Consider the following 144,179-nt stretch of genomic DNA (forward strand, 5'->3'; position numbering starts at 1 on the left):
ACTTTCAAATATGTGATGAGTGAGACAGTATGTACTGAGTGAGTGAGTGAGACAGGCACACAGTTAAGTGGAGTGAATGAGTGGGACAGGCAGACAGACGGTCATTTGTACTGAGTGAGTGAGACAGCCAGACAGTTATATGTACTGAGTGAGTGAAATATAACAGTCAAATATGTGATGAGTGAGACAAGCAGACAGACAGTCATTTGTACTGAGCGAGTGAGTGAGACAGGCATACAGACAGTGTTATGTACTGAGTGAATGAGACAGAGAGATAGACACAGAGACAGGCATACAGTTAGATGGAGTGAGTGAGTGAGACAGGCAGACAGACGGTCATTTGTACTGAATGAGTGAGACAGCCAGACAGTTTTATGGAGTGAGTGAGTGAGTGAGACAAGGCAGACAGTTAGATGGAGTCAGTGAGTGAGACAGGCAGAACGAAGGTTATATGTACTGAGTGAGTGAGTGAGACAGGCATACAGTTAGGAGGAGTGAGTGAGTGAGTGAGACAGCCAGACAGTTATATGTACTGAGTGAGTGAGACAGCCAGACAGTTATATGTACTGAGTGAGTGAGTGAGACAGGCAGACAGACGGTCATTTGTACTGAGTGAGTGAGACAGCCAGACAGTTATATGTACTGAGTGAGTGAAATATAACTGTCCAATATGTGATGAGTGAGACAGGCAGACAGACAGTCATTTGTACTGAGCGAGTGAGTGAGACAGGCATACAGACATTGTTATGTACTGAGTGAATGAGACAGAGAGATAGACACAGAGACAGGCATACAGTTAGATGGAGTGAGTGAGTGAGACAGGCAGACAGACGGTCATTTGTACTGAGTGAGTGAGACAGTCAGACATTTATATGTACTGAGTGAGTGAGGCAGGCATACAGTTAGGTGGAGTGAGTGAGTGAGACAGGCAGACAGACGGTCATTTGTACTGAGTGAGTGAGACAGCCAGACAGTTATATGTACTGAGTGAGTGAAATATAAATGTCAAATATGTGATGAGAGAGACAGGATGTACTGAGTGAGTGAGACAGCCAGACAGTTATATGTACTGAGTGAGTGAAATATAACTTTCAAATATGTGATGAGTGAGACAGGCAGACAGACAGTCGTTTGTACTGAGTGAGTTAAATATAACTTTCAAATATGTGATGAGTGAGACAGTATGTACTGAGTGAGTGAGTGAGACAGGCACACAGTTAAGTGGAGTGAATGAGTGGGACAGGCAGACAGACGGTCATTTGTACTGAGTGAGTGAGACAGCCAGACAGTTATATGTACTGAGTGAGTGAAATATAACAGTCAAATATGTGATGAGTGAGACAAGCAGACAGACAGTCATTTGTACTGAGCGAGTGAGTGAGACAGGCATACAGACAGTGTTATGTACTGAGTGAATGAGACAGAGAGATAGACACAGAGACAGGCATACAGTTAGATGGAGTGAGTGAGTGAGACAGGCAGACAGACGGTCATTTGTACTGAGTGAGTGAGACAGCCAGACATTTATATGTACTGAGTGAGTGAGTGAAATATAACTGTCACATATGTGATGAGTGAGAAAGGCAGACAGTTAGATAGAGTGAGTGAGTGAGACAGGTAGACGGAAGGTTATATATACTGAGTGAGTGAGTGAGACAGGCATACAGTTATATGTACTGAGTGAGTGAGTGAAATATAACTGTCACATATGTGATGAGTGAGAAAGGCAGACAGTTAGATAGAGTGAGTGAGTGAGACAGGTAGACGGAAGGTTATATGTACTGAGTGAGTGAGTGAGACAGGCATACAGTTAGGAGGAGTGAGTGAGTGAGTGAGACAGCCAGACAGTTATATGTACTGAGTGAGTGAGACAGCCAGACAGTTATATGTACTGAGTGAGTGAGTGAGACAGGCATACAGTTGGAGGAGTGAGTGAGTGAGTGAGACAGCCAGACAGTTATATGTACTGAGTGAGTGAGACAGACAGACAGTTATATGTACTGAGTGAGTGAGTGACACAGGCATACAGTTAGGTGGAGTGAGTGAGTGAGACAGGCATACAGACGGTCATTTGTACTGAGTGAGTGAGACAGCCAGACAGTTATATGTACTGAGTGAGTGAAATATAACTGTCAAATATGTGATGAGTGAGACAGTATGTACTGAGTGAGTGAGACAGCCAGACAGTTGTATGTACTGAGTGAGTGAAATATAACTTTCAAATATGTGATGAGTGAGACAGGCAGACAGACAGTCATTTGTACTGAGTGAGTTAAATATAACTGTCAAATATGTGATGAGTGAGACAGTATGTACTGAGTGAGTGAGTGAGATAGGCACACAGTTAAGTGGAGTGAATGAGTGGGACAGGCAGACAGACGGTCATTTGTACTGAGTGAGTGAAATATAACAGTCAAATATGTGATGAGTGAGACAAGCAGACAGACAGTCATTTGTACTGAGTGAGTGAGTGAGACAGGCATACAAACAGTGTTATGTACTGAGTGAATGAGACAGAGAGATAGACACAGAGACAGGCATACAGTTAGATGGAGTGAGTGAGTGAGACAGGCAGACAGACGGTCATTTGTACTGAGTGAGTGAGACAGCCAGACATTTATATGTACTGAGTGAGTGAGTGAAATATAACTGTCACATATGTGATGAGTGAGAAAGGCAGACAGTTTGATAGAGTGAGTGAGTGAGACAGGTAGACGGAAGGTTATATATACTGAGTGAGTGAGTGAGACAGGCATACAGTTATATGTACTGAGTGAGTGAAATATAACTGATCAATATGTGATGAGTAAGACAGGCAGACAGACAGTCATTTGTACTGAGCGAGTGAGTGAGACAGGCATACAGACAGTGTTATGTACTGAGTGAATGAGACAGAGAGATAGACACAGAGACAGTCATAAAGTTAGATGGAGTGAGTGAGTGAGACAGGCAGACAGACGGTCATTTGTACTGAATGAGTGAGACAGCCAGACAGTTATATGGAGTGAGTGAGTGAGTGAGACAAGGCAGACAGTTAGATGGAGTCAGTGAGTGAGACAGGCAGAACGAAGGTTATATGTACTGAGTGAGTGAGTGAGACAGGCATACAGTTAGGAGGAGTGAGTGAGTGAGTGAGTGAGACAGCCAGACAGTTATATGTACTGAGTGAGTGAGACAGCCAGACAGTTATATGTACTGAGTGAGTGAGTGAGACAGGCAGACAGACGGTCATTTGTACTGAGTGAGTGAGACAGCCAGACAGTTATATGTACTGAGTGAGTGAAATATAACTGTCCAATATGTGATGAGTGAGACAGGCAGACAGACAGTCATTTGTACTGAGCGAGTGAGTGAGACAGGCATACAGACATTGTTATGTACTGAGTGAATGAGACAGAGAGATAGACACAGAGACAGGCATACAGTTAGATGGAGTGAGTGAGTGAGACAGGCAGACAGACGGTCATTTGTACTGAGTGAGTGAGACAGTCAGACATTTATATGTACTGTGTGAGTGAGTGAGACAGGCATACAGTTAGGTGGAGTAAGTGAGTGAGACAGGCAGACAGACGGTCATTTGTACTGAGTGAGTGAGACAGCCAGACAGTTATATGTACTGAGTGAGTGAAATATAACTGTCAAATATGTGATGAGTGAGACAGTATGTACTGAGTGAGTGAGACAGCCAGACAGTTATATGTACTGAGTGAATAACTGTCACATATGTGATGAGTAAGACAGGCAGTCATTTGAACTGAGTGAGTGAGTGAGGCAGGCATACAGACAGTGTTATGTACTGAGTGAATGAGACAGAGAGATAGACACAGAGACAGTCATACAGTTAGATGGAGTGAGTGAGTGAGACAGGCAGACAGACGGTCATTTGTACTGAATGAGTGAGACAGCCAGACAGTTATATGGAGTGAGTGAGTGAGTGAGACAAGGCAGACAGTTAGATGGAGTCAGTGAGTGAGACAGGCAGAACGAAGGTTATATGTACTGAGTGAGTGAGTGAGACAGGCATACAGTTAGGAGGAGTGAGTGAGTGAGTGAGACAGCCAGACAGTTATATGTACTGAGTGAGTGAGACAGCCAGACAGTTATATGTACTGAGTGAGTGAAATATAACTGTCCAATATGTGATGAGTGAGACAGGCAGACAGACAGTCATTTGTACTGAGCGAGTGAGTGAGACAGGCATACAGACATTGTTATGTACTGAGTGAATGAGACAGAGAGATAGACACAGAGACAGGCATACAGTTAGATGGAGTGAGTGAGTGAGACAGGCAGACAGACGGTCATTTGTACTGAGTGAGTGAGACAGTCAGACATTTATATGTACTGAGTGAGTGAGACAGGCATACAGTTAGGTGGAGTGAGTGAGTGAGACAGGCAGACAGACGGTCATTTGTACTGAGTGAGTGAGACAGCCAGACAGTTATATGTACTGAGTGAGTGAAATATAAATGTCAAATATGTGATGAGAGAGACAGGATGTACTGAGTGAGTGAGACAGCCAGACAGTTATATGTACTGAGTGAGTGAAATATAACTTTCAAATATGTGATGAGTGAGACAGGCAGACAGACAGTCGTTTGTACTGAGTGAGTTAAATATAACTTTCAAATATGTGATGAGTGAGACAGTATGTACTGAGTGAGTGAGTGAGACAGGCACACAGTTAAGTGGAGTGAATGAGTGGGACAGGCAGACAGACGGTCATTTGTACTGAGTGAGTGAGACAGCCAGACAGTTATATGTACTGAGTGAGTGAAATATAACAGTCAAATATGTGATGAGTGAGACAAGCAGACAGACAGTCATTTGTACTGAGCGAGTGAGTGAGACAGGCATACAGACAGTGTTATGTACTGAGTGAATGAGACAGAGAGATAGACACAGAGACAGGCATACAGTTAGATGGAGTGAGTGAGTGAGACAGGCAGACAGACGGTCATTTGTACTGAGTGAGTGAGACAGCCAGACATTTATATGTACTGAGTGAGTGAGTGAAATATAACTGTCACATATGTGATGAGTGAGAAAGGCAGACAGTTAGATAGAGTGAGTGAGTGAGACAGGTAGACGGAAGGTTATATATACTGAGTGAGTGAGTGAGACAGGCATACAGTTATATGTACTGAGTGAGTGAGTGAAATATAACTGTCACATATGTGATGAGTGAGAAAGGCAGACAGTTTGATAGAGTGAGTGAGTGAGACAGGTAGACGGAAGGTTATATGTACTGAGTGAGTGAGTGAGACAGGCATACAGTTAGGAGGAGTGAGTGAGTGAGTGAGACAGCCAGACAGTTATATGTACTGAGTGAGTGAGACAGCCAGACAGTTATATGTACTGAGTGAGTGAGTGAGACAGGCATACAGTTGGAGGAGTGAGTGAGTGAGTGAGACAGCCAGACAGTTATATGTACTGAGTGAGTGAGACAGACAGACAGTTATATGTACTGAGTGAGTGAGTGACACAGGCATACAGTTAGGTGGAGTGAGTGAGTGAGACAGGCATACAGACGGTCATTTGTACTGAGTGAGTGAGACAGCCAGACAGTTATATGTACTGAGTGAGTGAAATATAACTGTCAAATATGTGATGAGTGAGACAGTATGTACTGAGTGAGTGAGACAGCCAGACAGTTGTATGTACTGAGTGAGTGAAATATAACTTTCAAATATGTGATGAGTGAGACAGGCAGACAGACAGTCATTTGTACTGAGTGAGTTAAATATAACTGTCAAATATGTGATGAGTGAGACAGTATGTACTGAGTGAGTGAGTGAGATAGGCACACAGTTAAGTGGAGTGAATGAGTGGGACAGGCAGACAGACGGTCATTTGTACTGAGTGAGTGAGACAGCCAGACAGTTATATGTACTGAGTGAGTGAAATATAACAGTCAAATATGTGATGAGTGAGACAAGCAGACAGACAGTCATTTGTACTGAGCGAGTGAGTGAGACAGGCATACAGACAGTGTTTTGTACTGAGTGAATGAGACAGAGAGATAGACACAGAGACAGGCATACAGTTAGATGGAGTGAGTGAGTGAGACAGGCAGACAGACGGTCATTTGTACTGAGTGAGTGAGACAGCCAGACAGTTATATGGACTGAGTGAGTGAAATATAACTGTCAAATATCTGATGAGTGAGACAGTATGTACTGAGTGAGTGAGACAGCCAGACAGTTATATGTACTGAGTGAGTGAAATATAACTTTCAAATATGTGATGAGTGAGACAGGCAGACAGACAGTCATTTGTACTGAGTGAGTTAAATATAACTGTCAAATATGTGATGAGTGAGACAGTATGTACTGAGTGAGTGAGTGAGACAGGCAGACAGACGGTCATTTTTACTGAGTGAGTGAGACAGCCAGACAGTTATATGTACTGAGTGAGTGAAATATAACAGTCAAATATGTGATGAGTGAGACAAGCAGACAGACAGTCATTTGTACTGAGTGAGTGAGTGAGACAGGCATACAAACAGTGTTATGTACTGAGTGAATGAGACAGAGAGATAGACACAGAGACAGGCATACAGTTAGATGGAGTGAGTGAGTGAGACAGGCAGACAGACGGTCATTTGTACTGAGTGAGTGAGACAGCCAGACATTTATATGTACTGAGTGAGTGAGTGAAATATAACTGTCACATATGTGATGAGTGAGAAAGGCAGACAGTTAGATAGAGTGAGTGAGTGAGACAGGTAGACGGAAGGTTATATATACTGAGTGAGTGAGTGAGACAGGCATACAGTTATATGTACTGAGTGAGTGAGTGAAATATAACTGTCACATATGTGATGAGTGAGAAAGGCAGACAGTTAGATAGAGTGAGTGAGTGAGACAGGTAGACGGAAGGTTATATGTACTGAGTGAGTGAGTGAGACAGGCATACAGTTAGGAGGAGTGAGTGAGTGAGTGAGACAGCCAGACAGTTATATGTACTGAGTGAGTGAGACAGCCAGACAGTTATATGTACTGAGTGAGTGAGTGAGACAGGCATACAGTTGGAGGAGTGAGTGAGTGAGTGAGACAGCCAGACAGTTATATGTACTGAGTGAGTGAGACAGACAGACAGTTATATGTACTGAGTGAGTGAGTGACACAGGCATACAGTTAGGTGGAGTGAGTGAGTGAGACAGGCATACAGACGGTCATTTGTACTGAGTGAGTGAGACAGCCAGACAGTTATATGTACTGAGTGAGTGAAATATAACTGTCAAATATGTGATGAGTGAGACAGTATGTACTGAGTGAGTGAGACAGCCAGACAGTTATATGTACTGAGTGAAATATAACTTTCAAATATGTGATGAGTGAGACAGGCAGACAGACAGTCATTTGTACTGAGTGAGTTAAATATAACTGTCAAATATGTGATGAGTGAGACAGTATGTACTGAGTGAGTGAGTGAGATAGGCACACAGTTAAGTGGAGTGAATGAGTGGGACAGGCAGACAGACGGTCATTTGTACTGAGTGAGTGAGACAGCCAGACAGTTATATGTACTGAGTGAGTGAAATATAACAGTCAAATATGTGATGAGTGAGACAAGCAGACAGACAGTCATTTGTACTGAGCGAGTGAGTGAGACAGGCATACAGACAGTGTTTTGTACTGAGTGAATGAGACAGAGAGATAGACACAGAGACAGGCATACAGTTAGATGGAGTGAGTGAGTGAGACAGGCAGACAGACGGTCATTTGTACTGAGTGAGTGAGACAGCCAGACATTTATATGTACTGAGTGAGTGAGTGAAATATAACTGTCACATATGTGATGAGTGAGAAAGGCAGACAGTTAGATAGAGTGAGTGAGTGAGACAGGTAGACGGAAGGTTATATATACTGAGTGAGTGAGTGAGACAGGCATACAGTTATATGTACTGAGTGAGTGAGTGAAATATAACTGTCACATATGTGATGAGTGAGAAAGGCAGACAGTTAGATAGAGTGAGTGAGTGAGACAGGTAGACGGAAGGTTATATGTACTGAGTGAGTGAGTGAGACAGGCATACAGTTAGGAGGAGTGAGTGAGTGAGTGAGACAGCCAGACAGTTATATGTACTGAGTGAGTGAGACAGCCAGACAGTTATATGTACTGAGTGAGTGAGTGAGACAGGCATACAGTTGGAGGAGTGAGTGAGTGAGTGAGACAGCCAGACAGTTATATGTACTGAGTGAGTGAGACAGACAGACAGTTATATGTACTGAGTGAGTGAGTGACACAGGCATACAGTTAGGTGGAGTGAGTGAGTGAGACAGGCATACAGACGGTCATTTGTACTGAGTGAGTGAGACAGCCAGACAGTTATATGTACTGAGTGAGTGAAATATAACTGTCAAATATGTGATGAGTGAGACAGTATGTACTGAGTGAGTGAGACAGCCAGACAGTTATATGTACTGAGTGAGTGAAATATAACTTTCAAATATGTGATGAGTGAGACAGGCAGACAGACAGTCATTTGTACTGAGTGAGTTAAATATAACTGTCAAATATGTGATGAGTGAGACAGTATGTACTGAGTGAGTGAGTGAGATAGGCACACAGTTAAGTGGAGTGAATGAGTGGGACAGGCAGACAGACGGTCATTTGTACTGAGTGAGTGAGACAGCCAGACAGTTATATGTACTGAGTGAGTGAAATATAACAGTCAAATATGTGATGAGTGAGACAAGCAGACAGACAGTCATTTGTACTGAGCGAGTGAGTGAGACAGGCATACAGACAGTGTTTTGTACTGAGTGAATGAGACAGAGAGATAGACACAGAGACAGGCATACAGTTAGATGGAGTGAGTGAGTGAGACAGGCAGACAGACGGTCATTTGTACTGAGTGAGTGAGACAGCCAGACAGTTATATGGACTGAGTGAGTGAAATATAACTGTCAAATATCTGATGAGTGAGACAGTATGTACTGAGTGAGTGAGACAGCCAGACAGTTATATGTACTGAGTGAGTGAAATATAACTTTCAAATATGTGATGAGTGAGACAGGCAGACAGACAGTCATTTGTACTGAGTGAGTTAAATATAACTGTCAAATATGTGATGAGTGAGACAGTATGTACTGACTGAGTGAGTGAGACAGGCAGACAGACGGTCATTTTTACTGAGTGAGTGAGACAGCCAGACAGTTATATGTACTGAGTGAGTGAAATATAACAGTCAAATATGTGATGAGTGAGACAAGCAGACAGACAGTCATTTGTACTGAGTGAGTGAGTGAGACAGGCATACAGACAGTGTTATGTACTGAGTGAATGAGACAGAGAGATAGACACAGAGACAGGCATACAGTTAGATGGAGTGAGTGAGACAGGCAGACAGACGGTCATTTGTACTGAGTGAGTGAGACAGTCAGACATGTATATGTACTGAGTGAGTGAGACAGGCATACAGTTAGGTGGAGTGAGTGAGTGAGACAGGCAGAACGAAGGTTATATATACTGAGTGAGTGAGTGAGACAGGCATACAGTTATATGGACTGAGTGAGTGAGTGAAATATAACTGTCACATATGTGATGAGTGAGAAAGGCAGACAGTTAGATAGAGTGACTGAGTGGGACAGGTAGACGGAAGGTTATATGTACTGAGTGAGTGAGTGAGACAGGCATACAGTTAGGAGGAGTGAGTGAGTGAGTGAGTGAGACAGCCAGACAGTTATATGTACTGAGTGAGTGAAATATAACTGTCAAATATGTGATGAGTGAGACAGTATGTACTGAGTGAGTGAGACAGCCAGACAGTTATATGTACTGAGTGAATAACTGTCACATATGTGATGAATTAGACAGGCAGTCATTTGTACTGAGCGAGTGAGTGAGACAGGCATACAGACAGTGTTATGTACTGAGTGAATGAGACAGAGAGATAGACACAGAGACAGTCATACAGTTAGATGGAGTGAGTGAGTGAGACAGGCAGACAGACGGTCATTTGTACTGAATGAGTGAGACAGCCAGACAGTTATATGGAGTGATTGAGTGAGTGAGACAAGGCAGACAGTTAGATGGAGTCAGTGAGTGAGACAGCCAGACAGTTATATGTACCGAGTGAGTGAGACAGCCAGACAGTTATATGTACTGAGTGAGTGAGTGAGACAGGCAGACAGACGGTCATTTGTACTGAGTGAGTGAGACAGCCAGACAGTTATATGTACTGAGTGAGTGAAATATAACTGTCCAATATGTGATGAGTGAGACAGGCAGACAGACAGTCATTTGTACTGAGCGAGTGAGTGAGACAGGCATACAGACATTGTTATGTACTGAGTGAATGAGACAGAGAGATAGACACAGAGACAGGCATACAGTTAGATGGAGTGAGTGAGTGAGACAGGCAGACAGACGGTCATTTGTACTGAGTGAGTGAGACAGTCAGACATTTATATGTACTGTGTGAGTGAGTGAGACAGGCATACAGTTAGGTGGAGTAAGTGAGTGAGACAGGCAGACAGACGGTCATTTGTACTGAGTGAGTGAGTGAGACAGGCCTACAGTTAGGTGGATTGAGTGAGTGAGACAGGCAGACAGTTATATGTACTGAGTGAGTGAAATATAACTGTCAAATATGTGATGAGTGAGACAGTATGTACTGAGTGAGTGAGACAACCAGACAGTTATATGTACTGAGTGAGTGAAATATAACTTTCAAATATGTGATGAGTGAGACAGGCAGACAGACAGTCATTTGTACTGAGTGAGTTAAATATAACTGTCAAATATGTGATGAGTGAGACAGTATGTACTGAGTGAGTGAGTGAGACAGGCACACAGTTAAGTGGAGTGAATGAGTGAGACAGGCAGACAGACGGTCATTGTTACTGAGTGAGTGAGACAGCCAGACAGTTATATGTACTGAGTGAGTGAAATATAACAGTCAAATATGTGATGAGTGAGACAAGCAGACAGACAGTCATTTGTACTGAGCGAGTGAGTGAGACAGGCATACAGACAGTGTTATGTACTGAGTGAATGAGACAGAGAGATAGACACAGAGACAGGCACACAGTTAGATGGAGTGAGTGAGTGAGACAGGCAGACAGACGGTCATTTGTACTGAGTGAGTGAGACAGTCAGACATTTATATGTACTGAGTGAGTGAGACAGGCATACAGTTAGGTGGAGTGAGTGAGTGAGACAGGCAGAACGAAGGTTATATATACTGAGTGAGTGAGTGAGACAGGCATACAGTTATATGTACTGAGTGAGTGAGTGAAATATAACTGTCACATATGTGATGAGTGAGAAAGGCAGACAGTTAGATAGAGTGAGTGAGTGAGACAGGTAGACGGAAGGTTATATGTACTGAGTGAGTGAGTGAGACAGGCATACAGTTAGGAGGAGTGAGTGAGTGAGTGAGACAGCCAGACAGTTATATGTACTGAGTGAGTGAGACAGCCAGACAGTTATATGTACTGAGTGAGTGAATGAGACAGGCAAACAGACGGTCATTTGTACTGAGTGAGTGAGACAGCCAGACAGTTATATGTACTGAGTGAGTGAAATATAACTGTCAAATATGTGATGAGTGAGACAAGCAGACAGACAGTCATTTGTACTGAGCGAGTGAGTGAGACAGGCATACAGACAGTGTTATGTACTGAGTGAATGAGACAGAGGGATAGACACAGAGACAGGCATACAGTTAGATGGAGTGAGTGAGTGAGACAGGCAGACAGACGGTCATTTGTACTGAGTGAGTGAGTGAGACAGGCATACAGTTATATGTACTGAGTGAGTGAAATATAACTGTCAAATATGTGATGAGTGAGACAGTATGTACTGAGTGAGTGAGACAGCCAGACAGTTATATGTACTGAGTGAATAACTGTCACATATGTGATGAGTAAGACAGGCAGTCATTTGTACTGAGCGAGTGAGTGAGACAGGCATACAGACATTGTTATGTACTGAGTGAATGAGACAGAGAGATAGACACAGAGACAGTCATACAGTTAGATGGAGTGAGTGAGTGAGACAGGCAGACAGACGGTCATTTGTACTGAGTGAGTGAGTGAGACAGGCATACAGTTATATGTACTGAGTGAGTGAAATATAACTGTCAAATATGTGATGAGTGAGACAGTATGTACTGAGTGAGTGAGACAGTATGTACTGAGTGAATAACTGTCACATATGTGATGAGTAAGACAGGCAGTCATTTGTACTGAGCGAGTGAGTGAGACAGGCATACAGACAGTGTTATGTACTGAGTGAATGAGACAGAGAGATAGACACAGAGACAGTCATACAGTTAGATGGAGTGAGTGAGTGAGACAGGCAGACAGACGGTCATTTGTACTGAGTGAGTGAGTGAGACAGGCATACAGTTAGGTGGATTGAGTGAGTGAGACAGGCAGACAGTTATATGTACTGAGTGAGTGAAATATAACTTTCAAATATGTGATGAGTGAGACAGGCAGACAGACAGTCATTTGTACTGAGTGAGTTAAATATAACTGTCAAATATGTGATGAGTGAGACAGTATGTACTGAGTGAGTGAGACAGCCAGACAGTTATATGTACTGAGTGAGTGAAATATAACTGTCAAATATGTGATGAGTGAGACAGTATGTACTGAGTGAGTGAGACAGCCAGACAGTTATATGTACTGAGTGAGTGAGTGAGACAGGCATACAGTTAAGTGGAGTGAATGAGTGAGACAGGCAGACAGACGGTCATTTGTACTGAGTGAGACAGCCAGACAGTTATATGTACTGAGTGAGTGAAATATAACTGTCAAATATGTGATGAGTGAGACAGTATGTACTGAGTGAGTGAGACAGCCAGACAGTTATATGTACTGAGTGAGTGAGTGAGACAGGCATACAGTTAAGTGGAGTGAATGAGTGAGACAGGCAGACAGACGGTCATTTGTACTGAATGATTGAGACAGCCAGACAGTTATATGGAGTGAGTGAGTGAGACAAGGCAGACAGTTAGATGGAGTCAGTGAGTGAGACAGGCAGAACGAAGGTTATATGTACTGAGTGAGTGAGTGAGACAGGCATACAGTTAGGAGGAGTGAGTGAGTGAGTGAGTGAGACAGCCAGACAGTTATATGTACTGAGTGAGTGAGACAGCCAGACAGTTATATGTACTGAGTGAGTGAATGAGACAGGCAAACAGACGGTCATTTGTACTGAGTGAGTGAGACAGCCAGACAGTTATATGTACTGAGTGAGTGAAATATAACTGTCAAATATGTGATGAGTGAGACAAGCAGACAGACAGTCATTTGTACTGAGCGAGTGAGTGAGACAGGCATACAGACAGTGTTATGTACTGAGTGAATGAGACAGAGGGATAGACACAGAGACAGGCATACAGTTAGATGGAGTGAGTGAGTGAGACAGGCAGACAGACGGTCATTTGTACTGAGTGAGTGAGACAGTCAGACATTTATATGTACTGAGTGAGTGAGTGAGGCAGGCAAACAGTTAGGTGGAGTGAGTGAGTGAGACAGTCAGACAGACGGTCATTTGTACTGAGTGAGTGAGACAGCCAGACAGTTATATGTACTGAGTGAGTGAAATATAAATGTCAAATATGTGATGAGAGAGACAGTATGTACTGAGTGAGTGAGACAGCCAGACAGTTATATGTACTGAGTGAATAACTGTCACATATGTGATGAGTAAGACAGGCAGTCATTTGTACTGAGCGAGTGAGTGAGACAGGCATACAGACAGTGTTATGTACTGAGTGAATGAGACAGAGAGATAGACACAGAGACAGTCATACAGTTAGATGGAGTGAGTGAGTGAGACAGGCAGACAGACGGTCATTTGTACTGAGTGAGTGAGTGAGACAGGCATACAGTTAGGTGGATTGAGTGAGTGAGACAGGCAGACAGTTATATGTACTGAGTGAGTGAAATATAACTGTCAAATATGTGATGAGTGAGACAGTATGTACTGAGTGAGTGAGACAGTATGTACTGAGTGAATAACTGTCACATATGTGATGAGTAAGACAGGCAGTCATTTGTACTGAGCGAGTGAGTGAGACAGGCATACAGACAGTGTTATGTACTGAGTGAATGAGACAGAGAGATAGACACAGAGACAGTCATACAGTTAGATGGAGTGAGTGAGTGAGACAGGCAGACAGACGGTCATTTGTACTGAGTGAGTGAGTGAGACAGGCATACAGTTATATGTACTGAGTGAGTGAAATATAACTGTCAAATATGTGATGAGTGAGACAGTATGTACTGAGTGAGTGAGACAGTATGTACTGAGTGAATAACTGTCACATATGTGATGAGTAAGACAGGCAGTCATTTGTACTGAGCGAGTGAGTGAGACAGGCATACAGACAGTGTTATGTACTGAGTGAATGAGACAGAGAGATAGACACAGAGACAGTCATACAGTTAGATGGAGTGAGTGAGTGAGACAGGCAGACAGACGGTCATTTGTACTGAGTGAGTGAGTGAGACAGGCATACAGTTAGGTGGATTGAGTGAGTGAGACAGGCAGACAGTTATATGTACTGAGTGAGTGAAATATAACTTTCAAATATGTGATGAGTGAGACAGGCAGACAGACAGTCATTTGTACTGAGTGAGTTAAATATAACTGTCAAATATGTGATGAGTGAGACAGTATGTACTGAGTGAGTGAGACAGCCAGACAGTTATATGTACTGAGTGAGTGAAATATAACTGTCAAATATGTGATGAGTGAGACAGTATGTACTGAGTGAGTGAGACAGCCAGACAGTTATATGTACTGAGTGAGTGAGTGAGACAGGCATACAGTTAAGTGGAGTGAATGAGTGAGACAGGCAGACAGACGGTCATTTGTACTGAGTGAGACAGCCAGACAGTTATATGTACTGAGTGAGTGAAATATAACTGTCAAATATGTGATGAGTGAGACAGTATGTACTGAGTGAGTGAGACAGCCAGACAGTTATATGTACTGAGTGAGTGAGTGAGACAGGCATACAGTTAAGTGGAGTGAATGAGTGAGACAGGCAGACAGACGGTCATTTGTACTGAATGATTGAGACAGCCAGACAGTTATATGGAGTGAGTGAGTGAGACAAGGCAGACAGTTAGATGGAGTCAGTGAGTGAGACAGGCAGAACGAAGGTTATATGTACTGAGTGAGTGAGTGAGACAGGCATACAGTTAGGAGGAGTGAGTGAGTGAGTGAGTGAGACAGCCAGACAGTTATATGTACTGAGTGAGTGAGACAGCCAGACAGTTATATGTACTGAGTGAGTGAATGAGACAGGCAAACAGACGGTCATTTGTACTGAGTGAGTGAGACAGCCAGACAGTTATATGTACTGAGTGAGTGAAATATAACTGTCAAATATGTGATGAGTGAGACAAGCAGACAGACAGTCATTTGTACTGAGCGAGTGAGTGAGACAGGCATACAGACAGTGTTATGTACTGAGTGAATGAGACAGAGGGATAGACACAGAGACAGGCATACAGTTAGATGGAGTGAGTGAGTGAGACAGGCAGACAGACGGTCATTTGTACTGAGTGAGTGAGACAGTCAGACATTTATATGTACTGAGTGAGTGAGTGAGGCAGGCATACAGTTAGGTGGAGTGAGTGAGTGAGACAGTCAGACAGACGGTCATTTGTACTGAGTGAGTGAGACAGCCAGACAGTTATATGTACTGAGTGAGTGAAATATAAATGTCAAATATGTGATGAGAGAGACAGTATGTACTGAGTGAGTGAGACAGCCAGACAGTTATATGTACTGAGTGAATAACTGTCACATATGTGATGAGTAAGACAGGCAGTCATTTGTACTGAGCGAGTGAGTGAGACAGGCATACAGACAGTGTTATGTACTGAGTGAATGAGACAGAGAGATAGACACAGAGACAGTCATACAGTTAGATGGAGTGAGTGAGTGAGACAGGCAGACAGACGGTCATTTGTACTGAGTGAGTGAGTGAGACAGGCATACAGTTAGGTGGATTGAGTGAGTGAGACAGGCAGACAGTTATATGTACTGAGTGAGTGAAATATAACTGTCAAATATGTGATGAGTGAGACAGTATGTACTGAGTGAGTGAGACAGTATGTACTGAGTGAATAACTGTCACATATGTGATGAGTAAGACAGGCAGTCATTTGTACTGAGCGAGTGAGTGAGACAGGCATACAGACAGTTTTATGTACTGAGTGAATGAGACAGAGAGATAGACACAGAGACAGTCATACAGTTAGATGGAGTGAGTGAGTGAGACAGGCAGACAGTTAGGTGGATTGAGTGAGTGAGACAGGCAGACAGTTATATGTACTGAGTGAGTGAAATATAACTTTCAAATATGTGATGAGTGAGACAGGCAGACAGACAGTCATTTGTACTGAGTGAGTTAAATATAACTGTCAAATATGTGATGAGTGAGACAGTATGTACTGAGTGAGTGAGACAGCCAGACAGTTATATGTACTGAGTGAGTGAGTGAGACAGGCATACAGTTAAGTGGAGTGAATGAGTGAGACAGGCAGACAGACGGTCATTTGTACTGAGTGAGTGAGACAGCCAGACAGTTATATGTACTGAGTGAGTGAAATATAACTGTCAAATATGTGATGAGCGAGACAGTATGTACTGAGTGAGTGAGACAGACAGACAGTTATATGTACTGAGTGAGTGAAATATAACTTTCAAATATGTGATGAGTGAGACAGGCAGACAGACAGTCATTTGTACTGAGTAAGTTAAATATAACTGTCAAATATGTGATGAGTGAGACAGTATGTACTGAGTGAGTGAGACAGCCAGACAGTTATATGTACTGAGTGAGTGAGTGAGACAGGCATACAGTTAAATGGAGTGAATGAGTGAGACAGGCAGACAGACGGTCATTTGTACTGAGTGAGTGAGTGAGACAGGCATACAGTTAGGTGGATTGAGTGAGTGAGACAGGCAGACAGTTATATGTACTGAGTGAGTGAAATATAACTTTCAAATATGTGATGAGTGAGACAGGCAGACAGACAGTCATTTGTACTGAGTGAGTTAAATATAACTGTCAAATATGTGATGAGTGAGACAGTATGTACTGAGTGAGTGAGACAGCCAGACAGTTATATGTACTGAGTGAGTGAGTGAGACAGGCATACAGTTAAGTGGAGTGAATGAGTGAGACAGGCAGACAGACGGTCATTTGTACTGAGTGAGTGAGACAGCCAGACAGTTATATGTACTGAGTGAGTGAAATATAACTGTCAAATATGTGATGAGCGAGACAGTATGTACTGAGTGAGTGAGACAGACAGACAGTTATATGTACTGAGTGAGTGAAATATAACTTTCAAATATGTGATGAGTGAGACAGGCAGACAGACAGTCATTTGTACTGAGTAAGTTAAATATAACTGTCAAATATGTGATGAGTGAGACAGTATGTACTGAGTGAGTGAGACAGCCAGACAGTTATATGTACTGAGTGAGTGAGTGAGACAGGCATACAGTTAAATGGAGTGAATGAGTGAGACAGGCAGACAGACGGTCATTTGTACTGAGTGAGTGAGACAGCCAGACAGTTATATGTACTGAGTGAGTGAAACATAACTGTCAAATATGTGATGAGTGACACAGGCATACAGTTAGGAGGAGTGAATGAGTGAGACAGGCAGACAGACGGTCATTTATACTGAATGAGTGAGACAGCCAGACAGTTATATGGAGTGAGTGAGTGAGTGAGACAAGGCAGACAGTTAGATGGAGTCAGTGAGTGAGACAGCCAGAACGAAGGTTATATGTACTGAGTGAGTGAGTGAGACAGGCATACAGACAGTGTTATGTACTGAGTGAATGAGACAGAGAGATAGACACAGAGACAGTCATACAGTTAGATGGAGTGAGTGAGTGAGACAGGCAGACAGACGGTCATTTGTACTGAATGAGTGAGACAGGCATACAGTTATATGGAGTGAGTGAGTGAGTGAGTGAGACAGCCAGACAGTTATATGTACTGAGTGAGTGAGACAGCCAGACAGTTATATGTACTGAGTGAGTGAGTGAGACAGGCAGACATACGGTCATTTGTACTGAGTGAGTGAGACAGCCAGACAGTTATATGTACTTAGTGAGTGAAATATAACTGTCCAATATGTGATGAGTGAGACAGGCAGACAGACAGTCATTTGTACTGAGCGAGTGAGTGAGACAGGCATACAGACAGTGTTATGTACTGAGTGAATGAGACAGAGAGATAGACACAGAGACAGTCATACAGTTAGATGGAGTAAGTGAGTGAGACAGGCAGACAGACGGTCATTTGTACTGAATGAGTGAGACAGCCAGACAGTTATATGGAGTGAGTGAAATATAACTGTCAAATATGTGATGAGTGACACAGGCATACAGTTAGGAGGAGTGAATGAGTGAGACAGGCAGACAGACGGTCATTTGTACTGAATGAGTGAGACAGCCAGACAGTTATATGGAGTGAGTGAGTGAGACAAGGCAGACAGTTAGATGGAGTCAGTGAGTGAGACAGGCAGAACGAAGGTTATATTTACTGAGTCAGTGAGTGAGACAGGCATACAGTTAGGAGGAGTGAGTGAGTGAGTGACTGAGACAGCCAGACAGTTATATGTACTGAGTGAGTGAGGCAGCCAGACAGTTATATGTACTGAGTGAGTGAGTGAGTGAGACAGGCAGACAGACGGTCATTTGTACTGAGTGAGTGAGACAGCCAGACAGTTATATGTACTGAGTGAGTGATATATAACTGTCCAATATGTGATGAGTGAGACAGGCAGACAGACAGTCATTTGTACTGAGCGAGTGAGTGAGACAGGCATACAGACAGTGTTATGTACTGAGTGAATGAGACAGAGAGATAGACACAGAGACAGTCATACAGTTAGATGGAGTGAGTGAGTGAGACAGGCAGACAGACGGTCATTTGTACTGAATGAGTGAGACAGGCATACAGTTATATGGAGTGAGTGAGTGAGTGAGTGAGACAGCCAGACAGTTATATGTACTGAGTGAGTGAGACAGCCAGACAGTTATATGTACTGAGTGAGTGAGTGAGACAGGCAGACAGACGGTCATTTGTACTGAGTGAGTGAGACAGCCAGACAGTTATATGTACTGAGTGAGTGATATATAACTGTCCAATATGTGATGAGTGAGACAGGCAGACAGACAGTCATTTGTACTGAGCGAGTGAGTGAGACAGGCATACAGACAGTGTTATGTACTGAGTGAATGAGAAAGAGAGATAGACACAGAGACAGTCATACATTTAGATGGAGTAAGTGAGTGAGACAGGCAGACAGACAGTCATTTGTACTGAATGAGTGAGACAGCCAGACAGTTATATGGAGTGAGTGAGTGAAATATAACTGTCAAATATGTGATGAGTGACACAGGCATACAGTTAGGAGGAGTGAATGAGTGAGACAGGCAGACAGACGGACATTTGTACTGAATGAGTGAGACAGCCAGACAGTTATATGGAGTGAGTGAGTGAGTGAGACAAGGCAGACAGTTAGATGGAGTCAGTGAGTGAGACAGGCAGAACGAAGGTTATATGTACTGAGTGAGTGAGACAGGCATACAGTTAGGAGGAGTGAGTGAGTGAGTGAGTGAGACAGCCAGACAGTTATATGTACTGAGTGAGTGAGACAGCCAGACAGTTATATGGAGTGAGTGAGTGAGTGAGACAAGGCAGACAGTTAGATGGAGTCAGTGAGTGAGACAGGCAGAACGAAGGTTATATGTACTGAGTGAGTGAGTGAGACAGGCATACAGTTAGGAGGAGTGAGTGAGTGAGTGAGTGAGACAGCCAGACAGTTATATGTACTGAGTGAGTGAGACAGCCAGACAGTTATATGTACTGAGTGAGTGAGTGAGACAGGCAGACAGATGGTCATTTGTACTGAGTGAGTGAGACAGCCAGACAGTTATATGTACTGAGTGAGTAAAATATAACTGTCCAATATGTGATGAGTGAGACAGGCAGACAGACAGTCATTTGTACTGAGCGAGTGAGTGAGACAGGCATACAGACAGTGTTATGTACTGGGTGAATGAGACAGAGAGATAGACACAGAGACAGTCATACAGTTAGATGGAGTAAGTGAGTGAGACAGGCAGACAGACGGCCATTTGTACTGAATGAGTGAGACAGCCAGACAGTTATATGGAGTGAGTGAGTGAAATATAACTGTCAAATATGTGATGAGTGACACAGGCATACAGTTAGGAGGAGTGAATGAGTGAGACAGGCAGACAGACGGTCATTTGTACGGAATGAGTGAGACAGCCAGACAGTTATATGGACTGAGTGAGTGAGTGAGACAAGGCAGACAGTTAGATGGAGTCAGTGAGTGAGACAGGCAGAACGAAGGTTATATTTACTGAGTGAGTGAGTGAGACAGGCATACAGTTAGGAGGAGTGAGTGAGTGAGTGAGTGAGACAGCCAGACAGTTATATGTACTGAGTGAGTGAGACAGCCAGACAGTTATATGTACTGAGTGAGTGAGTGAGACAGGCAGACAGACGGTCATTTGTACTGAGTGAGTGAGACAGCCAGACTGTTATATGTACTGAGTGAGTGAGTGACACAGGCAGACAGACGGTCATTTGTACTGAATGAGTGAGACAGGCATACAGTTATATGGAGTGAGTGAGTGAGTGAGTGAGTGAGTGAGACAGCCAGACAGTTATATGTACTGAGTGAGTGAGACAGCCAGACAGTTATATGTACTGAGTGAGTGAGTGAGACAGGCAGACAGACGGTCATTTGTACTGAGTGAGTGAGACAGCCAGACAGTTATATGTACTGAGTGAGTGAAATATAACTCCAATATGTGATGAGTGAGACAGACAGACAGACAGTCATTTGTACTGAGCGAGTGAGTGAGACAGGCATACAGACAGTGTTATGTACTGAGTGAATGAGACAGAGAGATAGACACAGAGACAGTCATACAGGTAGATGGAGTGAGTGAGTGAGACAGGCACAGACGGTCATTTGTACTGAATGAGTGAGACAGGCATACAGTTATATGGAGTGAGTGAGTGAGTGAGACAGGCAGACAGACGGTCATTTGTACTGAGTGAGTGAGACAGCCAGACAGTTATATGTACTGAGTGAGTGAAATATAACTGTCCAATATGTGATGAGTGAGACAGGCAGACAGACAGTCATTTGTACTGAGCGAGTGAGTGAGACAGGCATACAGACAGTGTTATGTACTGAGTGAATGAGACAGAGAGATAGACACAGAGACAGTCATACAGTTAGATGGAGTAAGTGAGTGAGACAGGCAGACAGACGGTCATTTGTACTGAATGAGTGAGACAGCCAGACAGTTATATGGAGTGAGTGAGTGAAATATAACTGTCAAATATGTGATGAGTGACACAGGCATACAGTTAGGAGGAGTGAATGAGTGAGACAGGCAGACAGACGGTCATTTGTACTGAATGAGTGAGACAGCCAGACAGTTATATGGAGTGAGTGAGTGAGTGAGACAAGGCAGACAGTTAGATGGAGTCAGTGAGTGAGACAGGCAGAACGAAGGTTATATGTACTGAGTGAGTCAAATACAACTGTCACTTATGTGATGAGTGAGACAGGCAGACAACCTGTCATTTGTACTGAGTGAGTGCGTGAGACAGGCAGACAGTTAGGTGGAGTGAGTGAGTGAGACAGGCAGACAGACGGTCATTTGTACTGAGTGAGTGAAATATAACTGTCACATATGTGATGAGTGAGTGCGTGAGACAGGCAGACAGACAGTTATTTGTACTGAGTGATTTCTTAAGACAGGCAGACAGACAGTTATCTGTACTGAGTGAGTGAGTCAAATACAACTGTCACATATGTGATGAGTGAGACAGGCAGACAACCTGTCATTTATACTGAGTGAGTGAGTGAGACAGGCAGACAACCTGTCATTTGTACTGAGTGAGTGCGTGAGACAGGGAGACAGTTAGGTGGAGTGAGTGAGTGAGACAGGCAGACAGACGGTCATTTGTACTGAGTGAGTGAAATATAACTGTCACATATGTGATGAGTGAGTGCGTGAGACAGGCAGACAGACAGTTATTTGTACTGAGTGATTTCTTAAGACAGGCAGACAGACAGTTATCTGTACTGAGTGAGTGAGTCAAATACAACTGTCACATATGTGATGAGTGAGACAGGCAGACAACCTGTCATTTGTACTGAGTGAGTGAGTGAGACAGGCAGACGGACAGTCATTTGTACTGAGTGAGTGAAATATAACTGTCACAAATGTGATGAGTGAGTGCATGTGACAGGCAGACAGACAGTCATTTGTAATGAGTGAGTGAGACAGACAGACAGACAGTCATTTGGACTGAGTGAGTGAAATATAACTGTCACATATGTGATGAGTGAGACAGGCAGACAGACAGTCATTTGTAATGAGTGAGTGAGACAGGCAGACGGACAGTCATTTGTACTGAGTGAGTGAAATATAACTGTCACATATGTGATGAGTGAGTGCATGTGACAGGCAGACAGACAGTTATTTGTACTGAGTGAGTGCTTGAGACAGGCAGACAGACAGTTATATGTACTGAGTGAGTGAGTCAAATACAACTGTCACATATGTGATGAGTGAGACAGGCAGACAACCTGTCATTTGTAATGAGTGAGTGCGTGAGAAAGGCAGACAGTTAGGTGGAGTGAGTGAGTGAGACAGGCAGACAGATGGTCATTTGTACTGAGTGAGTGAGTGAAATATAACTGTCACATATGTGATGAGTGAGACAGGCAGACAGACTGTCATTTGTACTGAGTGAGTGAGACAGGCAGACAGTTAGGTGGAGTGAGTGAGTGAGACAGGCAGACAGACGGTCATTTGTACTGAGTGAGTGAGTGAGACAGGCAGACAGACGGTCATTTGTACTGAGTGAGTGAGTGAAATATAACTGTCACATATGTGATGAGTGAGACAGGCAGACAGACTGTCATTTGTACTGAGTGAGTGAGACAGGCAGACAGTTAGGTGGAGTGAGTGAGTGAGACAGGCAGACAGACGGTCATTTGTACTGAGTGAGTGAGTGAAATATAACTGTCACATATGTGATGAGTGAGAAAGGCAGACAGACTGTCATTTGTACTGAGTGAGTGAGACAGGCAGACAGTTAGGTGGAGTGAGTGAGTGAGACAGACAGACAGACGGTCATTTGTACTGAGTGAGTGAGTGAGACAGGCAGACAGACGGTCATTTGTACTGAGTGAGTGAGTGAAATATAACTGTCATATATGTGATGAGTGAGACAGGCAGACAGACAGTCATTTGTAATGAATGAGTGAGACAGGCAGACGGACAGTCATTTGTACTGAGTGAGTGAAATATAACTGTCACATATGTGATGAGTGAGTGCATGTGACAGGCAGACAGACAGTTATTTGTACTGAGTGAGTGCTTGAGACAGGCAGACAGACAGTCATTTGTACTGAGTGAGTGAGTGAAAAAAAACTGTCAAATATGTGATGAGTGGATATGTGATGAGTGAGACAGGCAGACAACCTGTAATTTGTACTGAGTGAGTGTGTGAGACAGGCAGACAGTTAGGTGGAGTGAGTGAGTGAGACAGGCAGACAGACGGTCATTTGTACTGAGTGAGTGAGACAGCCAGACAGTTATATGTACTGAGTGAGTGAAATATAACTCCAATATGTGATGAGTGAGACAGATAGACAGACAGTCATTTGTACTGAGCGAGTGAGTGAGACAGGCATACAGACGGTCATTTGTACTGAGTGAGTGAGACAGGCAGACAGTTATATGTACTGAGTGAGTGAGGGAAATATAACTGTCACATATGTGATGAGTGAGTGCGTGAGACAGGCAGAAAGACAGTTATTTGTACTGAGTGAGTGCTTGAGACAGGCAGACAGACAGTTATCTGTACTGAGTGAGTGAGTCAAATACAACTGTCACATATGTGATGAGTGAGACAGGCAGACAACCTGTCATTTGTACTGAGTGAGTGCGTGAGACAGGCAGACACGTAGGTGGAGTGAGTGAGTGAGACAGGCAGACAGACGGTCATTTGTACTGAGTGAGTGAGTGAGACAGGCAGACAGACGGTCATTTGTACTAAGTGAGTGAGACAGGCAGACAGTTAGGTGGAGTGAGTGAGTGAGACAGGCAGACAGACGGTCATTTGTACTGAGTCAGTGAGTGAAATATAACTGTCACATATGTGATGAGTGAGACAGGCAGACAGACAGTCATTTGTAATGAGTGAGTGAGACAGGCAGACGAACAGTCATTTGTACTGAGTGAGTGAAATATAACTGTCACATATGTGATGAGTGAGTGCATGTGACAGGCAGACAGACAGTTATTTGTACTGAGTGAGTGCTTGAGACAGGCAGACAGACAGTTATATGTACTGAGTGAGTGAGTCAAATACAACTGTCACATATGTGATGAGTGAGACAGGCAGACAGACAGTCATTTGTACTGAGTGAGTGAGTGAAATAAAACTGTCAAATATGTGATGAGTGGATATGTGATAAGTGAGACAGGCAGACAACCTGTAATTTGTACTGAGTGAGTGCGTGAGACAGGCAGACAGTTAGGTGGAGTGAGTGAGTGAGACAGGCAGACAGACGGTCATTTGTACTGAGTGAGTGAGTGAAATATAACTGTCACATATGTGATGAGTGAGACAGGCAGACAGACAGTCATTTGTAATGAGTGAGTGAGACAGGCAGACAGACAGTCATTTGTACTGAGTGAGTGAAATACAACTGTCACATATGTGATGAGTGCATATGTGATGAGTGAGACAGGCAGACAACCTGTTATTTGTACTGAGTGAGTGAGTGAAAAACAACTGTCACATATGTGATGAGTGAGACAGACAGATAGTTAGATGAGTGAGTGAGTGAGTGAGACAGGCACAAAGACAGTTTTATGTACTCAGTGAGTGAGTGAGACAGAGAGATAGAAACAGAGACAGGCAGACAGTTAGGTGGAGTGAGTGAGTGAGGGAAATATAACTGTCACATATGTGATGAGTGAGACAGGCAGACAGACTGTCATTTGTACTGAGTGAGTGAGTGAGACAGGCAGACAGACGGTCATTTGTACTGAGTGAGTGAGTGAAATATAACTGTCAGATATGTGATGAGTGAGTGCGTGAGACAGGCAGACAGACAGTTATTTGTACTGAGTGAGTGCTTGAGACAGGCAGACAGACAGTTATATGTACTGAGTGAGTCAAATACAACTGTCACTTATGTGATGAGTGAGACAGGCAGACAACCTGTCATTTGTACTGAGTGAGTGCGTGAGACAGGCAGACAGTTAGGTGGAGTGAGTGAGTGAGACAGGCAGACAGACGGTCATTTGTACTGAGTGAGTGAAATATAACTGTCACATATGTGATGAGTGAGTGCGTGAGACAGGCAGACAGACAGTTATTTGTACTGAGTGATTTCTTAAGACAGGCAGACAGACAGTTATCTGTACTGAGTGAGTGAGTCAAATACAACTGTCACATATGTGATGAGTGAGACAGGCAGACAACCTGTCATTTGTACTGAGTGAGTGAGTGAGACAGGCAGACGGACAGTCATTTGTACTGAGTGAGTGAAATATAACTGTCACAAATGTGATGAGTGAGTGCATGTGACAGGCAGACAGACAGTCATTTGTAATGAGTGAGTGAGACAGACAGACAGACAGTCATTTGTACTGAGTGAGTGAAATATAACTGTCACACATGTGAGGAGTGAGTGCGTAAGACAGGCAGACAGACAGTTATCTGTACTGAGTGAGTGAGTCAAATACAACTGTCACATATGTGATGAGTGAGACAGGCAGACAACCTGTCATTTGTACTGAGTGAGTGAGTGAAATATAACTGTCACATATGTGATGAGTGAGACAGGCAGACACACTGTCATTTGTACTGAGTGAGTGAGTTTGAGACAGGCAGACAGACAGTTATATGTACTGAGTGAGTGAGTGAAATATAACTGTCACATATGTGATGAGTGAAACAGGCAGACAGACAGTCATTTGTACTGAGTGAGTGAGTGAAATATAACTGTCACATATGTGATGAGTGAGACAGGCAGACAGACAGTTATTTGTACTGAGTGAGTGCTTGAGACAGGCAGACAGACAGTTATATGTACTGAGTGAGTGAGTCAAATACAACTGTCACATATGTGATGAGTGAGACAGGCAGACAGACAGTCATTTGTACTGAGTGAGTGAGTGAAATAAAACTGTCAAATATGTGATGAGTGGATATGTGATGAGTGAGACAGGCAGACAACCTGTAATTTGTACTGAGTGAGTGCGTGAGACAGGCAGACAGTTAGGTGGAGTGAGTGAGTGAGACAGGCAGACAGACGGTCATTTGTACTGAGTGAGTGAGTGAAATATAACTGTCACATATGTGATGAGTGAGACAGGCAGACAGACAGTCATTTGTAATGAGTGAGTGAGACAGGCAGACAGACAGTCATTTGTACTGAGTGAGTGAAATACAACTGTCACATATGTGATGAGTGCATATGTGATGAGTGAGACAGGCAGACAACCTGTTATTTGTACTGAGTGAGTGAGTGAAAAACAACTGTCACATATGTGATGAGTGAGACAGACAGATAGTTAGATGAGTGAGTGAGTGAGTGAGACAGGCATAAAGACAGTTTTATGTACTCAGTGAGTGAGTGAGACAGAGAGATAGAAACAGAGACAGGCAGACAGTTAGGTGGAGTGAGTGAGTGAGGGAAATATAACTGTCACATATGTGATGAGTGAGACAGGCAGACAGACTGTCATTTGTACTGAGTGAGTGAGTGAGACAGGCAGACAGACGGTCATTTGTACTGAGTGAGTGAGTGAAATATAACTGTCAGATATGTGATGAGTGAGTGCGTGAGACAGGCAGACAGACAGTTATTTGTACTGAGTGAGTGCTTGAGACAGGCAGACAGACAGTTATATGTACTGAGTGAGTCAAATACAACTGTCACTTATGTGATGAGTGAGACAGGCAGACAACCTGTCATTTGTACTGAGTGAGTGCGTGAGACAGGCAGACAGTTAGGTGGAGTGAGTGAGTGAGACAGGCAGACAGACGGTCATTTGTACTGAGTGAGTGAAATATAACTGTCACATATGTGATGAGTGAGTGCGTGAGACACGCAGACAGACAGTTATTTGTACTGAGTGATTTCTTAAGACAGGCAGACAGACAGTTATCTGTACTGAGTGAGTGAGTCAAATACAACTGTCACATATGTGATGAGTGAGACAGGCAGACAACCTGTCATTTGTACTGAGTGAGTGAGTGAGACAGGCAGACGGACAGTCATTTGTACTGAGTGAGTGAAATATAACTGTCACAAATGTGATGAGTGAGTGCATGTGACAGGCAGACAGACAGTCATTTGTAATGAGTGAGTGAGACAGACAGACAGACAGTCATTTGTACTGAGTGAGTGAAATATAACTGTCACACATGTGAGGAGTGAGTGCGTAAGACAGGCAGACAGACAGTTTTCTGTACTGAGTGAGTGAGTCAAATACAACTGTCACATATGTGATGAGTGAGACAGGCAGACAACCTGTCATTTGTACTGAGTGAGTGAGTGAAATATAACTGTCACATATGTGATGAGTGAGACAGGCAGACACACTGTCATTTGTACTGAGTGAGTGAGTTTGAGACAGGCAGACAGACAGTTATATGTACTGAGTGAGTGAGTGAAATATAACTGTCACATATGTGATGAGTGAGACAGGCAGACAGACTGTCATTTGTACTGAGTGAGTGAGACAGGCAGACAGTTAGGTGGAGTGAGTGAGTGAGACAGGCAGACAGACGGTCATTTGTACTGAGTGAGTGAGTGAGACAGGCAGACAGACGGTCATTTGTACTGAGTGAGTGAGTGAAATATAACTGTCACATATGTGATGAGTGAGACAGGCAGACAGACTGTCATTTGTACTGAGTGAGTGAGACAGGCAGACAGTTAGGTGGAGTGAGTGAGTGAGACAGGCAGACAGACGGTCATTTGTACTGAGTGAGTGAGTGAGACAGGCAGACAGACGGTCATTTGTACTGAGTGAGTGAGTGAAATATAACTGTCACATATGTGATGAGTGAGACAGGCAGACAGACAGTCATTTGTAATGAGTGAGTGAGACAGGCAGACAGACAGTCATTTGTACTGAGTGAGTGAAATATAACTGTCACATATGTGATGAGTGAGTGCGTGAGACAGGCAGACAGTTATTTGTACTGAGTGAGTGCTTGAGACAGGCAGACAGTTAGGTGGAGTGAGTGAGTGAGACAGGCTGACAGACGGTCATTTGTACTGAGTCAGTGAGTGAAATATAACTGTCACATATGTGATGAGTGAGACAGGCAGACAGACAGTCATTTGTAATGAGTGAGTGAGACAGGCAGACGGACAGTCATTTGTACTGAGTGAGTGAAATATAACTGTCACATATGTGATGAGTGAGTGCATGTGACAGGCAGACAGACAGTTATTTGTACTGAGTGAGTGCTTGAGACAGGCAGACAGACAGTTATATGTACTGAGTGAGTGAGTGAAATATAACTGTCACAAATGTGATGAGTGAGACAGGCAGACAGACTGTCATTTGTACTGAGTGAGTGAGACAGGCAGACAGTTAGGTGGAGTGAGTGAGTGAGACAGGCAGACAGACGGTCATTTGTACTGAGTGAGTGAGTGAGACAGGCAGACAGACGGTCATTTGTACTGAGTGAGTGAGTGAAATATAACTGTCACATATGTGATGAATGAGACAGGCAGACAGACAGTCATTTGTAATGAGTGAGTGAGACAGGCAGACGGACAGTCATTTGTACTGAGTGAGTGAAATATAACTGTCACATATGTGATGAGTGAGTGCATGTGACAGGCAGACAGACAGTTATTTGTACTGAGTGAGTGCTTGAGACAGGCAGACAGACAGTCATTTGTACTGAGTGAGTGAAATACAACTGTCACATATGTGATGAGTGCATATGTGATGAGTGAGACAGGCAGACAACCTGTTATTTGTACTGAGTGAGTGAGTGAAAAACAACTGTCACATATGTGATGAGTGAGACAGACAGATAGTTAGATGAGTGAGTGAGTGAGTGAGACAGGCATAAAGACAGTTTTATGTACTCAGTGAGTGAGTGAGACAGAGAGATAGAAACAGAGACAGGCAGACAGTTAGGTGGAGTGAGTGAGTGAGGGAAATATAACTGTCACATATGTGATGAGTGAGACAGGCAGACAGACAGTCATTTGTAATGATTGAGTGAGACAGGCAGACAGACAGTCATTTGTACTGAGTGAGTGAAATATAACTGTCACATATGTGATGAGTGAGTGCGTGAGACAGGCAGACAGTTATTTGTACTGAGTGAGTGCTTGAGACAGGCAGACAGTTAGGTGGAGTGAGTGAGTGAGACAGGCTGACAGACGGTCATTTGTACTGAGTCAGTGAGTGAAATATAACTGTCACATATGTGATGAGTGAGACAGGCAGACAGACAGTCATTTGTAATGAGTGAGTGAGACAGGCAGACGGAGAGTCATTTGTACTGAGTGAGTGAAATATAACTGTCACATATGTGATGAGTGAGTGAATGTGACAGGCAGACAGACAGTTATTTGTACTGAGTGAGTGCTTGAGACAGGCAGACAGACAGTTATATGTACTGAGTGAGTGAGTGAAATATAACTGTCACAAATGTGATGAGTGAGACAGGCAGACAGACTGTCATTTGTACTGAGTGAGTGAGACAGGCAGACAGTTAGGTGGAGTGAGTGAGTGAGACAGGCAGACAGACGGTCATTTGTACTGAGTGAGTGAGTGAGACAGGCAGACAGACGGTCATTTGTACTGAGTGAGTGAGTGAAATATAACTGTCACATATGTGATGAGTGAGACAGGCAGACAGACAGTCATTTGTAATGAGTGAGTGAGACAGGCAGACGGACAGTCATTTGTACTGAGTGAGTGAAATATAACTGTCACATATGTGATGAGTGAGTGCATGTGACAGGCAGACAGACAGTCATTTGTACTGAGTGAGTGAGTGAGACAGGCAGACAGTTAGGTGGAGTGAGTGAGTTAGACAGGCAGACAGACGGTCATTTGTACTGAGTGAGTGAGTGAAATATAACTGTCACATATGTGATGAGTGAGACAGGCAGACAGACAGTCATTTGTAATGAGTGAGTGAGACAGGCAGACAGACAGTCATTTGTACTGAGTGAGTGAAATATAACTGTCACATATGTGATGAGTGAGTGCGTGAGACAGGCAGACAGACAGTTATTTGTACTGAGTGAGTGCTTGAGACAGGCAGACAGACAGTTATATGTACCGAGTGAGTGAGTCAAATACAACTGTCACATATGTGATGAGTGAGACAGGCAGACAACCTGTCATTTGTACTGAGTGAGTGCGTGAGACAGGCAGACAGTTAGGTGGAGTGAGTGAGTGAGACAGGCAGACAGACGGTTATTTGTACTGAGTGAGTGAGTGAGACAGGCAGACAGACGGTCATTTGTACTGAGTGAGTGAGTGAAATATAACTGTCACATATGTGATGAGTGAGACAGGCAGATAGACTGTCATTTGTACTGAGTGAGTGAGACAGGCAGACAGTTAGGTGGAGTGAGTGAGTGAGACAGGCAGACAGACGGTCATTTGTACTGAGTGAGTGAGTGAAATATAACTGTCACATATGTGATGAGTGAGACAGGCAGACAGACAGTCATTTGTAATGAGTGAGTGAGACAGGCAGACGGACAGTCATTTGTACTGAGTGAGTGAAATATAACTGTCACATATGTGATGAGTGAGTGCATGTCACAGGCAGACAGACAGTCATTTGTACTGAGTGAGTGAAATATAACTGTCACATATGTGATGAGTGAGACAGGCAGACAGACAGTCATATGTAATGACTGAGTGAGACAGGCAGACAGACAGTCATTTGTACTGAGTGAGTGAAATATAACTGTCACATATGTGATGAGTGAGTGCGTGAGACAGGCAGACAGACAGTTATTTGTACTGAGTGAGTGCTTGAGACAGGCAGACAGACAGTTATCTGTACTGAGTGAGTGATTCAAATACAACTGTCACATATGTGATGAGTGAGACAGGCAGACAACCTGTCATTTGTACTGAGTGAGTGCGTGAGAAAGGCAGACAGTTAGGTGGAGTGAGTGAGTGAGACAGGCAGACAGACGGTCATTTGTACTTAGTCAGTGAGTGAAATATAACTGTCACATATGTGATGAGTGAGACAGGCAGACAGACTGTCATTTGTACTGAGTGAGTGAGACAGGCAGACAGTTAGGTGGAGTGAGTGAGTGAGACAGGCAGACAGACGGTCATTTGTACTGAGTGAGTGAGTGAGACAGGCAGACAGACGGTCATTTGAACTGAGTGAGTGAGTGAAATATAACTGTCACATATGTGATGAGTGAGACAGGCAGACAGACTGTCATTTGTACTGAGTGAGTGAGACAGGCAGACAGTTAGGTGGAGTGACTGAGTGAGACAGGCAGACAGATGGTCATTTGTACTGAGTGAGTGAGTGAAATATAACTGTCACATATGTGATGAGTGAGACAGGCAGACAGACTGTCATTTGTCCTGAGTGAGTGAGACAGGCAGACAGTTAGGTGGAGTGAGTGAGTGATACAGGCAGACAGACGGTCATTTGTACTGAGTGAGTGAGTGAAATATAACTGTCACATATGTGATGAGTGAGACAGGCAGACAGACAGTCATTTGTAATGAGTGAGTGAGACAGGCAGACAGACAGTCATTTGTACTGAGTGAGTGAAATATAACTGTCACATATGTGATGAGTGAGTGCGTGAGACAGGCAGACAGACAGTTATTTGTACTGAGTGAGTGCTTGAGACAGGCAGACAGACAGTTATCTGTACTGAGTGAGTGAGTCAAATACAACTGTCACATATGTGATGAGTGAGACAGGCAGACAACCTGTCATTTGTACTGAGTGAGTGCGTGAGACAGGCAGACAGTTAGGTGGAGTGAGTGAGTGAGACAGGCAGACAGACGGTCATTTGTACTGAGTGAGTGAGTGAGACAGGCAGACAGAAGGTCATTTGTACTGAGTGAGTGAGTGAGACAGGCAGACAGACAGTTATCTGTACTGAGTGAGTGAGTCAAATACAACTGTCACATATGTGATGAGTGAGACAGGCAGACAACCTGTCATTTGTAATGAGTGAGTGAGACAGGCAGACGGACAGTCATTTGTACTGAGTGAGTGAAATATAACTGTCATATATGTGATGAGTGAGTGCATGTGACAGGCAGACAGACAGTTATTTGTACTGAGTGAGTGCTTGAGACAGGCAGACGGACAGTTATATGTACTGAGTCAGTGAGTCAAATACAACTGTCACATATGTGATGAGTGAGACAGGCAGACAACCTGTCATTTGTACTGAGTGAGTGCGTGAGAAAGGCAGACAGTTAGGTGGAGTGAGTGAGTGAGACAGGCAGACAGACGGTCATTTGTACTGATTGAGTGAAATATAACTGTCACATATGTGATGAGTGAGACAGGCAGACAGACTGTCATTTGTACTGAGTGAGTGAGACAGGCAGACAGTTAGGTGGAGTGAGTGAGTGAGACAGGCAGACAGACGGTCATTTGTACTGAGTGAGTGAGTGAGTGAGACAGGCAGACAGACGGTCATTTGTACTGAGTGAGTGAGTGAAATATAACTGTCACATATGTGATGAGTGAGACAGGCAGACAGACTGTCATTTGTACTGAGTGAGTGAGACAGGCAGACAGTTAGGTGGAGTGAGTGAGTGAGACAGGCAGACAGACGGTCATTTGTACTGAGTGAGTGAGTGAAATATAACTGTCACATATGTGATGAGTGAGACAGGCAGACAGACAGTCATTTGTAATGAGTGAGTGAGACAGGCAGACAGACAGTCATTTGTACTGAGTGAGTGAAATATAACTGTCACATATGTGATGAGTGAGTGCGTGAGACAGGCAGACAGACAGTTATTTGTACTGAGTGAGTGCTTGAGACAGGCAGACAGACAGTTATATGTACTGAGTGAGTGAGTCAAATACAACTGTCACATATGTGATGAGTGAGACAGGCAGACAACCTGTCATTTGTACTGAGTGAGTGCGTGAGACAGGCAGACAGTTAGGTGGAGTGAGTGAGTGAGACAGGCAGACAGACGGTCATTTGTACTGAGTGAGTGAGTGAAATATAACTGTCACATATGTGATGAGTGAGACAGGCAGACAGACTGTCATTTGTACTGAGTGAGTGAAATATAACTGTCACATATGTGATGAGTGAGTGCATGTGACAGGCAGACAGACAGTTATTTGTACTGAGTGAGTGCTTGAGACAGGCAGACGGACAGTTATATGTACTGAGTCAGTGAGTCAAATACAACTGTCACATATGTGATGAGTGAGACAGGCAGACAGACTGTCATTTGTTCTGAGTGAGTGAGACAGGCAGACAGTTAGGTGGAGTGAGTGAGTGAGACAGGCAGACAGACGGTCATTTGTACTGAGTGAGTGAGTGAGTGAGACAGGCAGACAGACGGTCATTTGTACTGAGTGAGTGAGTGAAATATAACTGTCACATATGTGATGAGTGAGACAGGCAGACAGACTGTCATTTGTACTGAGTGAGTGAGACAGGCAGACAGTTAGGTGGAGTGAGTGAGTGAGACAGGCAGACAGACGGTCATTTGTACTGAGTGAGTGAGTGAAATATAACTGTCACATATGTGATGAGTGAGACAGGCAGACAGACAGTCATTTGTAATGAGTGAGTGAGACAGGCAGACAGACAGTCATTTGTACTGAGTGAGTGAAATATAACTGTCACATATGTGATGAGTGAGTGCGTGAGACAGGCAGACAGACAGTTATTTGTACTGAGTGAGTGCTTGAGACAGGCAGACAGACAGTTATATGTACTGAGTGAGTGAGTCAAATACAACTGTCACATATGTGATGAGTGAGACAGGCAGACAACCTGTCATTTGTACTGAGTGAGTGCGTGAGACAGGCAGACAGTTAGGTGGAGTGAGTGAGTGAGACAGGCAGACAGACGGTCATTTGTACTGAGTGAGTGAGTGAAATATAACTGTCACATATGTGATGAGTGAGACAGGCAGACAGACTGTCATTTGTACTGAGTGAGTGAGACAGGCAGACAGTTAGGTGGAGTGAGTGAGTGAGACAGGCAGACAGACGGTCATTTGTACTGAGTGAGTGAGTGAAATATAACTGTCACATATGTGATGAGTGAGACAGGCAGACAGACAGTCATTTGTAATGAGTGAGTGAGACAGGCAGACAGACAGTCAATTGTACAGAGTGAGTGAAATATAACTGTCACATATGTGATGAGTGAGTGCGTGAGACAGGCAGACAGACAGTTATTTGTACTGAGTGAGTGCTTGAGACAGGCAGACAGACAGTTATATGTACTGAGTGAGTGAGTCAAATACAACTGTCACATATGTGATGAGTGAGACAGGCAGACAACCTGTCATTTGTACTGAGTGAGTGCGTGAGACAGGCAGACAGTTAGGTGGAGTGAGTGAGTGAGACAGGCAGACAGACGGTCATTTGTACTGAGTGAGTGAGTGAAATATAACTGTCACATATGTGATGAGTGAGACAGGCAGACAGACAGTCATTTGTAATGAGTGAGTGAGACAGGCAGACAGACAGTCATTTGTACTGAGTGAGTGAAATATAACTGTCACATATGTGATGAGTGAGTGCATGAGACAGGCAGACAGACAGTTATTTGTACTGAGTGAGTGCTTGAGACAGGCAGACAGACAGTTATATGTACTGAGTGAGTGAGTCAAATACAACTGTCACATATGTGATGAGTGAGATGGGCAGACAACCTGTCATTTGTACTGAGTGAGTGCGTGAGACAGGCAGACAGTTAGGTGTAGTGAGTGAGTGAGACAGGCAGACAGACGGTCATTTGTACTGAGTGAGTGAGTGAAATATTACTGTCACATATGTGATGAGTGAGACAGGCAGACAGTCTGTCATTTGTACTGAGTGAGTGAGACAGGCAGACAGTTAGGTGGAGTGAGTGAGTGAGACAGGCAGACAGACGGTCATTTGTACTGAGTGAGTGAGTGAGACAGGCAGACAGACGGTCATTTGTACTGAGTGAGTGAGTGAAATATAACTGTCACATATGTGATGAGTGAGACAGGCAGACAGACTGTCATTTGTACTGAGTGAGTGAGACAGGCAGACAGTTAGGTGGAGTGAGTGAGTGAGACAGGCAGACAGATGGTCATTTGTACTGAGTGAGTGAGTGAAATATAACTGTCACTTATGTGATGAGTGAGACAGGCAGACAGACAGTCATTTGTAATGAGTGAGTGAGACAGGCAGACAGACAGTCATTTGTACAGAGTGAGTGAAATATAACTGTCACATATGTGATGAGTGAGTGCGTGAGACAGGCAGACAGACAGTTATTTGTACTGAGTGAGTGCTTGAGAAAGGCAGACAGACAGTTATATGTACTGAGTGAGTGAGTCAAATACAACTGTCACATATGTGATGAGTGAGACAGGCAGACAACCTGTCAATTGTACTGAGTGAGTGCGTGAGACAGGCAGACAGTTAGGTGGAGTGAGTGAGTGAGACAGGCAGACAGACGGTCAATTGTACTGAGTGAGTGAGTGAAATATAACTGTCACATATGTGATGAGTGAGACAGGCAGACAGACAGTCATTTGTAATGAGTGAGTGAGACAGGCAGACAGACAGTCATTTGTACTGAGTGAGTGAAATATAACTGTCACATATGTGATGAGTGAGTGCGTGAGACAGGCAGACAGACAGTTATTTGTACTGAGTGAGTGCTTGAGACAGGCAGACAGACGGTTATCTGTACTGAGTGAGTGAGTCAAATACAACTGTCACATATGTGATGAGTGAGACAGGCAGACAACCTGTCATTTGTACTGAGTGAGTGCGTGAGACAGGCAGACAGTTAGGTGGAGTGAGTGAGTGAGACAGGCAGACAGACGGTCATTTGTACTGAGTGAGTGAGTGAGACAGGCAGACAGACGGTCATTTGTACTGAGTGAGTGAGTGAAATATTACTGTCACATATGTGATGAGTGAGACAGGCAGACAGACTGTCATTTGTACTGAGTGAGTGAGACAGGCAGACAGTTAGGTGGAGTGAGTGAGTGAGACAGGCAGACAGACGGTCATTTGTACTGAGTGAGTGAGTGAGTGAGACAGGCAGACAGACGGTCATTTGTACTGAGTGAGTGAGTGAAATATAACTGTCACATATGTGATGAGTGAGACAGGCAGACAGACTGTCATTTGTACTGAGTGAGTGAGACAGGCAGACAGTTAGGTGGAGTGAGTGAGTGAGACAGGCAGACAGACGGTCATTTGTACTGAGTGAGTGAGTGAAATATAACTGTCACATATGTGATGAGTGAGACAGGCAGACAGACAGTCATTTGTAATGAGTGAGTGAGACAGGCAGACAGACAGTCATTTGTACTGAGTGAGTGAAATATAACTGTCACATATGTGATGAGTGAGTGCGTGAGACAGGCAGACAGACAGTTATTTGTACTGAGTGAGTGCTTGAGACAGGCAGACAGACAGTTATATGTACTGAGTGAGTGAGTCAAATACAACTGTCACATATGTGATGAGTGAGACAGGCAGACAACCTGTCATTTGTACTGAGTGAGTGCGTGAGACAGGCAGACAGTTAGGTGGAGTGAGTGAGTGAGACAGGCAGACAGACGGTCATTTGTACTGAGTGAGTGAGTGAAATATAACTGTCACATATGTGATGAGTGAGACAGGCAGACAGACTGTCATTTGTACTGAGTGAGTGAGACAGGCAGACAGTTAGGTGGAGTGAGTGAGTGAGACAGGCAGACAGACGGTCATTTGTACTGAGTGAGTGAGTGAAATATAACTGTCACATATGTGATGAGTGAGACAGGCAGACAGACAGTCATTTGTAATGAGTGAGTGAGACAGGCAGACAGACAGTCAATTGTACAGAGTGAGTGAAATATAACTGTCACATATGTGATGAGTGAGTGCGTGAGACAGGCAGACAGACAGTTATTTGTACTGAGTGAGTGCTTGAGACAGGCAGACAGACAGTTATATGTACTGAGTGAGTGAGTCAAATACAACTGTCACATATGTGATGAGTGAGACAGGCAGACAACCTGTCATTTGTACTGAGTGAGTGCGTGAGACAGGCAGACAGTTAGGTGGAGTGAGTGAGTGAGACAGGCAGACAGACGGTCATTTGTACTGAGTGAGTGAGTGAAATATAACTGTCACATATGTGATGAGTGAGACAGGCAGACAGACAGTCATTTGTAATGAGTGAGTGAGACAGGCAGACAGACAGTCATTTGTACTGAGTGAGTGAAATATAACTGTCACATATGTGATGAGTGAGTGCATGAGACAGGCAGACAGACAGTTATTTGTACTGAGTGAGTGCTTGAGACAGGCAGACAGACAGTTATATGTACTGAGTGAGTGAGTCAAATACAACTGTCACATATGTGATGAGTGAGATGGGCAGACAACCTGTCATTTGTACTGAGTGAGTGCGTGAGACAGGCAGACAGTTAGGTGTAGTGAGTGAGTGAGACAGGCAGACAGACGGTCATTTGTACTGAGTGAGTGAGTGAAATATTACTGTCACATATGTGATGAGTGAGACAGGCAGACAGTCTGTCATTTGTACTGAGTGAGTGAGACAGGCAGACAGTTAGGTGGAGTGAGTGAGTGAGACAGGCAGACAGACGGTCATTTGTACTGAGTGAGTGAGTGAGACAGGCAGACAGACGGTCATTTGTACTGAGTGAGTGAGTGAAATATAACTGTCACATATGTGATGAGTGAGACAGGCAGACAGACTGTCATTTGTACCGAGTGAGTGAGACAGGCAGACAGTTAGGTGGAGTGAGTGAGTGAGACAGGCAGACAGATGGTCATTTGTACTGAGTGAGTGAGTGAAATATAACTGTCACTTATGTGATGAGTGAGACAGGCAGACAGACAGTCATTTGTAATGAGTGAGTGAGACAGGCAGACAGACAGTCATTTGTACAGAGTGAGTGAAATATAACTGTCACATATGTGATGAGTGAGTGCGTGAGACAGGCAGACAGACAGTTATTTGTACTGAGTGAGTGCTTGAGAAAGGCAGACAGACAGTTATATGTACTGAGTGAGTGAGTCAAATACAACTGTCACATATGTGATGAGTGAGACAGGCAGACAACCTGTCAATTGTACTGAGTGAGTGCGTGAGACAGGCAGACAGTTAGGTGGAGTGAGTGAGTGAGACAGGCAGACAGACGGTCATTTGTCCTGAGTGAGTGAGTGAAATATAACTGTCACATATGTGATGAGTGAGACAGGCAGACAGACAGTCATTTGTAATGAGTGAGTGAGACAGGCAGACAGACAGTCATTTGTACTGAGTGAGTGAAATATAACTGTCACATATGTGATGAGTGAGTGCGTGAGACAGGCAGACAGACAGTTATTTGTACTGAGTGAGTGCTTGAGACAGGCAGACAGACGGTCATTTGTACTGAGTGAGTGAGTCAAATACAACTGTCACATATGTGATGAGTGAGACAGGCAGACAACCTGTCATTTGTACTGAGTGAGTGCGTGAGACAGGCAGACAGTTAGGTGGAGTGAGTGAGTGAGACAGGCAGACAGACGGTCATTTGTACTGAGTGAGTGAGTGAGACAGGCAGACAGACGGTCATTTGTACTGAGTGAGTGAGTGAAATATAACTGTCACATATGTGATGAGTGAGACAGGCAGACAGACTGTCATTTGTACTGAGTGAGTGAGACAGGCAGACAGTTAGGTGGAGTGAGTGAGTGAGACAGGCAGACAGACGGTCATTTGTACTGAGTGAGTGAGTGAAATATAACTGTCACATATGTGATGAGTGAGACAGGCAGACAGACAGTCATTTGTAATGAGTGAGTGAGACAGGCAGACAGACAGTCATTTGTACTGAGTGAGTGAAATATAACTGTCACATATGTGATGAGTGAGTGCGTGAGACAGGCAGACAGACAGTTATTTGTACTGAGTGAGTGCTTGAGACAGGCAGACAGACAGTTATATGTACTGAGTGAGTGAGTCAAATACAACTGTCACATATGTGATGAGTGAGACAGGCAGACAACCTGTCATTTGTACTGAGTGAGTGCGTGAGACAGGCAGACAGTTAGGTGGAGTGAGTGAGTGAGACAGGCAGACAGACGGTCATTTGTACTGAGTGAGTGAGTGAAATATAACTGTCACATATGTGATGAGTGAGACAGGCAGACAGACTGTCATTTGTACTGAGTGAGTGAGACAGGCAGACAGTTAGGTGGAGTGAGTGAGTGAGACAGGCAGACAGACGGTCATTTGTACTGAGTGAGTGAGTGAAATATAACTGTCACATATGTGATGAGTGAGACAGGCAGACAGACAGTCATTTGTAATGAGTGAGTGAGACAGGCAGACAGACAGTCATTTGTACTGAGTGAGTGAAATATAACTGTCACATATGTGATGAGTGAGTGCATGAGACAGGCAGACAGACAGTTATTTGTACTGAGTGAGTGCTTGAGACAGGCAGACAGACAGTTATATGTACTGAGTGAGTGAGTCAAATACAACTGTCACATATGTGATGAGTGAGATGGGCAGACAACCTGTCATTTGTACTGAGTGAGTGCGTGAGACAGGCAGACAGTTAGGTGTAGTGAGTGAGTGAGACAGGCAGACAGACGGTCATTTGTACTGAGTGAGTGAGTGAAATATTACTGTCACATATGTGATGAGTGAGACAGGCAGACAGTCTGTCATTTGTACTGAGTGAGTGAGACAGGCAGACAGTTAGGTGGAGTGAGTGAGTGAGACAGGCAGACAGACGGTCATTTGTACTGAGTGAGTGAGTGAGACAGGCAGACAGACGGTCATTTGTACTGAGTGAGTGAGTGAAATATAACTGTCACATATGTGATGAGTGAGACAGGCAGACAGACTGTCATTTGTACCGAGTGAGTGAGACAGGCAGACAGTTAGGTGGAGTGAGTGAGTGAGACAGGCAGACAGATGGTCATTTGTACTGAGTGAGTGAGTGAAATATAACTGTCACTTATGTGATGAGTGAGACAGGCAGACAGACAGTCATTTGTAATGAGTGAGTGAGACAGGCAGACAGACAGTCATTTGTACAGAGTGAGTGAAATATAACTGTCACATATGTGATGAGTGAGTGCGTGAGACAGGCAGACAGACAGTTATTTGTACTGAGTGAGTGCTTGAGAAAGGCAGACAGACAGTTATATGTACTGAGTGAGTGAGTCAAATACAACTGTCACATATGTGATGAGTGAGACAGGCAGACAACCTGTCAATTGTACTGAGTGAGTGCGTGAGACAGGCAGACAGTTAGGTGGAGTGAGTGAGTGAGACAGGCAGACAGACGGTCATTTGTCCTGAGTGAGTGAGTGAAATATAACTGTCACATATGTGATGAGTGAGACAGGCAGACAGACAGTCATTTGTAATGAGTGAGTGAGACAGGCAGACAGACAGTCATTTGTACTGAGTGAGTGAAATATAACTGTCACATATGTGATGAGTGAGTGCGTGAGACAGGCAGACAGACAGTTATTTGTACTGAGTGAGTGCTTGAGACAGGCAGACAGACGGTCATTTGTACTGAGTGAGTGAGTCAAATACAACTGTCACATATGTGATGAGTGAGACAGGCAGACAACCTGTCATTTGTACTGAGTGAGTGCGTGAGACAGGCAGACAGTTAGGTGGAGTGAGTGAGTGAGACAGGCAGACAGACGGTCATTTGTACTGAGTGAGTGAGTGAGACAGGCAGACAGACGGTCATTTGTACTGAGTGAGTGAGTGAAATATAACTGTCACATATGTGATGAGTGAGACAGGCAGACAGACTGTCATTTGTACTGAGTGAGTGAGACAGGCAGACAGTTAGGTGGAGTGAGTGAGTGAGACAGGCAGACAGACGGTCATTTGTACTGAGTGAGTGAGTGAAATATAACTGTCACATATGTGATGAGTGAGACAGGCAGACAGACAGTCATTTGTAATGAGTGAGTGAGACAGGCAGACAGACAGTCATTTGTACTGAGTGAGTGAAATATAACTGTCACATATGTGATGAGTGAGTGCGTGAGACAGGCAGACAGACAGTTATTTGTACTGAGTGAGTGCTTGAGACAGGCAGACAGACAGTTATATGTACTGAGTGAGTGAGTCAAATACAACTGTCACATATGTGATGAGTGAGACAGGCAGACAACCTGTCATTTGTACTGAGTGAGTGCGTGAGACAGGCAGACAGTTAGGTGGAGTGAGTGAGTGAGACAGGCAGACAGACGGTCATTTGTACTGAGTGAGTGAGTGAAATATAACTGTCACATATGTGATGAGTGAGACAGGCAGACAGACTGTCATTTGTACTGAGTGAGTGAGACAGGCAGACAGTTAGGTGGAGTGAGTGAGTGAGACAGGCAGACAGACGGTCATTTGTACTGAGTGAGTGAGTGAAATATAACTGTCACATATGTGATGAGTGAGACAGGCAGACAGACAGTCATTTGTAATGAGTGAGTGATACAGGCAGACAGACAGTCATTTGTACTGAGTGAGTGAAATATAACTGTCACATATGTGATGAGTGAGTTCGTGAGACAGGCAGACAGACAGTTATTTGTACTGAGTGAGTTATTGAGACAGGCAGACAGACAGTTATATGTACTGAGTGAGTGAGTCAAATACAACTGTCACATATGTGATGAGTGAGACAGGCAGACAACCTGTCATTTGTACTGAGTGAGTGCGTGAGACAGGCAGACAGTTAGGTGGAGTGTGTGAGTGAGACAGGCAGACAGACGGTCATTTGTACTGAGTGAGTGAGTGAAATACTACTGTCACATATGTGATGAGTGAGACAGGCAGACAGACTGTCATTTGTACTGAGTGAGTGAGACAGGCAGACAGTTAGGTGGAGTGAGTGAGTGAGACAGGCAGACAGACGGTCATTTGTACTGAGTGAGTGAGACAGGCAGACAGACGGTCATTTGTACTGAGTGAGTGAGTTAAATATAACTGTCACATATGTGATGAGTGAGACAGGCAGACAGACTGTCATTTGTACTGAGTGAGTGAGACAGGCAGACAGTTAGGTGGAGTGAGTGAGACAGGCAGACAGACGGTCATTTGTACTGAGTGAGTGAGTGAAATATAACTGTCACATATGTGATGAGTGAGACAGGCAGAAAGACAGTCATTTGTAATGAGTGAGTGAGACAGGCAGACAGAGTCATTTGTACTGAGTGAGTGAAATATAACTGTCACATATGTGATGAGTGAGTGCGTGAGACAGGCAGACAGACAGTTATTTGTACTGAGTGAGTGCTTGAGACAGGCAGACAGACAGTTATATGTACTGAGTGAGTGAGTCAAATACAACTGTCACATATGTGATGAGTGAGACAGGCAGACAACCTGTCATTTGTACTGAGTGAGTGCGTGAGACAGGCAGACAGTTAGGTGGAGTGAGTGAGTGAGACAGGCAGACAGACAGTCATTTGTACTGAGTGAGTGAAATATAACTGTCACATATGTGATGAGTGAGTGCATGTCACAGGCAGACAGACAGTCATTTGTAATGAGTGAGTGAGACAGGCAGACAGACAGTCATTTGTACTGAGTGAGTGAAATATAACTGTCACATATGTGATGAGTGAGTGCGTGAGACAGGCAGACAGACAGTTATTTGTACTGAGTGAGTGCTTGAGACAGGCAGACAGACAGTTATCTGTACTGAGTGATTGAGTCAAATACAACTGTCACATATGTGATGAGTGAGACAGGCAGACAACCTGTCATTTGTACTGAGTGAGTGCGTGAGACAGGCAGACAGTTAGGTGGAGTGAGTGAGTGAGACAGGCAGACAGACGGTCATTTGTACTGAGTGAGTGAGTGAGTGAGACAGGCAGACAGACGGTCATTTGTACTGAGTGAGTGAGTGAAATATAACTGTCACATATGTGATGAGTGAGACAGGCAGACAGACTGTCATTTGTACTGAGTGAGTGAGACAGGCAGACAGTTAGGTGGAGTGAGTGTGTGAGACAGGCAGACAGACGGTCATTTGTACTGAGTGAGTGAGTCAAATATAACTGTCACATATGTGATGAGTGAGACAGGCAGACAGACAGTCATTTGTAATGAGTGAGTGATACAGGCAGACAGACAGTCATTTGTACTGAGTGAGTGAAATATAACTGTCACATATGTGATGAGTGAGTGCGTGAGACAGGCAGACAGACAGTCATTTGTACTGAGTGAGTGAAATATAACTGTCACATATGTGATGAGTGAGTGCATGTCACAGGCAGACAGACAGTTATTTGTACTGAGTGAGTGAGTCAAATACAACTGTCACATATGTGATGAGTGAGACAGGCAGACAACCTGTCAATTGTAATGAGTGAGTGAGACAGGCAGACGGACAGTCATTTGTACTGAGTGAGTGAAATATAACTGTCACATATGTGATGAGTGAGTGCATGTGACAGGCAGACAGACAGTTATTTGTACTGAGTGAGTGCTTGAGACAGGCAGACAGACAGTTATCTGTACTGAGTGAGTGAGTCAAATACAACTGTCACATATGTGATGAGTGAGACAGGCAGACAACCTGTCATTTGTACTGAGTGAGTGCGTGAGACAGGCAGACAGTTAGTTGGAGTGAGTGAGACAGGCAGACAGACGGTCATTTGTACTGAGTGAGTGAGTGAGTGAGACAGGCAGACAGACGGTCATTTGTACTGAGTGAGTGAGTGAAATATAACTGTCACATATGTGATGAGTGAGACAGGCAGACAGACTGTCATTTGTACTGAGTGAGTGAGACAGGCAGACAGTTAGGTGGAGTGAGTGAGTGAGACAGGCAGACAGACGGTCATTTGTACTGAGTGAGTGAGTCAAATATAACTGTCACATATGTGATGAGTGAGACAGGCAGACAGACAGTCATTTGTAATGAGTGAGTGAGACAGGCAGACAGACAGTCATTTGTACTGAGTGAGTGAAATATAACTGTCACATATGTGATGAGTGAGTGCGTGAGACAGGCAGACATACAGTTATTTGTACTGAGTGAGTGCTTGAGACAGGCAGACAGACAGTTATATGTACTGAGTGAGTGAGTCAAATACAACTGTCACATATGTGATGAGTGAGACAGGCAGACAACCTGTCATTTGTACTGAGTGAGTGCGTGAGACAGGCAGACAGTTAGGTGGAGTGAGTGAGTGAGACAGGCAGACAGACGGTCATTTGTACTGAGTGAGTGAGACAGGCAGACAGACAGTCATTTGTACTGAGTGAGTGAAATATAACTGTCACATATGTGATGAGTGAGTGCATGAGACAGGCAGACAGACAGTTATTTGTACTGAGTGAGTGCTTGAGACAGGCAGACAGACAGTTATATGTACTGAGTGAGTGAGTCAAATACAACTGTCACATATGTGATGAGTGAGATGGGCAGACAACCTGTCATTTGTACTGAGTGAGTGCGTGAGACAGGCAGACAGTTAGGTGTAGTGAGTGAGTGAGACAGGCAGACAGACGGTCATTTGTACTGAGTGAGTGAGTGAAATATTACTGTCACATATGTGATGAGTGAGACAGGCAGACAGTCTGTCATTTATACTGAGTGAGTGAGACAGGCAGACAGTTAGGTGGAGTGAGTGAGTGAGACAGGCAGACAGACGGTCATTTGTACTGAGTGAGTGAGTGAGACAGGCAGACAGACGGTCATTTGTACTGAGTGAGTGAGACAGGCAGACAGTTAGGTGGAGTGAGTGAGTGAGACAGGCAGACAGATGGTCATTTGTACTGAGTGAGTGAGTGAAATATAACTGTCACTTATGTGATGAGTGAGACAGGCAGACAGACAGTCATTTGTAATGAGTGAGTGAGACAGGCAGACAGACAGTCATTTGTACAGAGTGAGTGAAATATAACTGTCACATATGTGATGAGTGAGTGCGTGAGACAGGCAGACAGACAGTTATTTGTACTGAGTGAGTGCTTGAGAAAGGCAGACAGACAGTTATATGTACTGAGTGAGTGAGTCAAATACAACTGTCACATATGTGATGAGTGAGACAGGCAGACAACCTGTCAATTGTACTGAGTGAGTGCGTGAGACAGGCAGACAGTTAGGTGGAGTGAGTGAGTGAGACAGGCAGACAGACGGTCATTTGTACTGAGTGAGTGAGTGAAATATAACTGTCACATATGTGATGAGTGAGACAGGCAGACAGACAGTCATTTGTAATGAGTGAGTGAGACAGGCAGACAGACAGTCATTTGTACTGAGTGAGTGAAATATAACTGTCACATATGTGATGAGTGAGTGCGTGAGACAGGCAGACAGACAGTTATTTGTACTGAGTGAGTGCTTGAGACAGGCAGACAGACGGTTATCTGTACTGAGTGAGTGAGTCAAATACAACTGTCACATATGTGATGAGTGAGACAGGCAGACAACCTGTCATTTGTACTGAGTGAGTGCGTGAGACAGGCAGACAGTTAGGTGGAGTGAGTGAGTGAGACAGGCAGACAGACGGTCATTTGTACTGAGTGAGTGAGTGAGACAGGCAGACAGACGGTCATTTGTACTGAGTGAGTGAGTGAAATATAACTGTCACATATGTGATGAGTGAGACAGGCAGACAGACTGTCATTTGTACTGAGTGAGTGAGACAGGCAGACAGTTAGGTGGAGTGAGTGAGTGAGACAGGCAGACAGACGGACATTTGTACTGAGTGAGTGAGTTAAATATAACTGTCAAATATGTGATGAGTGAGACAGGCAGACAGACAGTCATTTGTAATGAGTGAGTGAGACAGGCAGACAGACAGTCATTTGTACAGAGTGAGTGAAATATAACTGTCACATATGTGATGAGTGAGTGCGTGAGACAGGCAGACAGACAGTTATTTGTACTGAGTGAGTGCTTGAGAAAGGCAGACAGACAGTTATATGTACTGAGTGAGTGAGTCAAATACAACTGTCACATATGTGATGAGTGAGACAGGCAGACAACCTGTCAATTGTACTGAGTGAGTGCGTGAGACAGGCAGACAGTTAGGTGGAGTGAGTGAGTGAGACAGGCAGACAGACGGTCATTTGTACTGAGTGAGTGAGTGAAATATAACTGTCACATATGTGATGAGTGAGACAGGCAGACAGACAGTCATTTGTACTGAGTGAGTGAGACAGGCAGACAGACAGTCATTTGTACTGAGTGAGTGAAATATAACTGTCACATATGTGATGAGTGAGTGCGTGAGACAGGCAGACAGACAGTTATTTGTACTGAGTGAGTGCTTGAGACAGGCAGACAGACGGTTATCTGTACTGAGTGAGTGAGTCAAATACAACTGTCACATATGTGATGAGTGAGACAGGCAGACAACCTGTCATTTGTACTGAGTGAGTGCGTGAGACAGGCAGACAGTTAGGTGGAGTGAGTGAGTGAGACAGGCAGACAGACGGTCATTTGTACTGAGTGAGTGAGTGAGACAGGCAGACAGACGGTCATTTGTACTGAGTGAGTGAGTGAAATATAACTGTCACATATGTGATGAGTGAGACAGGCAGACAGACTGTCATTTGTACTGAGTGAGTGAGACAGGCAGACAGTTAGGTGGAGTGAGTGAGTGAGACAGGCAGACAGACGGACATTTGTACTGAGTGAGTGAGTTAAATATAACTGTCAAATATGTGATGAGTGAGACAGGCAGACAGACAGTCATTTGTAATGAGTGAGTGAGACAGGCAGACAGACAGTCATTTGTACTGAGTGAGTGAAATATAACTGTCACATATGTGATGAGTGAGTTCGTGAGACAGGCAGACAGACAGTTATTTGTACTGAGTGAGTTATTGAGACAGGCAGACAGACAGTTATATGTACTGAGTGAGTGAGTCAAATACAACTGTCACATATGTGATGAGTGAGACAGGCAGACAACCTGTCATTTGTACTGAGTGAGTGCGTGAGACAGGCAGACAGTTAGGTGGAGTGTGTGAGTGAGACAGGCAGACAGACGGTCATTTGTACTGAGTGAGTGAGTGAAATATTACTGTCACATATGTGATGAGTGAGACAGGCAGACAGACTGTCATTTGTACTGAGTGAGTGAGACAGGCAGACAGTTAGGTGGAGTGAGTGAGTGAGACAGGCAGACAGACGGTCATTTGTACTGAGTGAGTGAGACAGGCAGACAGACGGTCATTTGTACTGAGTGAGTGAGTTAAATATAACTGTCACATATGTGATGAGTGAGACAGGCAGACAGACTGTCATTTGTACTGAGTGAGTGAGACAGGCAGACAGTTAGGTGGAGTGAGTGAGACAGGCAGACAGACGGTCATTTGTACTGAGTGAGTGAGTGAAATATAACTGTCACATATGTGATGAGTGAGACAGGCAGAAAGACAGTCATTTGTAATGAGTGAGTGAGACAGGCAGACAGAGTCATTTGTACTGAGTGAGTGAAATATAACTGTCACATATGTGATGAGTGAGTGCGTGAGACAGGCAGACAGACAGTTATTTGTACTGAGTGAGTGCTTGAGACAGGCAGACAGACAGTTATATGTACTGAGTGAGTGAGTCAAATACAACTGTCACATATGTGATGAGTGAGACAGGCAGACAACCTGTCATTTGTACTGAGTGAGTGCGTGAGACAGGCAGACAGTTAGGTGGAGTGAGTGAGTGAGACAGGCAGACAGACAGTCATTTGTACTGAGTGAGTGAAATATAACTGTCACATATGTGATGAGTGAGTGCATGTCACAGGCAGACAGACAGTCATTTGTAATGAGTGAGTGAGACAGGCAGACAGACAGTCATTTGTACTGAGTGAGTGAAATATAACTGTCACATATGTGATGAGTGAGTGCGTGAGACAGGCAGACAGACAGTTATTTGTACTGAGTGAGTGCTTGAGACAGGCAGACAGACAGTTATCTGTACTGAGTGATTGAGTCAAATACAACTGTCACATATGTGATGAGTGAGACAGGCAGACAACCTGTCATTTGTACTGAGTGAGTGCGTGAGACAGGCAGACAGTTAGGTGGAGTGAGTGAGTGAGACAGGCAGACAGACGGTCATTTGTACTGAGTGAGTGAGTGAGTGAGACAGGCAGACAGACGGTCATTTGTACTGAGTGAGTGAGTGAAATATAACTGTCACATATGTGATGAGTGAGACAGGCAGACAGACTGTCAATTGTACTGAGTGAGTGAGACAGGCAGACAGTTAGGTGGAGTGAGTGTGTGAGACAGGCAGACAGACGGTCATTTGTACTGAGTGAGTGAGTCAAATATAACTGTCACATATGTGATGAGTGAGACAGGCAGACAGACAGTCATTTGTAATGAGTGAGTGATACAGGCAGACAGACAGTCATTTGTACTGAGTGAGTGAAATATAACTGTCACATATGTGATGAGTGAGTGCGTGAGACAGGCAGACAGACAGTCATTTGTACTGAGTGAGTGAAATATAACTGTCACATATGTGATGAGTGAGTGCATGTCACAGGCAGACAGACAGTTATTTGTACTGAGTGAGTGAGTCAAATACAACTGTCACATATGTGATGAGTGAGACAGGCAGACAACCTGTCAATTGTAATGAGTGAGTGAGACAGGCAGACGGACAGTCATTTGTACTGAGTGAGTGAAATATAACTGTCACATATGTGATGAGTGAGTGCATGTGACAGGCAGACAGACAGTTATTTGTACTGAGTGAGTGCTTGAGACAGGCAGACAGACAGTTATCTGTACTGAGTGAGTGAGTCAAATACAACTGTCACATATGTGATGAGTGAGACAGGCAGACAACCTGTCATTTGTACTGAGTGAGTGCGTGAGACAGGCAGACAGTTAGTTGGAGTGAGTGAGACAGGCAGACAGACGGTCATTTGTACTGAGTGAGTGAGTGAGTGAGACAGGCAGACAGACGGTCATTTGTACTGAGTGAGTGAGTGAAATATAACTGTCACATATGTGATGAGTGAGACAGGCAGACAGACTGTCATTTGTACTGAGTGAGTGAGACAGGCAGACAGTTAGGTGGAGTGAGTGAGTGAGACAGGCAGACAGACGGTCATTTGTACTGAGTGAGTGAGTCAAATATAACTGTCACATATGTGATGAGTGAGACAGGCAGACAGACAGTCATTTGTAATGAGTGAGTGATACAGGCAGACAGACAGTCATTTGTACTGAGTGAGTGAAATATAACTGTCACATATGTGATGAGTGAGTGCGTGAGACAGGCAGACAGACAGTTATTTGTACTGAGTGAGTGAGTCAAATACAACTGTCACATATGTGATGAGTGAGACAGGCAAACAACCTGTCATTTGTAATGAGTGAGTGAGACAGGCAGACGGACAGTCATTTGTACTGAGTGAGTGAAATATAACTGTCACATATGTGATGAGTGAGTGCATGTGACAGGCAGACAGACAGTTATTTGTACTGAGTGAGTGCTTGAGACAGGCAGACAGACAGTTATCTGTACTGAGTGAGTGAGTCAAATACAACTGTCACATATGTGATGAGTGAGACAGGCAGACAACCTGTCATTTGTAATGAGTGAGTGAGTGAAATATAACTGTCACATATGTGATGAGTGAGACAGGCAGACAGACTGTCATTTGTACTGAGTGAGTGAGACAGGCAGACAGTTAGGTGGAGTGAGTGAGTGAGACAGGCAGACTGACGGTCATTTGTACTGAGTGAGTGAGTGAAATATAACTGTCACATATGTGATGAGTGAGACAGGCAGACAGACTGTCATTTGTACTGAGTGAGTGAGACAGGCAGACAGTTAGGTGGAGTGAGTGAGTGAGACAGGCAGACAGACGGTCATTTGTACTGAGTGAGTGAGTCAAATATAACTGTCACATATGTGATGAGTGAGACAGGCAGACAGACAGTCATTTGTAATGAGTGAGTGATACAGGCAGACAGACAGTCATTTGTACTGAGTGAGTGAAATATAACTGTCACATATGTGATGAGTGAGTGCGTGAGACAGGCAGACAGACAGTTATTTGTACTGAGTGAGTGAGTCAAACACAACTGTCACATATGTGATGAGTGAGACAGGCAGACAACCTGTCATTTGTAATGAGTGAGTGAGACAGGCAGACGGACAGTCATTTGTACTGAGTGAGTGAAATATAACTGTCACATATGTGATGAGTGAGTGCATGTGACAGGCAGACAGACAGTTATTTGTACTGAGTGAGTGAGTGAGTGAGACAGGCAGACAGACGGTCATTTGTACTGAGTGAGTGAGTGAAATATAACTGTCACATATGTGATGAGTGAGACAGGCAGACAGACTGTCATTTGTACTGAGTGAGTGAGACAGGCAGACAGTTAGGTGGAGTGAGTGAGTGAGACAGGCAGACAGACGGCCATTTGTACTGAGTGAGTGAGTCAAATATAACTGTCACATATGTGATGAGTGAGACAGGCAGACAGACAGTCATTTGTAATGAGTGAGTGATACAGGCAGACAGACAGTCATTTGTACTGAGTGAGTGAAATATAACTGTCACATATGTGATGAGTGAGTGTGTGAGACAGGCAGACAGACAGTTATTTGTACTGAGTGAGTGAGTCAAATACAACTGTCACATATGTGATGAGTGAGACAGGCAGACAACCTGTCATTTGTAATGAGTGAGTGAGACAGGCAGACGGACAGTCATTTGTACTGAGTGAGTGAAATATAACTGTCACATATGTGATGAGTGAGTGCATGTGACAGGCAGACAGACAGTTATTTGTACTGAGTGAGTGCTTGAGACAGGCAGACAGACAGTTATCTGTACTGAGTGAGTGAGTCAAATACAACTGTCACATATGTGATGAGTGAGACAGGCAGACAACCTGTCATTTGTAATGAGTGAGTGAGTGAAATATAACTGTCACATATGTGATGAGTGAGACAGGCAGACAGACTGTCATTTGTACTGAGTGAGTGAGACAGGCAGACAGTTAGGTGGAGTGAGTGAGTGAGACAGGCAGACTGACGGTCATTTGTACTGAGTGAGTGAGTGAAATATAACTGTCACATATGTGATGAGTGAGACAGGCAGACAGACTGTCATTTGTACTGAGTGAGTGAGACAGGCAGACAGTTAGGTGGAGTGAGTGAGTGAGACAGGCAGACAGACGGTCATTTGTACTGAGTGAGTGAGTCAAATATAACTGTCACATATGTGATGAGTGAGACAGGCAGACAGACAGTCATTTGTAATGAGTGAGTGATACAGGCAGACAGACAGTCATTTGTACTGAGTGAGTGAAATATAACTGTCACATATGTGATGAGTGAGTGCGTGAGGCAGGCAGACAGACAGTTATTTGTACTGAGTGAGTGAGTCAAATACAACTGTCACATATGTGATGAGTGAGACAGGCAGAAAACCTGTCATTTGTAATGAGTGAGTGAGACAGGCAGACAGTTAGGTGGAGTGAGTGAGTGAGACAGGCAGACAGACGGTCATTTGTAATGAGTGAGTGAGTGAGTGAGACAGGCAGACAGACGGTCATTTGTACTGAGTGAGTGAGTGAAATATAACTGTCACATATGTGATGAGTGAGACAGGCAGACAGACAGTCATTTGTAATGAGTGAGTGAGACAGGCAGACAGTTAGGTGGAGTGAGTGAGTGAGACAGGCAGACAGACGGTCATTTGTACTGAGTGAGTGAGTGAAATATTACTGTCACATATGTGATGAGTGAGACAGGCAGACAGACAGTCATTTGTACTGAGTGAGTGAGACAGGCAGACAGACAGTCATTTGTACTGAGTGAGTGAAATATAACTGTCACATATGTGATGAGTGAGTGCGTGAGACAGGCAGACAGACAGTTATTTGTACTGAGTGAGTGCTTGAGACAGGCAGACAGACAGTTATATGTACTGAGTGAGTGAGTCAAATACAACTGTCACATATGTGATGAGTGAGACAGGCAGACAACCTGTCATTTGTACTGAGTGAGTGCGTGAGACAGGCAGACAGTTAGGTGGAGTGAGTGAGTGAGACAGGCAGACAGACGGTCATTTGTACTGAGTGAGTGAGTGAAATATAACTGTCACATATGTGATGAGTGAGACAGGCAGACAGACTGTCATTTGTACTGAGTGAGTGAGACAGGCAGACAGTTAGGTGGAGTGAGTGAGTGAGACAGGCAGACAGACGGTCATTTGTACTGAGTGAGTGAGTGAAATATAACTGTCACATATGTGATGAGTGAGACAGGCAGACAGACAGTCATTTGTAATGAGTGAGTGATACAGGCAGACAGACAGTCATTTGTACTGAGTGAGTGAAAAATAACTGTCACATATGTGATGAGTGAGTGCGTGAGACAGGCAGACAGACAGTTATTTGTACTGAGTGAGTGAGTCAAATACAACTGTCACATATGTGATGAGTGAGACAGGCAGACAACCTGTCATTTGTAATGAGTGAGTGAGACAGGCAGACGGACAGTCATTTGTACTGAGTGAGTGAAATATAACTGTCACATATGTGATGAGTGAGTGCATGTGACAGGCAGACAGACAGTTATTTGTACTGAGTGAGTGCTTGAGACAGGCAGACAGACAGTTATCTGTACTGAGTGAGTGAGTCAAATACAACTGTCACATATGTGATGAGTGAGACAGGCAGACAACCTGTCATTTGTAATGAGTGAGTGAGTGAAATATAACTGTCACATATGTGATGAGTGAGACAGGCAGACAGACTGTCATTTGTACTGAGTGAGTGAGACAGGCAGACAGTTAGGTGGAGTGAGTGAGTGAGACAGGCAGACTGACGGTCATTTGTACTGAGTGATTGAGTGAAATATAACTGTCACATATGTGATGAGTGAGACAGGCAGACAGACTGTCATTTGTACTGAGTGAGTGAGACAGGCAGACAGTTAGGTGGAGTGAGTGAGTGAGACAGGCAGACAGACGGTCATTTGTACTGAGTGAGTGAGTCAAACACAACTGTCACATATGTGATGAGTGAGACAGGCAGACAACCTGTCATTTGTAATGAGTGAGTGAGACAGGCAGACGGACAGTCATTTGTACTGAGTGAGTGAGACAGGCAGACAGTTAGGTGGAGTGAGTGAGTGAGACAGGCAGACAGACGGTCATTTGTACTGAGTGAGTGAGTGAAATATAACTGTCACATATGTGATGAGTGAGACAGGCAGACAGACAGTCATTTGTAATGAGTGAGTGATACAGGCAGACAGACAGTCATTTGTACTCAGTGAGTGAAATATAACTGTCACATATGTGATGAGTGAGTGCGTGAGACAGGCAGACAGACAGTTATTTGTACTGAGTGAGTGAGTCAAATACAACTGTCACATATGTGATGAGTGAGACAGGCAGACAACCTGTCATTTGTAATGAGTGAGTGAGACAGGCAGACGGACAGTCATTTGTACTGAGTGAGTGAAATATAACTGTCACATATGTGATGAGTGAGTGCATGTGACAGGCAGACAGACAGTTATTTGTACTGAGTGAGTGCTTGAGACAGGCAGACAGACAGTTATCTGTACTGAGTGAGTGAGTCAAATACAACTGTCACATATGTGATGAGTGAGACAGGCAGACAACCTGTCATTTGTAATGAGTGAGTGAGTGAAATATAACTGTCACATATGTGATGAGTGAGACAGGCAGACAGACTGTCATTTGTACTGAGTGAGTGAGACAGGCAGACAGTTAGGTGGAGTGAGTGAGTGAGACAGGCAGACTGACGGTCATTTGTACTGAGTGATTGAGTGAAATATAACTGTCACATATGTGATGAGTGAGACAGGCAGACAGACTGTCATTTGTACTGAGTGAGTGAGACAGGCAGACAGTTAGGTGGAGTGAGTGAGTGAGACAGGCAGACAGACGGTCATTTGTACTGAGTGAGTGAGTCAAATATAACTGTCACATATGTGATGAGTGAGACAGGCAGACAGACAGTCATTTGTAATGAGTGAGTGATACAGGCAGACAGACAGTCATTTGTACTGAGTGAGTGAAATATAACTGTCACATATGTGATGAGTGAGTGCGTGAGACAGGCAGACAGACAGTTATTTGTACTGAGTGAGTGAGTCAAACACAACTGTCACATATGTGATGAGTGAGACAGGCAGACAACCTGTCATTTGTAATGAGTGAGTGAGACAGGCAGACGGAGAGTCATTTGTACTGAGTGAGTGAAATATAACTGTCACATATGTGATGAGTGAGTGCATGTGACAGGCAGACAGACAGTTATTTGTACTGAGTGAGTGAGTGAGTGAGACAGGCAGACAGACGGTCATTTGTACTGAGTGAGTGAGTCAAATATAACTGTCACATATGTGATGAGTGAGACAGGCAGACAGACAGTCATTTGTAATGAGTGAGTGATACAGGCAGACAGACAGTCATTTGTACTGAGTGAGTGAAATATAACTGTCACATATGTGATGAGTGAGTGCGTGAGACAGGCAGACAGACAGTTATTTGTACTGAGTGAGTGAGTCAAATACAACTGTCACATATGTGATGAGTGAGACAGGCAGACAACCTGTCATTTGTAATGAGTGAGTGAGACAGGCAGATGGACAGTCATTTGTACTGAGTGAGTGAAATATAACTGTCACATATGTGATGAGTGAGTGCATGTGACAGGCAGACAGACAGTTATTTGTACTGAGTGAGTGCTTGAGACAGGCAGACAGACAGTTATCTGTACTAAGTGAGTGAGTCAAATACAACTGTCACATATGTGATGAGTGAGACAGGCAGACAACCTGTCATTTGTATTGAGTGAGTGAGTGAAATATAACTGTCACATATGTGATGAGTGAGACAGGCAGACAGACTGTCATTTGTACTGAGTGAGTGAGACAGGCAGACAGTTAGGTGGAGTGAGTGAGTGAGACAGGCAGACAGACGGTCATTTGTACTGAGTGAGTGAGTGAAATATAACTGTCACATATGTGATGAGTGAGACAGGCAGACAGACTGTCATTTGTACTGAGTGAGTGAGACAGGCAGACAGTTAGGTGGAGTGAGTGAGTGAGACAGGCAGACAGACGGCCATTTGTACTGAGTGAGTGAGTCAAATATAACTGTCACATATGTGATGAGTGAGACAGGCAGACAGACAGTCATTTGTAATGAGTGAGTGATACAGGCAGACAGACAGTCATTTGTACTGAGTGAGTGAAATATAACTGTCACATATGTGATGAGTGAGTGTGTGAGACAGGCAGACAGACAGTTATTTGTACTGAGTGAGTGAGTCAAATACAACTGTCACATATGTGATGAGTGAGACAGGCAGACAACCTGTCATTTGTAATGAGTGAGTGAGACAGGCAGACGGACAGTCATTTGTACTGAGTGAGTGAAATATAACTGTCACATATGTGATGAGTGAGTGCATGTGACAGGCAGACAGACAGTTATTTGTACTGAGTGAGTGCTTGAGACAGGCAGACAGACAGTTATCTGTACTGAGTGAGTGAGTCAAATACAACTGTCACATATGTGATGAGTGAGACAGGCAGACAACCTGTCATTTGTAATGAGTGACTGAGTGAAATATAACTGTCACATATGTGATGAGTGAGACAGGCAGACAGACTGTCATTTGTACTGAGTGAGTGAGACAGGCAGACAGTTAGGTGGAGTGAGTGAGTGAGACAGGCAGACTGACGGTCATTTGTACTGAGTGAGTGAGTGAAATATAACTGTCACATATGTGATGAGTGAGACAGGCAGACAGACTGTCATTTGTACTGAGTGAGTGAGACAGGCAGACAGTTAGGTGGAGTGAGTGAGTGAGACAGGCAGACAGACGGTCATTTGTACTGAGTGAGTGAGTCAAATATAACTGTCACATATGTGATGAGTGAGACAGGCAGACAGACAGTCATTTGTAATGAGTGAGTGATACAGGCAGACAGACAGTCATTTGTACTGAGTGAGTGAAATATAACTGTCACATATGTGATGAGTGAGTGCGTGAGACAGGCAGACAGACAGTTATTTGTACTGAGTGAGTGAGTCAAATACAACTGTCACATATGTGATGAGTGAGACAGGCAGAAAACCTGTCATTTGTAATGAGTGAGTGAGACAGGCAGACAGTTAGGTGGAGTGAGTGAGTGAGACAGGCAGACAGACGGTCATTTGTACTGAGTGAGTGAGTGAGTGAGACAGGCAGACAGACGGTCATTTGTACTGAGTGAGTGAGTGAAATATAACTGTCACATATGTGATGAGTGAGACAGGCAGACAGACTGTCATTTGTACTGAGTGAGTGAGACAGGCAGACAGTTAGGTGGAGTGAGTGAGTGAGACAGGCAGACAGACGGTCATTTGTACTGAGTGAGTGAGTGAAATATAACTGTCACATATGTGATGAGTGAGACAGGCAGACAGACAGTCATTTGTAATGAGTGAGTGAGACAGGCAGACAGACAGTCATTTGTACTGAGTGAGTGAAATATAACTGTCACATATGTGATGAGTGAGTGCGTGAGACAGGCAGACAGACAGTTATTTGTACTGAGTGAGTGCTTGAGACAGGCAGACAGACAGTTATATGTACTGAGTGAGTGAGTCAAATACAACTGTCACATATGTGATGAGTGAGACAGGCAGACAACCTGTCATTTGTACTGAGTGAGTGCGTGAGACAGGCAGACAGTTAGGTGGAGTGAGTGAGTGAGACAGGCAGACAGACGGTCATTTGTACTGAGTGAGTGAGTGAAATATAACTGTCACATATGTGATGAGTGAGACAGGCAGACAGACTGTCATTTATACTGAGTGAGTGAGACAGGCAGACAGTTAGGTGGAGTGAGTGAGTGAGACAGGCAGACAGACGGTCATTTGTACTGAGTGAGTGAGTGAAATATAACTGTCACATATGTGATGAGTGAGACAGGCAGACAGACAGTCATTTGTACTGAGTGAGTGATACAGGCAGACAGACAGTCATTTGTACTGAGTGAGTGAAAAATAACTGTCACATATGTGATGAGTGAGTGCGTGAGACAGGCAGACAGACAGTTATTTGTACTGAGTGAGTGAGTCAAATACAACTGTCACATATGTGATGAGTGAGACAGGCAGACAACCTGTCATTTGTAATGAGTGAGTGAGACAGGCAGACGGACAGTCATTTGTACTGAGTGAGTGAAATATAACTGTCACATATGTGATGAGTGAGTGCATGTGACAGGCAGACAGACAGTTATTTGTACTGAGTGAGTGCTTGAGACAGGCAGACAGACAGTTATCTGTACTGAGTGAGTGAGTCAAATACAACTGTCACATATGTGATGAGTGAGACAGGCAGACAACCTGTCATTTGTAATGAGTGAGTGAGTGAAATATAACTGTCACATATGTGATGAGTGAGACAGGCAGACAGACTGTCATTTGTACTGAGTGAGTGAGACAGGCAGACAGTTAGGTGGAGTGAGTGAGTGAGACAGGCAGACTGACGGTCATTTGTACTGAGTGATTGAGTGAAATATAACTGTCACATATGTGATGAGTGAGACAGGCAGACAGACTGTCATTTGTACTGAGTGAGTGAGACAGGCAGACAGTTAGGTGGAGTGAGTGAGTGAGACAGGCAGACAGACGGTCATTTGTACTGAGTGAGTGAGTCAAACACAACTGTCACATATGTGATGAGTGAGACAGGCAGACAACCTGTCATTTGTAATGAGTGAGTGAGACAGGCAGACGGACAGTCATTTGTACTGAGTGAGTGAGACAGGCAGACAGTTAGGTGGAGTGAGTGAGTGAGACAGGCAGACAGACGGTCATTTGTACTGAGTGAGTGAGTGAAATATAACTGTCACATATGTGATGAGTGAGACAGGCAGACAGACAGTCATTTGTAATGAGTGAGTGATACAGGCAGACAGACAGTCATTTGTACTGAGTGAGTGAAATATAACTGTCACATATGTGATGAGTGAGTGCGTGAGACAGGCAGACAGACAGTTATTTGTACTGAGTGAGTGAGTGAGTGAGACAGGCAGACAGACGGTCATTTGTACTGAGTGAGTGAGTCAAATATAACTGTCACATATGTGATGAGTGAGACAGGCAGACAGACAGTCATTTGTAATGAGTGAGTGATACAGGCAGACAGACAGTCATTTGTACTGAGTGAGTGAAATATAACTGTCACATATGTGATGAGTGAGTGCGTGAGACAGGCAGACAGACAGTTATTTGTACTGAGTGAGTGAGTCAAATACAACTGTCACATATGTGATGAGTGAGACAGGCAGACAACCTGTCATTTGTAATGAGTGAGTGAGACAGGCAGATGGACAGTCATTTGTACTGAGTGAGTGAAATATAACTGTCACATATGTGATGAGTGAGTGCATGTGACAGGCAGACAGACAGTTATTTGTACTGAGTGAGTGCTTGAGACAGGCAGACAGACAGTTATCTGTACTAAGTGAGTGAGTCAAATACAACTGTCACATATGTGATGAGTGAGACAGGCAGACAACCTGTCATTTGTATTGAGTGAGTGAGTGAAATATAACTGTCACATATGTGATGAGTGAGACAGGCAGACAGACTGTCATTTGTACTGAGTGAGTGAGACAGGCAGACAGTTAGGTGGAGTGAGTGAGTGAGACAGGCAGACTGACGGTCATTTGTACTGAGTGAGTGAGTGAAATATAACTGTCACATATGTGATGAGTGAGACAGGCAGACAGACTGTCATTTGTACTGAGTGAGTGAGACAGGCAGACAGTTAGGTGGAGTGAGTGAGTGAGACAGGCAGACAGACGGCCATTTGTACTGAGTGAGTGAGTCAAATATAACTGTCACATATGTGATGAGTGAGACAGGCAGACAGACAGTCATTTGTAATGAGTGAGTGATACAGGCAGACAGACAGTCATTTGTACTGAGTGAGTGAAATATAACTGTCACATATGTGATGAGTGAGTGTGTGAGACAGGCAGACAGACAGTTATTTGTACTGAGTGAGTGAGTCAAATACAACTGTCACATATGTGATGAGTGAGACAGGCAGACAACCTGTCATTTGTAATGAGTGAGTGAGACAGGCAGACGGACAGTCATTTGTACTGAGTGAGTGAAATATAACTGTCACATATGTGATGAGTGAGTGCATGTGACAGGCAGACAGACAGTTATTTGTACTGAGTGAGTGCTTGAGACAGGCAGACAGACAGTTATCTGTACTGAGTGAGTGAGTCAAATACAACTGTCACATATGTGATGAGTGAGACAGGCAGACAACCTGTCATTTGTAATGAGTGACTGAGTGAAATATAACTGTCACATATGTGATGAGTGAGACAGGCAGACAGACTGTCATTTGTACTGAGTGAGTGAGACAGGCAGACAGTTAGGTGGAGTGAGTGAGTGAGACAGGCAGACTGACGGTCATTTGTACTGAGTGAGTGAGTGAAATATAACTGTCACATATGTGATGAGTGAGACAGGCAGACAGACTGTCATTTGTACTGAGTGAGTGAGACAGGCAGACAGTTAGGTGGAGTGAGTGAGTGAGACAGGCAGACAGACGGTCATTTGTACTGAGTGAGTGAGTCAAATATAACTGTCACATATGTGATGAGTGAGACAGGCAGACAGACAGTCATTTGTAATGAGTGAGTGATACAGGCAGACAGACAGTCATTTGTACTGAGTGAGTGAAATATAACTGTCACATATGTGATGAGTGAGTGCGTGAGACAGGCAGACAGACAGTTATTTGTACTGAGTGAGTGAGTCAAATACAACTGTCACATATGTGATGAGTGAGACAGGCAGAAAACCTGTCATTTGTAATGAGTGAGTGAGACAGGCAGACAGTTAGGTGGAGTGAGTGAGTGAGACAGGCAGACAGACGGTCATTTGTAATGAGTGAGTGAGTGAGTGAGACAGGCAGACAGACGGTCATTTGTACTGAGTGAGTGAGTGAAATATAACTGTCACATATGTGATGAGTGAGACAGGCAGACAGACTGTCATTTGTACTGAGTGAGTGAGACAGGCAGACAGTTAGGTGGAGTGAGTGAGTGAGACAGGCAGACAGACGGTCATTTGTACTGAGTGAGTGAGTCAAATATAACTGTCACATATGTGATGAGTGAGACAGGCAGACAGACAGTCATTTGTAATGAGTGAGTGAGACAGGCAGACAGACAGTCATTTGTACTGAGTGAGTGAAATATAACTGTCACATATGTGATGAGTGAGTGCGTGAGACAGGCAGACAGACAGTTATTTGTACTGAGTGAGTGCTTGAGACAGGCAGACAGACAGTTATATGTACTGAGTGAGTGAGTCAAATACAACTGTCACATATGTGATGAGTGAGACAGGCAGACAACCTGTCATTTGTACTGAGTGAGTGCGTGAGACAGGCAGACAGTTAGGTGGAGTGAGTGAGTGAGACAGGCAGACAGACGGTCATTTGTACTGAGTGAGTGAGTGAAATATAACTGTCACATATGTGATGAGTGAGACAGGCAGACAGACTGTCATTTATACTGAGTGAGTGAGACAGGCAGACAGTTAGGTGGAGTGAGTGAGTGAGACAGGCAGACAGACGGTCATTTGTACTGAGTGAGTGAGTGAAATATAACTGTCACATATGTGATGAGTGAGACAGGCAGACAGACAGTCATTTGTAATGAGTGAGTGATACAGGCAGACAGACAGTCATTTGTACTGAGTGAGTGAAAAATAACTGTCACATATGTGATGAGTGAGTGCGTGAGACAGGCAGACAGACAGTTATTTGTACTGAGTGAGTGAGTCAAATACAACTGTCACATATGTGATGAGTGAGACAGGCAGACAACCTGTCATTTGTAATGAGTGAGTGAGACAGGCAGACGGACAGTCATTTGTACTGAGTGAGTGAAATATAACTGTCACATATGTGATGAGTGAGTGCATGTGACAGGCAGACAGACAGTTATTTGTACTGAGTGAGTGCTTGAGACAGGCAGACAGACAGTTATCTGTACTGAGTGAGTGAGTCAAATACAACTGTCACATATGTGATGAGTGAGACAGGCAGACAACCTGTCATTTGTAATGAGTGAGTGAGTGAAATATAACTGTCACATATGTGATGAGTGAGACAGGCAGACAGACTGTCATTTGTACTGAGTGAGTGAGACAGGCAGACAGTTAGGTGGAGTGAGTGAGTGAGACAGGCAGACTGACGGTCATTTGTACTGAGTGATTGAGTGAAATATAACTGTCACATATGTGATGAGTGAGACAGGCAGACAGACTGTCATTTGTACTGAGTGAGTGAGACAGGCAGACAGTTAGGTGGAGTGAGTGAGTGAGACAGGCAGACAGACAGTCATTTGTACTGAGTGAGTGAGTCAAATACAACTGTCACATATGTGATGAGTGAGACAGGCAGACAACCTGTCATTTGTAATGAGTGAGTGAGACAGGCAGACAGACAGTCATTTGTACTGAGTGAGTGAGACAGGCAGACAGTTAGGTGGAGTGAGTGAGTGAGACAGGCAGACAGACGGTCATTTGTACTGAGTGAGTGAGTGAAATATAACTGTCACATATGTGATGAGTGAGACAGGCAGACAGACAGTCATTTGTAATGAGTGAGTGATACAGGCAGACAGACAGTCATTTGTACTGAGTGAGTGAAAAATAACTGTCACATATGTGATGAGTGAGTGCGTGAGACAGGCAGACAGACAGTTATTTGTACTGAGTGAGTGAGTCAAATACAACTGTCACATATGTGATGAGTGAGACAGGCAGACAACCTGTCATTTGTAATGAGTGAGTGAGACAGGCAGACAGACGGTCATTTGTACTGAGTGAGTGAAATATAACTGTCACATATGTGATGAGTGAGTGCATGTGACAGGCAGACAGACAGTTATGTGTACTGAGTGAGTGCTTGAGACAGGCAGACAGACAGTTATCTGTACTGAGTGAGTGAGTCAAATACAACTGTCACATATGTGATGAGTGAGACAGGCAGACAACCTGTCATTTGTAATGAGTGAGTGAGTGAAATATAACTGTCACATATGTGATGAGTGAGACAGGCAGACAGACTGTCATTTGTACTGAGTGAGTGAGACAGGCAGACAGTTAGGTGGAGTGAGTGAGTAAGACAGGCAGACTGACGGTCATTTGTACTGAGTGATTGAGTGAAATATAACTGTCACATATGTGATGAGTGAGACAGGCAGACAGACTGTCATTTGTACTGAGTGAGTGAGACAGGCAGACAGTTAGGTGGAGTGAGTGAGTGAGACAGGCAGACAGACGGTCATTTGTACTGAGTGAGTGAGTCAAATATAACTGTCACATATGTGATGAGTGAGACAGGCAGACAGACAGTCATTTGTAATGAGTGAGTGATACAGGCAGACAGACAGTCATTTGTACTGAGTGAGTGAAATATAACTGTCACATATGTGATGAGTGAGTGCGTGAGACAGGCAGACAGACAGTTATTTGTACTGAGTGAGTGAGTCAAACACAACTGTCACATATGTGATGAGTGAGACAGGCAGACAACCTGTCATTTGTAATGAGTGAGTGAGACAGGCAGACGGACAGTCATTTGTACTGAGTGAGTGAAATATAACTGTCACATATGTGATGAGTGAGTGCATGTGACAGGCAGACAGACAGTTATTTGTACTGAGTGAGTGAGTGAGTGAGACAGGCAGACAGACGGTCATTTGTACTGAGTGAGTGAGTCAAATATAACTGTCACATATGTGATGAGTGAGACAGGCAGACAACCTGTCATTTGTAATGAGTGAGTGAGACAGGCAGACAGTTAGGTGGAGTGAGTGAGTGAGACAGGCAGACAGACGGTCATTTGTACTGAGTGAGTGAGTCAAACACAACTGTCACATATGTGATGAGTGAGACAGGCAGACAACCTGTCATTTGTAATGAGTGAGTGAGACAGGCAGACGGACAGTCATTTGTACTGAGTGAGTGAGACAGGCAGACAGTTAGGTGGAGTGAGTGAGTGAGACAGGCAGACAGACGGTCATTTGTACTGAGTGAGTGAGTGAAATATAACTGTCACATATGTGATGAGTGAGACAGGCAGACAGACAGTCATTTGTAATGAGTGAGTGATACAGGCAGACAGACAGTCATTTGTACTGAGTGAGTGAAATATAACTGTCACATATGTGATGAGTGAGTGCGTGAGACAGGCAGACAGACAGTTATTTGTACTGAGTGAGTGAGTCAAATACAACTGTCACATATGTGATGAGTGAGACAGGCAGACAACCTGTCATTTGTAATGAGTGAGTGAGACAGGCAGACGGACAGTCATTTGTACTGAGTGAGTGAAATATAACTGTCACATATGTGATGAGTGAGTGCATGTGACAGGCAGACAGACAGTTATTTGTACTGAGTGAGTGCTTGAGACAGGCAGACAGACAGTTATCTGTACTGAGTGAGTGAGTCAAATACAACTGTCACATATGTGATGAGTGAGACAGGCAGACAACCTGTCATTTGTAATGAGTGAGTGAGTGAAATATAACTGTCACATATGTGATGAGTGAGACAGGCAGACAGACTGTCATTTGTACTGAGTGAGTGAGACAGGCAGACAGTTAGGTGGAGTGAGTGAGTAAGACAGGCAGACTGACGGTCATTTGTACTGAGTGATTGAGTGAAATATAACTGTCACATATGTGATGAGTGAGACAGGCAGACAGACTGTCATTTGTACTGAGTGAGTGAGACAGGCAGACAGTTAGGTGGAGTGAGTGAGTGAGACAGGCAGACAGACGGTCATTTGTACTGAGTGAGTGAGTCAAATATAACTGTCACATATGTGATGAGTGAGACAGGCAGACAGACAGTCATTTGTAATGAGTGAGTGATACAGGCAGACAGACAGTCATTTGTACTGAGTGAGTGAAATATAACTGTCACATATGTGATGAGTGAGTGCGTGAGACAGGCAGACAGACAGTTATTTGTACTGAGTGAGTGAGTCAAACACAACTGTCACATATGTGATGAGTGAGACAGGCAGACAACCTGTCATTTGTAATGAGTGAGTGAGACAGGCAGACAGACGGTCATTTGTACTGAGTGAGTGAGTGAAATATAACTGTCACATATGTGATGAGTGAGTGCATGTGACAGGCAGACAGACAGTTATTTGTACTGAGTGAGTGAGTGAGTGAGACAGGCAGACAGACGGTCATTTGTACTGAGTGAGTGAGTCAAATATAACTGTCACATATGTGATGAGTGAGACAGGCAGACAGACAGTCATTTGTACTGAGTGAGTGATACAGGCAGACAGACAGTCATTTGTACTGAGTGAGTGAAATATAACTGTCACATATGTGATGAGTGAGTGCGTGAGACAGGCAGACAGACAGTCATTTGTACTGAGTGAGTGAGTCAAATATAACTGTCACATATGTGATGAGTGAGACAGGCAGACAACCTGTCATTTGTAATGAGTGAGTGAGACAGGCAGACGGACAGTCATTTGTACTGAGTGAGTGAAATATAACTGTCACATATGTGATGAGTGAGGGCATGTGACAGGCAGACAGACAGTTATTTGTACTGAGTGAGTGCTTGAGACAGGCAGACAGACAGTTATCTGTACTGAGTGAGTGAGTCAAATACAACTGTCACATATGTGATGAGTGAGACAGGCAGACAACCTGTCATTTGTAATGAGTGAGTGAGTGAAATATAACTGTCACATATGTGATGAGTGAGACAGGCAGACAGACTGTCATTTGTACTGAGTGAGTGAGACAGGCAGACAGTTAGGTGGAGTGAGTGAGTGAGACAGGCAGACTGACGGTCATTTGTACTGAGTGAGTGAGTGAAATATAACTGTCACATATGTGATGAGTGAGACAGGCAGACAGACAGTCATTTGTAATGAGTGAGTGATACAGGCAGACAGACAGTCATTTGTACTGAGTGAGTGAAATATAACTGTCACATATGTGATGAGTGAGTGCGTGAGACAGGCAGACAGACAGTTATTTGTACTGAGTGAGTGAGTCAAATACAACTGTCACATATGTGATGAGTGAGACAGGCAGACAACCTGTCATTTGTAATGAGTGAGTGAGACAGGCAGACGGACAGTCATTTGTACTGAGTGAGTGAAATATAACTGTCACATATGTGATGAGTGAGTGCATGTGACAGGCAGACAGACAGTTATTTGTACTGAGTGAGTGCTTGAGACAGGCAGACAGACAGTTATCTGTACTGAGTGAGTGAGTCAAATACAACTGTCACATATGTGATGAGTGAGACAGGCAGACAACCTGTCATTTGTAATGAGTGAGTGAGTGAAATATAACTGTCACATATGTGATGAGTGAGACAGGCAGACAGACTGTCATTTGTACTGAGTGAGTGAGACAGGCAGACAGTTAGGTGGAGTGAGTGAGTGAGACAGGCAGACAGACAGTCATTTGTACTGAGTGAGTGAGTGAAATATAACTGTCACATATGTGATGAGTGAGACAGGCAGACAGTTAGGTGGAGTGAGTGAGTGAGACAGGCAGACAGACGGTCATTTGTACTGAGTGAGTGAGTCAAATATAACTGTCCCATATGTGATGAGTGAGACAGGCAGACAGACAGTCATTTGTAATGAGTGAGTGATACAGGCAGACAGACAGTCATTTGTACTGAGTGAGTGAAATATAACTGTCACATATGTGATGAGTGAGTGCGTGAGACAGGCAGACAGACAGTTATTTGTACTGAGTGAGTGAGTCAAACACAACTGTCACATATGTGATGAGTGAGACAGGCAGACAACCTGTCATTTGTAATGAGTGAGTGAGACAGGCAGACGGAGAGTCATTTGTACTGAGTGAGTGAAATATAACTGTCACATATGTGATGAGTGAGTGCATGTGACAGGCAGACAGACAGTTATTTGTACTGAGTGAGTGAGTGAGTGAGACAGGCAGACTGACGGTCATTTGTACTGAGTGAATGAGTGAAATATAACTGTCACATATGTGATGAGTGAGACAGGCAGACAGACAGTCATTTGTAATGAGTGAGTGATACAGGCAGACAGACAGTCATTTGTACTGAGTGAGTGAAATATAACTGTCACATATGTGATGAGTGAGTGCGTGAGACAGGCAGACAGACAGTTATTTGTACTGAGTGAGTGAGTCAAATACAACTGTCACATATGTGATGAGTGAGACAGGCAGACAACCTGTCATTTGTAATGAGTGAGTGAGACAGGCAGACGGACAGTCATTTGTACTGAGTGAGTGAAATATAACTGTCACATATGTGATGAGTGAGTGCATGTGACAGGCAGACAGACAGTTATTTGTACTGAGTGAGTGCTTGAGACAGGCAGACAGACAGTTATCTGTACTGAGTGAGTGAGTCAAATACAACTGTCACATATGTGATGAGTGAGACAGGCAGACAACCTGTCATTTGTATTGAGTGAGTGAGTGAAATATAACTGTCACATATGTGATGAGTGAGACAGGCAGACAGACTGTCATTTGTACTGAGTGAGTGAGACAGGCAGACAGTTAGGTGGAGTGAGTGAGTGAGACAGGCAGACTGACGGTCATTTGTACTGAGTGAGTGAGTGAAATATAACTGTCACATATGTGATGAGTGAGACAGGCAGACAGACTGTCATTTGTACTGAGTGAGTGAGACAGGCAGACAGTTAGGTGGAGTGAGTGAGTGAGACAGGCAGACAGACGGTCATTTGTACTGAGTGAGTGAGTCAAATATAACTGTCACATATGTGATGAGTGAGACAGGCAGACAGACAGTCATTTGTAATGAGTGAGTGATACAGGCAGACAGACAGTCATTTGTACTGAGTGAGTGAAATATAACTGTCACATATGTGATGAGTGAGTGCGTGAGACAGGCAGACAGACAGTTATTTGTACTGAGTGAGTGAGTCAAACACAACTGTCACATATGTGATGAGTGAGACAGGCAGACAACCTGTCATTTGTAATGAGTGAGTGAGACAGGCAGACGGACAGTCATTTGTACTGAGTGAGTGAAATATAACTGTCACATATGTGATGAGTGAGTGCATGTGACAGGCAGACAGACAGTTATTTGTACTGAGTGAGTGCTTGAGACAGGCAGACAGACAGTTATCTGTACTGAGTGAGTGAGTCAAATACAACTGTCACATATGTGATGAGTGAGACAGGCAGACAACCTGTCATTTGTAATGAGTGAGTGAGTGAAATATAACTGTCACATATGTGATGAGTGAGACAGGCAGACAGACTGTCATTTGTACTGAGTGAGTGAGACAGGCAGACAGTTATGTGGAGTGAGTGAGTGAGACAGGCAGACTGACGGGCATTTGTACTGAGTGAGTGAGTGAAATATAACTGTCACATATGTGATGAGTGAGACAGGCAGACAGACTGTCATTTGTACTGAGTGAGTGAGACAGGCAGACAGCTAGGTGGAGTGAGTGAGTGAGACAGGCAGACAGACGGTCATTTGTACTGAGTGAGTGAGTCAAATATAACTGTCACATATGTGATGAGTGAGACAGGCAGACAGACAGTCATTTGTAATGAGTGAGTGATACAGGCAGACAGACAGTCATTTGTACTGAGTGAGTGAAATATAACTGTCACATATGTGATGAGTGAGTGCGTGAGACAGGCAGACAGACAGTTATTTGTACTGAGTGAGTGAGTCAAACACAACTGTCACATATGTGATGAGTGAGACAGGCAGACAACCTGTCATTTGTAATGAGTGAGTGAGACAGGCAGACGGACAGTCATTTGTACTGAGTGAGTGAAATATTACTGTCACATATGTGATGAGTGAGTGCATGTGACAGGCAGACAGACAGTTATTTGTACTGAGTGAGTGAGTGAGTGAGACAGGCAGACAGACGGTCATTTGTACTGAGTGAGTGAGTGAAATATAACTGTCACATATGTGATGAGTGAGACAGGCAGACAGACTGTCATTTGTACTGAGTGAGTGAGACAGGCAGACAGTTAGGTGGAGTGAGTGAGTGAGACAGGCAGACAGACGGCCATTTGTACTGAGTGAGTGAGTCAAATATAACTGTCACATATGTGATGAGTGAGACAGGCAGACAGACAGTCATTTGTAATGAGTGAGTGATACAGGCAGACAGACAGTCATTTGTACTGAGTGAGTGAAATATAACTGTCACATATGTGATGAGTGAGTGTGTGAGACAGGCAGACAGACAGTTATTTGTACTGAGTGAGTGAGTCAAATACAACTGTCACATATGTGATGAGTGAGACAGGCAGACAACCTGTCATTTGTAATGAGTGAGTGAGACAGGCAGACAGACAGTCATTTGTACAGAGTGAGTGAAATATAACTGTCACATATGTGATGAGTGAGTGCGTGAGACAGGCAGACAGACAGTTATTTGTACTGAGTGAGTGCTTGAGAAAGGCAGACAGACAGTTATATGTACTGAGTGAGTGAGTCAAATACAACTGTCACATATGTGATGAGTGAGACAGGCAGACAACCTGTCAATTGTACTGAGTGAGTGCGTGAGACAGGCAGACAGTTAGGTGGAGTGAGCGAGTGAGACAGGCAGACAGACGGTCATTTGTACTGAGTGAGTGAGTGAAATATAACTGTCACATATGTGATGAGTGAGACAGGCAGACAGACAGTCATTTGTAATGAGTGAGTGAGACAGGCAGACAGACAGTCATTTGTACTGAGTGAGTGAAATATAACTGTCACATATGTGATGAGTGAGTGCGTGAGACAGGCAGACAGACAGTTATTTGTACTGAGTGAGTGCTTGAGACAGGCAGACAGACGGTTATCTGTACTGAGTGAGTGAGTCAAATACAACTGTCACATATGTGATGAGTGAGACAGGCAGACAACCTGTCATTTGTACTGAGTGAGTGCGTGAGACAGGCAGACAGTTAGGTGGAGTGAGTGAGTGAGACAGGCAGACAGACGGTCATTTGTACTGAGTGAGTGAGTGAGACAGGCAGACAGACGGTCATTTGTACTGAGTGAGTGAGTGAAATATAACTGTCACATATGTGATGAGTGAGACAGGCAGACAGACTGTCATTTGTACTGAGTGAGTGAGACAGGCAGACAGTTAGGTGGAGTGAGTGAGTGAGACAGGCAGACAGACGGACATTTGTACTGAGTGAGTGAGTGAAATATAACTGTCAAATATGTGATGAGTGAGACAGGCAGACAGACAGTCATTTGTAATGAGTGAGTGAGACAGGCAGACAGACAGTCATTTGTACTGAGTGAGTGAAATATAACTGTCACATATGTGATGAGTGAGTTCGTGAGACAGGCAGACAGACAGTTATTTGTACTGAGTGAGTTATTGAGACAGGCAGACAGACAGTTATATGTACTGAGTGAGTGAGTCAAATACAACTGTCACATATGTGATGAGTGAGACAGGCAGACAACCTGTCATTTGTACTGAGTGAGTGCGTGAGACAGGCAGACAGTTAGGTGGAGTGTGTGAGTGAGACAGGCAGACAGACGGTCATTTGTACTGAGTGAGTGAGTGAAATATTACTGTCACATATGTGATGAGTGAGACAGGCAGACAGACTGTCATTTGTACTGAGTGAGTGAGACAGGCAGACAGTTAGGTGGAGTGAGTGAGTGAGACAGGCAGACAGACGGTCATTTGTACTGAGTGAGTGAGACAGGCAGACAGACGGTCATTTGTACTGAGTGAGTGAGTTAAATATAACTGTCACATATGTGATGAGTGAGACAGGCAGACAGACTGTCATTTGTACTGAGTGAGTGAGACAGGCAGACAGTTAGGTGGAGTGAGTGAGTAAGACAGGCAGACTGACGGTCATTTGTACTGAGTGATTGAGTGAAATATAACTGTCACATATGTGATGAGTGAGACAGGCAGACAGACTGTCATTTGTACTGAGTGAGTGAGACAGGCAGACAGTTAGGTGGAGTGAGTGAGTGAGACAGGCAGACAGACGGTCATTTGTACTGAGTGAGTGAGTCAAATATAACTGTCACATATGTGATGAGTGAGACAGGCAGACAGACAGTCATTTGTAATGAGTGAGTGATACAGGCAGACAGACAGTCATTTGTACTGAGTGAGTGAAATATAACTGTCACATATGTGATGAGTGAGTGCGTGAGACAGGCAGACAGACAGTTATTTGTACTGAGTGAGTGAGTCAAATACAACTATCACATATGTGATGAGTGAGACAGGCAGACAACCTGTCATTTGTAATGAGTGAGTGAGACAGGCAGACGGACAGTCATTTGTACTGAGTGAGTGAAATATAACTGTCACATATGTGATGAGTGAGTGCATGTGACAGGCAGACAGACAGTTATTTGTACTGAGTGAGTGCTTGAGACAGGCAGACAGACAGTTATCTGTACTGAGTGAGTGAGTCAAATACAACTGTCACATATGTGATGAGTGAGACAGGCAGACAACCTGTCATTTGTAATGAGTGAGTGAGTGAAATATAACTGTCACATATGTGATGAGTGAGACAGGCAGACAGACTGTCATTTGTACTGAGTGAGTGAGACAGGCAGACAGTTAGGTGGAGTGAGTGAGTGAGACAGGCAGACTGACGGTCATTTGTACTGAGTGAGTGAGTGAAATATAACTGTCACATATGTGATGAGTGAGACAGGCAGACAGACTGTCATTTGTACTGAGTGAGTGAGACAGGCAGACAGTTAGGTGGAGTGAGTGAGTGAGACAGGCAGACAGACGGTCATTTGTACTGAGTGAGTGAGTCAAATATAACTGTCACATATGTGATGAGTGAGACAGGCAGACAGACAGTCATTTGTAATGAGTGAGTGATACAGGCAGACAGACAGTCATTTGTACTGAGTGAGTGAAATATAACTGTCACATATGTGATGAGTGAGTGCGTGAGACAGGCAGACAGACAGTTATTTGTACTGAGTGAGTGAGTCAAATACAACTGTCACATATGTGATGAGTGAGACAGGCAGACAACCTGTCATTTGTAATGAGTGAGTGAGACAGGCAGACAGTTAGGTGGAGTGAGTGAGTGAGACAGGCAGACAGACGGTCATTTGTAATGAGTGAGTGAGTGAGTGAGACAGGCAGACAGACGGTCATTTGTACTGAGTGAGTGAGTGAAATATAACTGTCACATATGTGATGAGTGAGACAGGCAGACAGACTGTCATTTGTACTGAGTGAGTGAGACAGGCAGACAGTTAGGTGGAGTGAGTGAGTGAGACAGGCAGACAGACGGTCATTTGTACTGAGTGAGTGAGTGAAATATAACTGTCACATATGTGATGAGTGAGACAGGCAGACAGACAGTCATTTGTAATGAGTGAGTGAGACAGGCAGACAGACAGTCATTTGTACTGAGTGAGTGAAATATAACTGTCACATATGTGATGAGTGAGTGCGTGAGACAGGCAGACAGACAGTTATTTGTACTGAGTGAGTGCTTGAGACAGGCAGACAGACAGTTATATGTACTGTGTGAGTGAGTCAAATACAACTGTCACATATGTGATGAGTGAGACAGGCAGACAACCTGTCATTTGTACTGAGTGAGTGCGTGAGACAGGCAGACAGTTAGGTGGAGTGAGTGAGTGAGACAGGCAGACAGACGGTCATTTGTACTGAGTGAGTGAGTGAAATATAACTGTCACATATGTGATGAGTGAGACAGGCAGACTGACTGTCATTTGTACTGAGTGAGTGAGACAGGCAGACAGTTAGGTGGAGTGAGTGAGTGAGACAGGCAGACAGACGGTCATTTGTACTGAGTGAGTGAGTGAAATATAACTGTCACATATGTGATGAGTGAGACAGGCAGACAGACAGTCATTTGTAATGAGTGAGTGATACAGGCAGACAGACAGTCATTTGTACTGAGTGAGTGAAAAATAACTGTCACATATGTGATGAGTGAGTGCGTGAGACAGGCAGACAGACAGTTATTTGTACTGAGTGAGTGAGTCAAATACAACTGTCACATATGTGATGAGTGAGACAGGCAGACAACCTGTCATTTGTAATGAGTGAGTGAGACAGGCAGACGGACAGTCATTTGTACTGAGTGAGTGAAATATAACTGTCACATATGTGATGAGTGAGTGCATGTGACAGGCAGACAGACAGTTATTTGTACTGAGTGAGTGCTTGAGACAGGCAGACAGACAGTTATCTGTACTGAGTGAGTGAGTCAAATACAACTGTCACATATGTGATGAGTGAGACAGGCAGACAACCTGTCATTTGTAATGAGTGAGTGAGTGAAATATAACTGTCACATATGTGATGAGTGAGACAGGCAGACAGTCTGTCATTTGTACTGAGTGAGTGAGACAGGCAGACAGTTAGGTGGAGTGAGTGAGTGAGACAGGCAGACTGACGGTCATTTGTACTGAGTGATTGAGTGAAATATAACTGTCACATATGTGATGAGTGAGACAGGCAGACAGACTGTCATTTGTACTGAGTGAGTGAGACAGGCAGACAGTTAGGTGGAGTGAGTGAGTGAGACAGGCAGACAGACGGTCATTTGTACTGAGTGAGTGAGTCAAACACAACTGTCACATATGTGATGAGTGAGACAGGCAGACAGACTGTCATTTGTACTGAGTGAGTGAGACAGGCAGACAGACAGTCATTTGTACTGAGTGAGTGAGACAGGCAGACAGTTAGGTGGAGTGAGTGAGTGAGACAGGCAGACAGACGGTCATTTGTACTGAGTGAGTGAGTGAAATATAACTGTCACATATGTGATGAGTGAGACAGGCAGACAGACAGTCATTTGTAATGAGTGAGTGAGACAGGCAGACAGACAGTCATTTGTACTGAGTGAGTGAAATATAACTGTCACATATGTGATGAGTGAGTGCGTGAGACAGGCAGACAGACAGTTATTTGTACTGAGTGAGTGAGTCAAATACAACTGTCACATATGTGATGAGTCAGACAGGCAGACAACCTGTCATTTGTAATGAGTGAGTGAGACAGGCAGACGGACAGTCATTTGTACTGAGTGAGTGAAATATAACTGTCACATATGTGATGAGTGAGTGCATGTGACAGGCAGACAGACAGTTATTTGTACTGAGTGAGTGCTTGAGACAGGCAGACAGACAGTTATCTGTACTGAGTGAGTGAGTCAAATACAACTGTCACATATGTGATGAGTGAGACAGGCAGACAACCTGTCATTTGTAATGAGTGAGTGAGTGAAATATAACTGTCACATATGTGATGAGTGAGACAGGCAGACAGACTGTCATTTGTACTGAGTGAGTGAGACAGGCAGACAGTTAGGTGGAGTGAGTGAGTAAGACAGGCAGACTGACGGTCATTTGTACTGAGTGATTGAGTGAAATATAACTGTCACATATGTGATGAGTGAGACAGGCAGACAGACTGTCATTTGTACTGAGTGAGTGAGACAGGCAGACAGTTAGGTGGAGTGAGTGAGTGAGACAGGCAGACAGACGGTCATTTGTACTGAGTGAGTGAGTCAAATATAACTGTCACATATGTGATGAGTGAGACAGGCAGACAGACAGTCATTTGTAATGAGTGAGTGATACAGGCAGACAGACAGTCATTTGTACTGAGTGAGTGAAATATAACTGTCACATATGTGATGAGTGAGTGCGTGAGACAGGCAGACAGACAGTTATTTGTACTGAGTGAGTGAGTCAAACACAACTGTCACATATGTGATGAGTGAGACAGGCAGACAACCTGTCATTTGTAATGAGTGAGTGAGACAGGCAGACGGACAGTCATTTGTACTGAGTGAGTGAAATATAACTGTCACATATGTGATGAGTGAGTGCATGTGACAGGCAGACAGACAGTTATTTGTACTGAGTGAGTGAGTGAGTGAGACAGGCAGACAGACGGTCATTTGTACTGAGTGAGTGAGTCAAATATGACTGTCACATATGTGATGAGTGAGACAGGCAGACAGACAGTCATTTGTAATGAGTGAGTGATACAGGCAGACAGACAGTCATTTGTACTGAGTGAGTGAAATATAACTGTCACATATGTGATGAGTGAGTGCGTGAGACAGGCAGACAGACAGTTATTTGTACTGAGTGAGTGAGTCAAATACAACTGTCACATATGTGATGAGTGAGACAGGCAGACAACCTGTCATTTGTAATGAGTGAGTGAGACAGGCAGACGGACAGTCATTTGTACTGAGTGAGTGAAATATAACTGTCACATATGTGATGAGTGAGTGCATGTGACAGGCAGACAGACAGTTATTTGTACTGAGTGAGTGCTTGAGACAGGCAGACAGACAGTTATCTGTACTGAGTGAGTGAGTCAAATACAACTGTCACATATGTGATGAGTGAGACAGGCAGACAACCTGTCATTTGTAATGAGTGAGTGAGTGAAATATAACTGTCACATATGTGATGAGTGAGACAGGCAGACAGACTGTCATTTGTACTGAGTGAGTGAGACAGGCAGACAGTTAGGTGGAGTGAGTGAGTGAGACAGGCAGACTGACGGTCATTTGTACTGAGTGAGTGAGTGAAATATAACTGTCACATATGTGATGAGTGAGACAGGCAGACAGACAGTCATTTGTAATGAGTGAGTGAGACAGGCAGACAGACAGTCATTTGTACTGAGTGAGTGAAATATAACTGTCACATATGTGATGAGTGAGTGCGTGAGACAGGCAGACAGACAGTTATTTGTACTGAGTGAGTGAGTCAAATACAACTGTCACATATGTGATGAGTGAGACAGGCAGACAACCTGTCATTTGTAATGAGTGAGTGAGACAGGCAGACAGACGGTCATTTGTACTGAGTGAGTGAAATATAACTGTCACATATGTGATGAGTGAGTGCATGTGACAGGCAGACAGACAGTTATTTGTACTGAGTGAGTGCTTGAGACAGGCAGACAGACAGTTATCTGTACTGAGTGAGTGAGTCAAATACAACTGTCACATATGTGATGAGTGAGACAGGCAGACAACCTGTCATTTGTAATGAGTGAGTGAGTGAAATATAACTGTCACATATGTGATGAGTGAGACAGGCAGACAGACTGTCATTTGTACTGAGTGAGTGAGACAGGCAGACAGTTAGGTGGAGTGAGTGAGTGAGACAGGCAGACTGACGGTCATTTGTACTGAGTGATTGAGTGAAATATAACTGTCACATATGTGATGAGTGAGACAGGCAGACAGACTGTCATTTGTACTGAGTGAGTGAGACAGGCAGACAGTTAGGTGGAGTGAGTGAGTGAGACAGGCAGACAGACGGTCATTTGTACTGAGTGAGTGAGTCAAATATAACTGTCACATATGTGATGAGTGAGACAGGCAGACAGACAGTCATTTGTACTGAGTGAGTGAAATATAACTGTCACATATGTGATGAGTGAGTGCGTGAGACAGGCAGACAGACAGTTATTTGTACTGAGTGAGTGAGTCAAACACAACTGTCACATATGTGATGAGTGAGACAGGCAGACAACCTGTCATTTGTAATGAGTGAGTGAGACAGGCAGACGGAGAGTCATTTGTACTGAGTGAGTGAAATATAACTGTCACATATGTGATGAGTGAGTGCATGTGACAGGCAGACAGACAGTTATTTGTACTGAGTGAGTGAGTGAGTGAGACAGGCAGACAGACGGTCATTTGTACTGAGTGAGTGAGTCAAATATAACTGTCACATATGTGATGAGTGAGACAGGCAGACAGACAGTCATTTGTAATGAGTGAGTGATACAGGCAGACAGACAGTCATTTGTACTGAGTGAGTGAAATATAACTGTCACATATGTGATGAGTGAGTGCGTGAGACAGGCAGACAGACAGTTATTTGTACTGAGTGAGTGAGTCAAATACAACTGTCACATATGTGATGAGTGAGACAGGCAGACAACCTGTCATTTGTAATGAGTGAGTGAGACAGGCAGACGGACAGTCATTTGTACTGAGTGAGTGAAATATAACTGTCACATATGTGATGAGTGAGTGCATGTGACAGGCAGACAGACAGTTATTTGTACTGAGTGAGTGCTTGAGACAGGCAGACAGACAGTTATCTGTACTGAGTGAGTGAGTCAAATACAACTGTCACATATGTGATGAGTGAGACAGGCAGACAACCTGTCATTTGTATTGAGTGAGTGAGTGAAATATAACTGTCACATATGTGATGAGTGAGACAGGCAGACAGACTGTCATTTGTACTGAGTGAGTGAGACAGGCAGACAGTTAGGTGGAGTGAGTGAGTGAGACAGGCAGACTGACGGTCATTTGTACTGAGTGAGTGAGTGAAATATAACTGTCACATATGTGATGAGTGAGACAGGCAGACAGACTGTCATTTGTACTGAGTGAGTGAGACAGGCAGACAGTTAGGTGGAGTGAGTGAGTGAGACAGGCAGACAGACGGTCATTTGTACTGAGTGAGTGAGTCAAATATAACTGTCACATATGTGATGAGTGAGACAGGCAGACAGACAGTCATTTGTAATGAGTGAGTGATACAGGCAGACAGACAGTCATTTGTACTGAGTGAGTGAAATATAACTGTCACATATGTGATGAGTGAGTGCGTGAGACAGGCAGACAGACAGTTATTTGTACTGAGTGAGTGAGTCAAACATAACTGTCACATATGTGATGAGTGAGACAGGCAGACAACCTGTCATTTGTAATGAGTGAGTGAGACAGGCAGACGGACAGTCATTTGTACTGAGTGAGTGAGATATAACTGTCACATATGTGATGAGTGAGTGCATGTGACAGGCAGACAGACAGTTATTTGTACTGAGTGAGTGCTTGAGACAGGCAGACAGACAGTTATCTGTACTGAGTGAGTGAGTCAAATACAACTGTCACATATGTGATGAGTGAGACAGGCAGACAACCTGTCATTTGTAATGAGTGAGTGAGTGAAATATAACTGTCACATATGTGATGAGTGAGACAGGCAGACAGACTGTCATTTGTACTGAGTGAGTGAGACAGGCAGACAGTTAGGTGGAGTGAGTGAGTGAGACAGGCAGACTGACGGTCATTTGTACTGAGTGAGTGAGTGAAATATAACTGTCACATATGTGATGAGTGAGACAGGCAGACAGACTGTCATTTGTACTGAGTGAGTGAGACAGGCAGACAGCTAGGTGGAGTGAGTGAGTGAGACAGGCAGACAGACGGTCATTTGTACTGAGTGAGTGAGTCAAATATAACTGTCACATATGTGATGAGTGAGACAGGCAGACAGACAGTCATTTGTAATGAGTGAGTGATACAGGCAGACAGACAGTCATTTGTACTGAGTGAGTGAAATATAACTGTCACATATGTGATGAGTGAGTGCGTGAGACAGGCAGACAGACAGTTATTTGTACTGAGTGAGTGAGTCAAACACAACTGTCACATATGTGATGAGTGAGACAGGCAGACAACCTGTCATTTGTAATGAGTGAGTGAGACAGGCAGACGGACAGTCATTTGTACTGAGTGAGTGAAATATAACTGTCACATATGTGATGAGTGAGTGCATGTGACAGGCAGACAGACAGTTATTTGTACTGAGTGAGTGAGTGAGTGAGACAGGCAGACAGACAGTTATTTGTACTGAGTGAGTGAGTCAAATACAACTGTCACATATGTGATGAGTGAGACAGGCAGACAACCTGTCATTTGTAATGAGTGAGTGAGACAGGCAGACGGACAGTCATTTGTACTGAGTGAGTGAAATATAACTGTCACATATGTGATGAGTGAGTGCATGTGACAGGCAGACAGACAGTTATTTGTACTGAGTGAGTGCTTGAGACAGGCAGACAGACAGTTATCTGTACTGAGTGAGTGAGTCAAATACAACTGTCACATATGTGATGAGTGAGACAGGCAGACAACCTGTCATTTGTAATGAGTGAGTGAGTGAAATATAACTGTCACATATGTGATGAGTGAGACAGGCAGACAGACTGTCATTTGTACTGAGTGAGTGAGACAGGCAGACAGTTAGGTGGAGTGAGTGAGTAAGACAGGCAGACTGACGGTCATTTGTACTGAGTGATTGAGTGAAATATAACTGTCACATATGTGATGAGTGAGACAGGCAGACAGACTGTCATTTGTACTGAGTGAGTGAGACAGGCAGACAGTTAGGTGGAGTGAGTGAGTGAGACAGGCAGACAGACGGTCATTTGTACTGAGTGAGTGAGTCAAATATAACTGTCACATATGTGATGAGTGAGACAGGCAGACAGACAGTCATTTGTAATGAGTGAGTGATACAGGCAGACAGACAGTCATTTGTACTGAGTGAGTGAAATATAACTGTCACATATGTGATGAGTGAGTGCGTGAGACAGGCAGACAGACTGTCATTTGTACTGAGTGAGTGAGTCAAATACAACTGTCACATATGTGATGAGTGAGACAGGCAGACAACCTGTCATTTGTAATGAGTGAGTGAGACAGGCAGACGGACAGTCATTTGTACTGAGTGAGTGAAATATAACTGTCACATATGTGATGAGTGAGTGCATGTGACAGGCAGACAGACAGTTATTTGTACTGAGTGAGTGAGTGAGTGAGACAGGCAGACAGACGGTCATTTGTACTGAGTGAGTGAGTCAAATATAACTGTCACATATGTGATGAGTGAGACAGGCAGACAGACAGTCATTTGTAATGAGTGAGTGATACAGGCAGACAGACAGTCATTTGTACTGAGTGAGTGAAATATAACTGTCACATATGTGATGAGTGAGTGCGTGAGACAGGCAGACAGACAGTTATTTGTACTGAGTGAGTGAGTCAAATACAACTGTCACATATGTGATGAGTGAGACAGGCAGACAACCTGTCATTTGTAATGAGTGAGTGAGACAGGCAGACAGACAGTCATTTGTACTGAGTGAGTGAAATATAACTGTCACATATGTGATGAGTGAGTGCATGTGACAGGCAGACAGACAGTTATTTGTACTGAGTGAGTGCTTGAGACAGGCAGACAGACAGTTATCTGTACTGAGTGAGTGAGTCAAATACAACTGTCACATATGTGATGAGTGAGACAGGCAGACAACCTGTCATTTGTAATGAGTGAGTGAGTGAAATATAACTGTCACATATGTGATGAGTGAGACAGGCAGACAGACTGTCATTTGTACTGAGTGAGTGAGACAGGCAGACAGTTAGGTGGAGTGAGTGAGTGAGACAGGCAGACTGACGGTCATTTGTACTGAGTGAGTGAGTGAAATATAACTGTCACATATGTGATGAGTGAGACAGGCAGACAGACAGTCATTTGTAATGAGTGAGTGATACAGGCAGACAGACAGTCATTTGTACTGAGTGAGTGAAATATAACTGTCACATATGTGATGAGTGAGTGCGTGAGACAGGCAGACAGACAGTTATTTGTACTGAGTGAGTGAGTCAAATACAACTGTCACATATGTGATGAGTGAGACAGGCAGACAACCTGTCATTTGTAATGAGTGAGTGAGACAGGCAGACGGACAGTCATTTGTACTGAGTGAGTGAAATATAACTGTCACATATGTGATGAGTGAGTGCATGTGACAGGCAGACAGACAGTTATTTGTACTGAGTGAGTGCTTGAGACAGGCAGACAGACAGTTATCTGTACTGAGTGAGTGAGTCAAATACAACTGTCACATATGTGATGAGTGAGACAGGCAGACAACCTGTCATTTGTAATGAGTGAGTGAGTGAAATATAACTGTCACATATGTGATGAGTGAGACAGGCAGACAGACTGTCATTTGTACTGAGTGAGTGAGACAGGCAGACAGTTAGGTGGAGTGAGTGAGTGAGACAGGCAGACTGACGGTCATTTGTACTGAGTGATTGAGTGAAATATAACTGTCACATATGTGATGAGTGAGACAGGCAGACAGACTGTCATTTGTACTGAGTGAGTGAGACAGGCAGACAGTTAGGTGGAGTGAGTGAGTGAGACAGGCAGACAGACGGTCATTTGTACTGAGTGAGTGAGTCAAATATAACTGTCACATATGTGATGAGTGAGACAGGCAGACAGACAGTCATTTGTACTGAGTGAGTGAAATATAACTGTCACATATGTGATGAGTGAGTGCGTGAGACAGGCAGACAGACAGTTATTTGTACTGAGTGAGTGAGTCAAACACAACTGTCACATATGTGATGAGTGAGACAGGCAGACAACCTGTCATTTGTAATGAGTGAGTGAGACAGGCAGACGGAGAGTCATTTGTACTGAGTGAGTGAAATATAACTGTCACATATGTGATGAGTGAGTGCATGTGACAGGCAGACAGACAGTTATTTGTACTGAGTGAGTGAGTGAGTGAGACAGGCAGACAGACGGTCATTTGTACTGAGTGAGTGAGTGAAATATAACTGTCACATATGTGATGAGTGAGACAGGCAGACAGACAGTCATTTGTAATGAGTGAGTGATACAGGCAGACAGACAGTCATTTGTACTGAGTGAGTGAAATATAACTGTCACATATGTGATGAGTGAGTGCGTGAGACAGGCAGACAGACAGTTATTTGTACTGAGTGAGTGAGTCAAATACAACTGTCACATATGTGATGAGTGAGACAGGCAGACAACCTGTCATTTGTAATGAGTGAGTGAGACAGGCAGACGGACAGTCATTTGTACTGAGTGAGTGAAATATAACTGTCACATATGTGATGAGTGAGTGCATGTGACAGGCAGACAGACAGTTATTTGTACTGAGTGAGTGCTTGAGACAGGCAGACAGACAGTTATCTGTACTGAGTGAGTGAGTCAAATACAACTGTCACATATGTGATGAGTGAGACAGGCAGACAACCTGTCATTTGTATTGAGTGAGTGAGTGAAATATAACTGTCACATATGTGATGAGTGAGACAGGCAGACAGACTGTCATTTGTACTGAGTGAGTGAGACAGGCAGACAGTTAGGTGGAGTGAGTGAGTGAGACAGGCAGACTGACGGTCATTTGTACTGAGTGAGTGAGTGAAATATAACTGTCACATATGTGATGAGTGAGACAGGCAGACAGACTGTCATTTGTACTGAGTGAGTGAGACAGGCAGACAGTTAGGTGGAGTGAGTGAGTGAGACAGGCAGACAGACGGTCATTTGTACTGAGTGAGTGAGTCAAATATAACTGTCACATATGTGATGAGTGAGACAGGCAGACAGACAGTCATTTGTAATGAGTGAGTGATACAGGCAGACAGACAGTCATTTGTACTGAGTGAGTGAAATATAACTGTCACATATGTGATGAGTGAGTGCGTGAGACAGGCAGACAGACAGTTATTTGTACTGAGTGAGTGAGTCAAACACAACTGTCACATATGTGATGAGTGAGACAGGCAGACAACCTGTCATTTGTAATGAGTGAGTGAGACAGGCAGACGGACAGTCATTTGTACTGAGTGAGTGAAATATAACTGTCACATATGTGATGAGTGAGTGCATGTGACAGGCAGACAGACAGTTATTTGTACTGAGTGAGTGCTTGAGACAGGCAGACAGACAGTTATCTGTACTGAGTGAGTGAGTCAAATACAACTGTCACATATGTGATGAGTGAGACAGGCAGACAACCTGTCATTTGTAATGAGTGAGTGAGTGAAATATAACTGTCACATATGTGATGAGTGAGACAGGCAGACAGACTGTCATTTGTACTGAGTGAGTGAGACAGGCAGACAGTTAGGTGGAGTGAGTGAGTGAGACAGGCAGACTGACGGTCATTTGTACTGAGTGAGTGAGTGAAATATAACTGTCACATATGTGATGAGTGAGACAGGCAGACAGACTGTCATTTGTACTGAGTGAGTGAGACAGGCAGACAGCTAGGTGGAGTGAGTGAGTGAGACAGGCAGACAGACGGTCATTTGTACTGAGTGAGTGAGTCAAATATAACTGTCACATATGTGATGAGTGAGACAGGCAGACAGACAGTCATTTGTAATGAGTGAGTGATACAGGCAGACAGACAGTCATTTGTACTGAGTGAGTGAAATATAACTGTCACATATGTGATGAGTGAGTGCGTGAGACAGGCAGACAGACAGTTATTTGTACTGAGTGAGTGAGTCAAACACAACTGTCACATATGTGATGAGTGAGACAGGCAGACAACCTGTCATTTGTAATGAGTGAGTGAGACAGGCAGACGGACAGTCATTTGTACTGAGTGAGTGAAATATAACTGTCACATATGTGATGAGTGAGTGCATGTGACAGGCAGACAGACAGTTATTTGTACTGAGTGAGTGAGTGAGTGAGACAGGCAGACAGACAGTTATTTGTACTGAGTGAGTGAGTCAAATACAACTGTCACATATGTGATGAGTGAGACAGGCAGACAACCTGTCATTTGTAATGAGTGAGTGAGACAGGCAGACGGACAGTCATTTGTACTGAGTGAGTGAAATATAACTGTCACATATGTGATGAGTGAGTGCATGTGACAGGCAGACAGACAGTTATTTGTACTGAGTGAGTGCTTGAGACAGGCAGACAGACAGTTATCTGTACTGAGTGAGTGAGTCAAATACAACTGTCACATATGTGATGAGTGAGACAGGCAGACAACCTGTCATTTGTAATGAGTGAGTGAGTGAAATATAACTGTCACATATGTGATGAGTGAGACAGGCAGACAGACTGTCATTTGTACTGAGTGAGTGAGACAGGCAGACAGTTAGGTGGAGTGAGTGAGTGAGACAGGCAGACAGACGGTCATTTGTACTGAGTGAGTGAGTGAAATATAACTGTCACATATGTGAAGAGTGAGACAGGCAGACAGACTGTCATTTGTACTGAGTGAGTGAGACAGGCAGACAGTTAGGTGGAGTGATTGAGTGAGACAGGCAGACAGACGGTCATTTGTACTGAGTGAGTGAGTGAAATATAACTGTCACATATGTGATGAGTGAGACAGGCAGACAGACTGTCATTTTTACTGAGTGAGTGAGACAGGCAGACAGTTAGGTGGAGTGAGTGAGTGAGACAGGCAGACAGACGGTCATTTGTACTGAGTGAGTGAGTGAAATATAACTGTCACATATGTGATGAGTGAGACAGGCAGACAGACAGTCATTTGTAATGAGTGAGTGAGACAGGCAGACAGACAGTCATTTGTACTGAGTGAGTGAAATATAACTGTCACATATGTGATGAGTGAGTGCGTGAGACAGGCAGACAGACAGTTATTTGTACTGAGTGAGTGCTTGAGACAGGCAGACAGACAGTTATCTGTACTGAGTGAGTGAGTCAAATACAACTGTCACATATGTGATGAGTGAGACAGGCAGACAACCTGTCATTTGTAATGAGTGAGTGAGACAGGCAGACGGACAGTCATTTGTACTGAGTGAGTGAAATATAACTGTCACATATCTGATGAGTGAGTGCATGTGACAGGCAGACAGACAGTTATTTGTACTGAGTGAGTGCTTGAGACAGGCAGACACAGTTATATGTACTGAGTGAGTGAGTCAAATACAACTGTCACATATGTGATGAGTGAGACAGGCAGACAACCTGTCATTTGTAGTGATTGAGTGCGTGAGAAAGGCAGACAGTTAGGTGGAGTGAGTGAGTGAGACAGGCAGACAGACGGTCATTTGTACTGAGTGAGTGAGTGAAATATAACTGTCACATATGTGATGAGTGAGACAGGCAGACAGACTGTCATTTGTACTGAGTGAGTGAGACAGGCAGACAGTTAGGTGGAGTGAGTGAGTGAGACAGGCAGACAGACTGTCATTTGTACTGAGTGAGTGAGACAGGCAGACAGTTAGGTGGAGTGAGTGAGTTAGACAGGCAGACAGACAGTCATTTGTACTGAGTGAGTGAGTGAAATATAACTGTCACATATGTGATGAGTGAGACAGGCAGACAGACAGTCATTTGTAATGAGTGAGTGATACAGGCAGACAGACAGTCATTTGTACTGAGTGAGTGAAATATAACTGTCACATATGTGATGAGTGAGTGCGTGAGACAGGCAGACAGACAATTATTTGTACTGAGTTAGTGCTTGAGACAGGCAGACAGACAGTTATCTGTACTGAGTGAGTGAGTCAAATACAACTGTCACATATGTGATGAGTGAGACAGGCAGACAACCTGTCATTTGTACTGAGTGAGTGAGACAGGCAGACAGTTAGGTGGAGTGAGTGAGTGAGACAGGCAGACAGACGGTCATTTGTACTGAGTGAGTGAGTGAGTGAGACAGGCAGACAGACGGTCATTTGTACTGAGTGAGTGAGTGAAATATAACTGTCACATATGTGATGAGTGAGACAGGCAGACAGACTGTCATTTGTACTGAGTGAGTGAGACAGGCAGACAGTTAGGTGGAGTGAGTGAGTGAGACAGGCAGACAGACGGTCATTTGTACTGAGTGAGTGAGTGAAATATAACTGTCACATATGTGATGAGTGAGACAGGCAGACAGATTGTCATTTGTACTGAGTGAGTGAGACAGGCAGACAGTTAGGTGGAGTGAGTGAGTGAGACAGGCAGACAGACGGTCATTTTTACTGAGTGAGTGAGTCAAATATAACTGTCACATATGTGATGAGTGAGACAGGCAGACAGACAGTCATTTGTAATGAGTGAGTGATACAGGCAGACAGACAGTCATTTGTACTGAGTGAGTGAAATATAACTGTCACATATGTGATGAGTGAGTGCGTGAGACAGGCAGACAGACAGTTATTTGTACTGAGTGAGTGAGTCAAATACAACTGTCACATATGTGATGAGTGAGACAGGCAGACAACCTGTCATTTGTAATGAGTGAGTGAGACAGGCAGACGGACAGTCATTTGTACTGAGTGAGTGAAATATAACTGTCACATATGTGATGAGTGAGTGCATGTGACAGGCAGACAGACAGTTATTTGTACTGAGTGAGTGCTTGAGACAGGCAGACAGACAGTTATCTGTACTGAGTGAGTGAGTCAAATACAACTGTCACATATGTGATGAGTGAGACAGGCAGACAACCTGTCATTTGTAATGAGTGAGTGAGTGAAATATAACTGTCACATATGTGATGAGTGAGACAGGCAGACAGACTGTCATTTGTACTGAGTGAGTGAGACAGGCAGACAGTTAGGTGGAGTGAGTGAGTGAGACAGGCAGACAGACGGTCATTTGTACTGAGTGAGTGAGTGAAATATAACTGTCACATATGTGAAGAGTGAGACAGGCAGACAGACTGTCATTTGTACTGAGTGAGTGAGACAGGCAGACAGTTAGGTGGAGTGATTGAGTGAGACAGGCAGACAGACGGTCATTTGTACTGAGTGAGTGAGTGAAATATAACTGTCACATATGTGATGAGTGAGACAGGCAGACAGACTGTCATTTTTACTGAGTGAGTGTGACAGGCAGACAGTTAGGTGGAGTGAGTGAGTGAGACAGGCAGACAGACGGTCATTTGTACTGAGTGAGTGAGTGAAATATAACTGTCACATATGTGATGAGTGAGACAGGCAGACAGACAGTCATTTGTAATGAGTGAGTGAGACAGGCAGACAGACAGTCATTTGTACTGAGTGAGTGAAATATAACTGTCACATATGTGATGAGTGAGTGCGTGAGACAGGCAGACAGACAGTTATTTGTACTGAGTGAGTGCTTGAGACAGGCAGACAGACAGTTATCTGTACTGAGTGAGTGAGTCAAATACAACTGTCACATATGTGATGAGTGAGACAGGCAGACAACCTGTCATTTGTAATGAGTGAGTGAGACAGGCAGACGGACAGTCATTTGTACTGAGTGAGTGAAATATAACTGTCACATATGTGATGAGTCAGTGCATGTGACAGGCAGACAGACAGTTATTTGTACTGAGTGAGTGCTTGAGACAGGCAGACAGACAGTTATATGTACTGAGTGAGTGAGTCAAATACAACTGTCACATATGTGATGAGTGAGACAGGCAGACAACCTGTCATTTGTACTGAGTGAGTGCATGAGAAAGGCAGACAGTTAGGTGGAGTGAGTGAGTGAGACAGGCAGACAGACGGTCATTTGTACTGAGTGAGTGAGTGAAATATAACTGTCACATATGTGATGAGTGAGACAGGCAGACAGACTGTCATTTGTACTGAGTGAGTGAAATATAACTGTCACATATGTGATGAGTGAGTGCATGTGACAGGCAGACAGACAGTTATTTGTACTGAGTGAGTGCTTGAGACAGGCAGACACAGTTATATGTACTGAGTGAGTGAGTCAAATACAACTGTCACATATGTGATGAGTGAGACAGGCAGACAACCTGTCATTTGTAGTGATTGAGTGCGTGAGAAAGGCAGACAGTTAGGTGGAGTGAGTGAGTGAGACAGGCAGACAGACGGTCATTTGTACTGAGTGAGTGAGTGAAATATAACTGTCACATTTGTGATGAGTGAGACAGGCAGACAGACTGTCATTTGTACTGAGTGAGTGAGACAGGCAGACAGTTAGGTGGAGTGAGTGAGTGAGACAGGCAGACAGACTGTCATTTGTACTGAGTGAGTGAGACAGGCAGACAGTTAGGTGGAGTGAGTGAGTGAGACAGGCAGACAGACAGTCATTTGTACTGAGTGAGTGAGTGAAATATAACTGTCACATATGTGATGAGTGAGACAGGCAGACAGACAGTCATTTGAAATGAGTGAGTGATACAGGCAGACAGACAGTCATTTGTACTGAGTGAGTGAAATATAACTGTCACATATGTGATGAGTGTGTGCGTGAGACAGGCAGACAGACAATTATTTGTACTGAGTGAGTGCTTGAGACAGGCAGACAGACAGTTATCTGTACTGAGTGAGTGAGTCAAATACAACTGTCACATATGTGATGAGTGAGACAGGCAGACAACCTGTCATTTGTACTGAGTGAGTGAGACAGGCAGACAGTTAGGTGGAGTGAGTGAGTGAGACAGGCAGACAGACGGTCATTTGTACTGAGTGAGTGAGTGAGTGAGACAGGCAGACAGACGGTCATTTGTACTGAGTGAGTGAGTGAAATATAACTGTCACATATGTGATGAGTGAGACAGGCAGACAGACTGTCATTTGTACTGAGTGAGTGAGACAGGCAGACAGTTAGGTGGAGTGAGTGAGTGAGACAGGCAGACAGACGGTCATTTGTACTGAGTGAGTGAGTGAAATATAACTGTCACATATGTGATGAGTGAGACAGGCAGACAGATTGTCATTTGTACTGAGTGAGTGAGACAGGCAGACAGTTAGGTGGAGTGAGTGAGTGAGACAGGCAGACAGACGGTCATTTTTACTGAGTGAGTGAGTGAAATATAACTGTCACATATGTGATGAGTGAGACAGGCAGACAGACAGTCATTTGTAATGAGTGAGTGAGACAGGCAGACAGACAGTCATTTGTACTGAGTGAGTGAAATATAACTGTCACATATGTGATGAGTGAGTGCATGTGACAGGCAGACAGACAGTTATTTGTACTGAGTGAGTGCTTGAGACAGGCAGACAGACAGTTATCTGTACTGAGTGAGTGAGTCAAATACAACTGTCACATATGTGATGAGTGAGACAGGCAGACAACCTGTCATTTGTAATGAGTGAGTGAGTGAAATATAACTGTCACATATGTGATGAGTGAGACAGGCAGACAGACTGTCATTTGTACTGAGTGAGTGAGACAGGCAAACAGTTAGGTGGAGTGAGTGAGTGAGACAGGCAGACAGACGGTCATTTGTACTGAGTGAGTGAGTGAAATATAACTGTCACATATGTGATGAGTGAGACAGGCAGACAGACTGTCATTTGTACTGAGTGAGTGAGACAGGCAGACAGTTAAGTGGAGTGATTGAGTGAGACAGGCAGACAGACGGTCATTTGTATTTAGTGAGTGAGTGAAATATAACTGTCACATATGTGATGAGTGAGACAGGCAGACAGACTGTCATTTGTACTGAGTGAGTGAGACAGGCAGACAGTTAGGTGGAGTGAGTGAGACAGGCAGACAGACGGTCATTTGTACTGAGTGAGTGAGTGAAATATAACTGTCACATATGTGATGAGTGAGACAGGCAGACAGACAGTCATTTGTAATGAGTGAGTGAGACAGGCAGACAGACAGTCATTTGTACTGAGTGAGTGAAATATAACTGTCACATATGTGATGAGTGAGTGCGTGAGACAGGCAGACAGACAGTTATTTGTACTGAGTGAGTGCTTGAGACAGGCAGACAGACAGTTATCTGTACTGAGTGAGTGAGTAAAATACAACTGTCACATATGTGATGAGTGAGACAGGCAGACAACCTGTCATTTGTACTGAGTGAGTGAGACAGGCAGACAGTTAGGTGGAGTGAGTGAGTGAGACAGGCAGACAGACGGTCATTTGTACTGAGTGAGTGAGTCAAATACAACTGTCACATATGTGATGAGTGAGACAGGCAGACAACCTGTCATTTGTAATGAGTGAGTGAGTGAAATATAACTGTCACATATGTGATGAGTGAGACAGGCAGACAGACTGTCATTTGTACTGAGTGAGTGAGACAGGCAGACAGTTAGGTGGAGTGAGTGAGTGAGACAGGCAGACAGACGGTCATTTGTACTGAGTGAGTGAGTGAAATATAACTGTCACATATGTGATGAGTGAGACAGGCAGACAGACTGTCATTTTTACTGAGTGAGTGAGACAGGCAGACAGTTAGGTGGAGTGAGTGAGTGAGACAGGCAGACAGACGGTCATTTGTACTGAGTGAGTGAGTGAAATATAACTGTCACATATGTGATGAGTGAGACAGGCAGACAGACAGTCATTTGTAATGAGTGAGTGAGACAGGCAGACAGACAGTCATTTGTACTGAGTGAGTGAAATATAACTGTCACATATGTGATGAGTGAGTGCGTGAGACAGGCAGACAGACAGTTATTTGTACTGAGTGAGTGCTTGAGACAGGCAGACAGACAGTTATCTGTACTGAGTGAGTGAGTCAAATACAACTGTCACATATGTGATGAGTGAGACAGGCAGACAACCTGTCATTTGTACTGAGTGAGTGAGACAGGCAGACAGTTAGGTGGAGTGAGTGAGTGAGACAGGCAGACAGACGGTCATTTGTACTGAGTGAGTGAGTGAGTGAGACAGGCAGACAGACGGTCATTTGTACTGAGTGAGTGAGTGAAATATAACTGTCACATATGTGATGAGTGAGACAGGCAGACAGACTGTCATTTGTACTGAGTGAGTGAGACAGGCAGACAGTTAGGTGGAGTGAGTGAGTGAGACAGGCAGACAGACGGTCATTTGTACTGAGTGAGTGAGTGAAATATAACTGTCACATATGTGATGAGTGAGACAGGCAGACAGACTGTCATTTGTACTGAGTGAGTGAGACAGGCAGACAGTTAGGTGGAGTGAGTGAGTGAGACAGGCAGACAGACGGTCATTTTTGCTGAGTGAGTGAGTGAAATATAACTGTCACATATGTGATGAGTGAGACAGGCAGACAGACAGTCATTTGTAATGAGTGAGTGAGACAGGCAGACAGACAGTCATTTGTACTGAGTGAGTGAAATATAACTGTCACATATGTGATGAGTGAGTGCATGTGACAGGCAGACAGACAGTTATTTGTACTGAGTGAGTGCTTGAGACAGGCAGACAGACAGTGATCTGTACTGAGTGAGTGAGTCAAATACAACTGTCACATATGTGATGAGTGAGACAGGCAGACAACCTGTCATTTGTACTGAGTGAGTGAGTGAAATATAACTGTCACATATGTGATGAGTGAGACAGTCAGACAGACTGTCATTTGTACTGAGTGAGTGAGACAGGCAGACAGTTAGGTGGAGTGAGTGAGTGAGACAGGCAGACAGACGGTCATTTGTACTGAGTGAGTGAGTGAAATATAACTGTCACATATGTGATGAGTGAGACAGGCAGACAGACTGTCATTTGTACTGAGTGAGTGAGACAGGCAGACAGTTAGGTGGAGTGAGTGAGTGAGACAGGCAGACAGACGGTCATTTGTACTGAGTGAGTGAGTGAAATATAACTGTCACATATGTGATGAGTGAGACAGGCAGACAGATTGTCATTTGTACTGAGTGAGTGAGACAGGCAGACAGTTAGGTGGAGTGAGTGAGTGAGACAGGCAGACAGACGGTCATTTTTACTGAGTGAGTGAGTCAAATATAACTGTCACATATGTGATGAGTGAGACAGGCAGACAGACAGTCATTTGTAATGAGTGAGTGATACAGGCAGACAGACAGTCATTTGTACTGAGTGAGTGAAATATAACTGTCACATATGTGATGAGTGAGTGCGTGAGACAGGCAGACAGACAGTTATTTGTACTGAGTGAGTGAGTCAAATACAACTGTCACATATGTGATGAGTGAGACAGGCAGACAACCTGTCATTTGTAATGAGTGAGTGAGACAGGCAGACGGACAGTCATTTGTACTGAGTGAGTGAAATATAACTGTCACATATGTGATGAGTGAGTGCATGTGACAGGCAGACAGACAGTTATTTGTACTGAGTGAGTGCTTGAGACAGGCAGACAGACAGTTATCTGTACTGAGTGAGTGAGTCAAATACAACTGTCACATATGTGATGAGTGAGACAGGCAGACAACCTGTCATTTGTAATGAGTGAGTGAGTGAAATATAACTGTCACATATGTGATGAGTGAGACAGGCAGACAGACTGTCATTTGTACTGAGTGAGTGAGACAGGCAGACAGTTAGGTGGAGTGAGTGAGTGAGACAGGCAGACAGACGGTCATTTGTACTGAGTGAGTGAGTGAAATATAACTGTCACATATGTGAAGAGTGAGACAGGCAGACAGACAGTCATTTGTAATGAGTGAGTGAGACAGGCAGACAGACAGTCATTTGTACTGAGTGAGTGAAATATAACTGTCACATATGTGATGAGTGAGTGCGTGAGACAGGCAGACAGACAGTTATTTGTACTGAGTGAGTGCTTGAGACAGGCAGACAGACAGTTATCTGTACTGAGTGAGTGAGTCAAATACAACTGTCACATATGTGATGAGTGAGACAGGCAGACAACCTGTCATTTGTAATGAGTGAGTGAGACAGGCAGACGGACAGTCATTTGTACTGAGTGAGTGAAATATAACTGTCACATATGTGATGAGTGAGTGCATGTGACAGGCAGACAGACAGTTATTTGTACTGAGTGAGTGCTTGAGACAGGCAGACAGACAGTTATATGTACTGAGTGAGTGAGTCAAATACAACTGTCACATATGTGATGAGTGAGACAGGCAGACAACCTGTCATTTGTACTGAGTGAGTGCGTGAGAAAGGCAGACAGTTAGGTGGAGTGAGTGAGTGAGACAGGCAGACAGACGGTCATTTGTACTGAGTGAGTGAAATATAACTGTCGCATATGTGATGAGTGAGACAGGCAGACAGACTGTCATTTGTACTGAGTGAGTGAAATATAACTGTCACATATGTGATGAGTGAGTGCATGTGACAGGCAGACAGACAGTTATTTGTACTGAGTGAGTGCTTGAGACAGGCAGACAGTTAGGTGGAGTGAGTGAGTGAGACAGGCAGACAGACTGTCATTTGTACTGAGTGAGTGAGACAGGCAGACAGTTAGGTGGAGTGAGTGAGTGAGACAGGCAGACAGACAGTCATTTGTACTGAGTGAGTGATACAGGCAGACAGACAGTCATTTGTACTGAGTGAGTGAAATATAACTGTCACATATGTGATGAGTGTGTGCGTGAGACAGGCAGACAGACAATTATTTGTACTGAGTGAGTGCTTGAGACAGGCAGACAGACAGTTATCTGTACTGAGTGAGTGAGTCAAATACAACTGTCACATATGTGATGAGTGAGACAGGCAGACAACCTGTCATTTGTACTGAGTGAGTGAGACAGGCAGACAGTTAGGTGGAGTGAGTGAGTGAGACAGGCAGACAGACGGTCATTTGTACTGAGTGAGTGAGTGAGTGAGACAGGCAGACAGACGGTCATTTGTACTGAGTGAGTGAGTGAAATATAACTGTCACATATGTGATGAGTGAGACAGGCAGACAGACTGTCATTTGTACTGAGTGAGTGAGACAGGCAGACAGTTAGGTGGAGTGAGTGAGTGAGACAGGCAGACGGACGGTCATTTGTACTGAGTGAGTGAGTGAAATATAACTGTCACATATGTGATGAGTGAGACAGGCAGACAGATTGTCATTTGTACTGAGTGAGTGAGACAGGCAGACAGTTAGGTGGAGTGAGTGAGTGAGACAGGCAGACAGACGGTCATTTTTACTGAGTGAGTGAGTGAAATATAACTGTCACATATGTGATGAGTGAGACAGGCAGACAGACAGTCATTTGTAATGAGTGAGTGAGACAGGCAGACAGACAGTCATTTGTACTGAGTGAGTGAAATATAACTGTCACATATGTGATGAGTGAGTGCATGTGACAGGCAGACAGACAGTTATTTGTACTGAGTGAGTGCTTGAGACAGGCAGACAGACAGTTATCTGTACTGAGTGAGTGAGTCAAATACAACTGTCACATATGTGATGAGTGAGACAGGCAGACAACCTGTCATTTGTAATGAGTGAGTGAGTGAAATATAACTGTCACATATGTGATGAGTGAGACAGGCAGACAGACTGTCATTTGTACTGAGTGAGTGAGACAGGCAAACAGTTAGGTGGAGTGAGTGAGTGAGACAGGCAGACAGACGGTCATTTGTACTGAGTGAGTGAGTGAAATATAACTGTCACATATGTGATGAGTGAGACAGGCAGACAGACTGTCATTTGTACTGAGTGAGTGAGACAGGCAGACAGTTAAGTGGAGTGATTGAGTGAGACAGGCAGACAGACGGTCATTTGTATTTAGTGAGTGAGTGAAATATAACTGTCACATATGTGAAGAGTGAGACAGGCAGACAGACTGTCATTTGTACTGAGTGAGTGAGACAGGCAGACAGTTAGGTGGAGTGATTGAGTGAGACAGGCAGACAGACGGTCATTTGTACTGAGTGAGTGAAATATAACTGTCACATATGTGATGAGTGAGACAGGCAGACAGACTGTCATTTTTACTGAGTGAGTGTGACAGGCAGACAGTTAGGTGGAGTGAGTGAGTGAGACAGGCAGACAGACGGTCATTTGTACTGAGTGAGTGAGTGAAATATAACTGTCACATATGTGATGAGTGAGACAGGCAGACAGACAGTCATTTGTAATGAGTGAGTGAGACAGGCAGACAGACAGTCATTTGTACTGAGTGAGTGAAATATAACTGTCACATATGTGATGAGTGAGTGCGTGAGACAGGCAGACAGACAGTTATTTGTACTGAGTGAGTGCTTGAGACAGGCAGACAGACAGTAATCTGTACTGAGTGAGTGAGTCAAATACAACTGTCACATATGTGATGAGTGAGACAGGCAGACAACCTGTCATTTGTAATGAGTGAGTGAGACAGGCAGACGGACAGTCATTTGTACTGAGTGAGTGAAATATAACTGTCACATATGTGATGAGTGAGTGCATGTGACAGGCAGACAGACAGTTATTTGTACTGAGTGAGTGCTTGAGACAGGCAGACAGACAGTTATATGTACTGAGTGAGTGAGTCAAATACAACTGTCACATATGTGATGAGTGAGACAGGCAGACAACCTGTCATTTGTACTGAGTGAGTGCGTGAGAAAGGCAGACAGTTAGGTGGAGTGAGTGAGTGAGACAGGCAGACAGACGGTCATTTGTACTGAGTGAGTGAGTGAAATATAACTGTCGCATATGTGATGAGTGAGACAGGCAGACAGACTGTCATTTGTACTGAGTGAGTGAAATATAACTGTCACATATGTGATGAGTGAGTGCATGTGACAGGCAGACAGACAGTTATTTGTACTGAGTGAGTGCTTGAGACAGGCAGACAGTTAGGTGGAGTGAGTGAGTGAGACAGGCAGACAGACTGTCATTTGTACTGAGTGAGTGAGACAGGCAGACAGTTAGGTGGAGTGAGTGAGTGAGACAGGCAGACAGACAGTCATTTGTACTGAGTGAGTGAGTGAAATATAACTGTCACATATGTGATGAGTGAGACAGGCAGACAGACAGTCATTTGAAATGAGTGAGTGATACAGGCAGACAGACAGTCATTTGTACTGAGTGAGTGAAATATAACTGTCACATATGTGATGAGTGTGTGCGTGAGACAGGCAGACAGACAATTATTTGTACTGAGTGAGTGCTTGAGACAGGCAGACAGACAGTTATCTGTACTGAGTGAGTGAGTCAAATACAACTGTCACATATGTGATGAGTGAGACAGGCAGACAACCTGTCATTTGTACTGAGTGAGTGAGACAGGCAGACAGTTAGGTGGAGTGAGTGAGTGAGACAGGCAGACAGACGGTCATTTGTACTGAGTGAGTGAGTGAGTGAGACAGGCAGACAGACGGTCATTTGTACTGAGTGAGTGAGTGAAATATAACTGTCACATATGTGATGAGTGAGACAGGCAGACAGACTGTCATTTGTACTGAGTGAGTGAGACAGGCAGACAGTTAGGTGGAGTGAGTGAGTGAGACAGGCAGACAGACGGTCATTTGTACTGAGTGAGTGAGTGAAATATAACTGTCACATATGTGATGAGTGAGACAGGCAGACAGATTGTCATTTGTACTGAGTGAGTGAGACAGGCAGACAGTTAGGTGGAGTGAGTGAGTGAGACAGGCAGACAGACGGTCATTTTTACTGAGTGAGTGAGTGAAATATAACTGTCACATATGTGATGAGTGAGACAGGCAGACAGACAGTCATTTGTAATGAGTGAGTGAGACAGGCAGACAGACAGTCATTTGTACTGAGTGAGTGAAATATAACTGTCACATATGTGATGAGTGAGTGCATGTGACAGGCAGACAGACAGTTATTTGTACTGAGTGAGTGCTTGAGACAGGCAGACAGACAGTTATCTGTACTGAGTGAGTGAGTCAAATACAACTGTCACATATGTGATGAGTGAGACAGGCAGACAACCTGTCATTTGTAATGAGTGAGTGAGTGAAATATAACTGTCACATATGTGATGAGTGAGACAGGCAGACAGACTGTCATTTGTACTGAGTGAGTGAGACAGGCAAACAGTTAGGTGGAGTGAGTGAGTGAGACAGGCAGACAGACGGTCATTTGTACTGAGTCAGTGAGTGAAATATAACTGTCACATATGTGATGAGTGAGACAGGCAGACAGACTGTCATTTGTACTGAGTGAGTGAGACAGGCAGACAGTTAAGTGGAGTGATTGAGTGAGACAGGCAGACAGACGGTCATTTGTATTTAGTGAGTGAGTGAAATATAACTGTCACATATGTGATGAGTGAGACAGGCAGACAGACTGTCATTTGTACTGAGTGAGTGAGACAGGCAGACAGTTAGGTGGAGTGAGTGAGACAGGCAGACAGACGGTCATTTGTACTGAGTGAGTGAGTGAAATATAACTGTCACATATGTGATGAGTGAGACAGGCAGACAGACAGTCATTTGTAATGAGTGAGTGAGACAGGCAGACAGACAGTCATTTGTACTGAGTGAGTGAAATATAACTGTCACATATGTGATGAGTGAGTGCGTGAGACAGGCAGACAGACAGTTATTTGTACTGAGTGAGTGCTTGAGACAGGCAGACAGACAGTTATCTGTACTGAGTGAGTGAGTCAAATACAACTGTCACATATGTGATGAGTGAGACAGGCAGACAACCTGTCATTTGTACTGAGTGAGTGAGACAGGCAGACAGTTAGGTGGAGTGAGTGAGTGAGACAGGCAGACAGACGGTCATTTGTACTGAGTGAGTGAGTCAAATACAACTGTCACATATGTGATGAGTGAGACAGGCAGACAACCTGTCATTTGTAATGAGTGAGTGAGTGAAATATAACTGTCACATATGTGATGAGTGAGACAGGCAGACAGACTGTCATTTGTACTGAGTGAGTGAGACAGGCAGACAGTTAGGTGGAGTGAGTGAGTGAGACAGGCAGACAGACGGTCATTTGTACTGAGTGAGTGAGTGAAATATAACTGTCACATATGTGATGAGTGAGACAGGCAGACAGACTGTCATTTGTACTGAGTGAGTGAGACAGGCAGACAGTTAGGTGGAGTGATTGAGTGAGACAGGCAGACAGACGGTCATTTTTATTTAGTGAGTGAGTGAAATATAACTGTCACATATGTGATGAGTGAGACAGGCAGACAGACTGTCATTTTTACTGAGTGAGTGAGACAGGCAGACAGTTAGGTGGAGTGAGTGAGTGAGACAGGCAGACAGACGGTCATTTGTACTGAGTGAGTGAGTGAAATATAACTGTCACATATGTGATGAGTGAGACAGGCAGACAGACAGTCATTTGTAATGAGTGAGTGAGACAGGCAGACAGACAGTCATTTGTACTGAGTGAGTGAAATATAACTGTCACATATGTGATGAGTGAGTGCGTGAGACAGGCAGACAGACAGTTATTTGTACTGAGTGAGTGCTTGAGACAGGCAGACAGACAGTTATCTGTACTGAGTGAGTGAGTCAAATACAACTGTCACATATGTGATGAGTGAGACAGGCAGACAACCTGTCATTTGTACTGAGTGAGTGAGACAGGCAGACAGTTAGGTGGAGTGAGTGAGTGAGACAGGCAGACAGACGGTCATTTGTACTGAGTGAGTGAGTGAGTGAGTGAGACAGGCAGACAGACGGTCATTTGTACTGAGTGAGTGAGTGAAATATAACTGTCACATATGTGATGAGTGAGACAGGCAGACAGACTGTCATTTGTACTGAGTGAGTGAGACAGGCAGACAGTTAGGTGGAGTGAGTGAGTGAGACAGGCAGACAGACGGTCATTTGTACTGAGTGAGTGAGTGAAATATAACTGTCACATATGTGATGAGTGAGACAGGCAGACAGACTGTCATTTGTACTGAGTGAGTGAGACAGGCAGACAGTTAGGTGGAGTGAGTGAGACAGGCAGACAGACGGTCATTTTTGCTGAGTGAGTGAGTGAAATATAACTGTCACATAAGTGATGAGTGAGACAGGCAGACAGACAGTCATTTGTAATGAGTGAGTGAGACAGGCAGACAGACAGTCATTTGTACTGAGTGAGTGAAATATAACTGTCACATATGTGATGAGTGAGTGCATGTGACAGGCAGACAGACAGTTATTTGTACTGAGTGAGTGCTTGAGACAGGCAGACAGACAGTTATCTGTACTGAGTGAGTGAGTCAAATACAACTGTCACATATGTGATGAGTGAGACAGGCAGACAACCTGTCATTTGTACTGAGTGAGTGAGTGAAATATAACTGTCACATATGTGATGAGTGAGACAGGCAGACAGACTGTCATTTGTACTGAGTGAGTGAGACAGGCAGACAGTTAGGTGGAGTGATTGAGTGAGACAGGCAGACAGACGGTCATTTGTATTTAGTGAGTGAGTGAAATATAACTGTCACATATGTGATGAGTGAGACAGGCAGACAGACAGTCATTTGTACTGAGTGAGTGAAATATAACTGTCACATATGTGATGAGTGAGTGCATGTGACAGGCAGACAGACAGTTATTTGTACTGAGTGAGTGCTTGAGACAGGCAGACAGACAGTTATCTGTACTGAGTGAGTGAGTCAAATACAACTGTCACATATGTGATGAGTGAGACAGGCAGACAGACTGTCATTTGTACTGAGTGAGTGAGACAGGCAGACAGTTAGGTGGAGTGAGTGAGTGAGACAGGCAGACAGACGGTCATTTGTACTGAGTGAGTGAGTGAAATATAACTGTCACATATGTGATGAGTGAGACAGGCAGACAGACTGTCATTTGTACTGAGTGAGTGAGACAGGCAGACAGTTAGGTGGAGTGATTGAGTGAGACAGGCAGACAGACGGTCATTTGTATTTAGTGAGTGAGTGAAATATAACTGTCACATATGTGATGAGTGAGACAGGCAGACAGACTGTCATTTTTACTGAGTGAGTGAGACAGGCAGACAGTTAGGTGGAGTGAGTGAGTGAGACAGGCAGACAGACGGTCATTTGTACTGAGTGAGTGAGTGAAATATAACTGTCACATATGTGATGAGTGAGACAGGCAGACAGACAGTCATTTGTAATGAGTGAGTGAGACAGGCAGACAGACAGTCATTTGTACTGAGTGAGTGAAATATAACTGTCACATATGTGATGAGTGAGTGCGTGAGACAGGCAGACAGACAGTTATTTGTACTGAGTGAGTGCTTGAGACAGGCAGACAGACAGTTATCTGTACTGAGTGAGTGAGTCAAATACAACTGTCACATATGTGATGAGTGAGACAGGCAGACAACCTGTCATTTGTAATGAGTGAGTGAGACAGGCAGACGGACAGTCATTTGTACTGAGTGAGTGAAATATAACTGTCACATATGTGATGAGTGAGTGCATGTGACAGGCAGACAGACAGTTATTTGTACTGAGTGAGTGCTTGAGACAGGCAGACAGACAGTTATATGTACTGAGTGAGTGAGTCAAATACAACTGTCACATATGTGATGAGTGAGACAGGCAGACAACCTGTCATTTGTACTGAGTGAGTGCGTGAGAAAGGCAGACAGTTAGGTGGAGTGAGTGAGTGAGACAGGCAGACAGACGGTCATTTGTACTGAGTGAGTGCTTGAGACAGGCAGACAGACAGTTATCTGTACTGAGTGAGTGAGTCAAATACAACTGTCACATATGTGATGAGTGAGACAGGCAGACAACCTGTCATTTGTACTGAGTGAGTGAGTGAAATATAACTGTCACATATGTGATGAGTGAGACAGGCAGACAGACTGTCATTTGTACTGAGTGAGTGAGACAGGCAGACAGTTAGGTGGAGTGATTGAGTGAGACAGGCAGACAGACGGTCATTTGTATTTAGTGAGTGAGTGAAATATAACTGTCACATATGTGATGAGTGAGACAGGCAGACAGACAGTCATTTGTACTGAGTGAGTGAAATATAACTGTCACATATGTGATGAGTGAGTGCATGTGACAGGCAGACAGACAGTTATTTGTACTGAGTGAGTGCTTGAGACAGGCAGACAGACAGTTATCTGTACTGAGTGAGTGAGTCAAATACAACTGTCACATATGTGATGAGTGAGACAGGCAGACAGACTGTCATTTGTACTGAGTGAGTGAGACAGGCAGACAGTTAGGTGGAGTGAGTGAGTGAGACAGGCAGACAGACGGTCATTTGTACTGAGTGAGTGAGTGAAATATAACTGTCACATATGTGATGAGTGAGACAGGCAGACAGACTGTCATTTGTACTGAGTGAGTGAGACAGGCAGACAGTTAGGTGGAGTGATTGAGTGAGACAGGCAGACAGACGGTCATTTGTATTTAGTGAGTGAGTGAAATATAACTGTCACATATGTGATGAGTGAGACAGGCAGACAGACTGTCATTTTTACTGAGTGAGTGAGACAGGCAGACAGTTAGGTGGAGTGAGTGAGTGAGACAGGCAGACAGACGGTCATTTGTACTGAGTGAGTGAGTGAAATATAACTGTCACATATGTGATGAGTGAGACAGGCAGACAGACAGTCATTTGTACTGAGTGAGTGAGACAGGCAGACAGACAGTCATTTGTACTGAGTGAGTGAAATATAACTGTCACATATGTGATGAGTGAGTGCGTGAGACAGGCAGACAGACAGTTATTTGTACTGAGTGAGTGCTTGAGACAGGCAGACAGACAGTTATCTGTACTGAGTGAGTGAGTCAAATACAACTGTCACATATGTGATGAGTGAGACAGGCAGACAACCTGTCATTTGTAATGAGTGAGTGAGACAGGCAGACGGACAGTCATTTGTACTGAGTGAGTGAAATATAACTGTCACATATGTGATGAGTGAGTGCATGTGACAGGCAGACAGACAGTTATTTGTACTGAGTGAGTGCTTGAGACAGGCAGACAGACAGTTATATGTACTGAGTGAGTGAGTCAAATACAACTGTCACATATGTGATGAGTGAGACAGGCAGACAACCTGTCATTTGTACTGAGTGAGTGCGTGAGAAAGGCAGACAGTTAGGTGGAGTGAGTGAGTGAGACAGGCAGACAGACGGTCATTTGTACTGAGTGAGTGAGTGAAATATAACTGTCGCATATGTGATGAGTGAGACAGGCAGACAGACTGTCATTTGTACTGAGTGAGTGAAATATAACTGTCACATATGTGATGAGTGAGTGCATGTGACAGGCAGACAGACAGTTATTTGTACTGAGTGAGTGCTTGAGACAGGCAGACACAGTTATATGTACTGAGTGAGTGAGTCAAATACAACTGTCACATATGTGATGAGTGAGACAGGCAGACAACCTGTCATTTGTAGTGAGTGAGTGCGTGAGAAAGGCAGACAGTTAGGTGGAGTGAGTGAGTGAGACAGGCAGACAGACGGTCATTTGTACTGAGTGAGTGAGTGAAATATAACTGTCACATATGTGATGAGTGAGACAGGCAGACAGACTGTCATTTGTACTGAGTAAGTGAGACAGGCAGACAGTTAGGTGGAGTGAGTGAGTGAGACAGGCAGACAGACAGTCATTTGTACTGAGTGAGTGAGTGAAATATAACTGTCACATATGTGATGAGTGAGACAGGCAGACAGACAGTCATTTGTAATGAGTGAGTGATACAGGCAGACAGACAGTCATTTGTACTGAGTGAGTGAAATATAACTGTCACATATGTGATGAGTGAGTGCGTGAGACAGGCAGACAGACAATTATTTGTACTGAGTGAGTGCTTGAGACAGGCAGACAGGCAGTTATCTGTACTGAGTGAGTGAGTCAAATACAACTGTCACATATGTGATGAGTGAGACAGGCAGACAACCTGTCATTTGTACTGAGTGAGTGAGACAGGCAGACAGTTAGGTGGAGTGAGTGAGTGAGACAGGCAGACAGACGGTCATTTGTACTGAGTGAGTGAGTGAAATATAACTGTCACATATGTGATGAGTGAGACAGGCAGACAGACTGTCATTTGTACTGAGTGAGTGAGACAGGCAGACAGTTAGGTGGAGTGAGTGAGTGAGACAGGCAGACAGACGGTCATTTGTACTGAGTGAGTGAGTGAAATATAACTGTCACATATGTGATGAGTGAGACAGGCAGACAGACTGTCATTTGTACTGAGTGAGTGAGACAGGCAGACAGTTAGGTGGAGTGAGTGAGACAGGCAGACAGACGGTCATTTTTGCTGAGTGAGTGAGTGAAATATAACTGTCACATATGTGATGAGTGAGACAGGCAGACAGACAGTCATTTGTAATGAGTGAGTGAGACAGGCAGACAGACAGTCATTTGTACTGAGTGAGTGAAATATAACTGTCACATATGTGATGAGTGAGTGCATGTGACAGGCAGACAGACAGTTATTTGTACTGAGTGAGTGCTTGAGACAGGCAGACAGACAGTTATCTGTACTGAGTGAGTGAGTCAAATACAACTGTCACATATGTGATGAGTGAGACAGGCAGACAACCTGTCATTTGTACTGAGTGAGTGAGTGAAATATAACTGTCACATATGTGATGAGTGAGACAGTCAGACAGACTGTCATTTGTACTGAGTGAGTGAGACAGGCAGACAGTTAGGTGGAGTGAGTGAGTGAGACAGGCAGACAGACGGTCATTTGTACTGAGTGAGTGAGTGAAATATAACTGTCACATATGTGATGAGTGAGACAGGCAGACAGACTGTCATTTGTACTGAGTGAGTGAGACAGGCAGACAGTTAGGTGGAGTGATTGAGTGAGACAGGCAGACAGACGGTCATTTGTATTTAGTGAGTGAGTGAAATATAACTGTCACATATGTGATGAGTGAGACAGGCAGACAGACTGTCATTTTTACTGAGTGAGTGAGACAGGCAGACAGTTAGGTGGAGTGAGTGAGTGAGACAGGCAGACAGACGGTCATTTGTACTGAGTGAGTGAGTGAAATATAACTGTCACATATGTGATGAGTGAGACAGGCAGACAGACAGTCATTTGTAATGAGTGAGTGAGACAGGCAGACAGACAGTCATTTGTACTGAGTGAGTGAAATATAACTGTCACATATGTGATGAGTGAGTGCGTGAGACAGGCAGACAGACAGTTATTTGTACTGAGTGAGTGCTTGAGACAGGCAGACAGACAGTTATCTGTACTGAGTGAGTGAGTCAAATACAACTGTCACATATGTGATGAGTGAGACAGGCAGACAACCTGTCATTTGTAATGAGTGAGTGAGACAGGCAGACGGACAGTCATTTGTACTGAGTGAGTGAAATATAACTGTCACATATGTGATGAGTGAGTGCATGTGACAGGCAGACAGACAGTTATTTGTACTGAGTGAGTGCTTGAGACAGGCAGACAGACAGTTATATGTACTGAGTGAGTGAGTCAAATACAACTGTCACATATGTGATGAGTGAGACAGGCAGACAACCTGTCATTTGTACTGAGTGAGTGCGTGAGAAAGGCAGACAGTTAGGTGGAGTGAGTGAGTGAGACAGGCAGACAGACGGTCATTTGTACTGAGTGAGTGAGTGAAATATAACTGTCGCATATGTGATGAGTGAGACAGGCAGACAGACTGTCATTTGTACTGAGTGAGTGAAATATAACTGTCACATATGTGATGAGTGAGTGCATGTGACAGGCAGACAGACAGTTATTTGTACTGAGTGAGTGCTTGAGACAGGCAGACACAGTTATATGTACTGAGTGAGTGAGTCAAATACAACTGTCACATATGTGATGAGTGAGACAGGCAGACAACCTGTCATTTGTAGTGAGTGAGTGCGTGAGAAAGGCAGACAGTTAGGTGGAGTGAGTGAGTGAGACAGGCAGACAGACGGTCATTTGTACTGAGTGAGTGAGTGAAATATAACTGTCACATATGTGATGAGTGAGACAGGCAGACAGACTGTCATTTGTACTGAGTGAGTGAGACAGGCAGACAGTTAGGTGGAGTGAGTGAGTGAGACAGGCAGACAGACAGTCATTTGTACTGAGTGAGTGAGTGAAATATAACTGTCACATATGTGATGAGTGAGACAGGCAGACAGACAGTCATTTGTAATGAGTGAGTGATACAGGCAGACAGACAGTCATTTGTACTGAGTGAGTGAAATATAACTGTCACATATGTTATGAGTGAGTGCGTGAGACAGGCAGACAGACAATTATTTGTACTGAGTGAGTGCTTGAGACAGGCAGACAGGCAGTTATCTGTACTGAGTGAGTGAGTCAAATACAACTGTCACATATGTGATGAGTGAGACAGGCAGACAACCTGTCATTTGTACTGAGTGAGTGAGACAGGCAGACAGTTAGGTGGAGTGAGTGAGTGAGACAGGCAGACAGACGGTCATTTGTACTGAGTGAATGAGTGAGTGAGACAGGCAGACAGACGGTCATTTGTACTGAGTGAGTGAGTGAAATATAACTGTCACATATGTGATGAGTGAGACAGGCAGACAGACTGTCATTTGTACTGAGTGAGTGAGACAGGCAGACAGTTAGGTGGAGTGAGTGAGTGAGACAGGCAGACAGACGGTCATTTGTACTGAGTGAGTGAGTGAAATATAACTGTCACATATGTGATGAGTGAGACAGGCAGACAGATTGTCATTTGTACTGAGTGAGTGAGACAGGCAGACAGTTAGGTGGAGTGAGTGAGTGAGACAGGCAGACAGACGGTCATTTTTACTGAGTGAGTGAGTCAAATATAACTGTCACATATGTGATGAGTGAGACAGGCAGACAGACAGTCATTTGTAATGAGTGAGTGATACAGGCAGACAGACAGTCATTTGTACTGAGTGAGTGAAATATAACTGTCACATATGTGATGAGTGAGTGCGTGAGACAGGCAGACAGACAGTTATTTGTACTGAGTGAGTGAGTCAAATACAACTGTCACATATGTGATGAGTGAGACAGGCAGACAACCTGTCATTTGTAATGAGTGAGTGAGACAGGCAGACGGACAGTCATTTGTACTGAGTGAGTGAAATATAACTGTCACATATGTGATGAGTGAGTGCATGTGACAGGCAGACAGACAGTTATTTGTACTGAGTGAGTGCTTGAGACAGGCAGACAGACAGTTATCTGTACTGAGTGAGTGAGTCAAATACAACTGTCACATATGTGATGAGTGAGACAGGCAGACAACCTGTCATTTGTAATGAGTGAGTGAGTGAAATATAACTGTCACATATGTGATGAGTGAGACAGGCAGACAGACTGTCATTTGTACTGAGTGAGTGAGACAGGCAGACAGTTAGGTGGAGTGAGTGAGTGAGACAGGCAGACAGACGGTCATTTGTACTGAGTGAGTGAGTGAAATATAACTGTCACATATGTGAAGAGTGAGACAGGCAGACAGACTGTCATTTGTACTGAGTGAGTGAGACAGGCAGACAGTTAGGTGGAGTGATTGAGTGAGACAGGCAGACAGACGGTCATTTGTACTGAGTGAGTGAGTGAAATATAACTGTCACATATGTGATGAGTGAGACAGGCAGACAGACAGTCATTTGTAATGAGTGAGTGAGACAGGCAGACAGACAGTCATTTGTACTGAGTGAGTGAAATATAACTGTCACATATGTGATGAGTGAGTGCGTGAGACAGGCAGACAGACAGTTATTTGTACTGAGTGAGTGCTTGAGACAGGCAGACAGACAGTTATCTGTACTGAGTGAGTGAGTCAAATACAACTGTCACATATGTGATGAGTGAGACAGGCAGACAACCTGTCATTTGTAATGAGTGAGTGAGACAGGCAGACGGACAGTCATTTGTACTGAGTGAGTGAAACATAACTGTCACATATGTGATGAGTGAGTGCATGTGACAGGCAGACAGACAGTTATTTGTACTGAGTGAGTGCTTGAGACAGGCAGACAGACAGTTATATGTACTGAGTGAGTGAGTCAAATACAACTGTCACATATGTGATGAGTGAGACAGGCAGACAACCTGTCATTTGTACTGAGTGAGTGCGTGAGAAAGGCAGACAGTTAGGTGGAGTGAGTGAGTGAGACAGGCAGACAGACGGTCATTTGTACTGAGTGAGTGAGTGAAATATAACTGTCGCATATGTGATGAGTGAGACAGGCAGACAGACTGTCATTTGTACTGAGTGAGTGAAATATAACTGTCACATATGTGATGAGTGAGTGCATGTGACAGGCAGACAGACAGTTATTTGTACTGAGTGAGTGCTTGAGACAGGCAGACACAGTTATATGTACTGAGTGAGTGAGTCAAATACAACTGTCACATATGTGATGAGTGAGACAGGCAGACAACCTGTCATTTGTAGTGATTGAGTGCGTGAGAAAGGCAGACAGTTAGGTGGAGTGAGTGAGTGAGACAGGCAGACAGACGGTCATTTGTACTGAGTGAGTGAGTGAAATATAACTGTCACATATGTGATGAGTGAGACAGGCAGACAGACTGTCATTTGTACTGAGTGAGTGAGACAGGCAGACAGTTAGGTGGAGTGAGTGAGTGAGACAGGCAGACAGACTGTCATTTGTACTGAGTGAGTGAGACAGGCAGACAGTTAGGTGGAGTGAGTGAGTTAGACAGGCAGACAGACAGTCATTTGTACTGAGTGAGTGAGTGAAATATAACTGTCACATATGTGATGAGTGAGACAGGCAGACAGACAGTCATTTGTAATGAGTGAGTGATACAGGCAGACAGACAGTCATTTGTACTGAGTGAGTGAAATATAACTGTCACATATGTGATGAGTGTGTGCGTGAGACAGGCAGACAGACAATTATTTGTACTGAGTGAGTGCTTGAGACAGGCAGACAGACAGTTATCTGTACTGAGTGAGTGAGTCAAATACAACTGTCACATATGTGATGAGTGAGACAGGCAGACAACCTGTCATTTGTACTGAGTGAGTGAGACAGGCAGACAGTTAGGTGGAGTGAGTGAGTGAGACAGGCAGACAGACGGTCATTTGTACTGAGTGAGTGAGTGAGTGAGACAGGCAGACAGACGGTCATTTGTACTGAGTGAGTGAGTGAAATATAACTGTCACATATGTGATGAGTGAGACAGGCAGACAGACTGTCATTTGTACTGAGTGAGTGAGACAGGCAGACAGTTAGGTGGAGTGAGTGAGTGAGACAGGCAGACAGACGGTCATTTGTACTGAGTGAGTGAGTGAAATATAACTGTCACATATGTGATGAGTGAGACAGGCAGACAGATTGTCATTTGTTCTGAGTGAGTGAGACAGGCAGACAGTTAGGTGGAGTGAGTGAGTGAGACAGGCAGACAGACGGTCATTTGTACTGAGTGAGTGAGTGAAATATAACTGTCACATATGTGATGAGTGAGACAGGCAGACAGACAGTCATTTGTAATGAGTGAGTGAGACAGGCAGACAGACAGTCATTTGTACTGAGTGAGTGAAATATAACTGTCACATATGTGATGAGTGAGTGCGTGAGACAGGCAGACAGACAGTTATTTGTACTGAGTGAGTGCTTGAGACAGGCAGACAGACAGTTATCTGTACTGAGTGAGTGAGTCAAATACAACTGTCACATATGTGATGAGTGAGACAGGCAGACAACCTGTCATTTGTACTGAGTGAGTGAGACAGGCAGACAGTTAGGTGGAGTGAGTGAGTGAGACAGGCAGACAGACGGTCATTTGTACTGAGTGAGTGAGTGAGTGAGACAGGCAGACAGACGGTCATTTGTACTGAGTGAGTGAGTGAAATATAACTGTCACATATGTGATGAGTGAGACAGGCAGACAGACTGTCATTTGTACTGAGTGAGTGAGACAGGCAGACAGTTAGGTGGAGTGAGTGAGTGAGACAGGCAGACAGACGGTCATTTGTACTGAGTGAGTGAGTGAAATATAACTGTCACATATGTGATGAGTGAGACAGGCAGACAGACTGTCATTTGTACTGAGTGAGTGAGACAGGCAGACAGTTAGGTGGAGTGAGTGAGTGAGATAGACAGACAGATGGTCATTTGTACTGAGTGAGTGAGTGAAATATAACTGTCACATATGTGATGAGTGAGACAGGCAGACAGACAGTCATTTGTAATGAGTGAGTGAGACAGGCAGACAGACAGTCATTTGTACTGAGTGAGTGAAATATAACTGTCACATATGTGATGAGTGAGTGCGTGAGACAGGCAGACAGACAGTTATTTGTACTGAGTGAGTGCTTGAGACAGGCAGACAGACAGTTATATGTACTGAGTGAGTGAGTCAAATACAACTGTCACATATGTGATGAGTGAGACAGGCAGACAACCTGTCATTTGTACTGAGTGAGTGCGTGAGACAGGCAGACAGTTAGGTGGAGTGAGTGAGTGAGACAGGCAGACAGACGGTCATTTGTACTGAGTGAGTGAGTGAAATATAACTGTCACATATGTGATGAGTGAGACAGGCAGACAGACAGTTATTTGTAATGAGTGAGTGAGACAGGCAGACAGACAGTCATTTGTACTGAGTGAGTGAAATATAACTGTCACATATGTGATGAGTGAGACAGGCAGACAGACAGTTGTATGTACTGAGTGAGTGAGACAGAGAGATAGACACAGAGACAGTCATACAGTTAGGTGGAGTGAGTGAAGCAGGCAGGCAGACAGTCTCACTCACTCACTCACTCACTCTCTCCACCTAACTGTTTGCCTGTCTCACTCACTCAGTACAAATGACCGACTAACCCTGCTGCTCAACATTTTAAAGTTGAAATAGTGTCTGTAGCTGAAAGTACGAGGAAGTAGAAGGATTAGAAAGTTGAAAAAGTTTAAGAGGATTTGAAAATGTTCTCCATAGAAACCCATTAAGGGCTACTAGGTAAGAATAAGCGCTGGAAGGTTCAGCGCTTATCTGTGATTTTGGAATACCAAGGGCATGAAACCAGATTTAGATTACCAAGGGCACGAAACTCTGGGGGCGCGAACGGAGGGTGTTTACCCAGGGAGAGGGCTTAAGTGTGGGGGCCCGGGACCTCCTGGAGGACGTGGTCTCAGGGGTAGGTTCCGGAGGTGTCTCTGCGGGGTTAAGGTGAGGGCTGGCTGGGTAGGTGTTTGGGGGGGTATTTTCTTCATTTTCCCCTCTTTTTCTGCCTGTATCAGCCAGGGGCTGATCAGGCAAGGCCAGGACAGTGTCTGTAGGACGTGTACCCCGGGTAAGAGCCCCCTTTCTGGGGTGAATGAGGGGAAAGTGTCGGTGTGTGTGTTGGGGGGGTAGTCAAGTACGTTTTCCCGGGGCTGTGAGTGTCCAATCCTGGGTTAACCTGAATGGGTGTTGAGAGGACTTCCAGGCCAACAATTCGGCGTGCTTCGCGGGTCTGTGCGCTCCTTTTTTGCGAAGTCACATAACGGGATATGGGGGGAGTGCAGAAGCCCTGAAGGTTCCAGCGCTTATTTGGCTCTCCCTAGCCCGCTCTAACTGTTAGGTAGAAGCCCTGAAGGTTCCAGCGCATATTGAACTCTCTATCCGCTCTAACGGTTAGTCAGAAGCGCTAGCGCTTCTTGAGCTTCCACTACCTTAAGAGAGTCATAGTTACGAGTAGAAGTATTAGTAGCATTAGAATACGTGTGTGTGTGTGTGTGTGTGTGTGTGCGGGTCCTCTAAAAGTATCCAAGACCTGAATGACTGAATGAGAGAGACACACACAGAGAGATAGCGGGAGAGAAGTGTATGTGTCTGTGAGTCTGTATGTTTATCAACATTGCTGATTAGAAACACCTGTGTGACTGCAGGCTTTAAATGGAGATGAAACTACGAAAAACCTCTCAAACAAATCCTGTCTGCCTGTCTCACGCACTCACTCAGTACATATAACTGTCTGTCTGCCTGTCTCACGCTCTCAACAGTACAAATAACTGTCTGTCTGCCTGTCTCACGCACTCACTCATCACATATGTGACAGTTATATTTCATTCACTCACTCAGTACATAACTGTCTGCCTGTCTCACTCAATCACTCCATCTAATTGTCTCTCTGCCTGTCTCACTCACTCGATCAGACACAAATATGTCTGTCTGCCTGTCTCACTCATCACATATGTGAGAGTTATAATTCACTCAATTACTCAGTACAAATGACTGTCTTTCTGCCTGTCTCACTCATCACATATGTGACAGTTGTATTTCACTCACTCACTCAGTACAAATGACTGTCTGTCTGCCTGTCTCACTCATCACATATGTGACAGTTGTATTTCACTCACTCACTCAGTACAAATGACTGTCTGTCTGCCTGTCTCACTCATCACCTATGTGACAGTTATAATTCACTCACTCAGTACAAATGACTGTCTCTCTGTCTGTCGCACTCACTCACTTCATCAAACTGTTTCTCATCTTGTCTTGCTCTTAAAACATGTTTCAGGCTGAGAGGAGGCCAAACGTGGATTTTGTGAAAGTATACATAGTTTCAAAGATTCTCTTCAAAAAAGTCCCTCATGACAGTTTATTTCACAGCTTCATGATGTTTCCATCAATATCTGCTGTTTTCAGCACCTTACTGCCTAAAGATGCATTTTTCATTTTTTATGCCCTCAAAAGACGTTTCAGGCTGAGAGGAGTCCAAACGTGGATTTTGTGAAAGTATACATAGTTTCAAAGATTTTCTTAAATAAAGTCGATCAGGACTGTGTATTTCACAGTTTCATGACATTTTCATCAATATCTGCTGTCTTCAGCACCTTACTGCCTAAAGATGCATTTTTCATTTTTTATGCCCTCAAAAGACGTTTCAGGCTGAGAGGAGTCCAAACGTAGATTTTGTGAAAGTATACATAGTTTTAACGATTTTCTTCAAAAAAGTGCCTCAGGACAGTGTATTTCACAGCTTCATGATGTTTTCATCAATATCTGCAGTTTTCAGCAATTTACTGCCTAAAGATGCACTTTTCATTTTTTATGCTCTTAAAACACGTTTCAGACTGAAAGGAGGCCAAAAGTGGATTTTGTGAAAGTATACATAGTTTCAAAGATTTTCAGCATGTACAGTTACATGTACAGTTACATGTACTGAGTGAGTGAAATATAACTGTCAAATATGTGATGAGTGAGACAGGCAGACAGACAGTTGTATGTACTGAGTGAGTGAGACAGAGAGATAGACAGTCTCACTCACTCACTCACTCACTCTCTCCACCTAACTGTTGGAGGGCTACTAGGTAAGAATAAGCGCTGGAAGGTTCAGCGCTTATCTGTGATTTTGGAATACCAAGGGCATGAAACCAGATTTAGATTACCAAGGGCACGAAACTCTGGGGGCGCGAACGGAGGGTGTTTACCCAGGGAGAGGGCTTAAGTGTGGGGGCCCGGGACCTCCTGGAGGACGTGGTCTCAGGGGTAGGTTCCGGAGGTGTCTCTGCGGGGTTAAGGTGAGGGCTGGCTGGGTAGGTGTTTGGGGGGGTATTTTCTTCATTTTCCCCTCTTTTTCTGCCTGTATCAGCCAGGGGCTGATCAGGCAAGGCCAGGACAGTGTCTGTAGGACGTGTACCCCGGGTAAGAGCCCCCTTTCTGGGGTGAATGAGGGGAAAGTGTCGGTGTGTGTTGGGGGGGTAGTCAAGTACGTTTTCCCGGGGCTGTGAGTGTCCAATCCTGGGTTAACCTGAATGGGTGTTGAGAGGACTTCCAGGCCAACAATTCGGCGTGCTTCGCGGGTCTGTGCGCTCCTTTTTTGCGAAGTCACATAACGGGATATGGGGGGAGTGCAGAAGCCCTGAAGGTTCCAGCGCTTATTTGGCTCTCCCTAGCCCGCTCTAACTGTTAGGTAGAAGCCCTGAAGGTTCCAGCGCATATTGAACTCTCTATCCGCTCTAACGGTTAGTCAGAAGCGCTAGCGCTTCTTGAGCTTCCACTACCTTAAGAGAGTCATAGTTACGAGTAGAAGTATTAGTAGCATTAGAATACGTGTGTGTGTGTGTGTGTGTGTGTGTGTGTGCGGGTCCTCTAAAAGTATCCAAGACCTGAATGACTGAATGAGAGAGACACACACAGAGAGATAGCGGGAGAGAAGTGTATGTGTCTGTGAGTCTGTATGTTTATCAACATTGCTGATTAGAAACACCTGTGTGACTGCAGGCTTTAAATGGAGATGAAACTACGAAAAACCTCTCAAACAAATCCTGTCTGCCTGTCTCACGCACTCACTCAGTACATATAACTGTCTGTCTGCCTGTCTCACGCTCTCAACAGTACAAATAACTGTCTGTCTGCCTGTCTCACGCACTCACTCATCACATATGTGACAGTTATATTTCATTCACTCACTCAGTACATAACTGTCTGCCTGTCTCACTCAATCACTCCATCTAATTGTCTCTCTGCCTGTCTCACTCACTCGATCAGACACAAATATGTCTGTCTGCCTGTCTCACTCATCACATATGTGAGAGTTATAATTCACTCAATTACTCAGTACAAATGACTGTCTTTCTGCCTGTCTCACTCATCACATATGTGACAGTTGTATTTCACTCACTCACTCAGTACAAATGACTGTCTGTCTGCCTGTCTCACTCATCACATATGTGACAGTTGTATTTCACTCACTCACTCAGTACAAATGACTGTCTGTCTGCCTGTCTCACTCATCACCTATGTGACAGTTATAATTCACTCACTCAGTACAAATGACTGTCTCTCTGTCTGTCGCACTCACTCACTTCATCAAACTGTTTCTCATCTTGTCTTGCTCTTAAAACATGTTTCAGGCTGAGAGGAGGCCAAACGTGGATTTTGTGAAAGTATACATAGTTTCAAAGATTCTCTTCAAAAAAGTCCCTCATGACAGTTTATTTCACAGCTTCATGATGTTTCCATCAATATCTGCTGTTTTCAGCACCTTACTGCCTAAAGATGCATTTTTCATTTTTTATGCCCTCAAAAGACGTTTCAGGCTGAGAGGAGTCCAAACGTGGATTTTGTGAAAGTATACATAGTTTCAAAGATTTTCTTAAATAAAGTCGATCAGGACTGTGTATTTCACAGTTTCATGACATTTTCATCAATATCTGCTGTCTTCAGCACCTTACTGCCTAAAGATGCATTTTTCATTTTTTATGCCCTCAAAAGACGTTTCAGGCTGAGAGGAGTCCAAACGTAGATTTTGTGAAAGTATACATAGTTTTAACGATTTTCTTCAAAAAAGTGCCTCAGGACAGTGTATTTCACAGCTTCATGATGTTTTCATCAATATCTGCAGTTTTCAGCAATTTACTGCCTAAAGATGCACTTTTCATTTTTTATGCTCTTAAAACACGTTTCAGACTGAAAGGAGGCCAAAAGTGGATTTTGTGAAAGTATACATAGTTTCAAAGATTTTCAGCATGTACAGTTACATGTACAGTTACATGTACTGAGTGAGTGAAATATAACTGTCAAATATGTGATGAGTGAGACAGGCAGACAGACAGTTGTATGTACTGAGTGAGTGAGACAGAGAGATAGACAGTCTCACTCACTCACTCACTCACTCTCTCCACCTAACTGTTGGAGGGCTACTAGGTAAGAATAAGCGCTGGAAGGTTCAGCGCTTATCTGTGATTTTGGAATACCAAGGGCATGAAACCAGATTTAGATTACCAAGGGCACGAAACTCTGGGGGCGCGAACGGAGGGTGTTTACCCAGGGAGAGGGCTTAAGTGTGGGGGCCCGGGACCTCCTGGAGGACGTGGTCTCAGGGGTAGGTTCCGGAGGTGTCTCTGCGGGGTTAAGGTGAGGGCTGGCTGGGTAGGTGTTTGGGGGGGTATTTTCTTCATTTTCCCCTCTTTTTCTGCCTGTATCAGCCAGGGGCTGATCAGGCAAGGCCAGGACAGTGTCTGTAGGACGTGTACCCCGGGTAAGAGCCCCCTTTCTGGGGTGAATGAGGGGAAAGTGTCGGTGTGTGTTGGGGGGGTAGTCAAGTACGTTTTCCCGGGGCTGTGAGTGTCCAATCCTGGGTTAACCTGAATGGGTGTTGAGAGGACTTCCAGGCCAACAATTCGGCGTGCTTCGCGGGTCTGTGCGCTCCTTTTTTGCGAAGTCACATAACGGGATATGGGGGGAGTGCAGAAGCCCTGAAGGTTCCAGCGCTTATTTGGCTCTCCCTAGCCCGCTCTAACTGTTAGGTAGAAGCCCTGAAGGTTCCAGCGCATATTGAACTCTCTATCCGCTCTAACGGTTAGTCAGAAGCGCTAGCGCTTCTTGAGCTTCCACTACCTTAAGAGAGTCATAGTTACGAGTAGAAGTATTAGTAGCATTAGAATACGTGTGTGTGTGTGTGTGTGTGTGTGTGTGTGCGGGTCCTCTAAAAGTATCCAAGACCTGAATGACTGAATGAGAGAGACACACACAGAGAGATAGCGGGAGAGAAGTGTATGTGTCTGTGAGTCTGTATGTTTATCAACATTGCTGATTAGAAACACCTGTGTGACTGCAGGCTTTAAATGGAGATGAAACTACGAAAAACCTCTCAAACAAATCCTGTCTGCCTGTCTCACGCACTCACTCAGTACATATAACTGTCTGTCTGCCTGTCTCACGCTCTCAACAGTACAAATAACTGTCTGTCTGCCTGTCTCACGCACTCACTCATCACATATGTGACAGTTATATTTCATTCACTCACTCAGTACATAACTGTCTGCCTGTCTCACTCAATCACTCCATCTAATTGTCTCTCTGCCTGTCTCACTCACTCGATCAGACACAAATATGTCTGTCTGCCTGTCTCACTCATCACATATGTGAGAGTTATAATTCACTCAATTACTCAGTACAAATGACTGTCTTTCTGCCTGTCTCACTCATCACATATGTGACAGTTGTATTTCACTCACTCACTCAGTACAAATGACTGTCTGTCTGCCTGTCTCACTCATCACATATGTGACAGTTGTATTTCACTCACTCACTCAGTACAAATGACTGTCTGTCTGCCTGTCTCACTCATCACCTATGTGACAGTTATAATTCACTCACTCAGTACAAATGACTGTCTCTCTGTCTGTCGCACTCACTCACTTCATCAAACTGTTTCTCATCTTGTCTTGCTCTTAAAACATGTTTCAGGCTGAGAGGAGGCCAAACGTGGATTTTGTGAAAGTATACATAGTTTCAAAGATTCTCTTCAAAAAAGTCCCTCATGACAGTTTATTTCACAGCTTCATGATGTTTCCATCAATATCTGCTGTTTTCAGCACCTTACTGCCTAAAGATGCATTTTTCATTTTTTATGCCCTCAAAAGACGTTTCAGGCTGAGAGGAGTCCAAACGTGGATTTTGTGAAAGTATACATAGTTTCAAAGATTTTCTTAAATAAAGTCGATCAGGACTGTGTATTTCACAGTTTCATGACATTTTCATCAATATCTGCTGTCTTCAGCACCTTACTGCCTAAAGATGCATTTTTCATTTTTTATGCCCTCAAAAGACGTTTCAGGCTGAGAGGAGTCCAAACGTAGATTTTGTGAAAGTATACATAGTTTTAACGATTTTCTTCAAAAAAGTGCCTCAGGACAGTGTATTTCACAGCTTCATGATGTTTTCATCAATATCTGCAGTTTTCAGCAATTTACTGCCTAAAGATGCACTTTTCATTTTTTATGCTCTTAAAACACGTTTCAGACTGAAAGGAGGCCAAAAGTGGATTTTGTGAAAGTATACATAGTTTCAAAGATTTTCAGCATGTACAGTTACATGTACAGTTACATGTACTGAGTGAGTGAAATATAACTGTCAAATATGTGATGAGTGAGACAGGCAGACAGACAGTTGTATGTACTGAGTGAGTGAGACAGAGAGATAGACAGTCTCACTCACTCACTCACTCACTCTCTCCACCTAACTGTTGGAGGGCTACTAGGTAAGAATAAGCGCTGGAAGGTTCAGCGCTTATCTGTGATTTTGGAATACCAAGGGCATGAAACCAGATTTAGATTACCAAGGGCACGAAACTCTGGGGGCGCGAACGGAGGGTGTTTACCCAGGGAGAGGGCTTAAGTGTGGGGGCCCGGGACCTCCTGGAGGACGTGGTCTCAGGGGTAGGTTCCGGAGGTGTCTCTGCGGGGTTAAGGTGAGGGCTGGCTGGGTAGGTGTTTGGGGGGGTATTTTCTTCATTTTCCCCTCTTTTTCTGCCTGTATCAGCCAGGGGCTGATCAGGCAAGGCCAGGACAGTGTCTGTAGGACGTGTACCCCGGGTAAGAGCCCCCTTTCTGGGGTGAATGAGGGGAAAGTGTCGGTGTGTGTTGGGGGGGTAGTCAAGTACGTTTTCCCGGGGCTGTGAGTGTCCAATCCTGGGTTAACCTGAATGGGTGTTGAGAGGACTTCCAGGCCAACAATTCGGCGTGCTTCGCGGGTCTGTGCGCTCCTTTTTTGCGAAGTCACATAACGGGATATGGGGGGAGTGCAGAAGCCCTGAAGGTTCCAGCGCTTATTTGGCTCTCCCTAGCCCGCTCTAACTGTTAGGTAGAAGCCCTGAAGGTTCCAGCGCATATTGAACTCTCTATCCGCTCTAACGGTTAGTCAGAAGCGCTAGCGCTTCTTGAGCTTCCACTACCTTAAGAGAGTCATAGTTACGAGTAGAAGTATTAGTAGCATTAGAATACGTGTGTGTGTGTGTGTGTGTGTGTGTGTGTGCGGGTCCTCTAAAAGTATCCAAGACCTGAATGACTGAATGAGAGAGACACACACAGAGAGATAGCGGGAGAGAAGTGTATGTGTCTGTGAGTCTGTATGTTTATCAACATTGCTGATTAGAAACACCTGTGTGACTGCAGGCTTTAAATGGAGATGAAACTACGAAAAACCTCTCAAACAAATCCTGTCTGCCTGTCTCACGCACTCACTCAGTACATATAACTGTCTGTCTGCCTGTCTCACGCTCTCAACAGTACAAATAACTGTCTGTCTGCCTGTCTCACGCACTCACTCATCACATATGTGACAGTTATATTTCATTCACTCACTCAGTACATAACTGTCTGCCTGTCTCACTCAATCACTCCATCTAATTGTCTCTCTGCCTGTCTCACTCACTCGATCAGACACAAATATGTCTGTCTGCCTGTCTCACTCATCACATATGTGAGAGTTATAATTCACTCAATTACTCAGTACAAATGACTGTCTTTCTGCCTGTCTCACTCATCACATATGTGACAGTTGTATTTCACTCACTCACTCAGTACAAATGACTGTCTGTCTGCCTGTCTCACTCATCACATATGTGACAGTTGTATTTCACTCACTCACTCAGTACAAATGACTGTCTGTCTGCCTGTCTCACTCATCACATATGTGACAGTTATAATTCACTCACTCAGTACAAATGACTGTCTCTCTGTCTGTCGCACTCACTCACTTCATCAAACTGTTTCTCATCTTGTCTTGCTCTTAAAACATGTTTCAGGCTGAGAGGAGGCCAAACGTGGATTTTGTGAAAGTATACATAGTTTCAAAGATTCTCTTCAAAAAAGTCCCTCATGACAGTTTATTTCACAGCTTCATGATGTTTCCATCAATATCTGCTGTTTTCAGCACCTTACTGCCTAAAGATGCATTTTTCATTTTTTATGCCCTCAAAAGACGTTTCAGGCTGAGAGGAGTCCAAACGTGGATTTTGTGAAAGTATACATAGTTTCAAAGATTTTCTTAAATAAAGTCGATCAGGACTGTGTATTTCACAGTTTCATGACATTTTCATCAATATCTGCTGTCTTCAGCACCTTACTGCCTAAAGATGCATTTTTCATTTTTTATGCCCTCAAAAGACGTTTCAGGCTGAGAGGAGTCCAAATGTAGATTTTGTGAAAGTATACATAGTTTTAACGATTTTCTTCAAAAAAGTGCCTCAGGACAGTGTATTTCACAGCTTCATGATGTTTTCATCAATATCTGCAGTTTTCAGCAATTTACTGCCTAAAGATGCACTTTTCATTTTTTATGCTCTTAAAACACGTTTCAGACTGAAAGGAGGCCAAAAGTGGATTTTGTGAAAGTATACATAGTTTCAAAGATTTTCAGCATGTACAGTTACATGTACAGTTACATGTACTGAGTGAGTGAAATATAACTGTCAAATATGTGATGAGTGAGACAGGCAGACAGACAGTTGTATGTACTGAGTGAGTGAGACAGAGAGATAGACAGTCTCACTCACTCACTCACTCACTCTCTCCACCTAACTGTTGGAGGGCTACTAGGTAAGAATAAGCGCTGGAAGGTTCAGCGCTTATCTGTGATTTTGGAATACCAAGGGCATGAAACCAGATTTAGATTACCAAGGGCACGAAACTCTGGGGGCGCGAACGGAGGGTGTTTACCCAGGGAGAGGGCTTAAGTGTGGGGGCCCGGGACCTCCTGGAGGACGTGGTCTCAGGGGTAGGTTCCGGAGGTGTCTCTGCGGGGTTAAGGTGAGGGCTGGCTGGGTAGGTGTTTGGGGGGGTATTTTCTTCATTTTCCCCTCTTTTTCTGCCTGTATCAGCCAGGGGCTGATCAGGCAAGGCCAGGACAGTGTCTGTAGGACGTGTACCCCGGGTAAGAGCCCCCTTTCTGGGGTGAATGAGGGGAAAGTGTCGGTGTGTGTTGGGGGGGTAGTCAAGTACGTTTTCCCGGGGCTGTGAGTGTCCAATCCTGGGTTAACCTGAATGGGTGTTGAGAGGACTTCCAGGCCAACAATTCGGCGTGCTTCGCGGGTCTGTGCGCTCCTTTTTTGCGAAGTCACATAACGGGATATGGGGGGAGTGCAGAAGCCCTGAAGGTTCCAGCGCTTATTTGGCTCTCCCTAGCCCGCTCTAACTGTTAGGTAGAAGCCCTGAAGGTTCCAGCGCATATTGAACTCTCTATCCGCTCTAACGGTTAGTCAGAAGCGCTAGCGCTTCTTGAGCTTCCACTACCTTAAGAGAGTCATAGTTACGAGTAGAAGTATTAGTAGCATTAGAATACGTGTGTGTGTGTGTGTGTGTGTGTGTGTGTGCGGGTCCTCTAAAAGTATCCAAGACCTGAATGACTGAATGAGAGAGACACACACAGAGAGATAGCGGGAGAGAAGTGTATGTGTCTGTGAGTCTGTATGTTTATCAACATTGCTGATTAGAAACACCTGTGTGACTGCAGGCTTTAAATGGAGATGAAACTACGAAAAACCTCTCAAACAAATCCTGTCTGCCTGTCTCACGCACTCACTCAGTACATATAACTGTCTGTCTGCCTGTCTCACGCTCTCAACAGTACAAATAACTGTCTGTCTGCCTGTCTCACGCACTCACTCATCACATATGTGACAGTTATATTTCATTCACTCACTCAGTACATAACTGTCTGCCTGTCTCACTCAATCACTCCATCTAATTGTCTCTCTGCCTGTCTCACTCACTCGATCAGACACAAATATGTCTGTCTGCCTGTCTCACTCATCACATATGTGAGAGTTATAATTCACTCAATTACTCAGTACAAATGACTGTCTTTCTGCCTGTCTCACTCATCACATATGTGACAGTTGTATTTCACTCACTCACTCAGTACAAATGACTGTCTGTCTGCCTGTCTCACTCATCACATATGTGACAGTTGTATTTCACTCACTCACTCAGTACAAATGACTGTCTGTCTGCCTGTCTCACTCATCACATATGTGACAGTTATAATTCACTCACTCAGTACAAATGACTGTCTCTCTGTCTGTCGCACTCACTCACTTCATCAAACTGTTTCTCATCTTGTCTTGCTCTTAAAACATGTTTCAGGCTGAGAGGAGGCCAAACGTGGATTTTGTGAAAGTATACATAGTTTCAAAGATTCTCTTCAAAAAAGTCCCTCATGACAGTTTATTTCACAGCTTCATGATGTTTCCATCAATATCTGCTGTTTTCAGCACCTTACTGCCTAAAGATGCATTTTTCATTTTTTATGCCCTCAAAAGACGTTTCAGGCTGAGAGGAGTCCAAACGTGGATTTTGTGAAAGTATACATAGTTTCAAAGATTTTCTTAAATAAAGTCGATCAGGACTGTGTATTTCACAGTTTCATGACATTTTCATCAATATCTGCTGTCTTCAGCACCTTACTGCCTAAAGATGCATTTTTCATTTTTTATGCCCTCAAAAGACGTTTCAGGCTGAGAGGAGTCCAAACGTAGATTTTGTGAAAGTATACATAGTTTTAACGATTTTCTTCAAAAAAGTGCCTCAGGACAGTGTATTTCACAGCTTCATGATGTTTTCATCAATATCTGCAGTTTTCAGCAATTTACTGCCTAAAGATGCACTTTTCATTTTTTATGCTCTTAAAACACGTTTCAGACTGAAAGGAGGCCAAAAGTGGATTTTGTGAAAGTATACATAGTTTCAAAGATTTTCAGCATGTACAGTTACATGTACAGTTACATGTACTGAGTGAGTGAAATATAACTGTCAAATATGTGATGAGTGAGACAGGCAGACAGACAGTTGTATGTACTGAGTGAGTGAGACAGAGAGATAGACAGTCTCACTCACTCACTCACTCACTCTCTCCACCTAACTGTTGGAGGGCTACTAGGTAAGAATAAGCGCTGGAAGGTTCAGCGCTTATCTGTGATTTTGGAATACCAAGGGCATGAAACCAGATTTAGATTACCAAGGGCACGAAACTCTGGGGGCGCGAACGGAGGGTGTTTACCCAGGGAGAGGGCTTAAGTGTGGGGGCCCGGGACCTCCTGGAGGACGTGGTCTCAGGGGTAGGTTCCGGAGGTGTCTCTGCGGGGTTAAGGTGAGGGCTGGCTGGGTAGGTGTTTGGGGGGGTATTTTCTTCATTTTCCCCTCTTTTTCTGCCTGTATCAGCCAGGGGCTGATCAGGCAAGGCCAGGACAGTGTCTGTAGGACGTGTACCCCGGGTAAGAGCCCCCTTTCTGGGGTGAATGAGGGGAAAGTGTCGGTGTGTGTTGGGGGGGTAGTCAAGTACGTTTTCCCGGGGCTGTGAGTGTCCAATCCTGGGTTAACCTGAATGGGTGTTGAGAGGACTTCCAGGCCAACAATTCGGCGTGCTTCGCGGGTCTGTGCGCTCCTTTTTTGCGAAGTCACATAACGGGATATGGGGGGAGTGCAGAAGCCCTGAAGGTTCCAGCGCTTATTTGGCTCTCCCTAGCCCGCTCTAACTGTTAGGTAGAAGCCCTGAAGGTTCCAGCGCATATTGAACTCTCTATCCGCTCTAACGGTTAGTCAGAAGCGCTAGCGCTTCTTGAGCTTCCACTACCTTAAGAGAGTCATAGTTACGAGTAGAAGTATTAGTAGCATTAGAATACGTGTGTGTGTGTGTGTGTGTGTGTGTGTGTGCGGGTCCTCTAAAAGTATCCAAGACCTGAATGACTGAATGAGAGAGACACACACAGAGAGATAGCGGGAGAGAAGTGTATGTGTCTGTGAGTCTGTATGTTTATCAACATTGCTGATTAGAAACACCTGTGTGACTGCAGGCTTTAAATGGAGATGAAACTACGAAAAACCTCTCAAACAAATCCTGTCTGCCTGTCTCACGCACTCACTCAGTACAAATAACTGTCTGTCTGCCTGTCTCACGCTCTCAACAGTACAAATAACTGTCTGTCTGCCTGTCTCACGCACTCACTCATCACATATGTGACAGTTATATTTCATTCACTCACTCAGTACATAACTGTCTGCCTGTCTCACTCAATCACTCCATCTAATTGTCTCTCTGCCTGTCTCACTCACTCGATCAGACACAAATATGTCTGTCTGCCTGTCTCACTCATCACATATGTGAGAGTTATAATTCACTCAATTACTCAGTACAAATGACTGTCTTTCTGCCTGTCTCACTCATCACATATGTGACAGTTGTATTTCACTCACTCACTCAGTACAAATGACTGTCTGTCTGCCTGTCTCACTCATCACATATGTGACAGTTGTATTTCACTCACTCACTCAGTACAAATGACTGTCTGTCTGCCTGTCTCACTCATCACATATGTGACAGTTATAATTCACTCACTCAGTACAAATGACTGTCTCTCTGTCTGTCGCACTCACTCACTTCATCAAACTGTTTCTCATCTTGTCTTGCTCTTAAAACATGTTTCAGGCTGAGAGGAGGCCAAACGTGGATTTTGTGAAAGTATACATAGTTTCAAAGATTCTCTTCAAAAAAGTCCCTCATGACAGTTTATTTCACAGCTTCATGATGTTTCCATCAATATCTGCTGTTTTCAGCACCTTACTGCCTAAAGATGCATTTTTCATTTTTTATGCCCTCAAAAGACGTTTCAGGCTGAGAGGAGTCCAAACGTGGATTTTGTGAAAGTATACATAGTTTCAAAGATTTTCTTAAATAAAGTCGATCAGGACTGTGTATTTCACAGTTTCATGACATTTTCATCAATATCTGCTGTCTTCAGCACCTTACTGCCTAAAGATGCATTTTTCATTTTTTATGCCCTCAAAAGACGTTTCAGGCTGAGAGGAGTCCAAATGTAGATTTTGTGAAAGTATACATAGTTTTAACGATTTTCTTCAAAAAAGTGCCTCAGGACAGTGTATTTCACAGCTTCATGATGTTTTCATCAATATCTGCAGTTTTCAGCAATTTACTGCCTAAAGATGCACTTTTCATTTTTTATGCTCTTAAAACACGTTTCAGACTGAAAGGAGGCCAAAAGTGGATTTTGTGAAAGTATACATAGTTTCAAAGATTTTCAGCATGTACAGTTACATGTACAGTTACATGTACTGAGTGAGTGAAATATAACTGTCAAATATGTGATGAGTGAGACAGGCAGACAGACAGTTGTATGTACTGAGTGAGTGAGACAGAGAGATAGACAGTCTCACTCACTCACTCACTCACTCTCTCCACCTAACTGTTGGAGGGCTACTAGGTAAGAATAAGCGCTGGAAGGTTCAGCGCTTATCTGTGATTTTGGAATACCAAGGGCATGAAACCAGATTTAGATTACCAAGGGCACGAAACTCTGGGGGCGCGAACGGAGGGTGTTTACCCAGGGAGAGGGCTTAAGTGTGGGGGCCCGGGACCTCCTGGAGGACGTGGTCTCAGGGGTAGGTTCCGGAGGTGTCTCTGCGGGGTTAAGGTGAGGGCTGGCTGGGTAGGTGTTTGGGGGGGTATTTTCTTCATTTTCCCCTCTTTTTCTGCCTGTATCAGCCAGGGGCTGATCAGGCAAGGCCAGGACAGTGTCTGTAGGACGTGTACCCCGGGTAAGAGCCCCCTTTCTGGGGTGAATGAGGGGAAAGTGTCGGTGTGTGTTGGGGGGGTAGTCAAGTACGTTTTCCCGGGGCTGTGAGTGTCCAATCCTGGGTTAACCTGAATGGGTGTTGAGAGGACTTCCAGGCCAACAATTCGGCGTGCTTCGCGGGTCTGTGCGCTCCTTTTTTGCGAAGTCACATAACGGGATATGGGGGGAGTGCAGAAGCCCTGAAGGTTCCAGCGCTTATTTGGCTCTCCCTAGCCCGCTCTAACTGTTAGGTAGAAGCCCTGAAGGTTCCAGCGCATATTGAACTCTCTATCCGCTCTAACGGTTAGTCAGAAGCGCTAGCGCTTCTTGAGCTTCCACTACCTTAAGAGAGTCATAGTTACGAGTAGAAGTATTAGTAGCATTAGAATACGTGTGTGTGTGTGTGTGTGTGTGTGTGTGTGCGGGTCCTCTAAAAGTATCCAAGACCTGAATGACTGAATGAGAGAGACACACACAGAGAGATAGCGGGAGAGAAGTGTATGTGTCTGTGAGTCTGTATGTTTATCAACATTGCTGATTAGAAACACCTGTGTGACTGCAGGCTTTAAATGGAGATGAAACTACGAAAAACCTCTCAAACAAATCCTGTCTGCCTGTCTCACGCACTCACTCAGTACATATAACTGTCTGTCTGCCTGTCTCACGCTCTCAACAGTACAAATAACTGTCTGTCTGCCTGTCTCACGCACTCACTCATCACATATGTGACAGTTATATTTCATTCACTCACTCAGTACATAACTGTCTGCCTGTCTCACTCAATCACTCCATCTAATTGTCTCTCTGCCTGTCTCACTCACTCGATCAGACACAAATATGTCTGTCTGCCTGTCTCACTCATCACATATGTGAGAGTTATAATTCACTCAATTACTCAGTACAAATGACTGTCTTTCTGCCTGTCTCACTCATCACATATGTGACAGTTGTATTTCACTCACTCACTCAGTACAAATGACTGTCTGTCTGCCTGTCTCACTCATCACATATGTGACAGTTGTATTTCACTCACTCACTCAGTACAAATGACTGTCTGTCTGCCTGTCTCACTCATCACCTATGTGACAGTTATAATTCACTCACTCAGTACAAATGACTGTCTCTCTGTCTGTCGCACTCACTCACTTCATCAAACTGTTTCTCATCTTGTCTTGCTCTTAAAACATGTTTCAGGCTGAGAGGAGGCCAAACGTGGATTTTGTGAAAGTATACATAGTTTCAAAGATTCTCTTCAAAAAAGTCCCTCATGACAGTTTATTTCACAGCTTCATGATGTTTCCATCAATATCTGCTGTTTTCAGCACCTTACTGCCTAAAGATGCATTTTTCATTTTTTATGCCCTCAAAAGACGTTTCAGGCTGAGAGGAGTCCAAACGTGGATTTTGTGAAAGTATACATAGTTTCAAAGATTTTCTTAAATAAAGTCGATCAGGACTGTGTATTTCACAGTTTCATGACATTTTCATCAATATCTGCTGTCTTCAGCACCTTACTGCCTAAAGATGCATTTTTCATTTTTTATGCCCTCAAAAGACGTTTCAGGCTGAGAGGAGTCCAAACGTAGATTTTGTGAAAGTATACATAGTTTTAACGATTTTCTTCAAAAAAGTGCCTCAGGACAGTGTATTTCACAGCTTCATGATGTTTTCATCAATATCTGCAGTTTTCAGCAATTTACTGCCTAAAGATGCACTTTTCATTTTTTATGCTCTTAAAACACGTTTCAGACTGAAAGGAGGCCAAAAGTGGATTTTGTGAAAGTATACATAGTTTCAAAGATTTTCAGCATGTACAGTTACATGTACAGTTACATGTACTGAGTGAGTGAAATATAACTGTCAAATATGTGATGAGTGAGACAGGCAGACAGACAGTTGTATGTACTGAGTGAGTGAGACAGAGAGATAGACAGTCTCACTCACTCACTCACTCACTCTCTCCACCTAACTGTTGGAGGGCTACTAGGTAAGAATAAGCGCTGGAAGGTTCAGCGCTTATCTGTGATTTTGGAATACCAAGGGCATGAAACCAGATTTAGATTACCAAGGGCACGAAACTCTGGGGGCGCGAACGGAGGGTGTTTACCCAGGGAGAGGGCTTAAGTGTGGGGGCCCGGGACCTCCTGGAGGACGTGGTCTCAGGGGTAGGTTCCGGAGGTGTCTCTGCGGGGTTAAGGTGAGGGCTGGCTGGGTAGGTGTTTGGGGGGGTATTTTCTTCATTTTCCCCTCTTTTTCTGCCTGTATCAGCCAGGGGCTGATCAGGCAAGGCCAGGACAGTGTCTGTAGGACGTGTACCCCGGGTAAGAGCCCCCTTTCTGGGGTGAATGAGGGGAAAGTGTCGGTGTGTGTTGGGGGGGTAGTCAAGTACGTTTTCCCGGGGCTGTGAGTGTCCAATCCTGGGTTAACCTGAATGGGTGTTGAGAGGACTTCCAGGCCAACAATTCGGCGTGCTTCGCGGGTCTGTGCGCTCCTTTTTTGCGAAGTCACATAACGGGATATGGGGGGAGTGCAGAAGCCCTGAAGGTTCCAGCGCTTATTTGGCTCTCCCTAGCCCGCTCTAACTGTTAGGTAGAAGCCCTGAAGGTTCCAGCGCATATTGAACTCTCTATCCGCTCTAACGGTTAGTCAGAAGCGCTAGCGCTTCTTGAGCTTCCACTACCTTAAGAGAGTCATAGTTACGAGTAGAAGTATTAGTAGCATTAGAATACGTGTGTGTGTGTGTGTGTGTGTGTGTGTGTGCGGGTCCTCTAAAAGTATCCAAGACCTGAATGACTGAATGAGAGAGACACACACAGAGAGATAGCGGGAGAGAAGTGTATGTGTCTGTGAGTCTGTATGTTTATCAACATTGCTGATTAGAAACACCTGTGTGACTGCAGGCTTTAAATGGAGATGAAACTACGAAAAACCTCTCAAACAAATCCTGTCTGCCTGTCTCACGCACTCACTCAGTACATATAACTGTCTGTCTGCCTGTCTCACGCTCTCAACAGTACAAATAACTGTCTGTCTGCCTGTCTCACGCACTCACTCATCACATATGTGACAGTTATATTTCATTCACTCACTCAGTACATAACTGTCTGCCTGTCTCACTCAATCACTCCATCTAATTGTCTCTCTGCCTGTCTCACTCACTCGATCAGACACAAATATGTCTGTCTGCCTGTCTCACTCATCACATATGTGAGAGTTATAATTCACTCAATTACTCAGTACAAATGACTGTCTTTCTGCCTGTCTCACTCATCACATATGTGACAGTTGTATTTCACTCACTCACTCAGTACAAATGACTGTCTGTCTGCCTGTCTCACTCATCACATATGTGACAGTTGTATTTCACTCACTCACTCAGTACAAATGACTGTCTGTCTGCCTGTCTCACTCATCACATATGTGACAGTTATAATTCACTCACTCAGTACAAATGACTGTCTCTCTGTCTGTCGCACTCACTCACTTCATCAAACTGTTTCTCATCTTGTCTTGCTCTTAAAACATGTTTCAGGCTGAGAGGAGGCCAAACGTGGATTTTGTGAAAGTATACATAGTTTCAAAGATTCTCTTCAAAAAAGTCCCTCATGACAGTTTATTTCACAGCTTCATGATGTTTCCATCAATATCTGCTGTTTTCAGCACCTTACTGCCTAAAGATGCATTTTTCATTTTTTATGCCCTCAAAAGACGTTTCAGGCTGAGAGGAGTCCAAACGTGGATTTTGTGAAAGTATACATAGTTTCAAAGATTTTCTTAAATAAAGTCGATCAGGACTGTGTATTTCACAGTTTCATGACATTTTCATCAATATCTGCTGTCTTCAGCACCTTACTGCCTAAAGATGCATTTTTCATTTTTTATGCCCTCAAAAGACGTTTCAGGCTGAGAGGAGTCCAAACGTAGATTTTGTGAAAGTATACATAGTTTTAACGATTTTCTTCAAAAAAGTGCCTCAGGACAGTGTATTTCACAGCTTCATGATGTTTTCATCAATATCTGCAGTTTTCAGCAATTTACTGCCTAAAGATGCACTTTTCATTTTTTATGCTCTTAAAACACGTTTCAGACTGAAAGGAGGCCAAAAGTGGATTTTGTGAAAGTATACATAGTTTCAAAGATTTTCAGCATGTACAGTTACATGTACAGTTACATGTACTGAGTGAGTGAAATATAACTGTCAAATATGTGATGAGTGAGACAGGCAGACAGACAGTTGTATGTACTGAGTGAGTGAGACAGAGAGATAGACAGTCTCACTCACTCACTCACTCACTCTCTCCACCTAACTGTTGGAGGGCTACTAGGTAAGAATAAGCGCTGGAAGGTTCAGCGCTTATCTGTGATTTTGGAATACCAAGGGCATGAAACCAGATTTAGATTACCAAGGGCACGAAACTCTGGGGGCGCGAACGGAGGGTGTTTACCCAGGGAGAGGGCTTAAGTGTGGGGGCCCGGGACCTCCTGGAGGACGTGGTCTCAGGGGTAGGTTCCGGAGGTGTCTCTGCGGGGTTAAGGTGAGGGCTGGCTGGGTAGGTGTTTGGGGGGGTATTTTCTTCATTTTCCCCTCTTTTTCTGCCTGTATCAGCCAGGGGCTGATCAGGCAAGGCCAGGACAGTGTCTGTAGGACGTGTACCCCGGGTAAGAGCCCCCTTTCTGGGGTGAATGAGGGGAAAGTGTCGGTGTGTGTTGGGGGGGTAGTCAAGTACGTTTTCCCGGGGCTGTGAGTGTCCAATCCTGGGTTAACCTGAATGGGTGTTGAGAGGACTTCCAGGCCAACAATTCGGCGTGCTTCGCGGGTCTGTGCGCTCCTTTTTTGCGAAGTCACATAACGGGATATGGGGGGAGTGCAGAAGCCCTGAAGGTTCCAGCGCTTATTTGGCTCTCCCTAGCCCGCTCTAACTGTTAGGTAGAAGCCCTGAAGGTTCCAGCGCATATTGAACTCTCTATCCGCTCTAACGGTTAGTCAGAAGCGCTAGCGCTTCTTGAGCTTCCACTACCTTAAGAGAGTCATAGTTACGAGTAGAAGTATTAGTAGCATTAGAATACGTGTGTGTGTGTGTGTGTGTGTGTGTGTGTGCGGGTCCTCTAAAAGTATCCAAGACCTGAATGACTGAATGAGAGAGACACACACAGAGAGATAGCGGGAGAGAAGTGTATGTGTCTGTGAGTCTGTATGTTTATCAACATTGCTGATTAGAAACACCTGTGTGACTGCAGGCTTTAAATGGAGATGAAACTACGAAAAACCTCTCAAACAAATCCTGTCTGCCTGTCTCACTCACTCACTCAGTACATATAACTGTCTGTCTGCCTGTCTCACGCTCTCAACAGTACAAATAACTGTCTGTCTGCCTGTCTCACGCACTCACTCATCACATATGTGACAGTTATATTTCATTCACTCACTCAGTACATAACTGTCTGCCTGTCTCACTCAATCACTCCATCTAATTGTCTCTCTGCCTGTCTCACTCACTCGATCAGACACAAATATGTCTGTCTGCCTGTCTCACTCATCACATATGTGAGAGTTATAATTCACTCAATTACTCAGTACAAATGACTGTCTTTCTGCCTGTCTCACTCATCACATATGTGACAGTTGTATTTCACTCACTCACTCAGTACAAATGACTGTCTGTCTGCCTGTCTCACTCATCACATATGTGACAGTTGTATTTCACTCACTCACTCAGTACAAATGACTGTCTGTCTGCCTGTCTCACTCATCACCTATGTGACAGTTATAATTCACTCACTCAGTACAAATGACTGTCTCTCTGTCTGTCGCACTCACTCACTTCATCAAACTGTTTCTCATCTTGTCTTGCTCTTAAAACATGTTTCAGGCTGAGAGGAGGCCAAACGTGGATTTTGTGAAAGTATACATAGTTTCAAAGATTCTCTTCAAAAAAGTCCCTCATGACAGTTTATTTCACAGCTTCATGATGTTTCCATCAATATCTGCTGTTTTCAGCACCTTACTGCCTAAAGATGCATTTTTCATTTTTTATGCCCTCAAAAGACGTTTCAGGCTGAGAGGAGTCCAAACGTGGATTTTGTGAAAGTATACATAGTTTCAAAGATTTTCTTAAATAAAGTCGATCAGGACTGTGTATTTCACAGTTTCATGACATTTTCATCAATATCTGCTGTCTTCAGCACCTTACTGCCTAAAGATGCATTTTTCATTTTTTATGCCCTCAAAAGACGTTTCAGGCTGAGAGGAGTCCAAACGTAGATTTTGTGAAAGTATACATAGTTTTAACGATTTTCTTCAAAAAAGTGCCTCAGGACAGTGTATTTCACAGCTTCATGATGTTTTCATCAATATCTGCAGTTTTCAGCAATTTACTGCCTAAAGATGCACTTTTCATTTTTTATGCTCTTAAAACACGTTTCAGACTGAAAGGAGGCCAAAAGTGGATTTTGTGAAAGTATACATAGTTTCAAAGATTTTCAGCATGTACAGTTACATGTACAGTTACATGTACTGAGTGAGTGAAATATAACTGTCAAATATGTGATGAGTGAGACAGGCAGACAGACAGTTGTATGTACTGAGTGAGTGAGACAGAGAGATAGACAGTCTCACTCACTCACTCACTCACTCTCTCCACCTAACTGTTGGAGGGCTACTAGGTAAGAATAAGCGCTGGAAGGTTCAGCGCTTATCTGTGATTTTGGAATACCAAGGGCATGAAACCAGATTTAGATTACCAAGGGCACGAAACTCTGGGGGCGCGAACGGAGGGTGTTTACCCAGGGAGAGGGCTTAAGTGTGGGGGCCCGGGACCTCCTGGAGGACGTGGTCTCAGGGGTAGGTTCCGGAGGTGTCTCTGCGGGGTTAAGGTGAGGGCTGGCTGGGTAGGTGTTTGGGGGGGTATTTTCTTCATTTTCCCCTCTTTTTCTGCCTGTATCAGCCAGGGGCTGATCAGGCAAGGCCAGGACAGTGTCTGTAGGACGTGTACCCCGGGTAAGAGCCCCCTTTCTGGGGTGAATGAGGGGAAAGTGTCGGTGTGTGTTGGGGGGGTAGTCAAGTACGTTTTCCCGGGGCTGTGAGTGTCCAATCCTGGGTTAACCTGAATGGGTGTTGAGAGGACTTCCAGGCCAACAATTCGGCGTGCTTCGCGGGTCTGTGCGCTCCTTTTTTGCGAAGTCACATAACGGGATATGGGGGGAGTGCAGAAGCCCTGAAGGTTCCAGCGCTTATTTGGCTCTCCCTAGCCCGCTCTAACTGTTAGGTAGAAGCCCTGAAGGTTCCAGCGCATATTGAACTCTCTATCCGCTCTAACGGTTAGTCAGAAGCGCTAGCGCTTCTTGAGCTTCCACTACCTTAAGAGAGTCATAGTTACGAGTAGAAGTATTAGTAGCATTAGAATACGTGTGTGTGTGTGTGTGTGTGTGTGTGTGTGCGGGTCCTCTAAAAGTATCCAAGACCTGAATGACTGAATGAGAGAGACACACACAGAGAGATAGCGGGAGAGAAGTGTATGTGTCTGTGAGTCTGTATGTTTATCAACATTGCTGATTAGAAACACCTGTGTGACTGCAGGCTTTAAATGGAGATGAAACTACGAAAAACCTCTCAAACAAATCCTGTCTGCCTGTCTCACGCACTCACTCAGTACATATAACTGTCTGTCTGCCTGTCTCACGCTCTCAACAGTACAAATAACTGTCTGTCTGCCTGTCTCACGCACTCACTCATCACATATGTGACAGTTATATTTCATTCACTCACTCAGTACATAACTATCTGCCTGTCTCACTCAATCACTCCATCTAATTGTCTCTCTGCCTGTCTCACTCACTCGATCAGACACAAATATGTCTGTCTGCCTGTCTCACTCATCACATATGTGAGAGTTATAATTCACTCAATTACTCAGTACAAATGACTGTCTTTCTGCCTGTCTCACTCATCACATATGTGACAGTTGTATTTCACTCACTCACTCAGTACAAATGACTGTCTGTCTGCCTGTCTCACTCATCACATATGTGACAGTTGTATTTCACTCACTCACTCAGTACAAATGACTGTCTGTCTGCCTGTCTCACTCATCACCTATGTGACAGTTATAATTCACTCACTCAGTACAAATGACTGTCTCTCTGTCTGTCGCACTCACTCACTTCATCAAACTGTTTCTCATCTTGTCTTGCTCTTAAAACATGTTTCAGGCTGAGAGGAGGCCAAACGTGGATTTTGTGAAAGTATACATAGTTTCAAAGATTCTCTTCAAAAAAGTCCCTCATGACAGTTTATTTCACAGCTTCATGATGTTTCCATCAATATCTGCTGTTTTCAGCACCTTACTGCCTAAAGATGCATTTTTCATTTTTTATGCCCTCAAAAGACGTTTCAGGCTGAGAGGAGTCCAAACGTGGATTTTGTGACAGTATACATAGTTTCAAAGATTTTCTTAAATAAAGTCGATCAGGACTGTGTATTTCACAGTTTCATGACATTTTCATCAATATCTGCTGTCTTCAGCACCTTACTGCCTAAAGATGCATTTTTCATTTTTTATGCCCTCAAAAGACGTTTCAGGCTGAGAGGAGTCCAAACGTGGATTTTGTGAAAGTATACATAGTTTCAAAGATTTTCTTAAATAAAGTCGATCAGGACTGTGTATTTCACAGTTTCATGACATTTTCATCAATATCTGCTGTCTTCAGCACCTTACTGCCTAAAGATGCATTTTTCATTTTTTATGCCCTCAAAAGACGTTTCAGGCTGAGAGGAGTCCAAACGTGGATTTTGTGACAGTATACATAGTTTTAACGATTTTCTTCAAAAAAGTGCCTCAGGACAGTGTATTTCACAGCTTCCTGATGTTTTCATCAATATCTGCAGTTTTCAGCAATTTACTGCCTAAAGATGCACTTTTCATTTTTTATGCTCTTAAAACACGTTTCAGACTGAAAGGAGGCCAAAAGTGGATTTTGTGAAAGTATACATAGTTTCAAAGATTTTCAGCATGTACAGTTACATGTACAGTTACATGTACTGAGTGAGTGAAATATAACTGTCAAATATGTGATGAGTGAGACAGGCAGACAGACAGTTGTATGTACTGAGTGAGTGAGACAGAGAGATAGACAGTCTCACTCACTCACTCACTCACTCTCTCCACCTAACTGTTGGAGGGCTACTAGGTAAGAATAAGCGCTGGAAGGTTCAGCGCTTATCTGTGATTTTGGAATACCAAGGGCATGAAACCAGATTTAGATTACCAAGGGCACGAAACTCTGGGGGCGCGAACGGAGGGTGTTTACCCAGGGAGAGGGCTTAAGTGTGGGGGCCCGGGACCTCCTGGAGGACGTGGTCTCAGGGGTAGGTTCCGGAGGTGTCTCTGCGGGGTTAAGGTGAGGGCTGGCTGGGTAGGTGTTTGGGGGGGTATTTTCTTCATTTTCCCCTCTTTTTCTGCCTGTATCAGCCAGGGGCTGATCAGGCAAGGCCAGGACAGTGTCTGTAGGACGTGTACCCCGGGTAAGAGCCCCCTTTCTGGGGTGAATGAGGGGAAAGTGTCGGTGTGTGTGTTGGGGGGGTAGTCAAGTACGTTTTCCCGGGGCTGTGAGTGTCCAATCCTGGGTTAACCTGAATGGGTGTTGAGAGGACTTCCAGGCCAACAATTCGGCGTGCTTCGCGGGTCTGTGCGCTCCTTTTTTGCGAAGTCACATAACGGGATATGGGGGGAGTGCAGAAGCCCTGAAGGTTCCAGCGCTTATTTGGCTCTCCCTAGCCCGCTCTAACTGTTAGGTAGAAGCCCTGAAGGTTCCAGCGCATATTGAACTCTCTATCCGCTCTAACGGTTAGTCAGAAGCGCTAGCGCTTCTTGAGCTTCCACTACCTTAAGAGAGTCATAGTTACGAGTAGAAGTATTAGTAGCATTAGAATACGTGTGTGTGTGTGTGTGTGTGTGTGTGCGGGTCCTCTAAAAGTATCCAAGACCTGAATGACTGAATGAGAGAGACACACACAGAGAGATAGCGGGAGAGAAGTGTATGTGTCTGTGAGTCTGTATGTTTATCAACATTGCTGATTAGAAACACCTGTGTGACTGCAGGCTTTAAATGGAGATGAAACTACGAAAAACCTCTCAAACAAATCCTGTCTGCCTGTCTCACGCACTCACTCAGTACATATAACTGTCTGTCTGCCTGTCTCACGCTCTCAACAGTACAAATAACTGTCTGTCTGCCTGTCTCACGCACTCACTCATCACATATGTGACAGTTATATTTCATTCACTCACTCAGTACATAACTGTCTGCCTGTCTCACTCAATCACTCCATCTAATTGTCTCTCTGCCTGTCTCACTCACTCGATCAGACACAAATATGTCTGTCTGCCTGTCTCACTCATCACATATGTGAGAGTTATAATTCACTCAATTACTCAGTACAAATGACTGTCTTTCTGCCTGTCTCACTCATCACATATGTGACAGTTGTATTTCACTCACTCACTCAGTACAAATGACTGTCTGTCTGCCTGTCTCACTCATCACATATGTGACAGTTGTATTTCACTCACTCACTCAGTACAAATGACTGTCTGTCTGCCTGTCTCACTCATCACATATGTGACAGTTATAATTCACTCACTCAGTACAAATGACTGTCTTTCTGCCTGTCGCACTCACTCACTTCATCAAACTGTTTCTCATCTTGTCTTGCTCTTAAAACATGTTTCAGGCTGAGAGGAGGCCAAACGTGGATTTTGTGAAAGTATACATAGTTTCAAAGATTCTCTTCAAAAAAGTCCCTCATGACAGTTTATTTCACAGCTTCATGATGTTTTCATCAATATCTGCTGTTTTCAGCACCTTACTGCCTAAAGATGCATTTTTCATTTTTTATGCCCTCAAAAGACGTTTCAGGCTGAGAGGAGTCCAAACGTAGATTTTGTGAAAGTATACATAGTTTCAAAGATTTTCTTAAATAAAGTCGATCAGGACTGTGTATTTCACAGTTTCATGACATTTTCATCAATATCTGCTGTCTTCAGCACCTTACTGCCTAAAGATGCATTTTTCATTTTTTATGCCCTCAAAAGACGTTTCAGGCTGAGAGGAGTCCAAACGTGGATTTTGTGACAGTATACATAGTTTTAACGATTTTCTTCAAAAAAGTGCCTCAGGACAGTGTATTTCACAGCTTCCTGATGTTTTCATCAATATCTGCAGTTTTCAGCAATTTACTGCCTAAAGATGCACTTTTCATTTTTTATGCTCTTAAAACACGTTTCAGACTGAAAGGAGGCCAAAAGTGGATTTTGTGAAAGTATACATAGTTTCAAAGATTTTCAGCATGTACAGTTACATGTACAGTTACATGTACTGAGTGAGTGAAATATAACTGTCAAATATGTGATGAGTGAGACAGGCAGACAGACAGTTGTATGTACTGAGTGAGTGAGACAGAGAGATAGACAGTCTCACTCACTCACTCACTCACTCTCTCCACCTAACTGTTGGAGGGCTACTAGGTAAGAATAAGCGCTGGAAGGTTCAGCGCTTATCTGTGATTTTGGAATACCAAGGGCATGAAACCAGATTTAGATTACCAAGGGCACGAAACTCTGGGGGCGCGAACGGAGGGTGTTTACCCAGGGAGAGGGCTTAAGTGTGGGGGCCCGGGACCTCCTGGAGGACGTGGTCTCAGGGGTAGGTTCCGGAGGTGTCTCTGCGGGGTTAAGGTGAGGGCTGGCTGGGTAGGTGTTTGGGGGGGTATTTTCTTCATTTTCCCCTCTTTTTCTGCCTGTATCAGCCAGGGGCTGATCAGGCAAGGCCAGGACAGTGTCTGTAGGACGTGTACCCCGGGTAAGAGCCCCCTTTCTGGGGTGAATGAGGGGAAAGTGTCGGTGTGTGTTGGGGGGGTAGTCAAGTACGTTTTCCCGGGGCTGTGAGTGTCCAATCCTGGGTTAACCTGAATGGGTGTTGAGAGGACTTCCAGGCCAACAATTCGGCGTGCTTCGCGGGTCTGTGCGCTCCTTTTTTGCGAAGTCACATAACGGGATATGGGGGGAGTGCAGAAGCCCTGAAGGTTCCAGCGCTTATTTGGCTCTCCCTAGCCCGCTCTAACTGTTAGGTAGAAGCCCTGAAGGTTCCAGCGCATATTGAACTCTCTATCCGCTCTAACGGTTAGTCAGAAGCGCTAGCGCTTCTTGAGCTTCCACTACCTTAAGAGAGTCATAGTTACGAGTAGAAGTATTAGTAGCATTAGAATACGTGTGTGTGTGTGTGTGTGTGTGTGTGCGGGTCCTCTAAAAGTATCCAAGACCTGAATGACTGAATGAGAGAGACACACACAGAGAGATAGCGGGAGAGAAGTGTATGTGTCTGTGAGTCTGTATGTTTATCAACATTGCTGATTAGAAACACCTGTGTGACTGCAGGCTTTAAATGGAGATGAAACTACGAAAAACCTCTCAAACAAATCCTGTCTGCCTGTCTCACGCACTCACTCAGTACAAATGACTGTCTGTCTGCCTGTCTCACGCTCTCAACAGTACAAATAACTGTCTGTCTGCCTGTCTCACGCACTCACTCATCACATATGTGACAGTTATATTTCATTCACTCACTCAGTACATAACTGTCTGCCTGTCTCACTCAATCACTCCATCTAATTGTCTCTCTGCCTGTCTCACTCACTCGATCAGACACAAATATGTCTGTCTGCCTGTCTCACTCATCACATATGTGACAGTTATAATTCACTCAATTACTCAGTACAAATGACTGTCTTTCTGCCTGTCTCACTCATCACATATGTGACAGTTGTATTTCACTCACTCACTCAGTACAAATGACTGTCTGTCTGCCTGTCTCACTCATCACATATGTGACAGTTGTATTTCACTCACTCACTCAGTACAAATGACTGTCTGTCTGCCTGTCTCACTCATCACCTATGTGACAGTTATAATTCACTCACTCAGTACAAATGACTGTCTCTGTCTGTCGCACTCACTCACTTCATCAAACTGTTTCTCATCTTGTCTTGCTCTTAAAACATGTTTCAGGCTGAGAGGAGGCCAAACGTGGATTTTGTGAAAGTATACATAGTTTCAAAGATTCTCTTCGAAAAAGTCCCTCATGACAGTTTATTTCACAGCTTCATGATGTTTCCATCAATATCTGCTGTTTTCAGCACCTTACTGCCTAAAGATGCATTTTTCATTTTTTATGCCCTCAAAAGACGTTTCAGGCTGAGAGGAGTCCAAACGTGGATTTTGTGAAAGTATACATAGTTTCAAAGATTTTCTTAAATAAAGTCGATCAGGACTGTGTATTTCACAGTTTCATGACATTTTCATCAATATCTGCTGTCTTCAGCACCTTACTGCCTAAAGATGCATTTTTCATTTTTTATGCCCTCAAAAGACGTTTCAGGCTGAGAGGAGTCCAAACGTGGATTTTGTGAAAGTATACATAGTTTCAAAGATTTTCTTAAATAAAGTCGATCAGGACTGTGTATTTCACAGTTTCATGACATTTTCATCAATATCTGCTGTCTTCAGCACCTTACTGCCTAAAGATGCATTTTTCATTTTTTATGCCCTCAAAAGACGTTTCAGGCTGAGAGGAGTCCAAACGTGGATTTTGTGAAAGTATACATAGTTTTAAAGATTTTCTTCAAAAAAGTGCCTCAGGACAGTGTATTTCACAGCTTCCTGATGTTTTCATCAATATCTGCAGTTTTCAGCAATTTACTGCCTAAAGATGCACTTTTCATTTTTTATGCTCTTAAAACACGTTTCAGGCTGAGAGGGGGCCAAACGTGGATTTTGTGAAAGTATACATAGTTTTAAAATATTTTCTTAAATAAAGTCGATCAGGACTGTGTATTTCACAGTTTCATGACATTTTCATCAATATCTGCTGTTTTCAGCACCTTACTGCCTAAAGATGCATTTTTTATTTTTTATGCTCTTAAAAGACATTTCAGGCTGAGAGGAGGCCAAACGTGGATTTTGTGACAGTATACATAGCTTTAAAGATTTTCTTCAAAAAAGTGCCTCAGGACAGTTTATTTCACAGCTTCATGATGTTTCCATCAATATCTGCAGTTTTCAGCAATTTACTGCCTAAAGATGCACTTTTCATTTTTTATGCTCTTAAAACACGTTTCAGGCTGAGAGGAGGCCAAACGTGGATTTTGTGAAAGTATACATAGTTTTAAAGATCTTCTTCAAAAAAGTGCCTCAGGACAGTTTATTTCACAGCTTCATGATGTTTTCATTAGAACCTGATACTTACACTCTGTAGCGGCAACCTTCCCTCCTTCCGATAGTCCACATTACCACTACTGTTACAGTCTGTGTTTGGCAATAAGCTTGACGCGTAATGATTCTTCAGAGGCAGTAACTCCATTCAAAAAGGTTTACTCAACAAAAACAAAGTTAAAAGAAACATTCTGTCCTCAACTTGTCACAGCGTTGGCACAACGGTCAAAAAACAAACTTGCTCCGCAGTCTGATTAACCTCAACAGAGGGCTATTGGCTGTGACATAGTCAGTAACGCAACAAAAGGAGCATTTCCACATTTTTGTTACATAAATCACTTAAGACATCTTATTAAGTCTCATTTGGCTCTTACATTTCCAGCCCCTAATTGCTTATGCTGGCTGCAAAACAATTACCAAATATTAATTACAAAAGGAGCCATAAACATTCAACATGCATCCATAATCATGTTCACATCATATGCAAAAGGTAAATAAACTGTATACAGTCTTTCATCCACTTTTTGGGGTCTACTTGTTTACACTGCCGGCTTCAGCAGGTTTACAGGTCTGTCCAGTGTGTGGGTTTTCACACTAACTCGCCTGACTGTTCCACTGGAGTCTGGTAATGTCTTTACTACCAGTAGATGCAAGAAGCAGTTTCATCCATTATCAAAATGATATATCCTTGCACAAAGTTCCTCTGTAATGTCCGCCACCTCTGTCTGTCCATTTTCTATCTCTTTATCCATTTTTTCTTTTGTGTCTCTCCACAACATCTCCGAAAAGAGGATCCAGAGCTACCTTTGCCTGCCGGTCGATAAAGTCAACTAGGTTAGAAAACCTTGCTCGTCCTCTTCCTCTCTCATGGATCTCAAATGCGGTTGTTCTCCACTTCTCTCTCATTTTGTAAGGAAGCTTTGAAATGACAACTCGCATGTGTAGTAGGATTATCCATTTCTTCCATGAATTCTACATCGACCATAGTATTCCTACAGCCAATCAGGAAAAGAGCGTAAGCGTGTAATGCTTTACCATCCTCTGGTTTGATCTGAGGCCATTTCAATGCCTTATCCATGTATGCGTTGGCTATCTTCATCTCATCTCCATAATGCTTTTGGAGTAACTTTCTGGCCTCTGAGTAGCCTCTTTCTGATGACATATGCTCACAACTGCGAACAAGCTCTTGTGGTTCCCCACTAGTATACTGCTCCAAGTAGTAAAGCTTGTCCTGATAACTGTCGGTTTTGCTATCCACAGCATGTTCAAAGGCCCTAATGAAAGATTTGTAAGTAAGAGGGTCACCTTTAAACACTGGAATGTCTCTGCAAGGGAGGTAAGACATCGTCTGCTGCTTCACAAGCATTTCAGTCATCACATTTTGTCTCTGCATGACTTGATACAGCCCATTTTCATTGTTTCCAGATTGACAGTGACTGTTATAATGAGATTGGACGCGTTGCGTGTCTTGTGCGGTCTGCACCGCTATGCTTGGATCATGTGCTGCTTGTACAGCAGTATTTAAAGTTGGCTTAGCCTCATCTCTCTCTTCCCTTTTCTTACTTTGAGAACAGTTCTTTGATACATAACTGCTGATGCTGTCTTTAGCATTGTCATATTCTTCAAACACCTTGAGCTTTGCACTGGATTCCGCAATTGCAGTATCAATTTCTAGTTGTTCCATTTTAGCTTTTAGCTGCACTGTTTCCATTTCAAGCGCTTGCTTCCTTTTTAATGCAGCTGAACATGCAATCAGTGCTGCATGCTCTGCTTCTTCCTTAATGCCCCCAGAGAAGCCTGTGGTTGCAGATGAAGCTACTGAGCTACAGCTAGCAGATGAGCCAGATGTATTCTTACTCCGATGTCATCTTGTTGCAACTTGAGATATGCTGTCTTCTGCATTAACATCACCGTGTTCAGGTTTGCTTGCAGGTTTACTGGTAAGATGAATTCTACTGGCATCATTTTGATCTGTTACTTTCTTCCACATTGCAGAACACCAGTTTTCAGTATTTTCTACAAAGTCTCTTATGGGTGCTGATCTTGGTTCAAACCAATTATGCTGATCTGCTTGTCTTTCATCTTCATCTAGTAACTTCAGCATTGACATCCTCAAACTTTGCTAAATTTCTGATCTCTTCTACTTCATTCTTCTACTTCATTCACATTCATGCCATCAATTTTAAGGTTTTCAATTGTTTTCATCATGACTGAAAGTTGAGATAATTTACCTCTTCTGGCTCCAATGAGCCGACTGATTCTGTCTTCCAATGCTCTTTCAGTGGGCTTTGGCGCCATCTTTTGGTCAGAATCTTCCATAGCAACACACCGTTCTGCTGTCTCAGTCAGTGCACAAAACCGTCTGCATTTGCTTCGTTTTTTCAACAGTCCGTTTTCAAATGAGAAGCTATGTCAAACACTTTCTTTCAGTCTGCACCGATTTTCCACAGATAGCTGTTGTCCAACTTCCACTAATATATTTATTTCACTAATTGTCAATTAATCTCAGCAGGAATCCACTTGAACATCTGCAATTCATGAGGCCAATACATTCAAAAGCATTTCTAACAGTTCTCGTGTAGCATTATTAAAATAAGTACAAGCTGTGGAGGGAAAAGGATCATTCTTTACACATAGTTGTCATCATGTAAGCAGAATAGGTGTTACAATGTACATGCTAAAAACAGTAGACAACACATTGTGCCTCTAAGGCCACATAGTTCTGGGTTTCATCGTCGTCCAACGGTGGTGAATTTGCTTTTCACTCATGTAGGTGTGTATCACTGTCAAAAAGGTTCAGGTGAGTCTGTGAGTGCAGTGACTGTTCAGGTAGCTTGTTCTCGTGTGGTTGGTGAGGAGAACTGTCCATGTCACCGCTTAGCTTGCCAGCGCTTTGTCCTTTCCGGTTGGAGGGTGTGGAGTGGTTTGGGGAAAGGGGGGTTAATGCAGCTGCTCTCTCAGTGGGTGTAACCAGCTCTGCGGCCTGTGCTGAGAGGTGTTAACCTGATGAAGAAAGGGATTATAACCTGCCGGGTACAGTTACCAAAGTAAAAGTATAAGATTTAATCTCCTTCCTATCCTATTTTCTATATTCCTATGGTCCTATCACTGAGTTGGAAGACCTGGATTTTGGCCGTAATTTAATTCAACGGTTGTGATTTTTCATGACGTTACTAAAAAATATACTAAAACTGTTCTAAATATGGATCTATCTCAACAACAAAATTACACATTACATATCCCCCTTTGCCACGCTATCTCTGCTGTAAACTAATTTAGCATAACTGGAATGTTGCAATTGTCAAGGCTTATTCATTCATAATTTTATAATAATTGAATCCCCTTGTTACTGTACAGATTGCCAGGATCCTCGGTGTTTCTGAAGTCAGTGAATTGAGTCTGACTTGCTGCCAGTCAGACATGTCCTTTCACAGCATTCCTAGGCCTCGCACCAAAACACATGTGGAATCTCCTCCTTTTTCAACAGATTGTGTGGGAGACAGAGAAAACAGAGACAGCAGCAGTATTTTCTGTCCAATAAACTCTCATTATACCATTATAACACAACATTTCCACTTCTCTAAATCATACTTCCTAGAGGAAGTATGATTTAGAGAGGTTAGAACCTTTCATCTAGTTCACCTAACATAAGTGCTGTGCATTGAAGTGAATCAGCCTGCATGTGACATTCTAAATATCTATACCTTAATAGTTAACGTGACTTGTTGTAACTTTCTAAATCCTTCAATTTCATTCGAATACATGTGCTATGTGGGTGTGAGTGATGTTGGTCTAGCTTCTAATGTGTGTATTAAATCTACGAGTTTGTCACCTAAAGAATCTAAGGTTAACTCACCCTCTGTGTTGTATTGTGTGTGCGTCGTTGGTCCATCTCTGGGGTCCACTCCGCTTGCCTGCTGCCCCCCAGTCTGATTGTCGATCCCTTCCCCCACTCCTTGTTCATGGAGAATGAGCAGTGTCTTCTGTCAAGTTGCCACATTTTTGGCACCCAAAGTCTTCAGTTGGTGTTTGTCAAAGTCTCAAAGTCTCTGCCCCATCTTTCAGCTTCCGCTCATGGCCTGGAACCTTATCAGCTGGGAAACTTCTCTGTCCATGTCACACAATTCTCATGTGTGATGTTTTCCAGGCTCATGGATGGCGGAAAGCCTTCAGTTAGGGCTTACACAGTAGATCTTGAATGAGTCTCGTTCGTCTTCTTCATCCTCGGTATGTTGAGTGGTGGGTGTCGTTTATGTTTGTGGCTGGGGAGCATAAGGCAGCGAAGCGGAATCCCCAGATCAGGATTCATTCAAGCATGTACCTCGACTAAAAAACAAACAAAACAAAACCTACCCTAAGTTCAGCAGTAAATGTTAGAATATATATTTGCTAATCTGTAGTTGGGTACAACGTTGTCTAATGTGGAGATAAAAATAAAAAAAATGTACAATCCAATTCTTAGATTTGTGTGTGTGTGTGTGTGTGTGTGTGTGACCCCCCTTTCTGCTGCTGAGAGCATGGTGTCTCTCTCTCTGTGTGTGTGTGTTTTTCACCCCTGCATTCCTCTCTCTCCACATATGCTTTACAGTCTGCTTTAAATGGTTTACATTTCTTTCTTTCCCTCTTGGACATCAATTCATGTTTATCTGCTTCACCTTTTTCTCTGCTCCAAGCACGTTCCAAGTTTTCAGGGAACACCAATTTAGTCCACCCTTAAATCCCACGTTGACACAAAAACAAACCTAACAATATTAAAATGTTGAATCAAAACTAAAACTAGTAATGGAAATTAACTAAAATATTTACACCTCCGGGACTCTGGGTAATGGAGTTTTCTGTAATTATCAAGCAATTACTCATCCAACCGCTAGGTGGCGGAGTTGTCTCTTCTTCTTCTATGTTTTTTTTAAAAGCATGTGACTACCACATGCGTGCCTTCAGTCAACACACACAAAGCACCGAAGTCTTAACTCAATAGCATGCCGAATCCACACATTGTCACGGGAGTTCAAGAGGAGGACCCAATAGCAAGACCACAGGAGACAGTCTGGTAAAACAGATTTTATTTCGCCAGGGTTGAAGGCGATGTGTGGAGTCCGTGGTCCGACACAGGTGGGCAGGCAGATCAACGATGTGGTTTCCCGTGGCTCATCACCGGAGGGCAGGCAGATCGACGGTGTGATGTCCCGTGGCTCGACACCGCAGATTGGCCGCTCAGCTGACTCTACACCCGTAGCAGAGAGGAAAGACGTTAGTCCAGGGAAAGTCAAGTGGGAACTTACGGAACGGCGGTAAGACTACCGAGGCAGAAGACAATACGGACTGACAACCCAGGCCTGCAGGACCAGGGTTGATAAACTGCCAGGCGGTGATCAGTGGAATCAGGATCAGGTGGTAACGAGCCAGATTGTCCGCCGCTGTGCGCCAATCAGGGGTGTGGCCATGGGAATCGTCTGGAGGCAGATCCAAGAAAACAAACGCCGAGCACATGACATACAATAACAAACAGGGAAATGACAGACACATGAGGAGAGGAGATTGGGGGGAAACAGAGGTTAACACACAATGGGTCAGACAGGGATCCTGACACACATTCTTTATCTCACGAGCTCACTTGGCTTTTCACCAACGTACCAGTTATTTTTTATAATCTCTTCTTTTATCTATTTATTTAAGGCTAACACCGGAGCTAAGCTGTAGCCTCCAGTCCAACCAATTCACACACGCTTTACATTGCCCTCCCTTACAACGTCATTTTCAACAACACTACAACATTTATCACAAAATACAACCGTTACAAAACATAATGTTTAATAAAAGGGATTATTCAAATAATCCCTTTTATTCAACCCAATTCAATCCCTGTGAACTCAAGTCAAAACCAGCGCTTCGCGACAGCTAGCCTCCAACCAGCGGAGCTAACAAAAACGTGACCCGTTCTTTCCGGCTTTTTTAAGCTTGTATTAAATTTATTCCCTCCCGTATATTTGAGCCTTTAGTTTACTAGACCAAGACGCTAATGCAATAACCAGAAGAGCCTTCTCCTAAGATACGTCGGTTCGTGTCTCAGTCCGCCTAGCTCACTCAACGCTTCTGAGCCATAAACTCTTATCAACACGGAGCCTCTAACTCCTGTCGTTATCAATGCTATGGGCCTCTAACCCAGGGCCTCTAACCCACACACAAGTATTCGCAATTCAGCCTGCAAATGCACCTCATACAGTAGTCCAGCTACTTTAAGTTTCCAGTCAATACACGTTTCCAGTTTGCTGCGGTCTCTCCCCGTGAACAGATGAGGTCTTCAGGGGCCATGCGGTCCGTAGGCACTTTCGGCTAAATTTCCTGTAATCTCCCTACACAGATTTTTATTAAAACGGCTCTGCTCACCTTTTGTTCGTGTACACTCCAAGAGTGTCCACGGTCCCACGTCCCCATCAGCCATCTTAGAGTTCATCAAGTTCCTTCGTGGTTAGCCAATTTTGTTAGGAAACAAAAGCTCCTGTTCACGGAGAGAACTCTCCCAACCCCCTAGCCATGTGCTCCTCAACCGCCTCCGAATCAAAACAGCAGGTTTAAGTCAAAATCTGAATGGATTTAATATCCATACAAACATAAAAACAGTTACAAACCGAATCAAACTATCAATAACAAAACAAACATAATTCCATGAAATATGAGGCCCCGTTCGGGCCACACGACAGACAGGTATGGCTGCCCCATGGCCAGGAGGAGGTCTGATCCTCTCCTGGGATTCACAGTCCCTTGTCCAGAGTCTCTGAAATGTCTCATGTTACACCTATCAATCATTTTAGTGATTGGCTGGATTCCAATCAGCCCCACCTGGGCCGATGACCCATTGTTCTTCAGGATCAGACACCTCTGCTCACAGCCACCTTCGTCCATCCCCTGCTCCCAGCACATTCCTCAAACCCCCTCACACAGACATGCAATGCATGAAATGACCACTCTTAACTTCCTTAAGTAAATATACTGTATCACACAATATCCAGCACTAGGAACGCTTTTAAAACTTAAATTCCTCACAATATTCACCGCTTATTCAGTTCCGACGGCCGTTCCAAGGCTAG

Source organism: Pholis gunnellus, assembly GCF_910591455.1.
Source record: "Pholis gunnellus genome assembly, chromosome: 8".
Lineage (NCBI taxonomy): Eukaryota > Metazoa > Chordata > Actinopteri > Perciformes > Pholidae > Pholis > Pholis gunnellus.